The sequence below is a fragment of the Pogona vitticeps genome, chromosome 6 (assembly GCF_051106095.1).
Source record: "Pogona vitticeps strain Pit_001003342236 chromosome 6, PviZW2.1, whole genome shotgun sequence".
NCBI lineage: Eukaryota > Metazoa > Chordata > Lepidosauria > Squamata > Agamidae > Pogona > Pogona vitticeps.
This window is the reverse complement of record NC_135788.1, coordinates 59,920,898-60,065,076: the sequence shown is the minus strand read 5'-3', so window position 1 is coordinate 60,065,076 and position 144,179 is coordinate 59,920,898. Positions and strand designations below refer to the sequence as shown.

At 41.1% G+C, this 144,179-nt stretch overlaps 1 pseudogene; it reads left to right on the top strand.

The window, feature by feature from the left end:
- The first annotated feature begins 108,682 nt into the window (after window positions 1-108,682).
- LOC140701519 (U1 spliceosomal RNA) lies at window positions 108,683-108,835 on the top strand (annotated as a pseudogene).
- Window positions 108,836-144,179: the final 35,344 nt, after the last annotated feature.

The following is a 144,179-nucleotide window of genomic DNA, read 5'->3' as shown; positions in this document are numbered from 1 at the left end:
CAATGTTTTTCTGAATATTGACAAGTACAATTCTGTAACCAACTAACTCTATCCACTTGACATTTGTGCTATCCAGTGAACACCTAGTTAGGTGGCTAATCAGAATATCATGGGGCATTTTGTCAAATTTTTGCTGAGGTCAAGATATATTATGTCTGCAACACTTGCATGATCTACCAGGGAGGTTTCGCAATCAAAAATTGAGATAAGATTTGTTCTAAACTAATCTGTTGCCTTCTGGCTATTATTGCATTGTTTTCAATATGCTTGCAGACTGACTGCTTTACAATCTGCTTCAGAATTTTTCAGAATGGATGCCAGGCTGACAAGTCTGTAGTTCTCAAGTTCCTCCTCTTTGCCCTTTTTGAAAACATGGACAATGTTAACCCTCCTCCAATCATCTGGAACTTCACCCATTATCCATTACTAAAAAAAGAAAACAGTAGTTGTGAGAGTTCTTCAGTCAGTTCCTTCAATACTCTTGGATGCAGTTCATCCAGGCCTGGAGATTTGAACCCATTCAGAGTAAAGATATTCCTTGACTTTTTAAATATAAATCTCAAGTTGCAATCCTGTCTCTTTCATTTGTATTGCACATTTGGGAAAATACCAAGCTGAAGTAGGAATTGAGCACTTCTTTGTGGCCTCTATGAATTGCACATTTGGCTTATTCAGTGTGTCCCCCCGAAGGGGACGGGACCTTCACTAGAGCTGGCTCGCTCACTCCCCCTCTTTTGAAACACCTGCAGTGGCACTCAACCCCCGCATACAGGGTGGGTAGGGCCAGTGACTGAAACAACTTGGCTCACCCTCATGCTCAGAACTGAGAACTTTGAGTTAACGTCCATGAATAACATTCTCAATCCACCTCTAATATCAGTTCTTATAACATCCAAAATAACATTGAAACTGACATTATTGAATGGACAAAGTTGTGTGGAGGAGAAGAGAGGACCAGGATTATATGTGGGGCTTTAGCACGTGATCTGTTAAAAATCTATTTTAATTTTAGACACATGGTGTGCCTAATTTGAGATTTTAGTGTTTTTGTATTTCTTCTATTTTATAGTATATATTTGTTTTTATTAATTTAGGGATTGGTTTTTTTTCTCTTTTTCTTTTTTTTTTCTTTCATTGGACATGGAGTGGAAGGCCTGGTCGCCCAGCAAGGGGCCTTTTAACATCCCTGTGATCACAGGTAGAGGGAGATATGGCGTTGGCGCAGTCCCTACTCATGTTAGAAGAGCAATGAACAGATGCTTAAAGGCTGTTCATTGTTCTGAGACTGTGACCACCCCTCAGTACCGAGGTAGCCAGCCCAGCCAACCTTCCACTCTATCCCTGCTGCTGTTGAATGCCAGGTCTGTGTCCAATAAGGCCCAGGTGATTTACGATCTTATCCTGGAGGAGGATGCAGACCTGGCTTAATGGGGAGGGTGGTCCTCCCCTGGCTCATCTGCCCACCCGGTTATGCGGTCCAGCACCAGGGTAGACTGGAGGGGCGGGGGGGGGAGTAGCCATTGTTTATAAATCCAACTTAGAGGTTACTAGGCACTCCTTGGCAGTAAAGCCAGGTCTAGAGGCACTCCACATGTCGATAAGGGCTAGGGATGGTATTGGGATCTTGCTGGGTTACCGCGCTCTCCGCGACCCAGCCACCTCCCTACTGGAGCTGGCCGACTTTGTCTCCGCGGCATTGTTGGGATCCCCGAGGCTCTTGGTCTTGGGTGATTTCAACGTGCATGCAGGGGCAGAGGTTTCTGGGCCAGCTCTTGAGTTCCTGGAAACCATGGCTTCCTTGAACATGTCCCAACATGTCATCGGCCCCACCCACGTAGGTGGTCACATGCTAGACCTGTTTTTCCCTCCCATTGGGGCGAGCGTGATCTGATGGTGACGGACCTAGTGTCGGTTCCCTTGTCATGGTCAGATCACCACCTCACAGTGGCTCTCCCCCCTCACCGGGAGCAGGGACCTATTTCTATGGTCCGCCCTCAAAGACTACTGGATCCGGTTGGATTCCAGGATGCTATGAGAGGGATTACAGCTGACCTGGCTAGCGCTCCTGTCGACGTCCTGGTTGACAGTTGGTCCACCGCTGCCATCAAGGCCATAGACATGATCGCACCTAAATGCCCTCTCCGGCGCAGAACCCGCCCGGCGCCCTGGTTTAACCAGGAGCTTCGAGCGATGAAGCGAACTAGGAGAAGGCTAGAGCGTAGATGGAGGAAGAATCCGACGGATTCTAATTGGATAGCTGTTAGGGTCGCAACTAACCTTTACCTGAATAAGGTAAAGGCTGCATGTAGATCATTCTTTGCTAACCGGATAAGCGAAGCATCCAACCAGCAGGTGGAGTTATTCCGTATAGTGCGCGACCTATCCGGAACTGGTTCAGATGAGAGGCCTCCCCCTAGTTTTTTACCTGACCAGTTTGCAGCCTTTTTAAAATCTAAAGTGGAGGCCATTCGCCGGGAGCTCTCTCCTTTTTTAAATGCAGTGAGTCGAGTAGAGCTGTCCAGTGCCCCGTCTTGCCTGGTGACCTTCGACTCTTTTCAGCCTGTAACACCTGACTCTGTGACCGGGGTCCTTGATCGCTGTCGAGCCACCACCTCCTCCCTAGACCCTTGCCCAGCCTGGCTAATCAAAGCAGCCAGGCCAATAACAAGAGAATGGGCCACTGCAATAATAAATGGGTCTTTCCTTGAGGGCAGATTTCCATCTGCCCTCAAGGAGACACTCATTAGGCCCATAAGAAAGAAACCTAGTTTGGCGGCGGACAAAATTGGCAATTATAGGCCCGCCGCCAATGTTTCTTTCATGAGCAAAGTGGTCGAGAGGGTGGTCGCTGATCAGCTCCAAGCTCACCTGGATGAAACAGATGCCCTGGACCCATTTCAGTCGGGCTTCAGGCCGCGCCATGGTACAGAGACGGCATTGGTCGCCCTGTACAATGACCTGTTGAGGGAGGCCGACAGGGGCAAAGTGTCTCTGCTGGTCCCCCTTGACATCACGGCGGCCTTTGATACCATCGACCACGGTATCCTCCTGGGGAGGCTCTCCGAGTTGGGTATCGGTGGCCTTGCATTGGCCTCGCTCCGCTCCTTCTTGGGGGACTTTCCCCAGAGAGTGCAGCTTGGGGAGAGTGTTTCGGCCCCATGGAGCCTCAATTGTGGGGTCCCACAGGGGTCGATCATCTCCCCAATGCTATTTAACATCTATATGAGGCCGCTGGATGGGGTCATCAGGGGGTCTGGGGCTTCATGCCATCAATATGCTGATGACACCAAGCTCTACATCTCCTTTTCACCAACTTCAGGTGATGCTGTCCTGTCCCTTCAGCACTGCCTGGGGGCCGTACTGAAATGGATGCAGGAGAACGGGCTGAGGCTGAACCTGGACAAGACGGAAGTTCTGAGGGTGGGTGCCCCGTGGTAGGTGGCTTGGGTGACTCTCTCATGTTTTGGGGGAGTCACCTTGGCCGCGAAGAGTGGGGTTTGTAGCCTGGGCATACACTTGGACCCAACGCTCACCATGGAATCCCAGGTGGCACCGGTAGTCCGCACCGCCTTTTTCCATCTTTGGCGGATTGCCCGGCTGCGACCCTACCTTGACACGGGTACGCTCACCACCTTGGTACATGCACTCGTAATCTCAAGATTAGACCACTGCAACGCACTCTAGTGGGGCTACCTTTGAGGCTGATGTGGAAACTTCATGTGGTGCAGAATGGTGCGGCCAGACTCCTTACTGGAGTGAGAAAACACCATCATATTTCTCCAACGCTGGCCGCATTGCACTGGCTGTCCATCTGTTTGCGCATCACTTCAAAGTTTTAATGCTTACTTATAAGGCCCTAAACGGTTTGGGACCTCGATACTTGGCGGAGTGCCTACTCCCACCAAGGTCTACCCGGATCACCCGCGCGAGCCAGGAGGTGAGGCTGAGGAGCCTGACGTCGAGAGAGGCCCGGATGGAGAAGACACGAAACCGGGCCTTCTCGGCGGTGGCTCCTCGCCTTTGGAACAATCTCCCTCCAGAGATTCGTGTGGCCCCTACGCTGGACATCTTTAAAACCCAACTAAAAACATGGTTCTTCACTCAGGCCTTCCCTCCAGCCAACTCTTGATTTTCTTATTTTTCCTATTTTTATTTTTATTATAGCTGTTTTGTATTTTAGATATTTGCTGTGTTTATTGTTTAAATTTTATGTTGGAAGCCACCTAGAGTGGTCCATTGGTCCAGATAGGAGGGGTACAAATCAAATAAATAAAAAAAATAAAAAAATAAAAAAATGTACAAAGCTTCAGAACATTCTAGAGCTTGAAAACAGAGATTGCTAGTCTCCTCCCCCTCCCAGTGTGCATGTATTGGTGCACAAGAGCCCGGCCCTCCCAGTTCCCATTAGCTGCTGCTTTGGAAGCTAGAGCTTGCTGCACTTTGTGTTTTTTCCTCTCATATTTTGGCTGGCCTCCCTCCAGGACTTTTCCCTTTCTGATATGCTATGCCATTTCTTCTCTCTTTTTATTTTTCCCATGTCCCTCTCCCCATTGTGTCCCTCTTTTTTATGGCTCCTTTTTAATGGCACTTTTAAGAACTGCACTTTTTGCAGCAGAAAGGTTCCTTTAAGTGCCTCTACTGCCTTGAAGTATCCCATCAGGCCCATTCCTGTCCACACTACCACGATCTCTGTCCACTGTTAAAAATAGATGTTTTCATCTCAATACTCACCTGTGGGAGAAGTTCCTCTGTTCTCCTTTTTCTAAGATGGATGAGCCTCATTCTTGGGACTACAGAGAAGCCCAATCTTTCTTCTGCTGTGATTGATTCTGAAAAAGAAAAGGCTCAGTCTTTTGGATCCAATCACCCATCAACTTGAAGCCATCCTTGAAGTCCTCAAACAAACCTAAAAAGTCAAAGCCTGAGAAAACTCTGAAACCCAGAGATAAGTCTTAGCCACCCAATTTGCACTCTGCTGCCCTCCAAGCTGACTTGGTCTGCCTGGGTACTCTGCCTCTCACCTCACCTACTTTCAGCTGCTCTCCTGATTGGTCTCACTCTGTTCTGAACCCATTTGCTGCTTTCTTACCACTTCAATGGTCCAGATTGCCTCCCTCAGATTTGAATCTTTCCCCTCCATCCCCACTACCCCCTAAGAAGAATTCCAAGGCCCTTCAAGGACACTTGGTTCCAGTTCCTTTGCTGTCAATTTCATCAACTCTGGCTCAAAGCACTACTCAGTAACTCTATGCTGCAAGCTTCACCTGTGCCTCCCGTACGTTTGGCTTCAAACTCAACCGTTTCTGTTCTGATGTCGGTATTGGCTGTGCCTCCAGGCATTACTTCATGTCTATGCCAACCTCAAGAGGGAACAGCCTGTATCCCAGCTGGGTTTGGTACCAACTTGCTGGCAGCCAACATAATTCTTCCCCACACCTTTTCAGGCATATCATCAGGACCAGTCAGGAGCCTACACACCGCCTCTGTGGTTCTCTCCTGTGCCTTATTTTAGAGAGTTGCTTCCATCAGCTCCTCCTTTGGTGTCAGATCCATCCATGCTGCCATTGGCATGGATATCAGGATATTTGAAATCTCTCTTTTCAACTACATTGTGTCTCTTTAAAATTATTGCAATTTTTTTGCAGAGGTTTTCATCTTCATCTTCTCCTTTATTATGTGGTCAATAGTAGACTCAATCTACCACATTCCTTTTAATTTTTGCCCCTATTATATTAATCTAGATGCTCTCTGTGGGACAACCAAGCTCATCCTCTGTATTTCTATGCAGGAATGTGTTTTTGACATATACTACTACTCCACCTCCCATTCTTTTCTTTCTCTTCCTTCTGAACAATATATATCCTTCAATTGCTTTATTCCAGTCTTGGGAGTCATCCCACTAAATTTGATTTATCTCTATCAAGTCACATTTACCCTCTTAAACTAAGATTTCAATTTCTTCTTGTTTTCCCCTGTACTCCTAGCATTCATATATAGACACCAGAGCTTGTGTGATTTGTGGCCTACTTTTCATCATACATTTTAATGAGGATTATTATTGAGACCCCTTAGAGGTACTCGGTCTATTCTTCTTATTGTGCATCTTTATGTCCCCAAGGGAGACCCGTAAGACCTCTTCAAGAGATAGGGCCTTCTTTGCCATGGCTTCAACCTTATGGAACCAGCTTCCAGTGGAGCTGGAACCAGCTTATGGAACCAGCTTCCACCTAGCCCCCTTCCTTTGATATTTAGGAAGCAACTATAGATGTAGCTTTTCAGGGAGGCTTATCACACTCAACCTGATTATCCTTCCCACACCTGGTTCATTCTGGTTTTTATATGATTGTTCCACATCATCTGTTCTTGAGGGTTGTTTGCAAACTGCTTTTAATGCTTTTATCTTAATTTTTTGTTTTGTATTACATTTGTTGTAACTGCCCAGAGTAGTGCTAAAGCACTAAAGGGAGTGGGATATAAATAAATAAAATAAATAAATAAATAAATAAATAAATAAATAAATAAATAAATAAATAAATAAATAAATAAATAAATAAATAAATAAATAAATAAATTTATCTTTACCTCTTAGCTTGCAGTTCCCTCTCCCTTCCAATTCAATTTAAAGCCCTTCTCATGAACTGCCAGGATGGACAAGAAAAGTGTCTGGGCCCCAAGTCCTTGAATCTTTCCCAGAGCTTCAAAATGAAATGTGATTTCTTCTTTGAGGAAGATATGGCCCTCAAGATATTGTTGCCCTACACCATTCATCATGTCTAGCCTGCGCAGCCAATGGTAAGAGATGCTTGGAAAGACAGCCTAATAACATCAGAAGGGCCATGTGTTCTCCTTTCCTGGTATAAACTTCAATTTTGCATGTCTTATATTTTTCACCAGATTTCCAAGCCATGTTGTAATTCACATAATGAAGCAAGCATAGCATGGTATGAGAAGACCATTCCTTTCTGCCATTCACGATATTGCTTGTTAACCTAACATTTTATTTATTTATTTATTCTATTTATATCCCGCCCATCTGGTATATTGTACCACTCTGGGCGGCTTTTGGAATGCCGGAGTGGTTTCAGTACTTGGTTAAACAGTGAAGCTGAAGATTCAGCTCTCAGAAAAAGAAGTTGTGATATGCTGTCACCATGGTGTTGCTTAGGTTCTTTCCCAGGGGAGATATATCAGTTTAACAGGAGACATTCACAAAAGTAGGAATGTTTAATTTGCTGAAATGAACAAATTTTCAGCTCTAATTTTTTAACCTCAAATAAAATTGCTTTGATAAATGGTAACTATGAACACTGCAGAAGAATCCATGCTATGTAAGGGGGAGGTGGAAAGACTGGTATAGGCTTTGTATGTTCATTCTAGGCTGTTCACTCCCTCTCTGGACATCTAAGAGTTTCAACAAGGGTTTTCAGTGCCAACTCCCATCTGCCCTAGCTGCCATGGCCCATGATAGGACCTGTAGCCTCTGAAAAAATGTTAAATGTCTTCTCCTTTAAGCATAGCTGCTCTCATCAGATATGAAGCTCCCACCAGCTGCTTTAAAGTAAAGAGGACCACAGGTTCTATCTCCTTGAATTTGGGGAGAACAACAGTGTGTTATATTAGAGTCCTAAAATTAGCAACAGCAGCAATGCTTTGAAGATATGGATGAGATGATGTGGTAAAGATGCTTAACATTTTCCCTACTTGCTGCCTCTCTGCTTGAAACTGCTTTTCAAAGTGGCTCCTCCAATGGGGTTTTAAAGGTGTGTTTTTCAGAAATGCATAGGTTTGAGCCTCACAGGGAGGGGAAAAATACTACTCAGGGTGACGTACCGTGGGGAAATTGGGATAGGTTATTTCGGTAGGTACTGAAACAGCAGCAGCCTGGACAGAAAGCTCAAGTTAAAGCTAGTATCCTATTGTTAGAATTGTCCGATTCAAATCATGCCAATTGAGCTTTTCATGGGGATGTCCATACAGGATGAGGTTCACAGCTTAGGCAGCAAAGTAACCAATGATATGCCCACCATTACCACTTAGTCAGGATTGATGGTGATGGAGTGACATGATGGGGTGGGGGCAATGACACTGTTCCTTCCACTTCCAGCAGCAGAATTCAGCAGCTGTTGCTGACCTGACGAATAAAATCTGTGCTAATCATTGTTGTGTGGAGCACTCTCTGCCCATGATTCATTCAGTCCCCTTCTGTTCCTGCCCCAGTTCCCACTTCTTTCTCACCACAGTCAGTTTGCATTTCCTAACCATCAGCCACATTCACTGCTAATTTTTCCCCTTTAGGATATTTTTGTAAAAAAAAATATTGTTATTGTTATTAGTATAAGGGTTCCTCCAAATATGTTGGGGCCTCTTTATTGTGGAGCCAGATCTAAAATCAGCAGCAGGTCTCAAATCCTCAACAGAGAAAATAGAGAGGATAATACAGAAGGCACAGTGCACTGAAAAAGGTTAAATGTCTTCTCCTTTAAGCATAGCCGCTCTCATCAGATCTGAAGCTCCTTCCAGCTGCTTTCAAGTAAAGATCAAACCATCAGGAGATCAGATCAGAGAACTCCCACAGAACATGCAGTTTGGCCCTCATCTGCTATAAAATTCTGATCATCTTCTACATTTGCACTGCTTCCCCTCACCATTGTCTTATAAGTAATTTTATCTGTGTGCTTCCTTCCTGATTCAGTTGATATTGTCAGGAGAATTCACCTAAAGGAAAGGCTCCATATGCCTAGAGGCAGCTACCTGGCTCAGACATATTCTTACATTTGAAGCCTGCAGGAAGCAGCATTCACTTGATTGTGAATGTACACGTAAGAATGTCATGTGTGTTGACTTGCTAGTGATAAGTATCTGTGGTCTAGGATGGTTATGAGAGAGAACCAGTGCATAAAATATGGTTTACCTAATGCAAAATGGAAACAAAAAGCTAGATAGAAAAAAATAGAGTGCAGTGTTTTACATGATATATGATTTACAAGAGAGTTTATGCATTTTATTCATATCTCCTAGGCCAGTTACTCATGCAACTCACCATTTTAACATTATATTAGTAGATTAATTTCTTCTTCAAATGTTTGATTTTTTTATTTGCAGGAAATGTTATTGTCGCTCAAGCAAACCATTGTGTTAACCAAAAGGCATCCACTGGAAGATAGTAGAAATGAGAAAAGGTTTAGGAAATGTAAACTAAGAAGCAAAACTGAGAGGCAGTAGGTGATCCAGCATGTTATTGTCTAAGAATCTAAATCAGGAAATAATCCTCTGATAAATTGCTTGTGTGGGTTAGCTATGTTTCAGGCAAACCTAAAACAGCATAAGCAACACAATACATTTGGCCTGTAGGCAAAGAAAACTCATTCTCCAGCACCCCTCACAGGGGTGACTGGAGTCTTTTAAAACTACCCCCCAACAAAGCCTAATAAGAGCAAATGGATATGTTAAGGGATAATATTAGAGATAGGCATGAATCATAAAAATGGTGGTTCTTGATTCATGGCTACCCATAAACCAGGGGTCCCCAACCTTTTTCATCCAACGGAACAGGTGGGGAATGCGGGGCACCCCCGTGCTTGTGCACATGCGTGAATAAGTGCTCTCTCTTGCACGCGCGTGAACGATCCCACCTGCATAAGCACACATACACATATGCAAACTGCAGCACGGCACTTGTGCAGGCGCATTCATGTATGTGCGCAAATCAGCTGTGCAGGGGTGAGTGCATGTGGGGGGCGCGGGAGATCTGTTTCCATGGCCTGGTCTGGCTCAGGCCACGGACTGGCACTGGCCCGCAAACCGAGGGTTGGAGACCTCTGCCATAAACCATGAAAGATACAAGCTTTTTTTAAAAAACCAAACTATGAACCAGTGTTTTTTTTAAGTTTGTGCCCGAGAGAAGGGAAAACGAACACCTCCGGCCCCACTGCCCCCATCACCTCCTTAATCTTGGTCTTGCTGCCTTGTCCTCCTCCATCACTGCAAATGGGCAATCCAGTGCCGTGTGGCCCTGATCCGACGCCAGAGGGTGCTAGATCACCCATTTGCAACCTCACAGTCTGCCCTCACCTCCTTTCCACTGCCCTCGTCGCCTCCCTGCCTAGTTCTGCTGTTGCTACCTCCTCCTCCTCCATTACTGCAAATGGGTGATCTGGCACCGTGTGGCCCTGATCCCACACCACGCAATGCTGGATCTCCCATTTGCAGCCCCAAAGTCTGCCCACTGCCCCTGTCACCACCCGACTTGTTCCTATTGTGATGAGATGGGTTTTTGAGTTAAAATCTTTTAAGGCATATGGGTTTTGTAATTAAGAGATGAGCCAGAGAGGTTCCATCTTGTTTCTTTGTATAAAGTATCTTTGCTATGCTGACGAGTTGTTTTCTAGGCGAGCAGAGAGAATGTTATTCTGAAAGCCTGAGAAAGGACTCAGTGTGATTAGATAGATGGGAATTGTTGTGACTCTTTGATAAACCACAGAAAACCCAAATAACATCTGGTGTGGTATGGGAAAGAAGTCATGTGATGCGACAGGACTGTTTGCCTAGTAACGAACTCTGATTGGATGACATCATGGGAAGGTGCGATGAGCCCTTGCCAGTTACTCTTGAAAAAGGAACTTTTTGCCTATGGACATTGTCTTTTCAAGACCGACCTTTCAGTCATTCGTGACCTACTCTTCAGCCATTTGGGGACTCACCCTAATGTCTTTCGAGACGGACTGGTGGCCTACCTACATGGACTGGTTCCTATGCTTTGCTGGATTACTTTTGGACTTATGGGATTTTTCCTAAGGACTGTGCATGGACTATTTTCTATGGACTGTTCTATGGAATATACTTTATGGACTTCTTTTCTTGGAATACTCCATATGGACTATGCTCTTGTAATGTTGTAAGGACTATGGTATATTTACTGGATTTTTCTTTTCTAAGGACTATGGGACATATAATGGATTTTTACTTTTGTTTAGGGGTTTTTATTCTATAGGATCACTGAGGACTATAGCCTTTTTATAACCTACTTGGATTATTTTGTTTTTACTAATGAATCCTGGACTGGAACTGTTTTTATTCTTTTTAATGGTTTTTTGTGTTTTTGTAAGGTTTTTGAACTCTTTTATATTTTTCATGTTTTCTTTGCCTCACTACATCTGTGTAACTAAACAGCACAATGCTAGTTTATTTGTTTTGGTTTAATTTGGCTTTGATACCTAGTAACATGCTTATTCTTTAATAAAATAAAGATTATAAAACTCAATTGGTTTTCTGAACAGTACACTTGTCATAGGGTCATCTGAGAGTGCTGCCTCGGCCTAGCTTACTTAGAGTCCTGTCAGTGGTGCAAGTTAAGTCTAAGGACTACAAAGCCCACTTGACCTTTTCACAATAATATCTGAGAGTACTATGGTATTCTTATGTGGGCAGACCTGTGAGAAGGAGTGTTGTAGCATGGCTAGCTGAATTTGGACTCATTCAGCCCATTTTAGCATGTGCAAACTCCTGATTACTCTCTGTCCAAGCTTACACGTGTGTTCTTGGACCCGTGTTTGCCGGCACCTATCACTTCCTCCTCCACTGCAATCTTGAGAGATGCACAGAAAGTGCAGGCTCAGCTCCCAGGAGGGAAGTCAGGCCTGCTGTGTCTCAGGATGATGGTCGAGGTAGAGGATGAAGAGGAAGAGGCAATATTTCCTGTAAAGGGTGACTATGTGTGTGCGAGAGAGTGATTCCCTCTTCCTATCGGAACCAAAGGGGCTGAAAAGGTGCGTGAAGGAGGAAGGCTGCGTGAAGGGGAGTAGAATCACATATGCACCTTAGAGGGAATCTTGGGAAGAGGCAACAGGACCAGGTAGGGAGGTGATTGGGGCAGCGGGAAGATGGTGAAGGAACTAACCAGGAAACTCATTAAATTGTAAAAAGAGATTTGTGGTTCGGGTTGGTTCATGTTCATTGGTTTTGACGAACCCAAACCAATGGACCAGCAATTTTTTACAAATTTCCTGGTTCATTTTATAGTTCGTGCCCATCTTTAGACGATATTTTAAACACTTCATCGTCGTTTAGTCGTGTCCGACTCTTCGTGACCCCATGGAACAGAGCACGCCAGGCCCTCCTATCTTCCACTGCCTCCCGGAGTTGTGTCAAATTCATGTTGGTTGCTTCGCAGACACTGTCCAGCCATCTCATCCTTGGTCGTCCCCTTCTCCTCTTGCCATCACACTTTCCCAACATCAGGGTCTTTTCCAGGGAGTCTTTTCTTCTCATTAGATGGCCAAAGTACTGGAGCCTCAGCTTCAGGATCTGTCCTTCCAGTGAGCACTCAGGGTTGATTTCCTTTAGAATTGATAGGTTTGTTCTCCTTGCAGTCCAGGGGATTCTCAAGAGTCTCCTCCAGCACCACAATTTAAAGGCATCAATTCTTTGGCGGTCTGCTTTCTTTATGGTCCAGCTCTCACTTCCATACATCACGACAGGAAAAACCATAGCTTTGACTATTCGGACTTTTGTTGGCAAGGTGATGTCTCTGTTTTCTAAGATGCTGTCAAGATTTGTCATCGCTTTCCTCCCAAGAAGCAGGCGTCTTTTAATTTCGTGGCTGCAGTCTCCATCTGCAGTGATCATGGAGCCCAGGAAAATAAAATCTGTCACTGCCTCCATATCTTCCCCTTCTATTTCCCAGGAGGTGATGGGACCAGTGGCCATGATCTTAGTTTTTTTGATGTTGAGTTTCAGACTGTTTTTTGCACTCTCCTCTTTCACCCTCATTATAAGGTTCTTTAATTCCTCCTCACTTTCTGCCATCAGAGTGGTGTCATCTGCATATCGGAGGTTGTTGATATTTCTTCCGGCAATCTTAATTCCGGTTTGGGATTCCTCCAGTCCAGCCTTCCGCATGATGTATTCTGCATATAAGTTGAATAAGCTGGGGGACAATATACAGCCTTGTCGTACTCCTTTCCCAATTTTGAGCCAATCAGTTGTTCCATATCCAGTTCTAACTGTTGCTTCCTGTCCCACATATAGGTTTCTCAGGAGACAGATAAGGTGGTGAGGCACTCCCATTTCTTTAAGAACTTGCCATAGTTTGTTGTGGTCCACACAGTCAAAGGCTTTTGCATAGTCAATGAAGCAGAAGTAGATATTTTTCTGGAACTCTCTGGCTTTCTCCATAATCCAGCGCATGTTGGCAATTTGGTCTCGAGTGCCTCTGCCTCTTCGGAATCCAGCTTATACTTCTGGGAGTTCTCGGTCCACATACTGCTAGAGCCTACCTTGGAGGATTTTGAGCATAACCTTGCTAGCGTGTGAAATGAGTGCAATTGTGCGATAGTTGGAGCATTCTTTGGCACTGCCTTTCTTTGGGATTGGGATGCAGACTGATCTTTTCCAATCCTCTGGCCACTGTTGGGTTTTCCAAACTTGCTGGCATATTGAATGTAGCACCTTAACAGCATCATATTTCAAGATTTTAAATAGTTCAACTGGAATGCCATCACCTCCACTGGCCTTGTTGTTAGCCAGGCTTTCTAAGGCCCACTTGACTTCACTCTCCAGGATGTCTGGCTCAAGGTCAGCAACTACATTTTTTGGGTTGTCCGGGATATCCACATCTTTCTGATAAAATTCCTCTGTGTATTCTTGCCACCTCTTCTTGATGTCTTCTGCTTCTGTTAGGTCCCTCCCATTTTTGTCCTTTATCATGTCCATCTTTGCGCGAAATGTTCCTCTAATATCTCCAATTTTCCTGAACAGATCTCTGGTTTTTCCTTTTCTGTTATCTTCCTCTATTTCTTTGCATTGTTCATTTAAGAAGGCCCTCTTGTCTCTCCTTGCTATTCTTTGGAAGACTGCATTCAACTTTCTGTAACTTTCCCTATCTCTCTTGCATTTTGCTTCCCTTCTCCTCTCTGCTATTTCTAAGGCCTCGTTGGACAGCCATTTTGCTTTCTTGCATTTCCTTTTCTTTCGGATGGTTTTTGTTGCTGCCTCCTGGACAATGTTATGAGCCTCTATCCAAAGTTCTTCAGGCACTCTGTCCACCAAATCTAGTTCCTTAAATCTGTTCTTTACTTCCACTGTGTACTCATAGGGGATTTGGTTTAGATTATACCTGAGTGGCCCAGTGGTTTTTCCTACTCTCTTCAGTCTAAGCTTGAATTTTGCTATGAGAATCTGATGATCAGAGCCGCAGTCAGCTCCAGGTCTTGTTTTTGCTGACTGTATAGAGCTTCTCCATCTTTGGCTGCAGAGAATATAATCAATCTGATTTCGATATTGCCCATCTGGTGATTTCCATGTATAAAGTCGCCTCTTGTGTTGTTGGAAAAGAGTGTTTGTGATGACCATCTTATTCTCTTGACAAAACTCTATTAGCCTTTGTCCTGCTTCGTTCTGAACTCCAAGGCCAAACTTCCCTGTTGTTCCTTTTATCTCTTGGCTCCCTACTTTAGCATTCCAGTCCCCTAGAATGAGAAGAACATCTTTCTTTGGTGTCAGTTCTAGAAGGTGTTGTAAATCTTCATAAAACTGTTCAATTTCAGTCTCCTCAGCAGTGGTGGTTGGTGCATAAACTTGGATTATTGTGATGTTGAAAGGTCTACCTTGGATTCGTATTGACATCATTCTATCATTTTTGAGATTGTATCCCATTACAGCTTTTTCCACTCTTTTGTTGACTATGAGGGCCACTCCATTCCTTCTACGGGATTCTTGCCCACAATAGTAGATATGATAATCATCTGAGCTGAATTCGCCCATTCCTGTCCATTTTAGTTCACTGATGCCCAGGATGTCGATGTTTATTCTTGCCATCTCCTGTTTGACCACCTCCAGCTTCCCAGGGTTCATAGATCTTACATTCCAGGTTCCTATGCAGTATTTTTCTTTGCAGCATTGGATTTTCCTTTCACTTCCAGGCGCGTCCACAGCTGAGCGTCCTTTCGGCTTTGGCCCAACCACTTCATTAGCTCTGGAGCTACTTGTACTTGTCCTCCACTCTTCCTCAGTAGCATGTTGGACGCCTTCCGACCTGAGGGTCCCATCTTCCAGCGTCATATCTTTTAGCCTTTTGTTTCTGATCATGGGGCATTCTTGGCAAAGATACTGGAGTGGCATTGCCAGTTCCTACTCCAGGTGGATTGTGTTTAGTCGGAACTCTCCACTATGTCCTGTCCGTCTTGGGTGTCCCTGCATGGCATAGCCCATAGCTTTTCTGAGTTACTCAAGCCCCTTCGCCACGACAAGGCAGCAATCCATGAAGGGGTAAACACCTCATAGAAATATTTAAATACAGTATCAAACTAGAGCTGTGTATAGGTCACCTGATTTCAGTTTGGGGCCACTTTGGATCTGATCCTGACCTCATCCAAACTGTTTCAGGAATTCAGATCACTAGCAATTCCACTGTCTCACTGAGAAATCAAAACAGCTGTAACTTGTTTTTTCACAGATGTATGTGAAATGTGAAAGCTTCATAGAAATTAATGAAGAGTATAAGCCTGTCAAAAGACTTCAGGAGTTTGTATACAGGACTTTCAATTTTGCACACATGCCCAATATTAGTTCAAAGCATGTGTATGTATGTAAGTGTGTGTGTTTGTGTGATGGGTTGTCAAATCAGAACTGATTTATAGTGACCCCAACAGAGCTTTCAAGGTAAGTAGGATATTTAAGGAGTGGTTTTACTAGTTCCCCTTCCTTCCTGCCCATAAGTTCTTAGAAAACTGCAGTCTATAGCTGAAGAACTACAAGGAAGAACTGGTTTAAAAACAAAGGAATTTTCAGAGGTTAACCTGAAAGACTAAGCAGGCAGAGTTGGCATTGGGCAGGTAGAGAGCAGTGGTTAGAAGAATTGAGCAAGCCTACCTCCTACTAGAATTAACATAATGAGAAACCCCTAACAGCATCCCCAAATTCATTCATTCATTCATTTATTCATTCATTCATTCCTTCATTCATTCATTACATTTATATACCATACTTTTCTCCAAAGACACCCAGAATGGCAAAAACCACAAAACCGTTACATATATAAGACACACAATAAAATACTTTGTAAATGGTAAAATACGTACAATAAAATTAGCAAAAACTTAGACAATTTCATTTTATATACATTACCATATAATGACTGCTTGCCACGTAAATTGTAGAACAGCAGTTCCTAGCATTAAAATTCCAACCAAACCAATTCTGCCTTACATCTTCTCCTAAATCTCTTCAGGGGTGTCAGACTTCACAGGGACTCAGGAAGAGGATTCTGAAGTATTAGAGCAGGAAAACAAAATAGTATTTTTAGTACATTCAACCCAGGCAGCTTTAGCAGTTGACACCCTTTCAATGGGCAGTTCTGGATGACCTCAGTTGGTGAGGGGTCTCATACAGATAGAGATGATCCAGTTGGCACTGGGTCTTAAACTGTGCAGATCTTTAAAGATAATAACTGGCACCTTGAATTCAACCCAGAATTGGCTCCTTGTGACTAATGCATTAAATCAGCTACAGGTTAAAAGAGAAGATGCTTTAGACCTAATTGATAAACTGAAGATCAACAAGTCACCAGGCCCAGGTGGCATCCACCCAAGAATTATTAAGGAACTGAGGAACGAAATTGCTGATCTCTTAACTAAAATATACAAATTGTCCCTTAAAACAGCCACAGTAACAGATGACAGAAGGATAGCACATATCACGCCAATCTTTAAAAAGGGAAGCGGGGGGACCCGGAAACTACAGGCCGGTTAGCCTAATGTCTGTTCCAAGGAAGATGGTGGAAAGCCTCATTCAAGATAAAATCTTAAAACACATAGAAGAGCAAGTCTTTCAGAGGTAAAATCAGCATGGCTTCTGTAGGGTAAGTCTTGCCTCACAAACCTTTTAGAATTCTTTGAAAAGTTCAACAGGCATGTGGATGCAGGTGAACCAGTGGATATTGCCTATCTGGATTTTCAGAGGGCGTTTGATGCTGACTGTCAGTCAGAAAACTCCACAGTCAGAGGATAAGAGGAGAGGTTCTCTTGTGGATTGAGAATTGGTTGAGAACCAGGAAACAGAGAGGAGATGTTAATGGGCAATTTTCACAATGGAGAGAGGTGAAAAGCGGTGTGCCCCAGGGATCTGTCCTGGGATCCGTGCTTTTCTATGTGTTCATAAATGACCTGGAGACAGGAATAAGCAGTGAGGTGGCCAAGTTTGCAGATGACACAAAACATTTCTGGGTGGTAAAGATCAGAAGGGATTGTGAAGAGCTCCAGAAGGATCTCTCCAAACTGGGAGTATGGGTGGCAAAATGGCAAATGCATTTCAATAGAAGAAAATGTAAAGTAATGCACCTTGGGGCAAAAAAAGGGTTCTGAGCTGTCCATGACAGATCAGAAAAGAGATCTTGGTGTGCTGGTTGATAGCTTGATGAAAGTGTCAGCCCAGTGTGTGGTGCAGTGAAGACCAATCCCTTGCTAGGTATCATTAAAAAGGGGATTGAAAATGAAACAGCCAGCATTATAATGCCATTGTACAAAATGATGGTAAGTCCACAGCTGGAGCATTGTGTACAGTTCTGGTCACTGCACCTCAAAAACAAAACAACAACAACAACAAAAAACAGAGTGGAACTGGAAAAGGTGCAGAAGAGAGTGACCAAAATGATGGCTGGGCTGGAACACCTCCCTGATGAGGAAAGGCTACAGCATTTGGGGCTCTTTAGTCTAGAGAAAAGGTGCCTGAAGGGGGACATGATTGAGACGTATAAAATTATGCAGGGGGTGGATAAAGTGGATAGAGGGAAGCTCTTTTCCCTCTTCCACAATACCACAACCAGATGAAATTGTTGTGTGTTAATACAAAGTTGCAAGGGTAGTGACCATGTGTGCTTCATCATTATTTTGAATAGTGTTCCTGATAGCCTGTGGTCCCTCTCTGTGTGGAATGTTGGTCTAGCTCAGATGGTGTTGTCAGAGAGGCTGTGAGTGGATTGAAGTTTTTTTTAAGAAAGTCTGGGCATATTTTATGTAGCTAGATGCACTGGTGGCATATGGCTCAATGAAAGCATCCACATATCTAGATACTCCAACCAGCAAAGTGGTTGAGAGGGTGGTGGCAGATCAGCTTCAGGCGCTCTTGGACGAAACCAATGCTCTGGACCCATTTCAGTCGGGCTTCAGGCCGCGCTATGGTACAGAGACGGCACTGGTCGCACTGTTGGATGACCTGTTGAGGGAGGCCGATGGGGGCAACATGTCCTTGTTGGTCCTCCTCGACATCTCAGCTGCCTTTGATACCGTCGACCACGGTATCCTCCTGGGGAGGCTCTCCGAGTTGGGAGTCGGTGGCCTGGCACTTGCCTGGCTCCGCTCCTTCCTGGAGGACCGCCCCCAGAGAGTACAGCTTGGGGAGAGGGTCTCGGCCCCGTGGAATCTCAATTGTGGGGTTCCACAAGGGTCGATCATCTCCCCAATGCTGTTTAATATCTATATGAGGCCGCTGGGCGGGGTCATCAGGGGGTGTGGGGCATCGTGTCATCAGTATGCTGATGACACACAGCTCTACATCTCCTTTACACCAACTCCAGTGGATGCCGTCCGGTCCCTCCAGCGCTGCCTGGACACTGTACTGGAATGGATGCAGTCAAATGGATTGAGGCTGAACCCGGACAAGACGGAGGTCTTGAGGGTGGGCGGCCCTTCCGTCAGCGGCATAGGTGACTCCCTCTCCTTTGGGGGGACGACCCTTGCCGCAAAGAGTGAGGTCCGCAGCTTGGGAATACATCTGGACCCGGCGCTTACCATGGAAACCCAGGTGGCGTCCGTGGTCCGCTCTGCCTATTTTCATCTATGGCGGATTGCCCAGTGTGTGTGTGTTTAGTCGTTTAGTCGTGTCCGACTCTTCGTGACCCCATGGACCAGAGCACGCCAGGCCCTCCTGTCTTCTACTGCCTCCCGGAGTTGTGTCAGGTTCATGTTGGTTGCTTCGCAGACACTGCCCAGCTGCGACCATATCTTGATCGGGGGGCCCTCACTACTCTAGTCCATGCGCTCGTAATCTCGAGATTAGACCATTGTAATGCACTCTACGTGGGGCTGCCTTTGAGGCTGACGCGGAAACTTCAGATGGTCCAGAATGCAGCAGCCAGGCTCCTTAGTGGGGTGAGAAAACACCAGCATATCTCCCCCACCCTGGCTGCTTTGCACTGGTTGCCCATCCGTTTCCGCATTGACTTCAAAGTGCTAATGATCACTTATAAAGCCCTAAACGGTTTGGGACCTCAATATTTGGCAGATCGTCTTCTCCCACCCAGATCTACCCGGATCACCCGATATAGCCAGCAGGGGCGGCTGAGGGGTCTGACGCCGAGAGAGGCCCGGAAGGAAAAAACAAGAAACCGGGCCTTCTCGGCGGTGGCCCCTCGGCTGTGGAATGCCCTCCCAACAGAAATTCGGCTGGCACCCTCGCTGGGTGTTTTTAAAAGCCAGTTAAAAACTTGGTTATTCAAGAAGGCCTTCCCTCCAGTCAATTAAGTCTTTTTCTCTGTTTCTCTCTCTCTTTTTTGGCTATTCCATCTTGGTAATCCTCTCTTTAAATTAATTGTTTTAAATTGAAATATGTAATTTTATGATTTTATATATTTTTATATTGTTTTGTTTTATTTTGTAAGCCGCCCCGAGTAGACATGGTCTAGAGGGGCGGGGTAAAAATCAAATAAATAAATAAATAAATAAATAAATGATTGTATTAATGCTTGATACAATGAATCTACCAGGGCATATGTGTATATTTGGTAGCAGGTAACTGGTTGAGCTTCTTGTGGTGTGTTCCTCCTTAAGTACCCATCCTTGATGATAGAACCACGGTTATTCAAGAGGTGTTAGACAGCATCCCAACAGTTGCAAGAAAAATGCAGACTTTTTGCTAAGCAAATTAAGGCAACATCAAGACATCTCTTTGTGGGATGACAAAAGGACATTCATGTATCGGGAGAGTTCTTACCTGGCTTTAATATTCTGGATCTGGTCAGAGGGATCACCCATTCTACTACTCTTTCTGATAAGAGAAAACCAAAAGGGTGGGGTGTTTTCTTAAAGCTATGGCCGAACTGAATATGCCCACGTCTATTGCGGGGAATTCAGCCGCTAGAGAACAATTAGAAGTGTTGAAATCAGCCCCCCCCTCCTTCCTCCATACCTGTAATGGATGTTGTTGCCTGGACCAAGAAACAATTCAAGAGACCAGCATGGTTGCATGTGGAAGAGCACCCCACAACCCCAGTAAGACCCATAGTCAAGAAGCCCGAATGGTGCACTTTCTAAAATACATCAATAAAAAACAAGACAGATGAAACATTTAAATTTTGTCTTTATTTTATTTCATGCACAGCTTACATTTTATGTTTCACAAAGAAGTCCATAGGCTTGAACATGATGAAACGGACTGCAGGGCTGGGGAGGCCTTTTAATTTTTCTGTTCTTGACAAATTCTTTTTTTTTAATTTATTTTTTATTTATTTATAACTATAACAAAAACAAATCGTATACATAAAACATATACACTTACAACACAATAACAGTGTTCCCCACCACCATATACGGGACCTCTTGCCATATTCTTCTTTTTCTTCTTCTTCTCATTCTTCTTCTTCTATTGTCCTCCTCTCCAGAACTGCATAGATTCTTGATTTGGAGCTCTCCCTTTTCCCCTTATTAACACATATTCCAAAAATTTGCCCCATATTACATAAAAATTATTCTTTTTCAACTCTCCTTTCTTCATCTTTAAATTACAAGTTAATTTATCATTTAATGCTATATTCCATATTTCTTTATACCATTCTTCAATTTGTAATTCAGTCTTTAATTTCCACTGTCTAGCAATAATCAATCTAGCTGCTGTTATTAGATTAGTTATCAATTCTTTAATCATTTTGTCATATTCCACGTTCTCATATATTGATAACAAAGCAATCTCAGCCTTACATTCTATATCTTTTCCACAGATACAACTTAATTCTTTAAAAATTTGTTTCCAAAAACTTTGTACCTTTTCACATTCCCACCACATATGAAAGTATGTACCAACTTCTTTCTCACATTTCCAACAGACATTCGGATGACTGGTGTTAATTTTGTTTAATTTTACCGGTGTTAAATACCATCTTAAACTAAGTTTTAAAAAATTTTCCTTTATTTTTACTGACATCAATCTTAAAATCCTCATTTTCCATATCCTCCTCCATTCTTCTTCATTTATTCTTTTCCCAATATCTTGTTCCCACACCAATTTCAATCCTTCTTTCTCACTTTCTTCTTCCTCTAAATTAAGAAGTGAATAAATTTTACTCACTGTACCTTTTACTGAGTCAGTCATCTGAATGTCCTCATATGAGAATAAAAATTGCTCAAATTTTGTGTGTTCTCTACCTTTATTATATTTATTTGCCCATTCCTTAGTCCATCTTTCCAGCTGTACATAGTTCAACCATGAAATAGTCTTGTTTTGAAATACTTGTTTCATTTGATCTATCGATCTCATTTTATACAGCCAATCTTTCAGTCTAATCACTTTTTCTTCTTTAAATAAATCCATATACACCTTCATATTGGTAGGAAAATCTTCTATTTCTGTCACTAATCCAAATGGAGAGTATGATGAACATAAATTCTTTTTATACTTATACCATATATTTAACAGTGTCTTTAAAAAAGGATTATTAACTTGACTTATTTTGTCTTTCTTACCTTTAGCAAATAAATATTTTCTATATTTCCTTGTAATTCTGATGATTCCATTTCCCACCAAATTAACCTTTCCGGATTATATATAATTTCACCAATAAACCTCAGTTGGTTAGCTAAATAATAGTTTCTTATATTTGGCAAACCTATACCACCTTTTTTTGTTGTTTTATACCAATACTTTTTATTTATTCTAGATTTCTTCCCTTCATTACAATATTTGTTAACTATTCCTTGCCAATATTTCAACTCATCCTCTGTTAACTGCATTGGTAACATTCTGAATAGAAAATTAATTTTTGGTAAAATTTTCATTTTTACCAATGCAATCTTTCCAAACCAAGATAATTTGAACTTATCATATTCTTGTAGTTTCTTATTAATTACTTCCTTTAGTTTGTTATAATTATAATCCTTTATCTTTTGAATATTTTTCGCTAAATCTATTCCTAAGTATTTAATTGTTTTACATATTTTAAAATCATGTTTTTCAGTAAACTTTTCTTGTTCTATTCTACTATAATTAAACAACATTAAGTCAGATTTTTGCCAGTTTATGTTTAATCCGGTTATTTTTCCAAATTTTTCTAAGTGTGTTTTAATTTTATCTATACATTCTAACGGGTTTTTCACTGTCAATAAGGAATCATCCGCAAATAAATTAATCTTTGTCTTCTTTTCTCCTATACCTTCAATTAAATCATCGTTCCTAATTACATTTGCCAACATTTCAATAACCAGGCAAAACAGAACTGGAGAGAGAGGACAACCTTGCCTAGTGCCTCGGCCAAGAGCTATTTGATCTGTCATCCCATCATTAACTATTGCTACAGAGGTATTCTCTAAATATAATTGATCTATTATCCCCCTAAACTTTTTTCCAAAACCCAAACCCTTTAACAAAGTCTTTAATGTTGGCCATTCCACACAATCAAATGCTTTAAATATATCTAATGATAAAATGCCTGCCTTCAGTTTATTTTTTTCTATATTGTGTATAATATTCAAAACCCTCCTAGTTAAGTTTTCCATTTGCCTACCTTTCAAAAAACCATTCTGATCCTCTTTGATATATTTTATAATAAATTTATTAATTCTATTTGCAAGTATTGCTGTAAATATCTTTGCATCCTGATTTAGTAAAGAAATAGGCCTATATGAACTTGGGTCTGTTAGATCTTTATTAGGTTTTGGGATAAGAGTTATCAATGAATGTTTCCATGAATCTGGTATTCTCTCTCCTTCCAAGATTTCATTATAAAGCACTTTTAATTTAGGGATCAATATTGATTTAAAGGTTTTATAGTATTCCGAACCTAATCCATCAAAACCTGGGGTTTTACCATATTTTAGTTTATTAATTATCTCTATAATCTCTTCCTCTTTTATTTCTTTATCTAAGTCTTTTTTATCGTTCTCTGATATTTCACTCTTAACATTTTCTTTAAGTTTCTATATCTTCTTTTGATGCACTATTACTTTTATATAAATTTTGATAAAAATCTTGTATAATCTTTAATTTTTCTTTCATTAAACTGCAGTTTTTTCCTGTTTTATCTTTAATCACACCAATGTTGTTTTTTGTTCTTTTGGTATGAACCATTCTAGCTAGAAGTTTTGAATTTTTATTACTATGTTCAAAAAAATTCCTTTTAGTGTATATCAGGTCCCTCTGTACTTTTTCTAATTCTAAGCTTTCCAATTCCTTTCTTTTAGCTTGTATCTCTAATAATTTTTTATTATCTCTATAAAATATTTAGTTTCTAAATCCTTTAGTGATTCTTCAATCCTTTTTACGTTTCCTTCTCTCAATCTTTTTAATCTACAAGATTCTCTTATAGCAATTCCTCTCATAGCAGCTTTCATGGTGTCCCATAACACGCCTATTTTATTCCCACCCGCTTCATTAAATGACCATATTTCCAACCATTCTTTCTTGACTTTGTCTATCACCTCTGTATGTTGAAGAATATTGGAGTCTATCCTCCATCTCCTAGCTTCTCTATAATCTTTCTTCACTTTTATTTCCATCACCATCAATGCATGGTCTGTTATCTTTATCACATTAATATTTGTGTCTACTACTTTTGAAATTAAATTTTGTGATATAAACATAAAATCTATTCTAGAGTAACTTTTATGTACCGCAGAATAATATGTAAACCTCCTTTCATCACCCTTCAATTCTCTCCATATATCTTTCAGATCGGTAGTATTTATTATCTTACTTAGGGGGGGTATCCCTTTTATGCAATTCATCTTTTTTATGTGTAGCTTTATCTTTCAACTTATCTAAGACCATGTTGAAATCTCCTGCCATAATCACATATCCTTTCCTAACTTTTTCCATTTCTTTAATGACATGTTTGTAAAATTCTCCTTGGTTCATATTCGGTGCATACACATTTACTAATGTGTATTCTTCTTCCCCCATTTGTCCTTGGATTATCAAATATCTGCCATTACTATCTTTTATTACTTCTTTTACTACAAATTCACAATGTTTAGATATTAATATTGCTACCCCTCTAGATTTGGATGTCCCAAATGTTTTTTCATATATATGTATATTTTGCAATTTCAATTCATTGACTCCATCCTTTAATTGATGTGTCTCTTGTAGATAGATAATGTCAACTCTACTTTTTTTTAATAATAATTCTATTTTCCTTCTCTTTAATACAGCTCCTAGGCCTTTCACATTTAAAGTGGCTACTCTTATGTTTTTCCCCATATCTGTTCAATCTTTTGCTTCTTAGTTGGTCCCTTTGTGCAATTCCCAAAACATAAACAAAAACAACTAAAAAAATTAAATTCACCTCTCTCTAATTCTCTATCCCTGCCCTTCCTCCCTACATATAAACATTTTTCCTCCCTCCAGCTTCCCCGCATCTCACTAATGTTAAACACGCGATCTGGGAGGGGGGGAGATGCCACTCCCACCAGTCTGGACCCCAGCCGAACCTCCACCTCCTTTTCACCCCACATCATATATTTATTCACATATATATATCCAAATGCCTTCCCTTTTTTATTTGTTCAATCCCATCTTAGTCGGATAATCCAAAGCAATAACAAAACAAAACAAACCAATAACAATAACCAAAACTTCCCCCCTTTCTTTCTTTTTTTTTAGAGCCATATATGTGTGCACATACTTGTAAAACACATGCTTATAATTAGAAAAAGGAAAAAAAAAACCAAAACAAACACACAAGTTCTTTGTTTATTAAAAAAAAGAAAATAAAAAGGGAGAGAGATTAAACAAACAAGCAAGCAAACAAACAAAAAAACACAGAGTTTTCCCCAAAATTCCCCCCCTTACCAAAAAGAAAAAAGAAAAAAGAAAAAAAGAGAAAAAAGAAGAAGAAGAGAGGGAGGAGAAGAGAAAAAAGAAGAAAAAAGGAGGGGAATGGGGGGAAAGGAAAAAAGGGGCAATGGGCAGGAGGGAAAAAAGTAGGGAGATTAGGGAGAGAAAAAAAAAAGATTATTCCAGCATCCTATAATGTCTCTTAGTCTCTTCCAATCAAAAAAAAAAATAATTCAAAAATCAAAAAAAAAATTCTAATGGTATCTTCTTTTTCAAATTAACTGTCTTAAAAAAAAGGGGAAAGGGGACAATAGGCAGGGGAAAAAAGAAAGAAAATAGGAGGGGAAAAAAAGCCAGATTATACCAACATCCAATGGTTCCCTTAGTCTCTTCCAATCAAAAATTTTCAAAAAAATAAAAAAAAATCTTCTGAGGGTATCTTCTTTTCCAAATCAGCTGTCCTTACAGAGCTACTTGCTTACTTGTCTCTTGCACACTCTGGTCCCAAATTCCCCAAGCCAATAACAAATGTTTTCCCTCGTCAAAAGAGTGGAGAGAGAGCAGAGTTTATTTATCAACTATAAGTCATTAAAATACGTTAAAAAAAATAAAAGCAGCAGGTGAGATAATTAATTAAAAAGCAAATACAATGAGACGTAAATAGGAATCAAAAAGACAAATGTACAGGAAACAAGCGAGCTCGGGTGTTAATTGCAGCCAAGGCAAAGTTTGCCACGTTTAAGGTGGTATTGGCGTTGATGTCAGCCAGGAGCCAACAGACCTGGGCGAGATTAGGTCTGTCTTGGATGGAAGTCAGAGAACTTGCCAAAAACCTTGATCGAGGGGAGTGGTAATGTGGACATCTCAAAAGGTAGTGAGTGATGTCTTCGACTTCTCCCAGGTGGCAAGGACAAATTCTTAGATGATAGGGCAGATTCTCGTGTCTGCCCTCTAACACTCTTGAAGGCATACATTGAAAACGTAGAGCGGTGAAGGCCTTGCGAAGGGCGAATGTAGTTATCCAGGTCAAATAATTTTCCATGACAAAGGTTGACTTATAGAGTGGGAGTGAAGAGGAATAAGGCGAGCTAGAGATGGTGCAGAGGTCACTTCTGATATGAAAAAGGCGAATTGTGTTCTTGAGACTAGCTTTCACACATTTGAGCGGAAGAGCGGTTAAAGAATCTAAGTCGATGCCATAGGAGTCAGTTATTTGTTTCACAGCACTCACCCAGGATTTAAGAGAGGGGTTGGCCAGTTGTTCTCTGAAGCAGATCTTAGGTAAACTGGTATCATTCATTTGGGACAGTTTATGCCAGTACCGGACTAGTGCTAAATGGCAGGTGGCAGCTACAGAGATAAGGCCTACTTCTGCCCTAAGTAAGGAGGCTGGAGTACTCCGCGGGACACACAAGATGGAACGAATGAAGGTGTTCTGTGCGGCGTCTAGGGTCGAAATGTTTGTGTATCCCCAGATTTCGGCCCCAAAGGTCATTTGGGGAATCAGTTTTTTTGGCAAAAATTTCAGTAGCGGGGGGAACCAAGTTGCCTCCTTTAGACCTAGTAAAGTGTAGGAGGGCTTGGATGGCATGGGCGGCTTTGAGCCTTGCTGAGTCCAGGTGTTTTGACCAGGAAAGATGAGGGCCAAAAATAATACCCAAGTAACGAAAAGCTGACACTTGCTCGATTGGGAAGTCCCCAAGCCTCCAGGTATGTTTTCTGCGATGGTTCCCAAAGGTCATCACTTTGGTTTTTGCGTGATTTATTGTTAGTTTGCCATGGCTGCAGTAGGTACTTAATTTGGCCAGTAGTCTGCGTAGCCCAACCGGGGTGAGTGAAAAAAGAGCAATGTCATCGGCATATAATAATATTGGAAGTTTTATGTCCCCAATTGTCGGCGGAAAGAAATCGAGACCTTGGAGCTCAGGTACAATGTTGTTTATGTAAAAGTTGAAAAGAAACGGAGCCAGTAAGCAACCTTGGCGGACCCCCTTTTCGGTAGTAATTTCCTCTGAAAGCATACCATGTGGGCCGAGTCTAACTCTGAGATTGGTGTTTGTGTGAAGCTTTATAAGAAGAAGGAGGAGTCTGTCAAAAGAGTGTATTTTGTGTAGGGTTCCATCCTTCCATATTTTCAAAAAAACAGGATAACCCCAGTTGTATCTCTTGCCATTCTTAGTTAGAATTGAAGTAATAGGTTTCATTGTTTTCCTCCATTGAATAGTTTCAGAGCTTAAATCCTGATAGATCTGAACTGGATCTGATCTGTAAACTAACACTTCAGGTTTTTCTTTAATGACCTTGAGGAACTGATTTTTCTTGTTATAATTGAAAAATTTCACTATTATAGGTCTTCGGTCTCTTTGAGGTTTTCCAACAAAATGAACCCTCTCAATATCTTCCTCAGCCACATGTTGAGAGTTCATCACTGTGTTAATCCAGTCTATTACCTCTTGTTTTAAACTCACTTCTTTCTTGTGACTAAAGTTCATTATTTTAATGTTGTTACGTCTCGCATTGTCTTCAAAATAGATGAGCTTTCTCTTTAGGTCATTAATAGATTCCTCTTGTTTTTCAACTTTGCCCTGAAAACCTTGGCCAAGGCTGCCCTGAAAATCTTCCAGTTGCTGTAACCTGCCCTCTGTTTTATTTAAACTTGTCTTAATATCTGTCATTTCTCCCTGAAGTTTTTTTAAATCTTGACTCATCTGTTGATGCCCTTCTAACATCAAATCCATTTTAGAGAGAAGCTGTGCAAACTGGCTTTGCATTCCTTTCATGGAGGAGACCAAATCTGAAACTGTTTTCTCCATAGTGGTTGTAAAGTAATCGCTTGACTCCTCCCCCTCCTCTGTTCTTTGTAACCGGGCAACTCTATCGAGGCTGCGATCTGAAGGTTTTTGTGATGGCACACGCACCCAGCTTTTACTCCTCGTTTTCGTCTTATCTCTACCTCTCCTCATGTATAAACAAGGCAGAAATTTATAACTTAGGAAGCCAAGCCGTGTTCAACAGCCCACATTGTTTCTCTTTTCAGCCTCCGGCTTCTCCGGTCAAAAGTGAAAGTGTTTTCTTTTAGATTAAAGACAATGCAGCTACGCTTCAAAGGTCCTTCTATATTTGCCAGAAGTTTTCATAAGGAGTTTAAAAGTTATTTACTCACAGGACCCGCAGGGAGAAAGGCATTTATCTTCATTTTTTAGATATCGGGTGAAGAGACGGACATTCAGCCTTGCATCGCCATCCTGGCGGAAGTGACGTCTCTGTTCTTGACAAATTCTACAATCATGCGATCATTTTTGGAAGCATCTTCCGAGTACAACTTTAAAATATGATCAAACAACAGGCCTTTTGTCCTGTTCTGTAAAAAGAACACACAGTGATAGCCGCAGGTCACTGCTGAAGGATGTTGTAACTGTCTCTGCTGGAATATTATTTCTTTATCCTGGAGCCATAAAAAAGCTGTAATGGTTTCAGGGATATGGGGGTTGTCTGGGTCTACATCGTATAAGTAAAAAAAACTCTCCAGGGCCATTAGGTGGCAAATGGATGGCTAGCCAGTGTTCCCCAGCCAGCGTGTGGGTGGGTGTGTTCACCACTATTCCGGTAGGTCTTTTGGTAATAAGCTTCCTTGGTAACAGGTCACAGGGGTAGACATCTAGAAAGGTCTTATCTCTTTGTAATACACTTAACAGCTGTGCCATGTTCATCTTCACATGTAATCAAAGAGGATGTTTCTGCTGTGATTGATTTCAATCACGTTGTCAAATTCTCCCTATAAGATCATGTTAATAGTGATAGGCAGGTGCTGGGCAAAACAAGTCTCTGCTCTAAGGTTTCCAGTCTTGATCAAAGAATAATGTTCTGAGGAACCATGATCTGGTGTCAAGTCAAAGGCATACAGGGTATATCAATGGCCAAATTTGGTGCGGCTAATTAAAATGTCTTGGTCTTTCATGGCTTTCCCTGATGTTTGTACCAGCTGCATGTATTCTCTCACCCATAAGCCATTTGCATAATCAGGATGGAGAGGCTTTGATGGAACTTGAACCCCATCAACGTACAAGGCTATAAAATTAACATTGAAATTTTGGAAATTGAAAGGATTTTTGTCATAGGCACCCCTGAAAGACTCATTGTCAACAAAAGCTATTACAAGCTGTTTAGGCAACTGTCCCAGAAAAAGGTTTTCTTGATTACACACAAGGCTTAATGCTGGTATACTGAACACTTTCATTCCCACGCACTCAATGGGGTATTTCACATTAGAGGTCAGAAGGGCCTCGGCATGTCCTAGACAAGTTCCCGGGGATACTTTCACCCTTTTGACAAACCGAGAGGCATTTAAAATATCCACTTTGTAATTTTCCCCAGCATCACCGCTCAGCAAACAGAATATATCCTTGCTACAGGTAAGTTTGATTTTCACATCTACACCGTTCAATAGCATTTTCTCCTGAAAAAATAACTCATTATGCAATGGGCCCATCAGATCCCATTTCTTGCTGGCCCCGGTGTGTTGTGCTCTCATTTTAAAGCCCCAGTTTCCAGTGCCGCCTGTTATGGCATTTTGCTCCATGTTTAGATGGCCATCTTTATAAAAACCACCCGCCGCAAATTGAGTGCTCAAGCTGTCAGAGTTGTAGATCAAAAGCAGCTCTATCATGGCTCTATAGGGATAACAATTATTACTCTGGCTGATAAGTCAATCTCCAAGGGTGACGTCCAGTTGGCTAAAGAGCGAGGCAATGGGGTAATTTACCAAGGCCACTTTAGCATCAGAGGGCTGTCCCATTTGCTTTTGTGATGTTACATACCACATAGAGCAAGGTATTGTTTAAATCAATATAATCTTCACTGTTGCTAGTTATATAAAATTCGAGTGGGGTGTTGGGTGTTCGGGCGGCCAATGGCAGTACCTCAATGTACATGCTGCTTTCCATGCTGGTTTGTGTAGGTGAGAGTTGAAAAATATCCAATTCAGATTTGGCACACTCTTCAGAGGCGCAGTGAATGAAAGCCATTTTAAAAGATGTCTCGCCTGCCCCGTTTCAGACCCTTTATCTTCCAGTTTGCTTTCTTTTTCCTGCTCCAAAGCTTCTGATGTTTTTTTGGGGAGGCAATCCTCTGTTTAACTGTTTAGGAGGACCTAGGTGTGGATGACCTGCTTTTTGTTTAACTCCTCCCCTTCTTTTCAGGTACGTGAGTCCTGAGCCTCCTTGGGGGTCTCACTTTTTTCATAACATGTCCCATGACGTCTCCAGCGATGTTATGCATGACCATCTTAATGTGGGGTTTTAATAAACTCAAAACCTCTCCTCAAGAGAGGAACAGCCCACAAAAAATGCCGCCCAGCCCTGCCTCGTTCATGTTTACAGTGCCATGAAATCTGGGGAGGCCGCGACCAGCCTGTGCATTATAGTAAGCCCTATAAACATTGATATCTCCGTAGTCTTTTAACACAACCGTTTTAATGTTCTTCTTTTCTCTTCCTAAGCATAGCCTTTTCTGGGGCGAATATGCAACCTCACCACAACTTTCCCCAAAGTGAATTGCATGTCTTGGTTCTGATCCATCTTTATTTTAATGATAATCATGTGGTGTGGTTCTTACTCATCAACATGTAATGTGGCTTGTCATAGGTAATTGTAACACTTTTGTAGGTTTCTCCCCTGATGGGTATACAGCGTAACAGAGGTACGGAATGGTCTCCCACGATTTGGTGCTCTATGATATCTGTATAGAAGTATAAAGAGCTGAAACCTCCGGTAAGGTCTGCAGTACAAGGTATATTTCTGATGGGTTCATCCAGAGGGACCCCCAAAATGAGGGCTAACTCAGCACCAGCTGAAAAGAAGTAACTTTCAGGGCCTGTGAATCTAACTTTACCCATGACTCGGTCATAGGTCAACCTCCCTTCTTGCAGATCTATAGATTGTTTTTTAGTGTTATTCATGTTGTTCAGAAGATCAGGAATGTTGTTGTAATAGCCCCTGTGTAACTGAAAGGCCTATTTATTTGTACCCTCAGAAATGGAAAATGAGGCATTTTTAAGGATTGTGTACCAGCTCCGAGGATACTGTATCTCGGCTAGACCAATTTCCCACTCAAATCTAATGGTCTGTATAACATTGTTGTAAAGCTAGCATTTATATTTTGAGGAAATACTTTCTTACAGGTGTTGCTGGGGAGTGTGATGTAAAAACCATGATTGCCCATTTTGCTTCTCTGCCCTATATGACCTCAGAAACTTCAGAAGCAGACACCCAACTGTTGAACTTGCTAGGCCAACCTAACCATTTCACTAAGTGAAGCTTTCTTCGACCCCTGCCTTTTGAGTCCAAAATCTTTTCAATTCTGTGCAATTCTGTCTTCCCGGTCATTGATCTTCTGTAGTTCTTCAGGATAGAAAGTTCTGATTATGGCCTCCGCATCATAATCCATTAACTGATATACAGGTTTCTCTGCACCTTTGATAATCCAATCCACTATAAATATCTCAGGAGTGAAATTCTGTTCATAGCCCTTATCAAATACCCCCTTCATTTTAGAAACCTTCACACTGTCCCCTTCTCTGCGTTTCGGAACTTCTTTTTTGTTCCAGCAGAGGTCCCATAGACCCTTTTCCAGAAGGCCAGTGCATTGTGATGATTCACATTACAGGTATACATTTAATAGTTCTATGAATGCTGTGGTTATAACTTTTAAGGAATTGTGGTAATCCATCCACATACCATGAAATACCTCCACATTTTTGTTTTTAATGTTCTGTTAAACCTCTCTACCAACCCTGCTTTGACCTCATTATTGGAGACAAAATGTTGTATACCACATTTCTTGAACAAACTGCTTACAGGTCTGTTTAGAAATTCACCGCCATGGTCTGTCTGTATTTTGTCAGATTTTCTTCCATCTTGTTTGAAAATGGCATCAAATGCTTTGGCCACTTCTTTAACTGTTTTGATTTTGAGTACTTTTGCCCAGCTGTACTTAGAAAGGATGTCTATACTGTGGTGGAATGCCCCATGTCATGGCTGTCCATCATGGGGAACTCAAGGACAGGAGCCTATGAGAGGACAGGAGGGGCGGAACCAGGAGAACAGTTAGACAGTTAGGTAGATAGAGGGAGAGTTAGAGAAAAGAGGTTGTGAGATAGGGAATTGAAGAGAGAGGGTTAGGAGATTGAATTGAGAAAGCTAAGACAGAGATTGGAAAGTTAGAGTGCTAGAGAGAATAGGAAAGAGTTAAAAAGTATAGAGAATAATTAGATAGTCAAATTGTATTGTTAAAGTGAATAAAAACACATACAAACCAACATGGAATCAAATCTATTTAATGAATGATCCTAAACATCTGTGATTTACATCTGTGATTTGCATAACAACTATAATATCAATAAATGTCTTGTATTGGCAGCACGTGTCTACGATATATCTATTTGGTATTGAGTGACTAATACCTGGTGGCAGCGTGAAGAGAGGAAATGCATCCAGAGGGTGGACTTGTGTTTAGGGAAAATAAACAAAGGACACTGGGGGACACAACAAAGTGGTGACCAGCAGCGGGATGCAATTAACAGTCCGGTAAGCCAAAGTAAAAAGTGAATTTCCTGAGCTTAAGAGACCTAGTAGTCTGGTACTGTAGTGAAGGAGTGGGACTCATGAAAGTGTCTTAGTGAAAAGCTTAAAAGGGACCCCTGTTTGCAGACCTGGGAAAGACTAAGGACAGGAAAAGGCTCTGAGGAAAATTCAATAGTTTAAGGTTACCTCATGCTTTCAGTGAAAGACCAGTAGTCTAGCTTGAGATCCCAAGCTCTGAGAAGGGAGCACTGAAGGGACAAGTGGAGACCAGGGTCATAAACCTAGCTGGGGTGGTTGCAAACAATAAAGGCTTAAATCAAGTAAATATTTCTGAACCCTTTCGGTGTCTGGAGGCAAAAAGAAACATTATCTCAGACCAAGGGACTGGCTGGGTGCCAGAAGAAGAAACATGGTAGCAATTCATGAATGCTGCTAAAGGAGCACTATAAAGTATCTCTTTCTAACTCAAAAAGGAAAAAAGCACCTTAAATTGAGGCTTGACTTGGCTTGACTATTTCAATAGAATAAACCAACTTATCCAATGAGAAAAAATTAAACATGTCTTCTAAGTGAAGGGAAAGGGTGGCAATGAATGTATCAGATCCTCAAGATTTACCTCAGGAAGAGGAAAGCTCTCTTGAATTGATAGAGCCAGGGGAGGCTCAGCAGGAAGAAACCTCAAGGGGAGAAACTGGGTTAACCTCACAAGAATTTGAAAGATGGAGGTTACAGCAGGAATATAAATTAAAAGAAAAGGAGTTAGAAATGGAAAGGGAAAGAGAAAAAGCCAGAGCTGAGGAAAGACTATTGCAATTCAAAGCTGGGGCTGAAGCCAAACAGTTAGAAATAAGAACTAGGGCTGAGGCTGAGGCCAGAGAAAGGGAGGTGGCTATATAACGAGAAAGGAGACAACTAGAAATGAGAGAAAAAGAAATGGCCATGAGGGAAAAAGAGATGGAACACCAATTAAAAATGAAACAATTAGAATTAAGAGCCCTAAATAATAATAATAATAATAATAATAATAATAATAATAATAATAATAATAATAATAATAATAATAATAATAATAATAATAATAATAATAATAATAATAATAATAATACAGTGTCTGAGGAGATCTCAAAAAGGGACCTTAAGAAATTCCCTCAATTTAGAAAGGGTGATAACCCTGAAGCATTTTTAATTCTGTTTGAGAGAGCCTGCTGGGATTATAGGGTGGGTGAATCAGAGAAAATGGTCAATTTAAGAAAGTAAATAAGTGGGGAACTTGCTGAAATGTATTCCCAAATGCCCCAAGACCAAGCAAGAGTATATGAGGCTTTTAGAAAGCTGTTTTTTGCGAGGTTTGGAATCAATGCTGAACATCTCAGAAGAATTAGAGCATTGACAAAGACCTGAGGAATCACATTCCCAGTTAGGAGCCAATATGGTCAGATACCTGGGGAAATGGTTAGAACAAGCTAATGTTGAATCTTTAGAGGATATGAAAAATATTATAGAGCCAGAACAATTTTATTCAGTATTACCTGGAGAACTAAGATATTTAGTCAGGGACAAACAGCCCAAAACAGTACAAGCAAGTGAGACAGCAAATTATATTTCAGAAATCAAAAACTCAAAATTTTCTGATTTAAAATTTGGTAGTAGAAGCTGGGAGGACCAACAGAAAGAGCCCAAGGATTACCCCAGAAACAAACAGGCAACTGGAACCATTTTAGGGACAAATCCCCAGAGCAAAATCAACAGAAGTATAAAAGCAGTGAAGGGAAGGGAGACAAGCCCCCTTTCTCTGAACAAAAGGCCCCAAAAACATGTTATGGCTGTGGAAAACAGGGGCACTTCATTTCTCAATGTCAAACTTCAAAGAATAAGGAATTTAGTCTACAGAAAGAAGGGGGAATTGTGCCAAATGCTTTTAATGAATGATCCTAAACATCTGTGATTTACATCTGTGATTTGCATAACAATTATAATATCAATAAATGTCTTGTATTGGCAGCACGTGTCTACGATATATCTATTTGGTATTGAGTGACCAATACCTGGTGGCAGCGTGAAGAGAGGAAATGCATCCAGAGGGTGGACTTGTGTTTAGGGAAAATAAACAAAGGACACTGGGGGGACACAACATATAAATGCCAGGATATACTTGCAACCCTTGTTGTACCAAGCATATTGTTGCATATTGATCAAATCTGCCTGCCATTGAGCATCTACTTTAGAAACTGGTCTTATTTCTTTTTAAATGAATTCTAGCTGGTCAATGCAATGTATAGGCATCCTGATCAGAAAGCCATTGAGAAACAACCCCTACCTTCAAAGTTTTGACCTGTTTTTTGGCTTCTGTAAATAGAGGCTTCAGACCGCCAAAATTCCCCACTGATTAGGGTGTATAATAGATATTGTGTAGTATTTTTCCCTGTGCATCCATCTCACCCATAAGCACAAATATGAACAAGGTATGGTACAATAAAAACTCTATATTAAAATATAACATATTACAAGGGTATTGTAAAACATACATCTAAGACTCTGGGATAGTAGAAACACACACAATCCATGCTTTATTTACAGGGTGTATATTCATACAGGTCAGTATCTCATCCTCAACAGTCCGAGCCTCCTCTGGTGGGTGAGGATGAAGCAACATCATCTGCTGATTTCAGGTCAGTTCTGCTTTGATCCATGTCCACAATCACTCTCAAGCCCATTATCCTCATCATTCCAAGACTTCTCCTTTGGGTGAGAATGAAACAAACCTTTAGTAAGGCTTTTTTAAAAGCTTTAAACACCTAACATACCCCCATAATTATATCTTTTAAAAAGTGCTCTTACCTGGCTGCCTTGGGCCTCTGTCGAACTCTCAAAGCCTTCATCTTAAAACTCTTCCACCATCTGCTCCTCAGGACTGTCGACATCCCCCTCAAAGCCCAGTTTTGCCAGCACACAACCATCCACGGGCTCTGTTGATTTTAGGGCATCACCAGCTGGCTTCTGTAAAGCTCTTTTTGACCCTTGCCCACAATCGCACTCAAGTCCATCCTCCTCCTCATCACCCCACATCAGGGTGCAGGCCAGCTTTCTTGCACTTTTCGGTTTCTTCTCTGGCTTTGAGGTAAATACGAATAGGTCTTCTGTAGACTTGCATTTTCTTCTTAGCTCTTCTGGGTCTTCAGGCAGCCTCTCCCTGAGCCTTGGAGGGGGTCCCAAGGGGCACAGGGGCTTGGAAAAACCCACAGGCCCATAGTAGACACCTTTGGGGCGCAAGTGCCTTTTGGCTTTCCCCATATCCCTTTGGTTTGTCTCGGGAGGTTGGTTTTCCTTGTCCACCATCATCTCCAAGCCTCGTCGGTCTCTGCAAAGCATGGTAAGTGTGTGCAGAAGGGCCCCAAAATCCCTGCGGTGGCGTTTCAGTCCTAGGAGGCCCACCCTTTCCTAGCCAAACCCCTCCAACTGCTTGACATTGGCCTACAGTGCCACAGGGTGACACTTCCCTTTGGGGGGGCCAATCCTGAGGCCACGCTCTGGTCACGAGGGACCCAGTCAGAGGTGGGATTCAGCAGGTTCGCACCTATTCTATAGAACCACTTCCTAAATGTGCTATTGGTTTTTAGAACTGTTTGCTGGCCTGAGATGAATGAAGGAGGGGAGGGGCCAGGTGACCAGCGATGAATGGGGGGAGGGGGGCACAATTAGCTGCCTCCCTTCCCGCACCACACTGAGCCGTCTGAGGTGGGGTGTGGGTGAGAGAGATAAAGCCCTGGAAAGAGCAGAGGCATCACTGGGGGAAGGGGGGGAGGATGAGTCTTTGACGTCGCTGGAGGAAAGCCTGTGGCCTCGAGGCAGAGGGGGGGTGATTGACAAGGCGTGAGGGCAGGACACAGAGGGAAAAAGTTTTGGGGTGAGACCGCTTCGGTCAAACACCCAACCGTCCTCGTTTTACTATGATTTTTTTTCAAGTTAAAGGTACCACATAAGACTGTTGCTCAGCCTAGAAACAGTTTTTTTAAATCTCAGAGAATATCCAATGCATGAACCAGTGATGGTCTCACTGATCCATGCAAGCAAGGTATGCAATAGAAAAGTCACTCACACCACAAGGAGATCAAACCTCCAAGCCTCATTTAGAATAACAAAGAACTCTTCCTCCTGCCCCAAAACTGACAATTTTGGGAGACAAATGGCAACAGATGGCCCACTCTGTTAGAAGGAGGAAGACAGCTATCAGTATTTTAACCCTAGTAAGATTTACTATTCTTGAAGGCCATATATCCAGGGCCAAGAAAGGAAAACACATAAACATATCAATAGATAAAGGAATCGAAACTCTTCTCTCCAGACATTCAGGCGCATCTTGACCACAGGTCAACATGGGGGGGCACACGGAGGGACTCCGAGGGGGAGGGACCATCATGAGAAGGCAGAATTCTCCAGAAAAGACATACATGAGAGCATACTAATCAAGCATTTGTTGATATTGGTTGTTGTGGGTTTTTCGGGCTCTTTGGCCATGTTCTGAAGGTTGTTCTTCCTGACATTTTGCCAGTCTCTGTGGCTGGCATCTTCAGAGGACTGGAGTGTTGAGATTGGCTTTCAAACTTTCATTTCTGAGATTACTTTCAAGTAAGTATGCTTCTTTTTGTTCATAGGATTTTTTTAATATATAAGAGACATGTAATTTTGCATATGATGAAATACAGATATGTAGAATGGTACACAACCTTTCCAAGGTGTTATATTGACCAAAATGAGTATAGGCCACACCATTTCTGTGGGGAAAAATCCCAGGTGTAAAAGGAGAGAGGAAGGCCATCCCCCAAACATCATCAGGATTGATTCCATTCTTTGCTGGATGGGAAAAGGGACAATCCACACGTGGCGGTTTGTGTGTATGCACGTGTGAATTGAAACAGGTGTATTCTCCATGCTTAAACCATCTTGATCTCAAGGGGACTTCTCCTGCATAAATACGGAGAGATCCAGGATGTGCATAGATTAAATTATCATTTATAGACCGGGAGGGGAGAAGAGTTTTTGGAGTGAGTCAAAGCAAGTTTAACTTCCGTATGATGAATCCGGAGTTCTTTCTGGGGGAACACCTTGAGTTCTACTGAAGTTCTGTAAACCGCCTGGCAGGCACAGGGCAGGAGAAATAGTTATCTTCTTGACTTCCCCACGAAAGCAGCTCCAACGGATCTTCTCCAACCCAAAGCAACACCCCCTGTTTGTTTCCTGAATTTAGCTGCAATCCTCACAGTAGCTGGCGGTGGGGAAATCCATATTTCTAACAACAACATACTGCTGCGAGTGATCCCTCCTGTCATAATAATAATATGAAGCATTTGGAGATGGGCTGGTCTGGAATTGACAGTTAAAACCCATAAACTTGCCAAAATACCTGTCCCTGGTGGAAACGAAAATTGCTAGCACCTGTTTGTTGGCATGGTTCAACACAGCTGTGGGCATTGTGGGACTCTCTTTGGGACCCAGCTTAGGAAGATTGTCATGTTGAGTATCTGCACGTTCAGATTTACCCCTGCATCCTAAGTGTATGCTGGAGGCTGAAGTAAACCAGAGCTTCCCTCTCCAATGAATAGGAAACAGTTATTTGGATCTGTACTATCTGTGCGTTTGGTGGTGGGAAGGGAGATGAGCTTTTGTGCTCTTTATTACCTTTTCCCATCTTGACCCTGTGCCTTGCCTGCTCCTGCTTGACCGCTCCAGGGTCGGAGTGCCCTGCTCTTCCCTATTATTATGCCATGCCTTTCATTCTCCATCCAACACTGCTTCTCTTTGTTGCTCTCAGAGGATAGTTTAATCGTGTGTGCCAGTTTCCATGAACTTGCCTCACCAGCAGCTTCCCATACCTCGGCCGCCTTTTGTTTCTGAGACACTTTCACTGGACTGGTGTCTCCGTGTCCGTCTGTCTCACTCATGGGAAAAGTCATTTCCCCACTCCCTCTTTCTCTCCCTCTGGGCATGGTGCCACCTAATTTGACCAGTTCCTCTGGTTGGGCACCTAAGGCTGCTCTCCTCCCCTCTTTGCCACTCCCTGAGGGGGGAGCTTCATCCTTGGATTACCCCTCTTATGGCATGCTGGGGGGAGAAGAGAGATTGGCATGGAAGCAAGGAATAGTGGGGTGCGGGGGGCAGGCATCCGAAACAGGGAGGGCAGCAGGGGGAGGAGCAGGGCACGTGTGTGAGAGAAGGCTCGGCAGCCCCTTCCATGCTCAGGCACAGCTGCAAGTGCCCAGTGCAGAGCCTGCACTCTGGGCATTGTGTGTGTGTATGTGTGTGGGGGGGGAGAGGGAGTTCTGACCTGCCCCCTCTGGACAGCCAGAGCTCAGTGACACCGAAGGTCCCTGTAGGTGCCACAATCAAAAGCACCTACCTGCCACGGTGGGTACTGTATGGGATATACCATGGTTGGATGGGATGTACCATGAGTCTGGTGTGCTGTGAGGACAACTCGTCAGCCATGCCACCTGTGCCACGGTGGCATGAAGGGAAAGAGCGAACTGAGAGGAGGAAGCGGCCGCCGAGGGTGAGTGGGGGAGTGGAGCCTGCCAGGGCTCTGAGGGAAGCCATAATCACAACCAGCGCCGCCACCAACACCAACGCCCCTCAAAGCAACTGGCAAGGAGAAGCGGTGGGCGCAGGGTGGAGGGGAAAGTTGGAGGAGGAGGAGACCTCAGAGGAGTCAGTAACTGAAGGACCGATTGAGGTGGTGGGGTTGAGGTGGAGTGGTGACAGATTGAAAAAAGACCATACCTTCCAAGCCAGAAGGAAGCGGGGGCGGGGGAGAAGAACTCCACAACAGGTGTGCAAAGGCGGCCGGCCTCCAGGTAACAACAAGCAGGGCTATCAGTCATTTCAGGAGCAGGAAAGGGGATGGAAGCAATTTTTACTGGTGAGCTATAGGGTGAAATAGGAGGTAAAGGGAAGGAGAGATGTGTCAGTTCTCTGTCAAACTTGGTCATAAGCACCCACTGTGAGGTGTGTGTTTGTTTGTGTTTGTGTGTTTGGCACATGCCCACGGTGAGGGTAACAGCAGCGGTATGCCCAAACAGATACACTTATCTAGATGTCTTAATCATGTGAGAAGTAGTTGTGATGACAGGCAGTAGGGAGACCACTGTGGAAGAAACCCTCATCGGATCCCACTGTCCTGGGCATTTATTTATTTATTTATTTATTTGTTTGTTTGTCTGTCTGTCTGTCTGTCTGTCTGTCTGTCTGTCTGTCTGTCTGTCTGTCTGTCATTAGGACATAGAACCTGTTGTTAATTTATTTGAATCCCACCACTGACCCCAGTATCTATGAAAGCCTCCTCTAAGTCCACGGTGACCTCAACAACTCCTTAGGTAAAGGTTGCCCTTGACATTTAGTCCAGTTGTGTCCGACTCTAGGGCACGGTGCTCATCTCAGTTTCCAAGTTATAGAGTGAGCATTTTATCTGAAGACAGTTTCCGTGGTCACATGGCCAGCACAACTAGATACGGAATGCCGTTACCTTCGCACTGACGTGGTACCTATTTATCTACTCGCATTTACATGCTTTCAAACTGCTAGGTTGGCAGGAGCTGGGTCAAGTGACAAGAGCTCACTCCGTTGCATGGATTCAATTTTACAACTGCTGGTCTTCTGACCCTGCAGCACAGAGGCTTCTGTGGTTTAACCTGGAATGCTACTATGTCACCCCTAAAACCTACCCATCTGGGGGGAGCAGCCTGGGTCCATTCTTGACCCCTTTGTCCCACCTCAAAGGGGTGTGGCATCTGCCAAATTTGAATTGATGTATGCTGTTCCTTATACTACTGGGGTTCAGTTCCAGGTAGGAGGCTCAAGGTTGGCTCAGCCTTCTATCCTTCTGAGGTTGCTAAAACGAGTACCCAGCTTGCTGGGGGGGGGGAATGTGTATCCTGCATAATTAACTTGTAAACCTCCCAGAGAGTGTTTGAAGCGCTATGGGAGAGTATATAAGCAGCACACTGCTTTTTTTTGCTTTTGCCTTGTAAGTTACTACACCCTGTTTTATATCTGTGAAGATTCTCAGCCATCCAGGTGAGATTATCGAAAGTTGAGTCATGGCAACTGGACTTCTTATTAGGTTGAAACATTTCACTACTCATCCAAGTAGCTTCTTCAGTCTGAGGAGAGTTGGTAGGAAATCCCTGATATATCCCTCACTCAACAGGGTTGTTGGCCTTAGGTACAATCTGTCTCCTATTTATCACACTTCCCTTTCCATCTCCAGGAAGATTAGGACAACACACACCAGAAAGACTACTGTTAACAACCATTAAAGACCCATGACAATGGGTGGAGAAGGACTGCAGAAGTGGGATTTTCACTCACCCCCAGTACTTTATCCTTCTAACCAGCCTATTCAGCCCATGGGGGAGTGAAACCAATGTATACAATATATCTGGGATCTCCTATCAACTCTCCTCACACTGAAGAAGCTACTTGAATAGCGAAATGTTAACCTCAATAAAAAGGAAGTCCAGTTGTCATGACTCAACTTCCAGATACACCCTGTATTCACTGGTAAAAATCAGTTGATTACAGCTAAGGGAGCTAAGAGACACATGGATGCAACACAACAATGCAGCACAACACAGCATGCCACACGTACACACACATGTACACACACATGTACTCTCTCTCTCTCAAACACACACACACACACACACACACACACACACACAGAGAGAGAGAGAGAGAGAGAGAGAGAGAGAGAGAGAGAGAGAGAGGATACCAACAACTCTTATACCAGGGAGTGTCAGGTATCATGTAGCAGCAGCAGCAACAACAGACAAGGACAATATGGATTTTCCTCCATAAATTAAAACTAGCTTGGTTGGGCGAGCACTTAGATCAATTTTCTGTGTGTCATTTATAATATACATAAAGGCTAAGAAGTGAATTTTACTTTATATATTCTTACTTTTAAGAATTTTGGCATTTTAGAGATACTCAAATTCTCTGCTTTTGGATTGTGCCTTTTCAGGCTATAAGCTCCTGCATTTTTAGAATCTAATTAAAATATTTTTGTACATTTTATGTTCCTGTATTTTGGATTGAAATCTTATTTGTGTATTTTTCTTCAATGTAAGTTTAATTTTCATATTTTTAAAGCATGTGTGCCTACAATTTCTCCATAGCTATAAGACTTGTAGATTTTTCAGCAACCTTGAAGTATATTTGCGTTCACAGAACATTGAAGCGATGCAGATAACTAAATCTTGAATTAGACAAACTGATGTTGCCTGGGATCGTTGCAACAATGAAAAGACACCTTGATACCAGATAAATTTTGATTTGATTGGAAGTGGTTGTCTGTTTTCATTCTGGAATTAATTATTCTTTTCTTGGATAAATGCCAGCTATAATGAACACAAGCTCTGATTTTTTCCAAAAGGTCTATAAAATTTTATAGGACTCTTAGGAGGATATTTAAGCATCAGACTCCTTGACCTGATACTATTTGGTCTGCAGCCTTTGCCAATATAATGAAGTGCCTCACAGCTGCTTCAGAATATTGGTAAAATGTTTAATTCCTTGAGTCCATGGAAGGGCCGAAGAAGTGAAAAAAATCTTCATTTTAGTGTATTAAGGGCAGAGAATATTCTTTCCAGAAGCATTTTGTTACATTCACCCACACCCCTGTTTCTTTTTCTCCCAAACCAAGGGCTCATGCTGGTGACGTTCCCTCTTACTTTCGCTGCCACCAGTGGATTTCTTTATCCACACTGTAAAGGAGTTTAGTCTGACACTGGCTGCCAACAACAGAACTTGTTTATTGAAGGGTATTAGGGTAATTCAGAATCACAGATGTTCTTTTTTCATTTCATGGAATCACAGTCATGGAAATACCATATCTTCTGCCACACATTCGATCACCTCCTGTATTAGTTATTCACTTTACCCAGTTTATATTTATAAGTTACAGTTCTCACTCTTTCTCTGACTATCTCCCTGCAAACCTCTCTCCTCCTCTCCTCTCTCTCTCTCCCTCCCCCCCCTCTCTAACTAACTGCCTTATTGACTCTCTGCCTCTGCCCCTCCTGTCCTCTCATAGGCTATGCAAATGAGCTCCCACTATGAGTGACAGGCATGACATGGAGCATTCATCACACTTTTCTTTTCTTTTAAAGATCCAGTTGAGATTCCGCCTGCACCTGAATGTATTTGTCTTTTAATTTTTTCTAAGTTGTGCAGTGAATATTTGCTGTACAAATAGATTTTTTTTCACTTCCTTGGCCCCTCCATAGAGCCGAAGAAGTGATTAATTTGCCAATATCCTGAAGTGGTGGTCTTATTAAACTACTCTCAATATTGACTGTGATGGATTTGAAGCAGTGTGGGATATGTAAGATGGAGTTAGACAGGTTCTGTGTGAAGATGATTTGAGAGACAATGGAATGTAAGAGGAAGTAAGAGAAAGGCTTGCATTTTGTCTGTTTCCAGTGATCACATGTGCTGGAAATGGATGAAAACATAACAAACCTTCGTGGACCCCCCCAAAAAAACTATAACAGGGACTCAGAAAGGTGCAAATAGGACTGCTCTGAGGGTGTGGAGGTGGACTGGTTTTATCGGGCAAAGACATTGTCTGATTGCCATCCTAGAAGTGAAGCAGCACATCTCTGTGGTGGACCAAACAACGGGCTAAACACCCATTTAGTCCTCTTGTATTCTGATCGAGTACCATTTGAAGGAACTCTGTTTTGATTTGGGTATCTCCTGAATCTCCACAGACCATCTTGTTTCAGTTTGAGATTAGACTAAAATCCAAATGCATTGTGAAAACCTATCATAATGAATAACTCACATATTGATGCAGCCCACTCTAAGTAAAGAGCATATGAAGTCACTTTTTAAAACTCCTGCAAAATATTATGGACATGTATTTCTGAATGTGCCTCTTTTCCTTAAGTTCTAGCAGTTCTGATTATAAATTAGGAGTAGATAATTTAGATTAATTTTGATTGTTAGCTAATTTGCATAATTATAAATGCCCAGTTATTTCCTAATTCTTATTTTATAGGAATAGAATGTCTGCATGACAGTCACCATGAAACCACGATAAAAAAAATTAACTTCAGACTGAGTTACATGATTGAATGTCTGGAAAGGTGATTTACTAGTGATGAAGCTGGCTTTGCTCAGACAGGAAGATGATTTGCCGAAGAGAACTGCTGGAACTGATTCAAAATACCCCCACAGACTTGTTGCAATGAAATTACTGCTCTGAAGCATCTATTATATGGGGCCAAAAGATTGATAGCTGTCTATGAAAAGCCTGAGTTAGAACAACCAAGTCTCTAGTAGAGAATTCAGAATTATATACAACATATCATAGGACAGGGCTATCAACAGCTAAGTACCCCCCCCTTTTACCCAATTTGGGGTAATTTTCACTTTTACCCAATTTGGGGTAATTTACCTATGCTGTAGATGGTGACAGCAGCCACAAAATTAAAAGACGCCTGCTTCTTGTGAGGAAATTGATGACAAACCTAGACAGCATCTTAAAAAGCAGAGACATCACCTTGTCAACAAAGGTCCGCATCATCAAAGCTTTATTTATTTATTTATTTATTTATTTATTTATTTATTTATTTATTTATTTATTATTTATTTATTTATTTATTTATTTATTTATTTATTTATTTATTTATTTTATTTCTATCCCTCCTATCTGGACATATTAGCCCACTCTAGGCGGCTTACAATAAAAAAGAACAATATAATTTTAAAACATTGCACCTAGACTAAGATAGAAATCAAAGAAAGATATAGGAAAGGAAAAATCGTCAGGAGTTTTCTGTTGGGAAAGCCTGCCTATACATCAATGTTTTTAGTTGTTTCTTAAAAATGTCCAGCGAGGGAGCCGCGCGAATCTCAGGAGGTAAGTTGTTCCAGAGACGAGGAGCCACCGCCGAGAAGGCCCGATTTCTGGTCTTCTCCTTCCGGGCCTCTCTCGGCGTTAGGCTCCTCAGCCTCACCTCCTGGCTCACACGAGTGACACGGGTAGATCTTGGTGGGAGAAGGCGTTCCACCAAGTATCGAGGTCCTAAACCGTTTAGGGCTTTATAGGTAAGCATCAACACTTTGAAGTCGATGCGGAATCGGATGGGCAGCCAATGCAGTGCGGCCAGAGTGGGCGAGATATGTTGGAATCTTCTCACTCCACTAAGTAATCTGGCCGCAGCATTCTGCACCACCTGTAGTTTCCGCAGCAACCTCAAAGGTAGCCCCACGTAGAGCGCATTACAGTGGTCTAATCTTGAGATTACAAGCGCATGCACCAAGGTAGTAAGCGCCCCCACATCAAGGTAGGGTCGCAGCTGGGCTATCCGCCTAAGATGGAAAAAAGCGGTACGGACCACAGACGCCACCTGAGATTCCATAGTGAGCGCCGGGTCCAGATGGATCCCCAAGCTGCGGACCCCATCCCTGGCGGGCAGAGTCACACCCCCAAAAGTGAGGGAGTTTCCCAAGTCCCCAACTGTGGGAGCGCCCACCCTTAGTACCTCCATCTTGTCCGGGTTCAGCCTCAGCCCGTTCTCCTGCATCCATTCCAATACGGTCCCCAGGCAACGCTGAAGGGACAGAACGGCATCTCCTGCAGTTGGAAAAAAGGAGATGTAGAGCTGCGTGTCATCCGCATATTGATGGCACATCGCTCCACACCCCCTGATGACCCGCCCCAGCGGCCTCATATAGATGTTAAACAGCATTGGGGAGATGATCGACCCCTGTGGGACCCCACAATTGAGGCTCCACAGGGCCGAGACATTCTCCCCAAGCTGTACTCTCTGGGGGTGGTTCTCCAAGAAGGAACGGAGCCAGGCGAGAGCCTGGCCACCTATTCCCAACTCGGTGAGCCTCCCCAGGAGGATACCGTGGTCAATGGTATCGATGGCCGCTGAGATATCGAGGAGGACCAGCAGAGACATTTTGCCCCTGTCGGCCTCCCTCAATAGGTCATCACACAGGGCGACCAATGCCGTTTCTGTTCCGTGGCGCGGCCTGAAGCCAGTAGTGATGTATGGAAGTGAGAGCTGGAATATAAAGAAGGCTGACTGCCAAAGAATTGATGCTTTTGAATTGTGGTGCTGGAGGAGACTCTTGAGAGTCCCCTCGACTGCAAAGAGAACAAACCTATCCATTTTGAATGAAATCAACCCCAAGTGCTCACTGGAAAGACATATCCTGAAGCTGATGCTCCAATACTTTGGCCATCTCATGAGAAGAGAGGACTCCCTGGAAAAGACCTTGATGTTGGGAAAGAGTGAAGGCAAGAGGAGAAGGGGATGACAGAGGACAAGATGGTTGGACAGTGTCACCGAAGCTACCAACATGAATTTGACCCAACTCTGGGAGGCGGTGGTAGACAGGAGGTCCTGGCGTGCTCTGGTCCATGGGGTCATGCAGAGTTGGACATGACTTAAAAACAACAACATACTCTTAGGTATGAAAATAAAACAGGGCTTAAGATATTTGCATTACTCATGGAAGAAGGCAAGGGTGAAACCCTTTCTGTGTAGAATGGGAGGCACTGCTTCTGGGCCTGATCCTGAGCTTTCACCTGGGCACAGCCCCTCTTTGTTCTTTGCAACAGAGCTGTTAAATCCATAGCCTCCAAACCAATCCAGAACACTATTCTTTTCAGCTGTTTCTGCAGAAACAGCAAAAGGAACAGGACTAAAAGAGTGGTGAAAATTAAATATCACCTGGCTAGCAAGGCAGCCATTTAAAGTGTTAATTCAGAACTGAAGAACTGTTGCATGAACAATTCAGTTGGATTTTGTTTCTTCCCCTCCAAATTACATTCCAGCTTGCTGTGCTTAATTGCTATATTAAGCTGTCTAATGTTAGTAGAGTACTTTGCAGATGTATAGTGCTACATAAATCCTGGAATATAACTATCACATAGCACATTTGTCCTCCTCAAGTCAGATTTCTCTTTTGTCACATTAAAAAAAGAAAAGAAGTGCAAAAAAGCAAATTCAATGTAGAAACTGATACTGTACAAGCAGTATTGGGGGAGGGGTACATTAGCAATAAGCTGTTTTCTAACTTCCTTTACCTGGGAGGATCTGCTACTGAAAAACCCATCTACAGTAAAACATCACTGAGCAGAATAGGTTGTATTAGCATGATCTTGTATTTGGTCAGCTGCACATCAAACATAGCATTTATTAAATGTCATGAGAAATACATTGGGCTAAGAACTATCTCTGTGTGGATTTCACTGTGATATTTAAAATATAGGCTTAGTACATTCAAATGAAGGAGTATTATTCAGTTTTAATATGATAATCTTGTGTTATGGGAAAAAATAGAGGATATGACCTTTACAGCACGGCCTAAGAGCATTGTCTTTCTCTGTTAATTGTAAAAAATTGAATATCAAATTCATAAAAGAATACAAAATATTCAGATGGTCAATCACATATTGATTGAATATTCATCATTTGCACGGCACTTGCCTGGAAATGTTGCTTTACATGAACAAGGAATGAGAAGGGAAATATATAGAAATATTGTATATTTAGTTTGTATGTATTTACCAATAAGAATTCGTGAGCTCTTTGCCAGGGTATAATGTGCCATTTGATAAGCTGATTGTTGCCTTCTGAAGTGGTGAACAAATTCTGTTAGCTTCCTTGGGCCACTTCTTTGATTTCACATATGAGTGAGAAAGTAAATCAGACTTATTTCACTACAGTGGTGCCCTGTATGACAACGATAATCCGTCCCATTGAAATAGCTGTTTAGCGAAATCATCATCATGCGAAATCTGTTTCCCCATTGGAATGCATTGGAACCCGTTTAATGCGTTGCAATGTGGAAAATACCTCGTTGTCCAGCGAAGATCGCCCATAGGGAAGCCAATTTGCGAGTGCCAATCAGCTGTAAAAATGGCTGTCCTGCGAAACATGGGTCCGGAAAACACAGGGCATCCTTTTTGCGAAGCTGACAATCAGCTGTAAAAATTGTTGTCTTGCGAACAAATCATCTGCGAAGCACGGACCAAATCATTGTCAAGCGAAAATCCCCCATTGGAATGACTGTTTTGAGAATCGCTATAGCGATTGCAAAAAGTCATTGTTTGCGGATTTGTTGTTTAGCAGGGTCGTCATCTTGCGAGGTACCACTGTATTTGGCAAATGATCAGCTTGCCCAGTTTCTATATGCACACAACAGCAAGTTGTTAAAAACAGAATCATGGAAAAGTATGTGTGAATGTTCCTTTTTCATACACTTTACTGAGCATTTATTTATTTATTTATTTATTTATTTATTTATTTATTTATTTATTTATTTATTTATTTATTTATTTGCATATCTGGAAGCTGGATTCGATAACAACTTGGTAGATGACCTCATTATTATTATTTTATTCATTTTACAGTAGTTATTAGATTTTTATCCTGCCCATCTAGATCAAGGGTCTACTCTGGGCGGTTTACAAATTTAAAAACACTAAAATCAAAAGCCAAAAACCAATTATTAGGGAGTGCTATTATAATAAACAGGAAGCAGCACTCCCATCAGTAATTACTACAGAAGTTTCAAACAGTGCATCTATTGCAATTATTTCATTTTAATTGTTGTCACACTTAACAGAGGGTGAAGTTCTACCATTTCTTATTCTTTAGCATATCTATTTGCTGTAACCTGATACTTTTTAGTATTAGGCTCTCCATCAACATTGTGTCTAAATGATCATTTCAGACTGAAATTGATTTTACAGATAGAGCTACAGTGCAGAGACTTTTTACAGCTGAAAATATTTGATCTCCTGTACATGCATGCACTTGGAAGAAAGGGGTGAATAATGGGTGGCTAAACAACGTCTGAGGAGTACCTGGCCCTCTTGATCTTGTTGCATGGCATCTCCCCTTATACCTCAAAATTTGGCTATGCTTTGCATGATCAATGGGAGCCAAGCAGGACAAGATAAAGAAAGTAAACCATGTGAAATCAACATGTAAATTATTTTCTGGAAAGATTTCACAGGAAAGAAAGAACACTGGAGGGCAAGTCTTCCTGTGTGCCAAGTGTACTGCCAGGAATTGACTTGTTACTTTAACACCCTCATCCAAGACAGCTTGAAAAGGAAAGCTATACTTCCTTCTTCAGTAATTTTTTTTTGCGTGGAGGGGGAATGGAAACACAGACAACATATTAGTAGCCAACAGATATTGAGATGACGTCCTTGGCTTCAGAAAGCATAGCTGACCAAGGGGATAAATGAACACTAGGTCTGCCTGCACTGTGTGCCCTCCTCTCTTTCCTATGAACATTAGTTTCAACCCTTTTATATTGGTCTCTTTAAAACAACGTGGTGCTGCTGCAGGTTAAACAGCAGAAGCCTCTGTGCTGCAGTGTCAGAAGACCAGCAGTCGTAAGATCAAATCCACACGATGGAGTGAGCTCCCTTCGCTTGTCCAAGCTCCTGCCAACCTAGCAGTTCGAAAGCATGTAAATGCAAGTAGATAAATAGGTACCACCACAGTGGGAAGGTAATGGCGTTCCGTGTCTAGTTGCGCTGGTCATGTGACCATGGAAACTCTCTTTGGACAAACGCCGACTCTATGGCTTGGAAATGGGGATGAGCACCGCACCCTAGAGTCGGACACGACTAGACTATATGTCAAGGGGAACCTTTACCTTTAAAACATGACTTCCTGTTTTGGCTTTAAAAGGGAACTGTGGGTTAATAACTAGAGATGGGGGTATTCATATACGAAACACCCTCACACACAGGTGGACATAACGAGGGTCCACTGGGGTCAAACCATCCACTCACCGGTCCACTGTTGCCATGGCTCCACACTCCCTTCCAATCGCTTCAGAGGCTATCCACTCCTGGAAGAAGGAGGAAGGATGAGTCTCCCTGCCAGGCTGATGAGTGGCTAGTTGACTGCGAGGTCCGGAGTGATTGGAAGTGAGTCCAGAGCCATGACAGCTGCGGATGTGTGAGTGGACCCCAGGGGGCCAGTCCCTTGGTATGTCCACCTGTGCAGGGTTATACTCCTATCTCTATTAATGACATTTTAGGAACCAGCAAAATATTAATTCAAAATCCTATTTAAGAGATGAAAACCTAGTTTTTCCTTTGGGATGTAATGGGAAAAAGTGGCTTCAGGAGATCAAGATCAAAGCACCAAGGCAGGTGTATATTTTCCTCCCTCCCTCCCTCCCTCCCTCCCTCCCTCCCTCACATTTCTAGCTTTTCTAAATGTATGTGGGACATTTACACTGATAGTGAATTCAAAAATTCTTACAAGGAAAAGTGTGTCTTGGACTGGGCTTTGGTGTTCTATGTAGCCCTTTGACCTTCCACAGAAGAGATGAAAATATTATGCAAAATCATTGCACCCACCTACTTTCCTGTCATTTACATAGGTCATCAGCTGTGGAACATCATCTCTCTCTCTCTCTCTCTCTCTCTCTCTCTCTCTCTCTCACACACACACACACACACACACACACACACACACACACACACACACACACACACACAGAGAGAGAGAGAGAGAGAAAGAGAGAGAGAGGATGACAGACCCACCCATGCAGTGAAGAAAAGGAGTTTTTTCATGGCCAAGGGAATGTTGACCAAAACTTCATGACAAAGGATGGCTTTCCATGGCCAAAAGTAATCCCCAGACACGAGGCTGATTCAGTACTGCACAATGTGCTTTTCGGATTACCTGTCTGAATTACTCAAATTAGACAAATATTCAGTTCTTTAAAAAAAACCCTCAGATTTATGAATGTGGAATATTGTGCTTCTGTACCCATGATTCAAAACACCAGGAAATGACCTGATATTACTGCACAATATCATGCTCGCATTGACATAAGGAAAAAGAATGCCAAGGTTTACATAGCAAATGGCAGCCTGAATGTTGACAACACCAATAGCAGCAGTCAAGATGATCTACAGGATACCTTCTTCTGCTCACTACCATTCACAAAGCGAGACAACACAAAGGAAAATCCCAGAAGCTGACTCCTTTTTTATCAGTTAACCACTTCTTACCCAAACACAAAGCAATTGTCAAGGCTCTTTTTCAACAAGTTCTCTTGGAAAACATGGGTAATCATCAAGTGCTGTGATGAAACCTCTGCTTTGGGGGAGATCCGCCCAGTGTATAGACATGACACAGACAAGTAAAAAAAAAAGTAGCAACAGCTTTATTGCTTTCTTAACTATTGAGTAACAACATCCACAGCCTCAAAGGCTTGGATTGTCTGGATTCTTGGCAGTAATTTCTTAGGTTAAACAAATCAGCTTCTGAATATTTGTTCTCTATTCTTTCTTAAATGGCTGTATCTGTGGCCATGGTCACACCAGCAAAATATAATAATAATAATAATAATAATAATAATAATAATAATAATAATAATAATAATAATAATAATAATAATAATAATAATAATAATAATAATAATAATAATTTATTGTCATTGCAAGTATATACACAGTATATCCATACAACGAAATTCACAAACACCCAGAGACCAGACACATGCACATACATAAAATTCCCCAAACACTCCCCACCCACAAAAGTCCCCCACTAAAAATACAAACATCTACAGCGCAGGCCAAGTAACACAGTCCAACTAATTATTCACTACTGGTGTCTTTAAGCTCATTATCTTCCTATTTTCTCATGTCTTCTACTCTCTGAACAGTTGTGTGTTGTAGTCACGTGACATATATCCTGGGGTGTGCATTCTGACATGTTTTTGAATTACCACAACATTTGCTTAACTTTGATGTGATATGATCAGGTACAGTTCAGTACTGGAATATTTCCATCTGAGTTGTTGATACCTCTGGGGCTTCCCCCTTTTTTAAAAATAAATTTTGTTACATTGATGTTTCAGCAACATTTGCTTGATTAGTTTCTCTGCTACATTTATGCATTTTGCAGCACAGAAACTTCTAGCTGGGCTTTGTTTTCATTGCAGCTCTAACATGAGGTTCCCAAGAGGAAAACATGAAAGGGCTCAGAGGAATGAGCACCACTTGGTAGAAGGATTCACAAATAAGTGAAGCTCAGAGGCCAATGACATAAGTTTTCTAAAGCATTGACACTCCATTCACTAGTATTTTTCTGATAAAGGACCATGCAGGCAAACAACATCACTGGCAGAAGCAACACAAGGTGGCTTGCCAGTAAAAGCATTGGTACAGCCATGCACACAGTACACCACTGTAATTGTTGTGGGATGTATCCCATATAAAAAAGTAGAAGCCTACTGGTGGATGAGATTTGATGTGGAGATAGCACAGACAAAAGAATCAATAATGGCCGTACATCATCTGAAACCCCCCAAAAGGGATGACATTCATGAGGAATAACTCAGAAACATTTTGCTGGTGTGACCACAGCCTTAGTCTCTGCAACTAGATAGATACAGAATCTTCTTTAAAGCCAGAGTCCCAAACAATCCTTTTGGCCAGGAAGGAGTGAAATAATTTTCATTCTATTTGACAGTCATCTAACTGCATCCTGATTTACAGGTTCAACAATTCAGATTGTCTCAGACCTGGAGACAGTTTCTCATTTGAAAACTTACGTTAAGAGTGCTGTAAAACTCAGCAAACAAACAAGGAAGGGTGGGAAGAGAGAATATGAGAAGGGAAAAAAATTCAGAACATCAATTTCCGGCAAGAACTCTAGTAGCCTTTTCTCTGCAAAGCTGCAGTTTGAAAGCTGCAGAAGGGGAAAAGAAAGAGAAGGAGAGTGCATGGGATGGGAAAGTGAGAACAAAAAGCAGGGAAGAAATCAAGCAAAAGGCAATTTAGTAGACTGAGCACCAGAGAATGAGTAGGCTGCTTTTGATCTGTGGACTGGACATTTTCAAAAGGATAGTAATGGGGAGGGGAAAGGGGTGGAGAGTTGATGCTGCTTGGAGCTTGCAAAAGGATTGGAGGTGAAAGAGAAAGGAGAGGGAGCAAGCTAGACATGCAGCAATGCAAGGGAAAAGAAAGAAAGAAAGAAAGAAAGAAAGAAAGAAAGAAAGAAAGAAAGAAAGAAAGAAAGAAAGAAAGAAAGAAAAAGAAAGAAAGGCAGAGGCAAGCTTCATAGTCTCTTGCACACCATCAACAGCTTCACCCGCTTGTACAATAGGTGTGTGTGTTAAATCAGTTCTACTTTTAAAATGTAATGTCTAAAAGCCCTTTGTCCACATTTCTCCAAATTTGGCACAGAACAAGAGCAACTATGTCATATTTGGTTTTGAATAGTTTGAATGGTTTAAAAGTTATAATACTGTATTTTGTTTTGGCTGTCCCCAAACATAGCATGTGCATTCCTCTGCCACACAAGACCAGAGGTGCAAAATACAAGTATTTTCTCCTTCCGCATAGAAACTCCCTGCAGGATTCCTCTGGAAGAGTGAAAGAATTCAAACTCTCTGTGTAAAAACAAGAATGAAAAGATGGTTTTGCTAAGTCTATGTGATTTAACTATCATATAATCTTTTCTGAAGAATCTTATTGTTAAATAATTTATTATTAAATAAAGTCCTTTTCCCTCACAATTTAAGGAAATGTAATTTATAATGCATAGATTAAGCACCAGCATGATCATCTCTGCTAAACACTGTATAATGCTTACCCGATAATATAGTCCTAATTCACAGGTTTGGAAAAGCCAGGAAAAACCAGAAGGCGTTTTTAAATCAGTTCTCTGAGGATAATAATAGAAGAGCCAGGTGGACAGGAATTCTAGTGATGAAGAACAGTCAAGAGGAAGGGCACAGATGGTGAACCAAGATGGTAATTGGAGTTGTAACTGGGAGATCAGTGCCAGTTGGAGCAATGAGCCTGAGGGGATCATAGAGTGAAACACAGGGAAGGGATATAAAGATGATTTATTATTGCACAGCTAATTCTGTATTAAATATTTATCAACTTCCACATTATCAAAATTACAGAGAAAAAACAATCACAGTTTCTATAGCATTTTTCCTACTAAGTAGTAGTAATATTTCTGCTTTACTTTTAAAGATACTACTTTAAGCTGTCAGCCTTCATAGTGAATACTTGCTGGATGTTGTATTCATGGCAAACATAAAGATTAGTAAGATATTGAAATCCACACTGTTCACTGCATTGCCTGCACTGGAAAGTAAGCAAATAGCAGTCAAAATTGTTAGCTCTTAGTTTCTGAAATCTGAAAGGCTCCATACCTTTTAGAGAGTAAGCTAGCAGTGGCACAGGAGCTGTGTTAATGTGTTGGCTCAGCCCTTTGAAACTCAGGGTTTGTCTTTACAAGGCAATTTGGAGTGATCTGGTTCCCACTTAAATAGGTTCATATCTTCAGAGTGATCTATTTTATCTCTCACTTTAGCTATCCTTCCATTCACACTGGAGATGTCCATGAGAAGGGTCCACACAGGTCTTTGGATTTCTGGTTTATACATGGACAAGGTTTACCTAGTTTACTTGTGAGCAAGGTGGCAGCGGAAACAGCAAGTTGTCATCCTAGTGTGGTATTAGAATTGTACTGCATCAATTAGAGAAACATTTTTAAAGAAGGTAAAAATAGAGGAGGAGGTTTCTCAGTCTTCCCTTTTAATGTCACAGATCACATCAAAGGGTTGCCGTCTCAGAAAATGACACCCACAGCTCCATTTGATATAACAATTTGCTCAGGAAAAAACAATTGGATAATCAGGAGCATGTTGACTTGTACCAAAAAAAATAATAATAAAAAAAATAGAAGCCCCTAGTACTGTACCAGAAAAGTGTGGGATGGAGCAGGATGGATCGATCTAAATAGAAACATGCGTGGACATTGTAATTTGGTTTGAACCAAACTCTACCAACAACATTTCAAACAGTGATCTCTATGCCCATCTGGACAGGTCCTCAACACACTTTCCCCCCTGTAAAGGAATCAGGTCTATGATTCTTTCTAACAAAACAAAACAAAACAAAATAAAAACTCATGTTTATTAGAAATGTACACTTGTGATAGCAAAAGCGATAGAAGACCTAGTTCTAGCTAAGTTGGCAGGAGTCACATCTGTCCCTTTCATCTCCAGATGAAAAAGGCAAGATGTTTTCTCCTTCCTGTGAGAAGGAAAGAAGCATTAGCAAGCCTAAGAATAGCAACCTAAGGTTCAAGGGAGAGATCAGAACAGGTAAAAGGAACAAAAGAGAACCTAAGGGCACCCAAGAATATTCTCTCTCTGCTCTTTTCTATGCAGATGCATGTGTCTTTTTGAGTGTAAGCTGAGCTGCACTCAGTCATTTTGGGCTTGAATTGGGATGTTACCAGTCTGGAAGCCCTATATTTTAGGCTTCATTCTCATAGCTTGCTATTTAGGCAAGCACCTTTGTCTTTTTCGTTATCTTGTATGTTCTAGAGCTGCTACTGCTAGTGCTTGAATTTGCCTGTAGTTTCATCACAAAGTCTCTGCTATTGGTCAGTCATAAAAACATTATTTCCCAATTGTTGCAAGCAGCCCACCTCTATGACCTCACAGGTCCTGTCTTCAGGACTTAGGTGTGGCTCCAAATCTCAGGGAATGGGATATTGCTGACCTGGCAGTCCTAATTATATGCACCATGGTGATGGTGCTCGAAACAACAATTCTGTGGTCACATATTTCTCTTCCTTTCCAATGCAACAAAGCTGGACGAAGACATTTCGCTATCTAAGGTGAAAAGTGGAATGATGCTTCCCCTTCTGTCCTGCCTACAAAAGCGAGCCATACTAACAACTGTATCTTATTTTAACATTGAAAAGAATCCAACATTCTCCACCACAACTAGGGACAACTGGGGGCCTAGGAGAAATTGCAGTAGTATTTTCCATCTTGGGTTACTGTTTAAGGATCGGTCTGGCCTTGAGTGTAGTACAATTAAGTTGCAATTAAGTTAAATTAAGCTAAATTCCCTCCAATATGCTTAACCTGACTGATAGTTACTTCACTGAAAAAACCAATTTTCTTTTTAAATTGCCTACAGTCATCATCAAACCATGGGTTGCCCACCTATACCCAGGATGCCTTGGTCTGGCTTCCTGGAAGAGCAGAGGTTGGAAGGCTTTTATAATCTGGGCATAGCAGTCTAATGTTAGTTTGGTCTTGTTTGAGGAGACCAGAGTATCCCTCAAAACATATATATATTCTCAGACTGTCATAAACATCCCAAATCCCTAAAATTCACTTTTGCCAAGTTACAGCGAAATGTGAGTTATTGTGTGTTTGGGCTCAGATATGCAGATGATACTACTCTAATAGCAGAAAGTGAAGAGGAATTAAAGAATCTGCTAATGAGGGTGAAAGAGGAGAGTGCCAAAAATGGTCTGAAGCTCAACATAACAAAAACTAAGATCATGGCAACTGGTCCCATCACCTCCTGGCAAGTAGAAGGGGAAAATATGGAGGCAGTGACAGATTTTATTTTCTTGGTCTCCATGGTCACTGCAGATGGCGACAGCAGCCATAAAATTAAAAGACTCCTGCTTCTTGGGGGGAAAGTGATGACAAACCTGGATAGCATCTTAAAAAGCAGAGGCATCACCTTGCCGACAAAGGTTTGCATTGTCAAGGTTATGGTTTTTCCAGTAGTGATGTACGGAAGTGAGAGCTGGACCATAAAGAAGGCTTACTGCCGAAGAATTGATGCTTTTGAACTGTGGTGCTGGAAGAGACTTTTGAGACTCCCCTGGACTACAAGGAGAACTAACCTATCCATTTTGAAGGAAATCAACCCTGAGTGCTCACTGGAAGGACAGATCCTGAAGCTGAGGCTCCAATACTTTGGCCATCTCATGAGAAGACAAGACTCCCTGGAAAAGCCCCTGATGTTAGGAAAGTGTGAAGGCAAGAGGAGAAGGGGATGACAGAGGATGAGATGGATGGACAGTGTCATTGAAGCTACCAACATGAATTTGACCCAACTCCGGGAGGCAGCGAAAGACAGGAGGGCCTGGCGTGCTCTGATCCATGGGGTCACGAAGAGTCAGCCAGAACTAAACGACTAAACAACAATGAGCTTGCAAATATGATGCCTCTTTTTACTCATTGTTCTTAGCTTTAAATATTGTCTTTTAATTATGTATATTCATAGTTTTCAACTTAGAAATTGATATGATATTTCATTGTTGTAAGCTGCCTTGGGTCCTTTTCAAGGAGAAAGGGAGAGTAAAAGTATTTTAAATAAATAAATATCATGTTGCCAGTTATCTGTTTTTTTCAGTTCCTTTTGTAATCCTTAATCTGTGTGTCAGTTTCTCAGATACTGCTATTTCCAATATAAGGTCCAAATACATTCTGACATTAACTTTCTCACAGTCTTTGAAGTATCTGACTATAACATATGCTGCTGCTAACATAAGGAAATTAATTGTACCTGAATAAATTTTTCATTGACATCTGTAAAACTTGACAATAGTTGATACTTCCCCCCGGTTATTTGAGTATCAGGCTATAGAATCATAGGTCGGGATTTGATTCTCGACATGCCTTCCAGGTAACAGAATCAGCCTGTGTGTCACCTTGGTCAAACTGCACAATCCCAGGCCACCTGCAGAAAAAATGAATGGTAAACAACTACTGATTACTGTATAATCAGAAAAAATCCTGGAAATGGTCACGATAATCATGATTCTACTTGATGGCACACTAATGTCATTGGAACTGCCATTCTCATATCTACATTGCTGGTGCATGGGGGTGGACCAAAGGGTCAAAGCTAAAATTAGGAATCAAATCATAAAAAATTATGGGTGATATGACATATTTGCAAAAATCACTGACTTTTGACATTCAGGAAGCAAATTGGCTACTACAGTATTAGCAATTATTTTAAAGTCTTTGTAACCAAAGACTTTGGAACTAGTATGGGGAGGAGGATCAATATTCTTTGCCTTCAAGTTTGATACTTTGCCTTCAAGTTTGATACTTTACTCTGAAGGCTTTCCAACAAAATGGCCGCCCATTTTCTGCTGGCTCTTAACTTGCCCTTGAGAATATTTAGGGTATTCTTCCCATGTTTTCCTCATGTTTTTTCCCTCAGAATATAAAGGCTTTCTAATTTGTGAAATGACATCTTCAATTTTTCCTGCCTTTATTCTCAAATCCAGTTCCTTTTGCTTAGCCTCAAACTCAGCCCTGATTTGTAAAATTTCTTCCTCAGCCCTAGCTTTTATCTCTTTTAATTTTTCTTCAGTCTTATCTCTGATTTCTTTTAATTTAATTTCTTTTTGCTGATTATATTTTTCAAGATCTAGCTCACTTTGTCTGGCCTGAGCCTCATACTTTTCTCTTTTTGAAATTTCTTCAACTGATAAATAGTTATTATTCTGATTTAGGTATTTTAATTCTAAATGTGCCATTTGAATTTGGTGTTTCAGTTTCATCTCTTTTAACCTCATGGCCATTTCCCTATTTCTGGCATCTGCCTCTGCCTGACTGATTTCAACTCTTTCTTTTCTTCTTATTTCTAGTTGTTTCATTCTGAACTCATGTTCTAGTGATAACTCAAATTTTCTTAGGTCTGTTAAATGTTTCTTAGAAGACCTTTCCTTTTTTGCTGAGGAAAATCTTTCCTCTTTACCATTAAATTCCTCCTCAGAACTGGCTGCCATCTCTGCAGCTCTCAGCTCAGTCTCAGATTTCATACTGCGAGTTAAGGGCATTTTATTCACAAAAAAAGGCTCTTTTCTATTTCCAAGCCTCTGTTTAAAACGTCACTTTTTTCCTTTCCTGTGCTAAGGTCTGATATTTAGTTGCAGAGTACACCAGCTGGCCTAGCTGTGAGCTGGTAACTGTAACTCCACTTCTTTGGTGTCTTCTGTCCCTTATACTGGGCCCCTTGCCAAACTAAGGATACTTTATATTTCTCTTTATATTCCTGCCTTTGGCACCACTTTAATTCTTATTACAGCTCTACCCACACACTTAGGTTCTGCTGTTTACAATGGAGATCCCTCAGCTTTGCTGCCCTTGGTCTTCACGATGTCCCCACAGAGTTCTCCTAACTCTGGACACGCTGACCAAACCACCACAGCCTCTGCTTTTGGGCCACTCTCCCTCACAAAATGGACACCACAGAGCTCATACCTCAGTTCTCTCACACTGAAGCTTAAGCGCCTCTCCACTAGATTTGCTCCCCGTGAGTCAAATCCTAGAGTTACCCACGCTCTCCACTTCATGTGACCCTAACTGAAATCCTTTTGCTCTGGTCACTTTGGCCAAGGCTTTACTGGACACTCGTATCCCAACCGCTGGACACCAGTTTTATTGTGACAGCCTCCTCACACGTCACAAAGGAGGTGTCATGTTACTCTTACATACACACACTTTGTTCACGCTGCCAGCAACCATTCCTTCATCTGAGACTCTTCAGGCAAGTAAATGACTTTTAAAATAAAAACTTGTGTTTATTTAGAATAACAGAAGAAATGGTAAATCACTGTATCAATGAAATAATAAGGCAATCAATATAAAGTATCACACACACACTCTCTTTCAGACCTTCTCTCAAAATATAGCACAGTACTACACGACAGGTTTAAGCCCTAACTCCCTAAGTCCCTATCAGGTCCCTATCCAAACCCTATCTGACCCACACCTCATTCACTCCCCCCTTAAATACCATGGCTCCACCTTCTGAAGTCCCACCTCCTGTCATGCTATAGGCAGATGAACTCCAGCCACAACAATGACAGGCAGATGACATCATCGCTACCGTCACAGTAATCCATAAGATTTAGCTGACTGATGAAAAATTATCTTTGCAATTTGTTATGTCTGCACATATAATCCATTGATGCAGAATATAGGTATAGTAATAGTAATAAAAATAAAATTAGGAGTAGGACCAATCCCTTTGGCTGGATCTTTTTCTCCCAGAAGAGCTACAGCTTGATTGGCTATGGGAACAAAGGATGGGAAGATCTGTTTAGTCCCCCTTCTTTTTCTTTCTTTCTTTCTTTCTTTCTTTCTTTTTTTGGCCACTTTCCTTTCCTTTGTTACCTCTAATTCTACTCCCTACTGGTTCATATGTAGATTTTTTTTCAAAATAGAAAAATCCATATACATTTTTCTGCTCTTACTGCATGCATTAATGTACATTTTCCCATTGATTAAAATACATTTAGATGCATTGTACAGTTTTGGGATTTTGGAATTTTTGGGGAGATGTTTATGTCTTGTCAAACATATTTCTTTCCTTTGCTTCAGAAGTCAGAAAAATAGATTGCATTGCTGGTATATATAAACTTGTGTTTAGGAAATTTAGCAGAGGAGATTTCTCAAATATCTGAAGTTCTTAATCAGGACTATCCAGCAAACTTCCTTGGAAATTCTTTTCTTCAAAAGGCCTGGGATTTTCCAGAATTTGTCACTGTAAGCAGAATAGACTTCACAACTCAAATGATATTTGCACAACTTTGTTACCTTGTCTCCCAGACATATTCTGTTCCTGCCCCATCTGAGACTCCAGTCTGTGTTAATGAAATAATCCTGTCTTTGTGTACTGTAATCTAATTTGTATGTATAGACCTTTTTTCTTTTGTTTTGATCATGCATCTCTTCTGCTAGAGACCTCTGATGGTATCAGAAGATCGGTTTCCAATCCTGACAGGATTTATCTCTGTTTCTGTAGGTCAGACAGATTCTGATTCATAGCTCTGGAGATCAGTGTCTCTCTTGTTCATAGCTTATGTTCCTAACACGTTAAAGAGACTGTATTATTATCCTGCTGTGCAGTAATAGTCACAATTTTATTTTTTAACTATACTCCATTTCAATAGTAAAAAGCAGTATATTTTAAAACACAAACCAGAAACACAAACCACAAACATACTATTAAAATATTTCAGTTATATTGAATTATATTATGTTGTTGTTGTTATCTTATACTGTTCTTGTTTTTATAAAATTGTTTTATGAACTTGCTGTTAGCTGTGCAGAGTTGACTTCGGTCTAGATGGGTGGGATATAAATTAAATAAATAAATAAAATAAAAACAGCATTTTGACATCTGGAATGCAAATGCCACTCTAAAGCAATCTACCTGTGCAGAGGAATACAAAACAGTCATGTATACAAGAGTTCTGGAATGATGCATGGTCCTAAACATTGTTGTGCATTTGGAAAACTCTGTAAATATGGGAAGCATAATCAACATGGTTGTGGGAATACCAGCTGATTTGATTCCGTCCTAATTACTTCTCTTACTAATAGCAACAGGTTTGTGTGAGCCAATTTGTAATCTGTCTTCCTCAATTTATATCCAACTATTCAGAAGTATTTGTAAGTGTTCCTATGAGTCCAAGTTGTGAAAAAAGACATGATAGAGGAGCCTAACTGGCCTGGTGTGGTGGGATGAAACTCAGTCATCAAGTACTATTTGACCTTCAATGTATGGGCAAAGCAGTGACCAGTCTGCTTGTTTCCTTGATTCTCTGCCCTCTGCAGGAACTATGAAATATACTCAAATTTTCTTAAGACTAAAATTTGTGGAAAGGAGAAGGACTACCCCTGCTTAGTACCTTCACTGCTCCAGTGAGTAGAGTACGGAATGGCTCTCTTGTGTGCTATGGTTGCTATCCACCTAACTGGAACATAGGTACAGAAAAAGAAAAGAAAAGAAGAAGCTAAAGAGCTGAAAATAAAAGCCAGTAGCTGGCAGTAAACAAAACAAACAAAACAAACAAACAAACAAAAAGAGGTAAAGTACAAAAGCTGGAAGAGAGATAGCTGAGATCCTATTCCTAATGCTAATATGCCCACCCCACTTAAATCCTGCATGAAAGACTCAGGATATTCACAGCACATTCACATACACAGGTGTCCAATCAATTGGATTCTAAAGTGTAGTGCAAAATGTGATCTGTAGTTGCCTAAAAGAAAAAAAAGAACAAATCTCCAGTGCACACCCATTCTATTCTACATGAAAATAACGTGAATTGTAATCTTTAACAGACTAACACCCTTTCCTTGCCATATTAAGATGTGAAATGGTGTCTGATCAGGGGACAAGGGAATTTATTAACTTGATCTGAGCTGTAACAGGGACTCTACAAGTGGGATTTCCAAGGAAACCTGGGCTTTTCATTGGGTCTTGAGCTGGCACTCTGTTTTGCTTTGGGCTTCCTGGTTCTGTTAAAAGTATTACTTCCATTTTCCAAGTGGGACTCATTGCCACTAAGTGTTGCTTCCCACAATTTTTCAGCTTTTAAAACTGAAATGCCAAAGCAATATTAGGTGCTGTAGAGCACCCCAATTCAACCTGAGTATCACTTTGGGCTTGCTTGGTTCACTTTGAATCAATGTGGAAGCTGATATACACCCAACACTTTCGATTCAAAATAATTTCCAAACCCCAAATGCACTTTCCTAATACAGTGGTGCCTCGCTTAACGAGTGCCTCGCTGAGCGATGAAATCACTTAACGAGGCACTCTGGGCCATCGCTGGAGCATTCGCTCAGCGATGGCCCCTATGGGGTTTTTTCGCTTTGCGAAGATCGCTAAGCGATTCGCTTAGCGATCTTCGCATAATGAAGCCGGGGAGAACAGCTGATCGGCAGTTCCAAAATGGCTGCCGGAAGGTCCGCGCCGCATTTTCGCGCCCTGCCCTCACTTAACGAGGGCGCGAAAATGGCGGCGCTATGAAGAAACATCGCTGAACGGTGAGTTTTCAAGCCATAGGAACGCATTGAATGAAGTTCAATGCGTTTCTATGGCTTTTTTTATTCCGTTTAGCGATGTTTCGCTATAGCGAAGGTTAATCCGGAACGGATTAACCTCGCTATGCGAGGCACCACTGTAATCACTTTGCAAGATACTGCCAAGTCACAGCACAAAAAAAGTTAAATGAACACAGTTGAAGACAATTTAGATAAGGACTTTTATGTTGTTGTAACAATGAAAGGGACTGGATCCTTTCCCTACAGAAAAATGAGACATTTATTTCATTTAAACTGGGTATTAGTATTCATGTTAATATTCTAGTTAAAAAGAATTATAGTAGTTGTAGCAGGCCACTCTCAAGCCTCTACCAATCCAGGCCTATAAGAGTGCTCACTACCCCTCACTAAAAACTGCTGCCACCAACCTATCCTTTAAATCAAAAGGACAAGGGTTTTTCTCAAACAAATAAAAGGTTTATTGATTACAAGAAATAAAAGGAGTAAATCACAGGTATAGAATCAAGTTGTCAATTACTGTTTATCAGACACTAGCCCACACAGACTTTTCCCTCACTGACAGGCTCTTTCTCACTTTCTATCAATCTCTTTAATCACACATCTCTCAAAACTGATCTCTCAAAACTCCTCACACACACCTTATATAACCCAGCTCCTCCCACTTCTGCACCACCCTCCGTCCTCTCATTGGCTGAGGTTCCCCTGCCCAGCTATGATGGACAGGTGAGAGCAGAGCTGAACGCCATAGTAGTCTATTATTCAGCCCAAACTGAGACCAACAAATATCGAAGTTGTTGGTTATTATGGAACAAAAATCCCATATGTATTGCTAGCATAAGGTACAGTATATCACAGAAGTGAGTACACACCCTTGCATTTCATAAATATTTTAATATATCTTTTCATGTGACAACACTGAAGAAATGACACTTGGCTACAATGTAAAGCAGTGAGTATACAGCTTGTATAACAGTGTAAATATGCTGTTCCCTCAAAATAATGCAACACACAGCCTTCAACGTATAAACCGCTGGCAACAAAAGTGTGTATACCCCTAAGTAATAATGTTCAAATTGGGCCCAAGTAGCCGTTTTCCCTCCCTGGTGTCATGAAACCCCTTAGTGTCACAAGTCTCAGGTGTGAAGGCGGAGCAGGTGTTATTGCTCTTACACAGACTGGTCACTGGAAGTTCCACATGGCACCTCATGGTAATGAACTATCTGAGGATCTGAAAAAAAACTAATTGTTGCCCTATATAAAGATGGCCTAGGCTATAAGAAGATTGCCAAAACCCTGAAACTGAGCTGCAGCACAGTGGCCAAACCTCCATACAGATGTTTAATAAGACAGGTTCCACTCAGAACAGGCCTCACCATGATCGAACAAAGAAGTTGAGTGCCCATGCTCAGCGTCGTATCCAGAGGTTGGCTTGGGAAATTGATGTATGAATGCTGCCAGCATTGCTGCAGAGGTTGAAGGGGTGGGGGGTCAACCTGTAACTGCTCAGAATATACGCTGCCTACTGTATCAAATTGGTCTGTTGTCCCAGAAGGAAGCCTCTTCTAAAGGTGATGCACAAGAAAGCCTGCATACAGTTTGCTGAAGACAAGCAGACTAAGGAGTTGGATTTCTGGAACCCTGTCATGTGGTCTGGTGAGACCAAGATAAACTTATTTGGTTCAGATGATGTCAAGCGTGTGTGGTGGCAACCAGGTGAGGAGTACAAAGATAAGTGTGTTGTGTCTACAATCATGCATGGTGGTGGGAGTGTCATGGTCTGGGGCTGCATGAGTGCTGCCAGCACTGGGGAGCTACAGTTCATTGAGGGAACCATGAATGCCAACATGTACTGTGACATACTGAAGCACAGCATGATCCCCTCCCTTTGGAGACTGGGCTGCAGGGCAGTATTCCAAGATGATAAGGGCCCCAAACACACCTTCAAAATGACCTCTGCCTTGCTAAAGAAGCTGAGGACAAAGGTGATGGACTGGCCAAGCATGGTGTTCTGGCCGTGCTGGAGGATGGTATGCTATCCATAGCCCTTTGCTATCCCAACCCTGGAATAAAGACGCAAGACAAAGATATGGGTTAAATATGGGCCACTTTATTGATAACATCAAATACAAAAATGGCAATCCTTTGCCAAAAGAGGGGGCCTGCTGTAGTGCCGAAACAGGTGAAAGGCAGGGGTATGCCGATACCCCTTGATCAAGAAATGGGCGAGTCCCCAGCCCCAAGTTCCAGCGGTCTCCAGACAGCAGGAACCCAGCCAGTCACTAATAAACACCCGCAGACCTCAAGCCATATTTCACTGATGACTGTTGGTCCAGAAGTGGCCCAGCGCATCCTCCCGCCACAGGCACTGTAATCGCACGATCTGCAGTGCTGGGAAGTGGGATGCGCTGTTGGCTTAACAGAGATTACAATTGGGACACACCGAAAATACCTGTTATTTCCTCATTACCCATCACAGCATAGGGACTAGCCAAACTATGTCCTATCCCCACCACAGAGTTGCTCGAGCTCGACAAGCAGCCCCCCTTTGATGTCATTCAAAAATATATCCGAACCTGCATCTGACAGGTGGACACCGTTGCTCCTGAATAGTTCAGGTTTCTCAACTTGGATCCTGGGGTGACCCATCACCAATCCAAGGCCACTGCAGACGCCTCTGATAATGCCCCGCCGGGCCTTGCTGACATCACAGTTCCTCAGAGCCTTGCCAGGCTAACCAAGGAATAATTGTGGACCACACAGATCCGAGGCCACAGCAGCAGACACCTCTACTTACCTTTCAGTTAATGCCCCGCAGGGCCTTGTTAACATCACCAATACTCTCAGCACCTTGCCAGGCTAACTGATTAATGATCGTGGACATGATAGGCGTCACAGGATACTGAATGCTGTCATCCTGCACAGCTGGATCCACTGTATACCACACAGTCGTTTCCTAGCAATATGCACCTAGGCTCTGAGCCCCAGCTCACTCCCCCATGGGGATGTGGCAGCATAGTGCTCTGCCCAATAATTATAGCTATGACCAACGCTCACTATGTGCTTTTGTCCGCCGGACCCTAGAGGCCTGTAAGGACATAAGTCGGGCCTCTGCCAACACATTAGTTAATGTCCTAATGTTCCTTTTGTAATGTGATGGAGACCAGCGGCCCACATGTTTGATTTCCTCGGGGCTGTAGCCCAGGGCTGCTGCAGAGGATGCCACTCCAATCCTAATGAATGTGTGCCAAACTTTGTGCCCGTAATGACTACCTTATTTAGGGTTAAATCTGTCAATTTGCAAAACTGATTTTAAGTCAAAGGTGACTTATCAGTATGCTGGAAAATTACCTGCTCCCTGTCCTCGACATCCTAAATATGCCCTTGAGGCTCTGACTGGGCATACATGCTCTATGCTGCATTGCCCAATGACCTACTGCCTCCATTTCCTGTTTGAGCGGCCTTGGATCATCTAATTAAGAGTTCTACACTTCCTTCCGTGACTTTAACGTCCCACCATTGTAGAGCTAACTTAACGTTGTCTACTTTACCCCCAGCTACCAATTCACTAATTCTAAGGGCACCCGAAAAAGCTATAAGGGAAGGAGCATTGCATAAGGCTCTTATGTATTCGTCCCTGAACATGAACACCCAGTGCTCACATGTGCTTTCCAAAAGAGGAGGGGAAATGGGAGGTCTAGGGTCCCTCACTCTCCCTCTGTCCTTGGACCATCACTCTAACCTTTCCTAATTGGATAATCCCTTGAAAATTCCTTATAACCATTTATTTGTCCATGAAATGCTAGAGCCAACAGCTTACACTGGATAGCACCTGGTGCTAACCATCTCCTATTAAGCTATACCATAAATTGCCATATGTGCTTGACAGGAGCTGGCCAAACCTGCTCTGGGTCAACCATCTTCCTAAATTCCTAAAAACTATATTCCAGGCCAAATAACCCTTTCTGGTCCTTGATGCCAGGGCCAAACCTAATGCTCTGGATGCATCCTCTCTCCAATCTGCCAGAACTCCGTGTGATAGAGTGTCCGCTATTCTATTGTCTATGCATGGAACATGGCAGGCATGCACTGATCTGTTAGACTGCAATGCCCATAATGTAAAGGCCCTGGCTGATGTCATGACTCATTCTGATTGTGACGTCAGGTTGCTCATGATATAAACAACTGCTTGGCTGTCGCACCAGAAAAGGAACATGGAATCTGTCCATTGCTCCACCTAGAACCAGGGTGCCCACGACTGGAAAGAATTCCGAAACAAAGAAGGTCAGGTCCCTTGTGCTACCACTCTGATGCCATGAATCTGGCCATGCACCCAAATACCACCGGCCTTGAAAATAGATGCCAAATGTTAAAGATCAGCCATGTCCAAGTTCACTTGGAATTCAGCCTTCAGACTCATATCGGATCCCCAGAAGGAGATCCAATAAATTTCTCAAGGAATTAACTCCGAAGAAGGAGATCTTTGCTCATACCTCATGTTGCCCTAGTCCTATACCTTGGTCGTTTAGAACCTTTCAAGGGTACAAATAGTCACCTGAGAATGCTCAACCTGGTGCCACAACTGAACAAGCAAAGTTTAAATGCATGACTATTTATTGTAAATTCTTAAAAGCCGCTTCTCTCTTGTACACTAGAGAATCTTTTCTAGACCTAAGGTCAACCAAATTGTTCTGGGGTAACCTCGATATCTGTTGTGTTATTGGAAAAGGTCCGCGGACCCGACCCTCCTCTACTTCCTTTACCCAAAGCATTCGGCAAGTACCTGGCATCCTCCTTATGGGATAGGTCCTCTACCACTCCTCCAGAATCTAAACCTTAATTAGGCTGGGCCCCTTTTCCAGGGTTACCCCCACCATTGTTTGGCTTTGGCACCTCCTGCCCATTTCTTGATGCTGTGCACCTGCTTTAAAGCAAGAGGAATTTGCATGCAGCCCCCCTGCCGTTAATGCACTCATGCCAAAATCTATAAGACTTTCTAGCACAAAATCCCTTGGAATTGTATTGGAAGCAGGGCATGCGGAGCTGAACCGCCCATCCCTCAGCAGGGCAGGTAACTTGTGTACTGACAATCTTCCTCTGTAGGTGACCACTGTCAAATTGTTCACCTGTATTTTTCCTAGCCGTGATCATGTGCTGTAGCCACAGACCCGGCTGGGACTCATCCAAGCGCCAGTTTGGCTGAATATCTCCGCACCTGGAATGCCTAATCCTACTGCAGTCAAGTCTGGCCAGCAAAATCTGTGTAAGCCCTATAAATAATGTCCAGGTATTGGAAGAGGGCTTAAGCCCTCCACGATTGGGCCTTAACAATGACGCTCACATAAACAAGGAAACCTAGAAGCCAGTTGGCCCAAGTCCTGTCCGGCTTTTGTCCTATCTGCGTTTTCCTCCTCCTTCTCATCCTATTTGTCCAAGCCTTTCTTATCCACCTTCCTACTGAGCAGGATGAATACATTAATGCGTTCGCCTTTCCAAAACTTTCTTTGTATTGCGGATTAAATGATCCCAAGGGGAGTGGAGTAGTTTCCAAATAGCAAAGCCCTGAATGGTACCGTGTCAATAACCTGTATTAGAGACCAAAGAATAAGGCCAAGACCCTATACTAGATACATTATCTGATTAAGCCTGTGCAGAAGAGCAGCATAGGCATGCCCTAACCACTAAAATGTGGATTGGCATAAGTCCAAGCCACATTCGAACAATCCAATGTTCGTTGAGGTATAAGTTTGTGGTGCCCCCGGTGTAGTATCGCCAGCCCAAAGCCATGCGGGCAAATGTGCCTAGGTGCCTGGTGAAATAACAAACTCATTGGAAGCAGTAGCAGCCCTGCAAGGATCATCACAAAGATGTGTGATGCTGGAACTAATCTCCTCCACCTCATCCTGTCCCTCTTGATAGATGGATGATGGTTCGTATGCCCCCAGGAGTCGAAGACCATCACTTTCCAATACTGCAAGCCCTTGAAGTCATGGATGCACCTTCAGCGTCATGCCTAGCTATATCTTCATGAACCTACGAAAACTCAAAAGCGGCAAATCTGTCCATTAGGTCCTGCGCCATAGCCCTTAATCTAGCCTTCTCCTGGCTATTAGACTCCCTAGCTGATCTGTGTGGCAGCACCTCGCTCGGCTGGGAAGGCTGCTTTGCCAACCTTTAAGTGCCTAAGGCCAAATTTTTTCTTGTAACTCCTGTCATACTGGCCAGGATTCCTCATCAGAAGAGGATTGTGGGGGAGACACCTGGGATGCCGTCCTTTTCTTGGCAGGCTTTCCCCCATTTCGGTGCCCTACCTCTACATTGATGTCATTTCACCTGGGGCTATTCAGCAATTAAGTGGTAAAGGTAGCTCACTAGCGCCCACCCTAATAGCTATACTGCAAAGCCTAGGTGCTAAGAAGCCTCTAACCTCCGGCTTAAACAACTCTAAAATCCCAGTAGTGTTCAAACCTAAAAGCCAAGAGGAGCAGAACAGCTGCCTTTGGAACATACAGTGATTGAAGCCCCTATTAATAAATGCTCTCTATAATTGAATTATATCTATTTACCCCTTGCCCATTTACAATCGAGTATTATTGAAATCAATGACAGAATGAATTAACATTAGATTAAATACTGACTCAATGAATTTATCGTAAATGATTATTATGCATAATATATTTATATAATGAATCAGACAACAAGCTAATCAGCATATATTTTAATTATTAACTTATTGATAATTAATAAAATATTCAATCAATCATGCAATTAAGTAATACCTTACTAAACAATTAAGAATTATTTAATCAATTTTTAAATTTTTAATGAGGGGTCTGACGCCGAGAGAGGCTCAAGGAAAAAACTAGAAACCGGGCCTTCTTGGCGGTGGCCCCTCGGCTGTGGAACGCCCTTCCAACAGAAATTTGGCTGGCACCCTCACTGGGTGTTTTTAAAAGCCAGTTAAAAACTTGGCTATTTAAGCAGGCCGTCCCTCCAGTCAGTTAAGTCTTTTTATCTCTTCTTTTCTTATTCTATCCCATCTTGGTAATCCTTTCTTAAATTAATTGACTTAATTAATATTGCAATTGCATTTTTATGATTATATATATTTTTATATTGATTTATTTTTATGTTGTAAGCCGCCCCGAGTAGACATGGTCTAGAGGGGTGGGGTATAAATTTAATAAATAAATAAATAAATTTAATTATTTAATTATTTAATTATTTTAATTATTTAATCATGCAATTAAGTAACTACCTTACTAAATAATTAAGAAATTATTATCCATTAAAATATTATTATGAATTATTTAATCAGCTGATTTCAGTTAAATTTCACCAATTAAATTGTACATAATTAAAGCAGCTATTCAATCAATTGGGCAATTCAATTATTATTTATTTCACTATTTCCTTATTTATAACATATGAACCAATTATCCTTGTCTAATAAATCCTTAACCACTGCCTTTTAATCCTTGCTCAAAAGTGCTTGAATTATTTGATTTTATTTCTTTACATATGTGTATTTATTCAAGATGAAACCCCCTGCATGCTAGCAAACCAGCCCCATCAGGCCAACTAGTGCTGTTCCTGCCCGATGATTGGATTTCACATGGGCACAGGTGCCCTAGCAAAATGGCGCAAAACATGAAAGGAGATCCCTGTCGCCCTGAAAGGCTATTGCAAATAAATTGGGTAAGGAGAGGGGGGTGCAGGCTGACAAGTGGAGAATGCAAGAACTGTTGAGCACTGGCTATTGGGCACCACAGCCCCCTAACTTCGGACCCTGCAGCTGACAATGCTATGAAAATGAGGGGGGGGGGAAACGGCGCGCAAATGAACAGAACTCAAAAAGCCCCAACGCCTGAACGCAATCAAACTAAAATGATGGGCACGAGCAAATGAAGGCAAGATCAAATGTCCTCTCTGAGGAATTAATTACTACTAAATCAATGGAAAGGGATGTGGTGGCGCTGTGGGCTAAACCACAGAAGCCTTTGTGTGCTGCATGGTCAGAAGACCAGCAGTCGTAAGATCGAATCCACATGACGGAGTGAGCTCCTGTCACTTTGTCCCAACTCCTCACCAACCTAGCAGTTCGAAAGCATGCAAATGCGAGTAGATAAATAGGTACCACCTCGGTGGAAGGTAAACAGTGTTCCGTGTATAGCCGTGCTGGCCACGTGACAATGGAACTTGTCTTCGGACAAACGCTGGCTCTACGGCTTGGAAACGGGGATGAGCACCGCCCCCTAGAGTCAGACACGACTGACTAAATGTCAAGGGGAACCTTTACCTTTTTACCTAAATCGATGGAAATGCAAGACATTTAACCCCTACTACTTCCTTCAATCCCTTTCAATAGTAATCGCACATTAAATAGAAACCACCCGGTTAGGTTTTCCTTTTTATTTCGAGTCCCTTTAATCTTCTTTTCCTTTCTTTCCTAACAAGGCAAAATTAACCCTCACACTGCTTCTTCCCCCTGTTTAAGGAAGCCTTTTAAAACAAAGAAAATTTAACAAGAACTAACACAATAAGTGAACAGATTGTCGACAAATAAAACAAAACAATCAACCTTGGGAGGGAGCTGGTCTATGAAAACTTGCTGGCTGGTGACGTAAGTGCAGGGCTCCTTCTACTGCGAGGGGGGAAAGCCTATTAAGTACCCAGGGCTTTCCCGCCCCTCGCACAATTCTCGTGAGACTTAAACGCAGCCTCACTCTATCCTGGGTGGACAGCAAGGATTGATCACGCTGGCCAAACGTGATGCCTTGCCAGCAATTGCAACATTCAAACGTTGTTGACCTTCGGGCAGCAAAAGTTACTTTTGCTTCATAGGTATATTCAAGGATTTATTTTTGGCAATTTGGAATCTATCTAGTCTCAAGTTTTAGTTGTGTTTAACAGGATTTAATGTGGCAATAGACTTTCAAATAATATAATCAAAGCCTTGCTTTTCAAACATACTGAAAAGATTGTTCTGTTCTCAGCTCCCCTCATCCAGCCTCATAAAATGCAGAAACCATAATTAAACTAAAGCTGATGCAACCTAGAAATCCAAAACCATTTTATTATCTCCTTTTAAGTGCAACATAGCAAGGGGGAGGGATACCTGCAAGGCAACAAGAATGTACTCTGTGATTATGTGCTTGTAGACTGATGTTACAACAGTAGTTTGTACTGTAAAGAGGCAGAAAAACATTTGTCTGCTCTGTCAGGGAATGGATGTCTATTAACTGCACCCAGCTGTTTCAGAACAAAGGTAGTGCCAGAACAACTAATGTTCTCATTGCAGCTAGATGTGAAAGTGAAGTACTGTTCACAACAATGCTGATTGTTCTATACAAAATATAGTAGTACATTCAGAGCTTGTCTTTACATATTGAATACAAGGACATATACAAATATCTTTGCATCCCCTTTTTTGTTTTTCAAAGTACAAACAGTATATCAAAATGGTGATGAACATACCTTCAGTAGTGTACTAACAATTCCACATTATATAAAGTATATAATGAGAAAATATTATTGCCTGAAATCCCATTGCTTTGTTGCGTGGTGGAAGGCAAAGAGCATAACATTCCCTCACTTTCAGGTGACAAAATCTTCACTGAGATTCTCAAGCATGTGCCTATCCAGTGGGCATGTTTGCTCCAAGAAATGCAGTGGAGACTTGTTAATTGCTAGGCTGGAATGGACTGCATAACAAAGCCACAAGAGTTCAGCCACTGTTTGTTTTCTTAGATTTCAGATTTTTCAGATTTTTTAACAACATTCAGCAATTTGATCCAGGTAATTAATAATTCCATTAGTGTCACAATCCCATACTTCATTGAACTATGCATTTATTGTGTTCTCCATTTGACAAAGAAAGATAACTTCTTATCTTTACAGTGGTACCAGGCTAGGAAATACTAAAGCAGTTACATTCCCTTGTAGTTCCCATCCTGTTCAGTTAATTTTCCCCATGTCCCTCAATCTTACCCTTGTTATGTCATACTCAATTGTATGTTACATGATATTATACAATTCTTGTTTCTATCTGAAAATAAGTTTTAAAGTAATAAGTAGTAACCCACCAAAATTTTTTTGAAGGCACCAAATAATTTTTTGAAGGCACAGATAAATCCAGAATGGAGACTTCTAAATAAAAATGTTGCCAAGAACAGTGAGATGTAATGAAAAACATCAGAATAATATTTTAGATCTCAAACCTTTAAAAAATTTACTGTATTTCTCCATTTATAAGACAATCCAATGTATAAGGCAACCCACCTTTTTCTAACCCCGAATTAGAAAAAGCAGGCATCAAAGGGCTTCCTTTTTGCTAAGCCCCGTGACTGCCGCTTTTCCTTGCCTTTTGAGAAGGAACAGACCTTAGCTAAAAGGAAGGGAGCAATGCCTCCCCTTCCATTTTGCTAAAGCCCTGCACCCCTTGCCTTTAAAGAAGGCATGGAGCTTAGCAAAAAAGAAGGGAGCAACGTCTCCCCTTCCTTTTTGCTAAAAAGCCCAGCAGCCCTTGCCTTTTGAGATGGCACAGAGCTTAGCAAAAAGAAAGGGAGCAACGCCTCCCCTTCCTTTTTGCTAAAGGCCAGTGCCCCTTGCCTTTTGAGAAGGCGCAGACCTTAGCAAAAAGGAAGGGAGCAACGCTTCCCCTTCCTTTTTGCTAAAGCCCCACGTCCCTTGCCTTTTGAGAAGGCATGGAGCTTAGCAAAAAGGAAGGGAGCAACGTCTCCCCTTCCTTTTTGCTAAAAAGCCCAGCAGCCCTTGCCTTTTAAGATGGCACAGAGCTTAGCAAAAAGAAAGGGAGCAATACCTCCCCTTCCTTTTTGCTAAAGGCCAGTGCCCCTTACCTTTTGAGAAGGTGCAGACCTTAGCAAAAAGGAAGGGAGCAACGTCTCCCCTTCCTTTTTGCTAAAAAGCCCAACAGCCCTTGCCTTTTGAGATGGCACAGAGCTGAGCAAAAAGGAAGGGAGCAACGTCTCCCCTTCCTTTTTGCTAAAAAGCCCAGCAGCCCTTGCCTTTTGAGATGGCACAGAGCTTAGCAAAAAGAAAGGGAGCAACACCTCCCCTTCCTTTTTGCTAAAGGCCAGTGCCCCTTACCTTTTGAGAAGGTGCAGACCTTAGCAAAAAGGAAGGGAGCAACGTCTCCCCTTCCTTTTTGCTAAAAAGCCCAACAGCCCTTGCCTTTTGAGATGGCACAGAGCTGAGCAAAAAGGAAGGAAGCAACGTCTCCCCTTCCTTTTTGCTAAAAAGCCCAGCAGCCCTTACCTTTTGAGACGGCACAGAGCTGAGCAAAAAGGAAGGGAGCAACGCTTCCCCTTCCTTTTTGCTAAAGCCCCACGTCCCTTGCCTTTTGAGAAGGCATGGAGCTTAGCAAAAAGGAAGGGAGCAACGCTTCCCCTTCCTTTTTGCTAAAGCCCCGTGCCCCTTGCCTTTTGAGGCAGTGGTAAAGAGCTGCCTTCCGTTTGTATAAAACAACCCTCATTTTTTTTCTCAAATTATTTAAGGAAAAAGTATTGTTTTATACATGGAAAAAATATGTTATTCTTTCATTAACGCTCCATTGCCCCAAACCCTGCCAGTATAGAAGACAGTGGCCTAGAACAGCAACTTCTGAGTAGGATAATCAAATCAAATCAAATTCATTACACATATGTGACTAGATGAGACAGATGCAGTTAGCCATGAATCCCATCTGACCAAAGGGGACTGATGCAACCACCCCCCAAATTCCCACTGAAACAACATTCGTGTTCCCATTCTGGACAGAAAATCAGTACTGCAAAAAATAGCCTGGAATGGTGACTTTCCATTAGGGCAACCCAACAAAATTCACCCATCTCATCTGGACAGAGGGAACTGATACAACCAGCCACAAAACACTGTAAAAACCTTATTCCAATACCCACTTCAGGCAAAAAATCAATATTGGGAGAAAGCCTGGAAGAGCAATTTTGGAGCAGAACATTCCAATGAAATTCATCCATTCCACCCAACAAGATGTAGCAAGCATTCTGGTACCAGTTCCATTCAGAAAATTTGTATTGCACAAAATAGCCCAGAACAGTGCTATTCACATGTCACATTAGATGAGAGGGGAATGATGTAACAATACACAAAACATCATCAGGAAGCATACTTCAGTACCCATTAGAGGCAGGAAACCAAAATTAAGTGAGACCGCCCAGACCAGAAATTTCCAAGTAGGACAGCATAAGAAAGTTCACCCACCTCATTGCAGAAGAGGGAACAGATGCAACCAGCCACAATATCACCCCAGGAACCACACTCCAGAGCCTGTTATGAGTCTACATTTTTGAAAAGGCCCAAGAACAACAATTTCTGAACTGGTTCACATATGACTGGATTGGAGTAATACATCATGCCACTGACCTTCCACAGGAACCACAGTTCACACAAAGAAAAAGATATTGTAGCTGTACATTTTCTGCCATCCTTTTGGGGTCGTTCATGTTAACTTCGCCTGGAGAAGAGAAGACTGAGAAGGGTGTACACTGTTGTTCTGTGCCTTCAAGCTGTTTAAACAGTGGTGACTTGACTTATGAATTGACTCAGTAAAGGAAACAATAGCCTTCTGTTTGCAAGAAGTGAAAAGGGACGTTAATGATAGGTCCTTGTGGAGATCACTATTTCATAGGATCTCTATAAGTCAGAAGTGACTTAACAGCACATAATAACTGCAGATCTACAATTTCTCTTCAACATTGCTGTGACATGGTACGTACATGTTTACAGACAGTATGCATACAAATTTGAGCTGCTGGAAATAGGTAAGCCCTAGTGAGATGTTACAACTCAAAATGAGGAGGGGCAGATGGATGATGAGGATATGATGATGGACAACACTCATGCCCCACCCTCCATAACCAGCTACCTCACACCTTTGCATCTTTAATGCAAAAGTCTGGTCAGCTGATTATACTTACAGAGCACCTGTGGTCTGCAGCTCTGCTTTACCAGGGTCCTGGGTCTCTGGAGCTCTACAACCACATTCAGGAGAGAACTTAAGACTCTGCTACAGACTTTAACGCTAAGCAAGGAAAACTCTTGAGTGACTTCTGGGTAGGGACATGTTGAGCAGGGCTGATGCAAGCCTCATCTCTCACCACAATTAAAGCCTTCAACACTTCCAGGAAAAATGCTAAGATGTGGTTTATATCAGGTCCTTCTGGAGGCATTCTGGAGACATCTGGCTAACTTCTGTTAATTGCTCTAGCCCAGGATGACATTTATTGTATTCTTAACAATTATGTTCTTAACAAAGATGTGGTGAACATAAAGGCTTGTTTAAACTAAAGAAAGGTCAAATGTCCCAGTTAAAACTCTACACTGTAAATATTTTATACTTTCAGTCAAAATACCACTGCATTTTTTTGAATAAATATGAAAACTGAGTGCAATTTCATGATGTAATTCTGACTACTATGTTGTCCATAACAGAGACTGCAAAACTTTCTATTTGGACTACAACCCTCAGAATTCTCCCACCAGCCTGACTGTGGCTGGGCTTGGCATCGAAGGCCAAAAAAGGTAACTTTTAAAAGCTCTGCTTTATAAGAGCAGCATTTCTCAGTGAAGAAAATTAAGCCAAGCCCCAGTAGTAAAAGGCAGGGCAAGGTATTGATAGATATATTTCTATATGAGAGTTTCCATATCTTCCTCAGTTTTTAGAGGAAACCCACAGGGTTTAAATTCTGGTTGTCTTTAAAAAAAGAGAGAGAATAAAGAGGTGTCTGAAATTTTTTTTTTTATTGTGTGAACTTTTACGTGCCATCTACTATTCCCTTCAAATGCCACACTGCAATAGGAGAGTTCACAAGTACCTCACCTGCTGTTCAAGGTTTCCTCTGTTACCCTATTGTGCAGTGTGAAAAGACAGGCAGAAGAGGAGAAAATATACTGTTCATAAGAAGCTTGTATTTCAGCACAGCAGAGTCTGCATACTCATTGGGCTTCATTCCTATTTTAAAAGATTTCCTTTTTCTGGGCTTCATCATTTTCTAAAAGCTTTTTATAGCCCTAGCTATTATTTCACTATACATCCACTTAACTCCAGCTGGTGACAAAGAGGGCACTTTTATTAACGATAATGAGAACAGGGTTGAAAAACACAAATCATTTCCATCTAGCCTGCTTATTCTCTTTACCTGATTCTTGGTACCTTTGGCCTGTCAAATCATCCTCATTGTCCTTTTCTTCCACACTCCTCTAGAATTAGCTCTGCCTTTCATCACAGAACTATTATTTAAACAATGAGAAAAGCTATTTTCAAGGACACTGCTGGTGAAAGGTGGCAAAGAAATTTTGCATAGAGATTTAATGGGACCAGCAAAGAATGATTCTGCATTGCACAGGGTAGGCAAGAACACCTGCTAATTGGCTCACTGCTATAACCTATGTGGCCAGAAAGTAGATCTAGTGGGGAGCCAAAAAGGAAATGGCAATACATTGGGAGGATTATCCAAAGCAATTAATAAAACCACTTTTTGTTTTTGCTCCAGTTTTGAGAAAGAGTCAGCCTTGTTCACCCTGGCTGATGAAGGGCTCTTGAAATTGGACACAGGCATGCTCCCTGTGAAGTGGAAGTGGAAAGTCACCCTTGGTTCCTCAGAGAAAAGGAAAGATATGAAGTAAGTGATAATGATGGAAATGAAAATAGCAACAAAATTTTTGGTGCCTCTCAAATTCTGTGGGTATGTACAGTATTTCTGTTGTAGAGGTCCAGGGAAAGTGCAGCTTTAGTTGTTGTTGTTGTTTAGTCGTTAAGTCGTGTCTGACTCTTCATGACCCCATGGACCAGAGCACGCCAGGCCCTCCTGTCTTCCACTGCCTCCCAGAGTTTCGTCAAATTCATGTTGGTCGCTTCAGTGAGACTAGTCCAACCATCTCACCCTCTGTTGTCCCCTTCTCCTCTTGCCTTCACTTTTTCCCAACATCAGAGTCTTTTCCAGGCAGATTTCTCTTCTCATGAGATGGCCAAAGTATTGGAGCCTCAGCTTCAGGATCTGTCCTTCCAGGGAGCACTCAGGGTTGATTTCCTTCAGAATCCAGGGGACTCTCAAGAGTCTCCTCCAGCATCACAATTCAAAAGCATCAATTCTTTGGTGGTCAGCCTTCTTTATGGTCCAGCTCTCACTTCCATACATCACTACTGGAAAAACCATAGATTTGACTATACGGACCTTTGTCGGCAAGGTGATGTCTCTGCTTTTAAAGACGCTGTCTAGGTTTGTCATTGCTTTTGTCCGAAGAAGCAGGTGTCTTTTAATTTTGTGGCTGCTGTTTCCATCTGCAGTGATCATGGAGCCCAAGAAAGTAAGTCTTTTTGATGTTGAGCTTCAGACCATTTTTTTGCACTCTCCTCTTTCACGCTCATTAAGAGGTTATTTAATTCCTCCTCACTTTCTGCCATCAGAGTAGTATCATCTGCACATCGGAAGTTGTTGATATTTCTTCTGGCAATCTTAATTTTGGCTTGGGATTCCTCCAGTCTGGCCTTTTGCATGATGTATTCTGCATATAAGTCAAATAAGTCGGGGGACAATATACAGCCTTATCGTACTCCTTTCCCAGTTTTGAACCAATCAGTTGTTCCATATCCAGTTCTAGCTCTTGTTTCCTGTCCCACATATAGATTTCTCAGGAGACAGATAAGTGTAGCTACAGGTCTGTAAATTCTCACTTGTCCTGTCCTTATGCATGTGTGCAAAGAACCATATTATTCTTTCCCTATGACAGGAGAAGTGAATGAGATTACACCATTTGCAGAAATTACACTACATTTTAGAGAATTTGTTCTAGTAAAAGTATGTGTGGTTTCTATTTTTCTTACAAAATTATTCCACCTCAAAACTATTTTATTGTTTGTGTGTGCGTGCATGCATGCGTGCATATGTGTGTGTGTGTGTGTGTGTGTGTGTGTGAGAGAGAGAGAGAGAGAGAGAGTTGATTAGATATATTTACCAATCAAAGTCTCCACTTTGCCTACTCATTCAGAGAAATTCATGGGGGTGGTTTTAAGGTGACCACTTACACATCAGTAAAATGGAAGACAGTCCTTCAGATGGAGGATTGTCTTCCCTAAAGGAGAACATATGGTCACCTGATTTGAAATCTGAACAAGTTAGTCTTGCTAAAAGCATATTAAAAGTAATCTTCTTAAGTTTTAATGTGGACCTCGGAGTGATTAATTTTCTCTGGCCTAGGACCAGCACACTGAAGACAAACAGGCATACTAGAACTGCAGCATCAACTGAGTACTCTATTGGTTCACTACTAGGAGATAAGCATATATCATATTTTATACATGACAAGATGTCTAGAAAAACTAGGAATATGGCCTTTCAGGAAATTTAACATTTTCCCTTAGAGCCAAGCCAATGCAAGCTGCTATTTGGATTTTCTGTCACTCTGCTACTTCACAGTCCTATGGGGATTCTTTAAAGAGAGAAGGCATTCTGCTTTCAGATACAGACAGCAGCAGACACAGGTAACATTAAGGGAATGTATTATGGTATCAAGCAGGCTTTAGGTCTAAAACAGAAATGTGCTCCTTTGAAGTCTGCTACATGCGTGATCATCCAAGACCGAGTACAGCAGATGGAATGCTAGGTGCAGCACTACTCTGAGCTATATTCTAGAGGGAAAGTAGTAACTGAAGAGGCATTAAATAACATTGAGTGCCTGCCTGTCTTGGAAGAGTTGGACAGTGAACCAACTTTAGCAGGAATAAAAGTGGCCTTGGATTTCGTCACCTCCGGCAAGGCACCTGGGAAGGATAACATCCCAGTTGAAGTGCTGAAGTGCTGTAAAGAGAGCATCACCACTGAGCTGTATGAAATCCTTTGTCTTTGCTGGAGGGAAGGTGGAGTACCAGAGGACATGAAGGATGCAAACATTGTCACATTGTATAAGAACAAAGGCGACAGGGGTGACTACTGTGGCATCTCTCTTCTCAGTGTTGTAGAGAAGCTGCTTGCCCATGTCCTGCTGAAGAGGCTCCAGGTGCTTGCTGACAGAGTCTATCCAGAATCACAGTGTGGATTTCAAGCTCATAGATCCACCATTGACATGGTATTATCCCTGAGACAGTTGCAGGAGAAATGTAGGGAACAACGACAGCCACTCTTTGTGGCCTTCATAGATCTCACATAGGCCTTTGATTTGGTTAGCAGGGATGGCCTTTTTAAGGTATTCCCAAGATTGGATGTCCACCTCAACTCCTTAACATCATCAGATCCTTTCATGAGGAAATGAAGGGCACTGTAGTTTTTGATGGCTCAACATCAGATCCCTTTGACATTTGAAGTGGAGTGAAATAGGGCTGTGTCTGTTTGGGATCTCTTTTTTTTCATGCTGAACCATGCTTTTGGAACCGCAACAGGTTTCTATCTCTGGACTAGATCAGATGGAAATCTCTTCAATCTCTCTAGATTGAGAGTGAAGACCAAAGTCCAGCTGAAATGTATGCGGGACTCCCTCTTCACCAATAATGCAGTTGTTGTTGCCCATTCTGCTGAAGACTTCCAACAACTTACGTGTCCTGAGTACACTCCTGCACTGCAGTGCATCCTGGACCCTTTGTGCATGGCAGAAGAGAAAGTTGAACATGATCCATATGTGTTTTCTCCGACGCATTTTTGGCATCACCTGGCAGGACAAAGTTCCAAATTGTGTAGTGCTGGAACGAACTGGAATTGTTAGCATGTATACATTACTGAAACAGTGATGTCTACGTTGGCTTGGGCATGTCGTGAGAATGCCTGACGGCCTGATTCCAAAAGATCTCCTGTATGGAAAATTAGTGCAGGAAAAGTGCCCCAGAGGAAGACCACAGTTGCGATACAAGGATATCTGCAAGCAGGATCTGAAGGCCTTAGAATGGACCTCAATAGATGGGAAACTTTGACATCTGAGTGTTCCGCCTGGAGGCAGGTGGTGCAGCATGACCTCTCCCAATTTGAAAAGACACTTGTTCAGCAGTCCAAGGCAAAGAGGCTGTCCCGAAACCAGCAAAATCAGGGTGCTGGACAGGGGACAGATTGTATTTGTCTTCAGTGTGGAATGGATTGTCGCTCTAGAATTGGCCTTCTCAGCCACTCTAGACATTGTTCCAAAACCTCTATTCGGAGAATGTTACTATAGTGTCTTCAGACTGAAGGATGCCTACATTCTGCTTTCAAAGGATATCTAACCCTTTCCTACCATTACCTTTTTCTGATAGAAAAATCATCTTCATAGCGCTATAGGACAAAAATGTCAGGTGTTGAATGATTTGATAAATATCCCTCCTTTCTCCCAAAACCAGGACTCAAGGCTACTCACAAAATTAACTACAGAGTTGCACATAAAAAACAAGAAAAGTAGAATCTTGAGACAAAATTTTAAAAATTAAAATGTTAAAATACAATTTAATCTAAAAGGACACCAGTTTTTAGAATACAACACCTGCTTGCCCATTAAAAACCCCTTCCTCATCAACCTGTCAACAGCTCTGAAACACTTTCTACTTGTCCTCTCTTCATCCCTTAGACACAAATGGCTGCTATGATGAGATGTTCAATAAATACAGTAGTTAACATAATACAAGATGTCTCCTGCTGCTTTCAGATTGAAATAAGGAGGAATATACTACAGAAAGGAAAGCTTGGAGACTACTGCAGGCAATCTTGTTGCTGTAAAAGCTGTTCCGAAACTAATTATTTAGGCAAACTTTCATCCCATCTGGGATGTTATCACTGTATTTTTGGGATAACTGAACTTCTAATATTTATTGGATTGGCACTGTATCAAAACAAGCACTCCTCAGTCAGATGTCAGAAAAATGCCACATCAAAACAGATTAAGAGGATTTTATACTGTCACTGCATAACACACATCTTTTCATTTCCTCCAGAGATAATATACAGTAATATACAGTAAAAACAGTGGCCAACATTGTACTGGAGATTGTCCCCAGTAAAATCAGCCATTTTAATCTAGAGGTAAGGTAGGCATCATATAAAACACCAGGAGTGACTTTGGATTGAGAAAGAATGATAGTGATTGTGTAGATCTGGCTTTCCGCTGACCTGCCTGCTCGCTCAGAAAGGCTGCCATCCACAACAAGTTTGGAAGCTGGAGACTCTACAGAAGTGATAGCAGAGATCACTCCAAACCTCTTGTTGGATTAGTGTTTCTTTACATTAAAAGTAACCTAGAAATCTAGGGTTCTGGATTGGGTTATATGTATCACACTGTACCTACCCTACAGACAAGTAGTGTATAGATTTGACTTTTGAACAAACTATCAATTTGCTTTTGAAGCAGAGCCACATTACAGTTGTTCATATAGCCCCTACTTCAGAATTCTGCTCTACAGCTGTCGATAAGGGATGTTTGCTAATATTCTCTGGAAGTCAGACTATCTGACAAATAATTGATGCCTGAAGGTAATTCCAATAGTGTCAAGATTTCAGCATATCCAATAACAGATACACAGTTGAGTAAGTTACAGGGAATCTCTTACTGTTTGAGGTAACATTCTGAATTTAATTAATCAAAACATAAAGACCAACACATTTATTATAACTTGAATTCTTATGAAGCACACTCCTTTTCATCAGATACACGACATGTTACCTGTAATTGCAGTTACATATACAGAAAGAAAAAGTAAAAGTAAAAAAAGATAAAAATGCTATGCCACTTTCAAGACTAATTATGTTATATTTTAATGTAAGCTTTTGTGGATCTTTGTCCACTTCTTCAGATATATGAAGTACAATACAGAGATCACATGATAAAACGTTCATTCCAGGCTCTAAGGGACAGTGGTGTACGGTTGCATTTCACACCTTCAATGGTTTATGGCCCATATTTGTATTCTGAAAGATGGGTCTGATAATTGTGAAGAAAAAGATTGGTAGATAACAACATAATTATTACATTTAGTAGTAACTTAAGAAACCTTGACTGATATTCAATCAGTTTATATGGGATTGAATACATTTATAAGATAAAATTGGATGCCCATCAGTATGCTGGCAGCATGCTGAACTCTAAATTTTCAGAAACTTCTCCCAGAGGTTTCAGGTATGTGTTGAATACCATGGGGAACAGAAATGAACACTGAAGAACCATGCAAGCTAACACCTAGGATGTTGAAACAAGATTCCGCAAGGCTCACCTTCTGAGCATGTCCCTCCAAGAAGGACAGTAGCCATTGTAAAATGTTACTTTCAAGACTCATCACAGAGAGATGGCCCAGAAAGATACAATGGTCCATGGTATTAAAAGATCATCCAGCAAATCCAGTAGGAATAACACCCCCTTTCTAGTTCCAAGTATAGGTCATCTATCTAGGCAATAAAAGCCATCTCCTTCCCATAACCAGGACTCAAGGGCTTTCGTGACCTCTGTGTCTAATGGTTAAGGCAGAATGTTGCTTAGTAGGTTATCTTCCCAAAAATGACAGCAATTGTTTGCCTCTTCAAGAAAGCCCAGTGGGTTCAAAAAGACATATCTGCTTCCTAGCAGCTGACAGATTCTAAGCCATGCTGCTTTGGCACCTTCCTCCCCTGAGAGGAGAACAGGATGCCCTGGCAACCTCTTCCGCTTGTCTTTTCTAAAGCTACACAAAAGAAAGACTGGCTGGTTTTCCAAATTGCTGCTTACATTGCAAAGGTTTGGCCTCCTAATCTAGCCAGCCTCATCTGGATGCCTGGTTCATTGTGTGTCGGGAGCTAAATTGAAAAGGAAACAATACAGAAATTGGATTTTTGTTTTGTTTTCGACCCACTGTTAATGGATTTTATTATGATTTATTTCTGTGTAAACAGCATAATACAACTGCTGTCACTACACAAATGTGGCTCTCTTTTTGAGAAATTTCACACAAGGTAATTGTAGAATACAAATTTGGGATGTTTATGCAAATTGGTATGTTATGGAGGAATCTGTTCTATATATCTGTTACTGCAATACATTCTGCTGTGATGCCTTTAACAGCCTCATGGCAAAAAGCTTCTAATGGCAGATCTTAAAAAGCATGACAAAGGGCTCTCCTAAACTGCAAAGTGTGGCTGGAATGCCTAAACCAGTTGCAATATGTATCTTCCATTATTCAGAAGAAAGTGTGGCTAAGGAGATCCTTATTTCAGGTGAAGTGCATCTTAGTTTAAGTGATGGCAAACCAATCAATTGATGGGGCTTCATAAAACAAAGAAGGCTGAGCAATATGGAATAAACTAGAAACCAGGAAGGCTGCTGGCACTGATGAAGAGCGAACAACTTGCTTGAGTGTAAAGATACACAGAACACAAGTTGATCTACTTGCCCTTGGTTTCTATCTCTGCTCAACCATGATGTCTAACTGGATGCATGGCAAGCCATTAATTAAGTAGGATAAGATGTCCCAGATGACATAGCAAACTCTATAGCAGAGGTGTGACCCTTCAAGTGTTGCTGGAGTGCAGTTCTTAGCACTTCTCACCACTGGCTGTGTTGGCAAGAATTGATGGAAAACTTAATCCAAGTATATTTGATGGTGAGATTTTCCATTTCTATGTGAAAATAATAATATTTTTTTGTTAGCAACAGCATGAAAAAAACCCTCCGAAATCTTGGCTCATCAAATAGGCATTAAGCACATAGGCCTTTACAACTTGTGTTTTATGCTAAAACCCTTGGCCAAAATTCTGTTGTGAAAATCATACACAGGAGGGCAGCTGTAACACTTGGTTTTCACTTTCCCATGCTCCTCAATATCTAGTTGTGTAATCTATTGTGCAGCTGGCCATACAACAGCCAGCTAGCAAGCAAAACATGTAAGAGCAGTTGCCCATCCACAGCTGAGTAACCCATCAAGATTCCAGTCCTTGGGATTTGTGCATTGCAGGTTTTCTGTGCTAAAGGCATGCAAACTGTGTGTGAAAATTACACCTTCTATGAAAAAGAAATTCTGCAAACTTTTTCAAATATACCAAAGACACACAAAAAACTTAAAAAATCTTGCCCATCTGCATTTCTTTTTTAAACATTGTGCCTAGGAAGATGAAATAAATTAAAATTCACATATCTGCCTCACAGGTAGATGCTGCTTTTCTTCCTGGCCCTGTTCCTCTGTTTTATAGCTATTTCTGAAAAGAAAGTAAGCAGATTATTTTTTTCAATCATTGTTTTCCTGTGGCAGAAACCCCTCTGCAGCTTAATTTTTTTGTACTAGGTTGTTGTTACAGTGGAGGAGGAGTAATATGATGGAAGAAAAATGGGCAACCAATAACTGGTTGGATGGAGCTGCTCCATATTTAATGGCTATACCCAATAAGTTACAGTACATCTGCTAAATTTTGGTTTGTCAAATAGTTACTAAAGGCACAAGGGCCTTTAAAAATCCTGTTAACCCTGCCTACCAATGGTTCTCTTTGGATGCTGAAATTAGGACTATGGTTGTTTTATTCCTAGCACATCAGTTGGTATTAGCAGACCAGCACTGGCCCTGTACCATGAGACAATCACCTTGCTGAGGGTCCAGTCGTGGCATCTTCCTGTATGTTCCAGTTGTTCCCTTTTGTTTGAGCAGGAAGAGGTGTATGCTTAGCTCCCCAAACTAGCCTTATAGCTCAGATTTGGTAAAGAATACTATTCTATTGCCAGTGCTGAATTGTCTCTCTGCAGGCTTTTATACTTGGATTTAGGGAAAGGCCACCATATTGCCCACTTTGTAATGCAGCAAAATGTGCTGGGACTGTTCAGAAGCAGATCTAATGTGGCACAGCAGTTAGCATGTTGAATGGAGAGCTGTGTACTTGGCCATAAAGCTTTAGGTCAGTCAGTAACTTTTGTCTGGACCTGCCTCACAGAATTATTGTGAGCTTACAGTGAATGAAGATTGAGGTATGCTGCTATGAGCCCTTGGAGGAAAAGACTGAGTATGAGTTATCTTCCTTTCACCTATTAAGTTCTTTGAGTACTTTGAAGATTCATTTCATACCAGGATAGGTAGCTTTCTGCTTGATATTATACTTGCCACCACATGCACTACTACCGTGTTTCCCTGAAAATAAGACAGGGTCTTATATTAATTCTTGCTCCAAAAATGCATTAGGGCTTATTTTCAGGGGATATTTTATTTTATAGTCATGTCATCTTCTGGTTGCTGCACAATGCTGCACAATGGTGGAGGGCAGGGTTTCACTTAACTAGGACTTATTTTGGGGGTAGGGCTTATATTCCAAGCATCCTGAAAAGTCATACGAGGGCTTATTTTCAGGTTAGGTCTTATTTTCAGGGAAACAGGGTAGCTAACCAGTTATCCAGAAACCAGTCCCAACTAAGAAGAAACTCTGCTTGCTTGTAAATTAAATAACAGTTTATGTCTTCTTATATAATAGCCACCAACTCCATCTATATCCTGCCTTTCCTTTGTGGAAGGACAACTCAGTTCAAATTGGGAGGCATATCCACAGTTTCCTACAAATTCCATGGTTCCCAGCAAGAAATTGTGCTTCTGATGGAAAGAATCATGCTCAGGTTTAGGAGAAGGAGAGAAAGGTCTGTCCTACCTCTAGCGATTGGTTTTCCTCATCAATCACTCCCCTTTCTCAGGGGTAAGGTAGACAAGGTGGACAAGGACTAAAGAAGAGAGCACAGGCATTATGTCAAGCCCAACCAGAACCAAAAATTTCTGGGCTGAACTCAAAGTGGGATGAAGCCTTTTGATGAGAACCAATTGCTAAATCACTCTCACCAGGAGTCACCAACAAATACCTCTAAAAGAGGACAGCGGGGCTCTTGTCATCTGAAACCTGCATGAGATAAAACACCAGGGACAGGGAGCTGTAAGGGAAAAATATATTTTCCATCACCACTTTTCCCATTTGAACTTGCATCTATTCTGTCTTTTTCCTTCTAAGTATATGATAGGAAGCTAAATTTGAAAAGAAAAATGTTTTGCTATCACATGTTATTTTGACATGGAAATATTCTTGCACCCTGGTATCTCCAACTGAAGTCCAAAATTAAATCCATTATATAAAGGCGTAACTTCGGGTGTTGCTTTAAAAAAGAATTAATGCTGAAGCTATCTGTAACTGAGGAATTGCGGGTGACTTCAGCATATCAGTATATTTAATCTCCAGCATATAATTATTTTTCACAGCAGAACTATTCAAGCTTTTCATGAGGGCTGAACAATCTGGCTCTCTAGATAATTTTATATTAACATTTCCATTGGCCTTAACAAGAATAACCAATGCTTTGGAATGATGGGTGCTGCAGTCCAACAGCTTCTCGAAAAGACCCCAATCTGTCCAACTTCTGCATTACTCCATGCTGACTTCAACAAGTAATATTTCACAAACTGTGTTATAATGTTTTGAAATTCTGTGAAAAAGGATTGTCATTAATCACTTTGAAAAGGGAACATTCAATGTATGTTTGGTAGGACGTGGTGGCGCTGTGGGCTAAACCGCAGAAGCCTGTGCTTCAGGATCAGAAGACCAAGCAGTCGTAAGATCGAATCCACGTGACGGAGTGAGCGCCCGTCGCTTGTCCCAGCTCCCGCCAACCTAGCGGTTCGAAAGCATACAAATGCAAGTAGATCAATAGGGACCACTTCGGTGGGAAGGTAACAGCGTTCCGTGTCTAAGTCGCACTGGCCATGTGACCACGGAAGTTTGTCTTCCGACAAACGCTGGCTCTATGGCTTGGAAACGGGGATGAGCACCGCCCCCTAGAGTCGAACACGACTGGACAAAAATTGTCAAGGGGAACCTTTACCTTTACCTTTACCTTTGGTAGGAATAATCAACTTCTTGCTTTTCTATTCCTCTCTCTATTTTTCAACCCAAATTCTCCTACTTCTGAATTTAGGTGTAACTAGAAGAGTTTCTAAAACCAATTTTGGAACTGAAAAAAAATTCCTTTTCTTTTATTGGCATGCTTTTCTCTTTCTGTGTTACTAAGACATACATGGGCATTAATAAAATACTGCTAAAAGAGGCAATCTTATGATGACCATATGTTTGACTCCATCAAGATGATTTTTGTGTGATGTTTTTGTAATGAATATATGCATAGGTTCTTACACATGAATTGAAGGAAACAAAAAAAACATCAATGTATTCGCGAAGGCTTTCGTGGCCGAGATCTAATGGTTGTTATGGGTTTTTCAGGCTCTTTGGCCATGTTCTGAAGGTTGTTCTTCCTAACGTTTCACGTTAGAATGCTGTCCTCTGAAGATGCTGGCCACAGAGACTGGCGAAATGTTAGGAAGAACAACCTTCACAACATGGCCAAAGAGCCCGAAAAAACCACAACAACCAAAAAAAAAAAAAAGCAATCTTGTAAATAATAATTGCATAGCATTCATGGCATAATTACACTGAGTTTCTTTTTAATAGCATTTTTTTCATGTACTCACCTGTACAAGTTCATTAGTTCTACACAAAAGTAATCTTCATGAACCAAAAATGTAAGATAGCATGAAGGCTGGGATTTTTGAATGCAGAGTTTGGTGGGGCAAAGGACATGAAAACAACCAAAAATTGAACATCCAAAAGAGACTGTATACACTTAGAATCATAGAGTCATAGAAAAGTGAAGTTGGAAGGGACCTACAAGGCCATCAAGTCCAACCCCCTCTTCAATGCAGGAATACAATCAAAGCATATCTTCCAGATGATTATCCAAGTTTTTCTTGAATGCCTCCAGTGTTGGAGCACTCACCAACTCCCGAGGTAACTGGTTCCACTGTTGTACTGCTCTTACAGTTAGGAGGTTTATCCAGATATTGAACCAAAATCTGGCTTCCTTTAACTTGAGCCCATTGTTGCATGTCCTACACTCTGGGATGATCGAGAACGGATCTTGCCGCTCCTCTGTATGACGGCCTTTCAAATGTGTGATATTATATCACTTGGGAATTTTCTTTAAAAACCAAAGAAAAAATTCTCAGTGTTTCAGTTTTACTCTATAAAGGAGGTCAGACTGGGACCCATTTCAAATTATGACCATGCATCAGACCTTCAGAGTTCTTGTGCAACTTTGATTAAAATCTGATCCATAGAAGACTTTCTAGTACACTTTCCCCTCACTACTCAGCCTCAGAACAGTAGACAGAAAACAAAAACAACCTACCTCTGATTGCTAGGTTCAAGGGGATTCAGCTTTAAATCTCACTACTAAAATCAAGGACAGATCCTGAAGCTGAGGCTCCAATACTTTGGCCATCTCTTGAGAAGACTCCCTGGAAAAGACCCTGATGTTGGGAAAGTGTGAAGGCAAGAGGAGAAGGGGACGATAGAGGATGGTTGGACATTGTCATCAAAGCTACCAACATGAATTTGACCCAACTCTGGGAGGCAGTGGAAGAAAGGAGGGCCTGGTGTGCTCTGGTCCATAGGGTCACGAAGAGTTGGACGTGACTTAATGACTAAACAACAGCAACAATTAAAATCAAGATATAGGCTGTTCTCCATTAATTTTAGCAAGGAGTTTTGACTGACTCAGGAATAAGCTGACTTGTTGGGTTTTTCTTAAAGCAACAACAAAACTGATTTTGGGAGAAGCAGTTTACTTTAACTGGCTGGACAGCTCTATGAGCTGGAGTACCAGGCTGTGGGACAAGGGATCAGGACAGGAGCTTGATTCCCTACCATGCCTCCTGGGAGAACATGTGCAAACTGCACCGTCCCAAAGCAACCCCAGGAGGAGGGATTAGTAAACCACTTGTGAGTATTATATATAGAAACATTGCCTTGAAGTCAATTCCAACACTGTAAGTTGGAATTGATTTCAAGGCACATAATTATTATTAGTTTATTTTATTTCTGAGTCAGTTCTATGTGAACCATGATTTCTTCCCCAACACTACTAATATGTAGTAACAGAACAACATCAACACGCTCAGCATTATAAGCCTCTTAACTATCATAAGATTTGAATAAGATCATGACAACTTTCAAGTAAGCAAAGGAGGGGCACTTCTTTAAAATGTTTTCCACTTCATATCATGAAATAGTCCAGCTTTGAACTCATTAGGAGTATATATATTAAATAAGACTGAAGTGTCTCCTAAATCCAGAATGGATGTGTGTTTACTCCATGGCTTCAGAGCTAATAAAGATTTCTTTGTAAGGCACGGACCATAAATTAAAACCATGTTGGAATGCCTGTAAATATTTATAATTCAAGATAAATTATATAACTGTGGGTCATGTGGCACTCTGCACAATCTAATTAAGATTCTCAAGAAAGATCAAGGAATCTAGCAAGCAAAAGCAAGTGTGCTGAGGTAGAAACAGTTTTTCATGCTCAGAAGTGAGGGGAAAAAGCAAAGCAGAAAACTGCAGCAACATGGATGTGTTATGTATATTTGATATGTGCCTTTTTGCTTTACATAAACAAGGAATGTGATGTGCAATAATTTTTGGACCTATGTTCAAAATGAAATGGTGGAAGAAGAAACTAGCATCTTGTACAGGATTATCTATTCTTACTGATGCCAGCTCTCCAAAGTTTTAGGAGGTCTGAACTTTGTGATCAAGGGAGACAGAATTGATCCCCTTACATGTCAAACCCTATGTGGGCACTGAGCAAGGGTTCTTATCAGACACTTTTTTTGGTCATCTCCCTTTAAAACACTTGTCGTGGTCACATGTGTAATGCTGCTAAGCATGCTTCAAAAGTAATGGAGCATACTAGCAAGAGCAGCTAGAATCCTTTTTGCTGTTCACAAGTGGAATCAAGATTTCACTACATTCTAGAAAATGTTCATCCATCTTTGAACACAGGAAGAGATTTTTTTTAGGGATGTGGTGCCACTGTGGATGAAGCCTCTGTGCTGCAGGGTCGGAAGACCAGCAGCAGTAAGATCGAATCCACACGATGGAGTGAGCTCCCGTCGCTTATCCCAGATCCTGCCAACATAGCAGTTTGAAAGCATGGGAAGGTAATGGCTGTGGTGGACATCCCACACATCACTCCTGTCAGTCATTTTAGAGCTCTAATGGACAGGAGGGGCGGAGTCAAGGAAACTGGGTGTGTGACAGTTAGTTAAGGAGGCAACTATGAAATGTTTAGACTAGATATTGGACAGTTGGTTAGTTAGAGAATATTAAAGAGTTAAAAGGAATTAGAAGTACATTGACAGACAGAAAATATTGGGATCTTGATTAAAGTAAATGAGTACAAGCAAGCTTATAAATAATAAAATCCACGTTTAATGAATGAATGATAATAGAACATCCATGATTTTCCTTCTGTGATACACTTATTTATCCTTAAATAAACCTTGTTTTATTGGGAGCAAGAGTGTGAGACTCATAATGGGTATAGTGAGGATAATATCCTCTGGTGGTAGCGAAAAAGGGGAGAAGAACAAGTCGTGTCCAAAGGTGAACCTGGGTGAGGGGCAAAACACACAGGGGTCACTGGGGGATGCACTACAATGGTGTTCCATGTCTAGTCACGCTGGACACGTGACCATGGAAACTGTCTTCGGACAAACACTGGCTCTACGGCTTGGAAATGGGGATGAGCCCCCTGGAGTCGGAGATGACTGGACTAAATTTCAAGGGGAACCTTTACCCTTTACCTTTACCTTTTTAAAATAACCTTGATATTTTAGATGCATTAAGCTTCACAAATGTATACAGTGGCGCCTCGCTAGACAGTTACCCTGCATGACAGTTTTTTCGCTAGACATTGACTTTTTGTGATCGCTATAGCAATTCGCAAAACAGTGATTCCTGTGGGGGAATTTTGCTGGACAATGTTTGGTTCCTGCTTTGCAAACTGATTTTCGTTAGACAACGATTTTGACAGCTCCCTTGGCACTCGCAAAACAGGTGTTTTCCGGATCTAAGCTTCGCAAGACAGCTATTTAAACAGCTGATCAGCGGTTCACAAAGTGGCTTTCCTATGGCCGATCTTCGCTAGACAACAACGATTCTTCCCCATTGGAATGCATTAAACAGGTTTCAATGCATTCCAATGGGGAACTGCTTTTCGCTAGACAATGATTTTGCTGAACAGCTATTTCAGAGGAACGGATTATTATCGTCTAGCGAGGCCCCACTGTACCTCTAAGTTCTGTATACAGGTGGACTTTTCTGATAAGTGGGACTTTTTAGTTGCACTCATCATCATAAACATATCTTGTCAGCTTTATATAAACCCTCATCACATCTTGCTACAGTGAACACCCATTATTCACATTGTGAATATAGAAAGGTATTACTTAAAAGATCAGTATTGCTAGTAGCCAAAGCTGTCACACATGCATTTATTCAACCCAAACTCTAGCTTGTCAGCTGAATTTGCCAATACACAAAGGTGGCAGGTCAAATATACATTTATAATGTTCTATGAAAGAAAAGAAAAAACAGATTATCAGAAATTCTACTTGTAACTTTCTTGTAATATTCAGTGTGTATATAATGCAGGCTAAGCTAGTACTCCTGTGACTGTGAACAGTTGTGAGAAAAGAGTGAAGACTATTAGTATAAGGCATAACAATAACACTCCCATGTTAGAAAGGATATGTTTTCCTTAAGAATAAATTAATCTGCATTAACAGAGTCCTGAAGAAGCTCCTCATAATAACAAAAATCTATCTTTTATTTATAAAACCTAGTACTACTTAACTAAAAATTATTTCAATGTGAACTCCCTGTGCTGCTAATTAAATTAATGAGAGGTTCTTGGAGCTATAATCAAGTTTATCAGGAGCTCAAGACTGTAATGGTACTTTCAGGAGAAATGACTCCTATTGTTTTATTTAAAAGATTGGTGTGCCCTTGTTGCTACTATGCTAGTTTCTTAGGAAGGACAAAACAATACAGACAACTTTGGAAAGGCAAAAAGAATCTTATAAAAATAGCAACTGTCATTTCAATGCAGCTGGATTTTCCATCATAGTTTTACAAAGAATTGGAAGCAGCAGGTTCTCAGGCTAGTGTTTTATGTGGCCACAGCTCAAGGATGGATAAAGATTGCCTGAGGCTTTAAGCTGTGTCCAGTTGAAAGTTATGTCTCCTCATAATTTTCCTAAAGTTTCACATTACTCTAACAATATTTAATTGTTTTGCGTTTTTAAGAAATTAAAGATCACTTCTAATCCAAAGTCCTAAATTGTGCTAAGTTTGAGCATAAATGAGGCATCACGCGTTGTGAATTTATATGTGTTGTTGTGAGCATCTGCATGTTAGGTGTTCTTTTTTGCATGAGGCATGTTCAAAACAAGGACATCCTCAGTGTCATGTGCAAGCATCAGAGAAGCAAATACATGGATGAAGAAAAACAAACAAATCAGCAAACACCAATGGCCCTGTGATTTGACAGACATCCATTATCTGCTAACAGATACATTTGTGGTGACGTGGTGGTGCTGTGGGTTAAACTGCAGAAGCCTCTGTGCTGCAAGGTCAGAAGACCAGCAGTTGTAAGATCGAATCCACACGACAGAGTGAGCTCCCGTTGCTTGTCCCAGCTCTTACCAACCTAGCAGTTCGAAAGCATATAAATGCAAGCAGATAAATAGGTACCACCTTGGTGGGAAGGTAACAGCGTTCTGTGTCTAGTCGCGCTGGCCACGAGACCACGGAAACTGTCTATGGACAAACGCTGGCTCTATGGCTTGGAAACGGGGATGAGCACCATGCCCTAGAGTCAGACATGACTGGATTAAATGTCAAGAGGAACCTTTACCTTAATGGATGACATGGCAGTAAGGGCATTTGTAAGCAAAAGTGACTGTGTTATATTGGAGGTATTGATTTCAAGAGACGCAAAAGCTTATAGGCCTCTTCCAACTCCATTATTCTATGATTCTAAACTAACCAGAAAACAATAAATTATTTCCCCCTTTGATTGAGAAATTAACCTGCCTGTAATTTGGTCCTAGTCTATAAATACAAGAAAATGAATTTTGAACAGAATTTCACATGCATTTCTCACATATAAGCCACTCATACATTGGAATGAAGGAGGATTGCTTCTAACATCCTGCCCCTTGAAGTACATGTGCCAAACACAGTTGTCTGAAAAATAAATCTTACGGATGACCAGTTGCTCTCACATACATCTTTCAGACATAAAAATTATACACTGAATGAAGTTTATATCCTAGTCCTTTGCTGGTTGGGTTTAGCTATAACAATGAAGATTGAAACAGAAATGTCACTGAAAGAAAAAGAAGTCTGAGAAACTTCTTGTATCAAATAAATTTCTAGTTTATTTTTCAAAATTGTAGGATAACAAGAAAAAGTTCAGATGTTCAGCTCACAATAAAGGCTGCCTCAGCCATATTCCCACTTGACAGATCTTAAAGTAGAAAATCCATCCACTAAAAATAATAGTACTGAAATTGAGACAATGAGAGACTTAGATTTGTGAAACAATTATTTTGCTCCAGCCTTTTCAGAGGGCAAAGTAGAAGGAAGGCTGTCATCTAATGGTGGCATGTACTCCTGAGGTCTGGAAAAGGTCAAGGGCTTTCTGCCCTTATTCCAGAGCAGGACATACCAGAAGATATGTAGTCATGGGGCAGATATAGTTGAAGGCCCTGTGGTAAAAGAATGTGAAGTTTATAACTGAACCATAAAGAGCCAAGATGATTTTAAAGTCTTGTTTAAATTAGTTATTGAGCAAAACTAGTGCTCATTCATAACAATTCTCAGTTTGTACAGGGAGATCACCTGGAGCAGCTCTCTTGGGAGTAGCTAGGAGAGACTTTGGTTTTCCACTGAAACTCCAGCAAGTGTAACTGAACAGTTGTAGAGTAGGAATCAGTAGTGACTCCTGGAAGCAAAAGAAAAAATTGTTGAGTTAAATTGGAATGGAAGGCCTGTAGCTTCCTCTGCCAATTCTTCCCCCGCTGTTTTTGTTGATTGTCTGATGGTGAGATTGAAATTATTTCATTAGCACCGTGTATTTTAAATGAGACCTCTGTTAGTTAAAATATCTCATTCCCAACAAATTGCTGAGAGTTTTCTGATTGTAGCCAGGTCATTTTGATGATAAACACCACATAGTTGGTTTACCTCACACTGTGATTTTGCTATCTTGGAGATTCAAATCAATGGCATGGTGGAAAAAAGGAAGATGAAAAGAAGGCATTGCACCATTAATTTAAGCTGAGAAATTATTAAAGATCCAAGACACAAATTGCAGTATGTTTGATGCTCAGAAATAAGTATATTAACTAATGCAATCTAAAACTCTAACCCCCTTTATAAACAACAGGGAAGAACGGAGCAGGATGAAATTTGCGCTTAGGTCCCATTGAAATACATGAGGAAAGTGAGCTATTGCTAAAGTCCTGTTAATCTGAATGGGTATCAGGATCAGTGTGCTCCTACTTCAGATACTTTTCTGTCATGCAAATCATGGCTGAGATCCAACAGCAAGTTGCAGCTAGAATAGGCCCATTGAGTCAGTGGGGATTTGTGAGTCAACTTCTCTGTGAGTTCAGTTCATTCAATGGACTTACTCTAGTTTCAGTTTACTACCAAATCTCAGTCAACACACGTCAAAGAATTTGTACAAGGCTGAAGTGTCCTAGCACTTTCTTTCCTGTTCTTCTCCTGATCTTCATGTGGGGTCTGGATCAAACCCAGACATGAACCGCAAGCCAACTAAGAGTAAGCAGTCCAGAAGCCTTTTGAAATGCATTGAAGCTGAGGGTTATGTATCCATTTTTGTACCTCTTCAAGCTATCAGAGGATCTCCTGTCACCTCTCCTGAATTAGCTGCTGTGATAATGACAAAAAGGGGCATTTCTCCTATAAAACTAGAAGCTCAACTCTCAAGGCTTTAAAACAACAGCCACAAATGACCTTGCCCAATTGCTTTGGCTGGTCCAGTTTTTGTTTCCTCTGGTTTTGGTGACAGATGTTCAGCCACAGCATCACTGGGCAGCCCAGAAAACTTAACTGCAAACCTCACCTTCTCCCCTTTGCAGAGCATTTCATGACAGTCACATTCACTGAAGGGTAGGTATGAAAGAATTCCCAGTGGAGAGGAAATGAGGAAAGGAAAGATAAAGAGGCATAAAAAAGGAGTGTCACAAAGAGAGGAATCCAGACTCAACAGCTCAGTTCTCAGCTAGCATTGCAGACTTTTGTGCAGTGATAAATACGTATCCCTAATCATTCAGAGAATGTTCTCCTTGATAAGATTCATAAGGGTCCAAGGACATAATACCTCTAAGGATATGCAAAGTACTAAGACAGGGTGTCTATGAGTATGTTCAATGTGGTCAAATCCATACTTGTTAATAACCTTAAGCTGCCTACTGCTAGATAGACCTATGTACTGTTAACAGCATGTAAGTTATTTTATTTATTTGTTATTTTACATTTAAACTGTCAACCAAAAACACAGAATAAATTATCATATACATTTACAACAAGGTAAGAAAATTATATTTTGACCTGGAAGGTGTAACTTTGATCATTTGACACCCCTCTGCTTTAATATAGAAGTCTTGCATATAAAATATAAAAGGAACATTTAGATCCACCTAGATTAAATAAAATTTAAAGACAGACATAGTGTTGAGAAGAAAGAGCACTTACAAGAGTTAGAAGAATTTCTCCAGTTGAATCTATGAGTAACAGCTGGCAGTGGAACTAAGAGATGCTTGCAATTTTATGATGATGTACTCTAATATATTATTTTGCTGGGTTGATCTTAATATAGTGAATGATTTGATTTACAAATCTAGGAAATGTCAGATTTACAGAACACACAAAATGAGTTATGCCTTCAGTGGATGAAAAGGAAAAAAGGAACACGCTTTCCCTATAAATACTGTCAGAATCTGCCTCTGCCCGTATGAACATCTTTTTCTTCATATTCACACTTTACTGCACAGCACAAGGTACACAGTGTCTCTTCACAGTCAAAGTTTATAGCAGAGTTTGAAATACATATTAATAGGAAGTTTGTAACATATTCAGAGTTAAGCTGTCATAAAATTTAGGGCTTTTTTCCCCATCATCATCTTTGAAGGTCGTCACCATGGAGGAAGAGGTGCCTAGATTGGATTACGATGGAGGTTTGTAATACGGGGCAATAAATATTGCAAGATATTGCTTTTTATGCATTCTTGATGAACAGGCAAATGGGCATCTCCAACAGTTACTTTTCAAAAATTGCTCATCATCTTGGAATTGCATCTAAAAGAGACTGAAGGTAAACATTGTTTATGGATATATTATGCCAACTGCTCACTTGTGTCTCTGTAAGAGAAGAAATTATGCTGGTACTGTTTCATTGAGAGGCTTGATAGTTCATTTTTTGTCACATGAAATAAAAAGAAGATGTGTGTTCCAGGAAATCTATGAAAAGGTAGTTTTGCTGGGATAGATACTGGGTTGTATACCAATTAAATAGACTTTGGTTGATTTATCATCTGCTCTGAGAAAGCTAATTCGTTAAACATGATACTTCCAGTAGTGGGGGCAGCCACACTAATCTACTGCAGCAGAAGCAACAAAGACTCTTGCAGCACAATAACATCTAGCATGTTTCATTATTCATATGTAGAAATCGTCATGAAATGAACCATGAAGCACCCCCCCCCAAAAAAAAACCCGGGCTGTTTTGTGACTTGTTTCAGGATGCTTTGGGGAAAATGCTTTTGCCCAGAACAAAATGAAATTCTGAACTATTATTGCCATTGGCAATTTGTATGTCTTATTTTTGGGCCCATCGTACCTGGCCAGCCAGGCTGGTACAACTCAACCAATCCCCAAGGGAACACTGGAGAGGACCTAAAAAAACTTTGTGTAGGATTGATTGTTAAGTTAGACCACCAACCATGGAGCTCCGTCCATTCTCTGGGAGTAGCTTGTTATAAGAGGCATACCCTGGGCAGCTCAGCTAGTAGTTTCATCAGTTAGTGTGAGAAGGCACTTAGCCAGTTACTCCATTCATCCTTTCCCCATGTCTGCCCCCTTTCTGTCCCTCCCCAGTCCACCTCATGGTGAGGAACACCCTGTCTCAGGTTCTCTTGTATGAACCACCCATTTAATTTTCATCAAACAAGCTCCTAAACAGCACTTTATGAGGGGGACTTGTGTGGGGGGGACTATAATGTGGACATCCCAAATTCAATCTTCATCAAATGTGGAGGGGGTGGAGAGGAGAGTCAGCTGAAGGATCTCTGCAAGTTTGGTATCTCTAACTAATGTGAGAGCAATTCTAATACTCCCAGAATTCCCAAATCACGTGATCCACAAAATGGTTTATTTCATAGGAAAGTTTGTGGTTTATGGTTCATAAATAGTGCTGAACCATGAACCATCATGAACTACAGTTTTCCCAGTTCATATCCAACTCTGTTCATGACATTTTGTGGTCTGAAGCCCATGATCTCTGCATCTTAAAAAGTGCCTGTAGTCCTTGAAAAATAACACTTGTGGGTCTTTAAGGTGCTCTAGAATCCTTGTTAATTAACAGAACTACCTTCATGAAATATGGAAAGAAGAATGGTCCATCCATCCCAACACTTTATAAATATAATGAAGAAAAGTGAAACAGCTATTAGTTGTTGGAAGAGAAAACTCTGTCGTATTTTATTTTCATTAGTGGCTACAATTACTTACGCATGTCACAGGAAATGCGAGGGGATCCATACCTGTTGAAAGGGAAATAACAGTCCTCCTGCTCTCCAGTGTACTGTTTTTCAGCATGTCAGGGACAATGAGGTATAGACCCTCTTCATGAGACTAACCTCTGAAGACAGCTTTGATGTGACAAGAAAGGGGCACATCATCTGACCAAAGACACAGGATTTAGTAAACTTGTTGAAGCTAAGCCAGTGTTTTGAATCTTTTAGAGAAGCAATCCAAGTTAATTTTTTTAAGTATGCTCTTCAGAAGTGGAAGTATGAAAACCAGAAGACAATAATCAATGTTTGAAATCAAGATTTGATATTTCTTTTTTGAACTAAATCTGTGTTAAGAATTTAATTAGTATTTTGTTGGTTCTCTTTCAATCTTCTCTGGATAATTACATGGCAAAGATATATCTACTATAGTGATGCCTCGACTTATGAACGTCCAGACATAGGACCATTTAGAGTTACAACCAGCTCCGGATGCAAAATTTTGCTTCGACTTGGTGGGGAATTCAAATTGCTAACCATTGGTGGCAAAGAGACTGCTTCTTTGTAGCGTTTTCACCCCAGCAGTTAGGGAGTGTGCAATCGGAGGAGGCTTTGGATTGCCTGGTAAGGTAAGGTGCTGCTTTCTGCTTTTTAAAAACTGTTCTGGGTGGGTTTTGCAGCCTGATTTTGGGCTGGGGGGGGTTATGTTTCTGTGTTGTGATGCGTCTTGCAGTCTTTGTTTGGGTTTTTTGGTGTGTGTTTCCGATGGGTCTTGCAGGGTTTGTTTGCTTTTTGCTTCACTTTTTTTGCATCTCCAAAGGGTCTTGCAGTGTCTGCTTGCTTTTTGCTTTGCTTTTTGCATTTCCGAAAGGTCTTACACAGTTTGTTTGCTCCCCCCCCGAGGCGGAATGGATTGTGTTTCTGATGGGTCCTGCATTTTTTTTTTGGGGGGGGGGGGGAGTTGGTAGGGTTTTTGGTGATTTTTTTCTTTGGCTGGAATGGATTAATTGCATTTCAATGCATTCCTATGGGAAATGGTGCTTCGACTTATGACCATTTCAAGTTATGACCGGAGTTCTAGAACCAATTAAATTCGTAAGTCGAGGCACCACTGTATTGTATTTGGTAGTTTTACTTCCTCATCAATAGCTCCGATAAAGCTTTAAGTGACATAAAATTCTAGAAAAATCATCCCCTGAAATGAAAGTCCAATGGATTTATTTATCACTGAAATACTGTATTGTGTGAAAGCCATAAATGGACAGTGCTATATTTTATAAGAAGTCAATTCAAATAAAATAGGGATCAAGGTGAGGTGTGCCTTTTATCCAGACTTTTAAATGTGAATCTTTGTATATTTTATACCCTAATAATCATAACACAGAGAAAGTAAATAATTTGAATCTGTTGATACTCAATCCACCAAATAAAATGCACCCAACCAATTAAAATTGCCCAACTGATTGAGCTATTAAAACTGGTTAAGGCATAAGAATAGTTGTTATGGTGGAGTAAGGTTTTGCACACATACTTAGAAGGATTATATGTTTGCCAAGATAGTGAAATGTAGCAACAACAACAAAAAACAAACATGTGAATATGAAACTTAATAATGTTCTCGGCTGCTATTCAAGGAGGGAGAACTAGACTTCAGGAAGTTACATTTCAAATGTAATCCAGTAGCTGCAGTTTCAAGGCCACAAAATGGAATTAACTGCCATTGTAACTGCAATTTCAAGTTAACTGTTTATTTTTCTGTTTCTTAGAAGCAACCGAATAGTTAATTTTAGTTCATAAAAGGAACCTCATGACTTGTGGTGAAAAGCATACTCCTCTCCTCTCACTTTTCCATCATCTCAAATCATGCAACAGAACATAAGCTTGCAGCTTGAGGCATTGGCACGTGAATCATGTGACATTCCTTCCTCTCCTTTCATGTAAGGCCCAAACTCTGCCCATCCTGACTTGGTTCAAGTCCAAAAAAAGCAAAGCTTCCAAGCTCTGGTAAGGCCATATCTCTGTACAGGGGATACAGTTAATGTTATATTATGAAAGGAATTAAGTTATCCCTTGTTAAGTTACAATTATAATGTAACATAGGCATATCTTAATAATTGGAAGGTAATTTATTGTAAGGATGCACTTGTATATAAGTAGTTCATTCCAACCTCTGAATGGGGCAACCACACAATCCTGGATCTCTCTTCTAGCTGATTTGCACATTACCACAGCAGTGAGTGAGCTATTCTTATATGTTTTGGTTTTTTCTCACAAATAACTGAAAAACAGAAAACAAAATTAGACTGTCTTGGTAATTTCTTATCTAGCACATAGAACATGTAACAGCAGTTAAAAGGGGCAAGGGGCCGGGGGCCGGGGCAGCTTTCAGTTATTTTCTTCATATCAATTGCTTGATTAATGATCCAATCCTAACTCTAAGATGTCCTGGCTTTAGAGTTAGGAATAGGCAGATGCTCTTCTCCTGCTTGCAGAAATTCCCTTGTGCTAACAGAACTTCCTCTTCTTGGCTGATCTCAGAGATCCATAGGCAGAGAGATTTGCCAGTAAAATCTCTTTGCCCACCCCACAATAATTGGGAGTGAGATGTAGAAGGAACAACAAAAGAGGCCCATACATGCCTTATCTAAATCCTCCTCAGACACGGGACCCAGACACTACGCCAGTCCAAAGGCAAACTATTTCCAGCACTTTTAGGATGAGAGGGTGCTGGATTTAGCACCATTTAAATTATCCAAACCCCATCTTGGCTTGTAACAGTTCGCACTGACAGTGACAATTTTGTCACACAGCCAGACTGTGTGTGAAGGAATCCTAGTCATTTAAGGAAATTCATACTTCCTGTAGGATAGGGAACACTCTCCTAGTGAATTTCTTTCTATGGTTTAGGAAAAGAATTAACATTTTTAAAAAAGACAATGTATAAACATATTCTAACTTCAAATTATTCCCATGAGTATATCTCACTGTGTCATAGGCAGCAAAGATGCTCCAGTTTTAATTTTTCTTAAGTTTTCTGCTAGAGACACACAGTTCTATTAACTTATACAGTGGTGCCTCGACATACGAACATCCCGACATACAACCATTTCAAGTTACAACCAGCTCCGGCGCAAAAGTTTGCTTTGACTTGTGGCCGGAGCTTCTACTTACGAACAGAAAAAGGCAGGGAAAAAAGGTGGGAAATTCAAATTTCTAACTGTAGGTGGCAACAAGGCTGCTTCTTTGTAGCTCTTTTGCACCAGCAGTTAGGGAGTGTGTGGAGGAGGAGGCTTGGGACTGCCTGGTGCTGCTTTCTGGTTCTGAGTAAGTACATTTACAGGGTATTGCAGGGTGGGTTTGGGTTGGGGGGTTATGTTTCTGTGCTGTGAATTTTTTTGTGTTTTTGTGTTTTTATTTTTTCAGCTTGCTGTGCTGTTTATTTTTGGATTTGTCTTTTTAAAGCCCCAGCGCCTTCGGATGGGGCTGCTGTGTGCTTTATTTTTGGGTTTTTGTTTTTGAAGCCCCAGTGCCTTTGGACAGGAAAGCTCCAGGGCCTTCGGACGGGGCTGCTGTGCTGTTTATTTTTGGGGTTTTTTGGTTTGTTTTTAAAGCCCCAGTGGCTTTGGATCGGGCTGCTATGTGCTTTATTTTTTAAAATTTTGGGGGGGCTGGAATGGATTAATCGCGTTCCAATGCATTTCAATAAGAAATGGTGCTTCGACTTATGACCATTTTGAGCCACATCCATCTTCTGGAACGAGTTATGGTCGTAAGTCGAGGCACCACTGTATGCTCAACATTTGCTCATGACTGAGCTTCATGTGACTCCATAGCTATCTTTTGAGCAGTACAAAATGTGCATCTGTTGTGAACAAAAATCACTATATATGCCTCCTGAAATAAATACATAAGTAAAATGAAATTTAAAAGTTTCTGACTCTCGTCAGTAATGTTTTTAATATGAATGAAATTTTACCATTTTGGAGAGAAGTTTATTCATGTATGTAATATGATAAATGGGGACAACCAAATAAATACTGCATTGTCAATTCCATTGAAGTATACTACATATAATTTAAAAGTGCTTGTATAGTCATAATTCTGGAGCAAAATGCTGTCTGCAATGCTGTCTGCAATGCTGTCTGCATTTGCAATCTAGGTGGAGAAAGGACAGTGAGTTCAAATGCTGTAAATGCAAACATATTAGGGTACTTTTACTTCAAGGGTTTTCTTTCAGGCAGCAGAGTGTAAGTGAATATGTAAAGATTTACATCCTATACATACTTGACTGTGAGTAAGCCCACTAAAGTCAATAGAACTTACCTCTGACAAGGTACAGAATGAGATGCCTCTTTCAGTGCAATTAGGGACTCTTTTTCTGCAATGGCAAAAGTCACATGGTGATCTGGATCAGGTCCACCATACTCATTCCTCCGACATCATTCCTGGATGCCTCCATATAAACCAGTGTTTGCCAACCCGGGGGTCACAATCCCAATGAGGTCACAATGTGTTTTGGTGGGTGGAGGCCTTGGCACACCTTATATATATTCATTTAGAAATAGACCCTTTGGGGGGTGAAAGATGCCATTACAGTGGTACCTCGACTTGTGAACATCCCTACTTGCAAATGATTCAAGTTACGAATGGCTCCGTTCGCAAAAAGTTGCTTTGACTTGTGAACAGAGCCTCGAATTACAAACCGAAAAAACATGGGGAGGCAGGGAAAGCAGGAAATTTGAACTTTCAGTTTACCGTTGGCCAGCGAAGAGGCTGCTTGTGTGCTACCTTGCTTGTCCCAGCGGTTAAGTGAGTGGATAGGGAAACAGTCTGGTATTGCCTGGTACGGTACACTGCCTGTACTGTACTGTACGGACTGTATTTTTGTTTTGCTTTTTAATTTTTGGATTTTTGGATTTTTCATTTTGGATTCTTGACCTTTTTTTTAAGCAGGGCGACTGCCTGTTCTGGTTGAGTACAATTTACTGTACTGTACAGGTTTTTTGCAACGGGAGGGGGTAGGGCTAGGTGGAGGGGTTATGTCTCTGTGCCCTGATGGGTCTTGCAGTGTGGATTTAAAATGTGAAAAGTAGACTGTAATGTACTGCATTAAGTTAAAATTAAGTGTGAAAATTAGACTGTAATTTTAAAATGTAAACTTTATTTTTGTGATGAAGAGTTCTATGCTGGAATGGTTGCTGATTGTTGGGTGCAAGCAGGCTGTAAAATGGAATTTAGACTCAATTACCACCCCCCATGCTCTCATTTTCTGATTAGGAGTTCTGTGCTGGAATAATGGTTGCTGGATTTTGTGCCTTTTAGGGCTTGTGCATTGTGGTGAGCTGAATCATAGTCATGGCGCCAAAGAAAGAAAAGAGCAAAGCAAAAAAAAAAAATCATCTCCATTGAAATGAAAAAGGAAATCATCAAAAAGCATGAACAAGGGCATGCATGTGGTGGATCTGGTTGTGGAATACAAGATGCCAAAGTCAACCATTGGAACCATCTTAAAGAACAAAGATATCTTGAAAGACATTGATGTGGAGTCACAATCATAACAAAGAACAAGCCACCCCTGATGGAAGAAGTGGAAAAACTTTTATTGGTCTGGATCAATGAGAAACAGCTGGAAGGGGACAGCATCAGTGAAGCCATGATCTGTGAAAAAGCGAGGAAGCTGCAACGTGATTTACTGGAAAGAAACCCCTCTGGAAGTGCAGCGCAAGAATAATTCAGTGTCAGCAGGGAGTGGTTTCAGAAGTTCCAAAAGAGAAGTGGCATCCACTGCGTTACAAGACATGGGGAGGCTGCAAGTTCAAATATGATTGGACAAAGATAGTTGTGAATAAGTATATATGTGGACTCTGTACAGCAGATGTATTCTTCTTCTTGCTGATGAGTGTCATGCTGTTATGCTGCCGGTCTACACTTCTGTATATAGCTTGTAAATACACGTCTGGTGCTGGAGAAGCTGCTTGTGTGTGCATGATTCATTTAATCACCTGGACCAGACATTACTCTGCTGATTCTCCATGTTCATGTGCTAACACACACACACCACTGTCTTCTCTCTCCACTTTCTCTCTTTTGGTGCTTAAAAGCACAAACCTTTGTCTGAGGGGTCTGTGTGCCCCGGTGACTGACCGACCGACCTTCCTACCTTCCTTCCTCTCTCCCTCCCTCCCTCCCTCCTTCCTTTCCTGCCCCCTTTTTTACCTAAATGGTGTTTGGTTTGGTTTGGCTTGGCTTAAAAGGTGCTTTTCAAGGTGTTGCGTTTAGAAAGTCCCTCATCCCCCTCCCTCTTTCCTGCCCTTTTTTTTTTTTTTAATTTAAAAGGTACTTGGCTTGGCTTTTTGACAGGTTTGGGAGAAACCTGGAGGAACTGTTAAATACAGTTTTGTACTATGCAATAAGTATTTGTAAGGATCATTACTAAAGAAACAAGCAAAGCTAGAATTTATCCAGCTGAGTAAATTGTAACAGCTGAGAGAGCAATCCCAGGATTGGCTAACTCTGGGATAAAGCTAGCAGTTCTAGCACATACACTCTGTGGTGGTGTGAGTTGGTGTCGTCGTATTGCTGTGCTGGAGTATCCTGGAAGAAGCTGTGTCTTTGTGCTGTATATTGAAAGAAGAACTCTGGCTACTGGACTGAACATATGGTATTTGACTGCTGAACTAATTTATAAGGACTTAGATTTATGCATTGAACTATGTGGAAACTGCTGTGTATGACTTTGGGACTGGAAACAAGGACTAAGCTGTACATGTATGTATATATCCTGTAAATAATACAACTATTCTGCTATCAACACTGCTTTGTTGCTTGGTGTCTTCATCTCTCAGGGAAGTTTCTTTTGGTTAGCGCCACCTGGTGCATCCTGGTAATACCGCAACTCTGTCAATGGTTATGGGCCCAGGTATATGCCCAGGTATACGCCCAGGAAGCTACTAAAGAGATTGTTGACCTGAGAAAAAAATCAAGAAGAAAGGAGCCAAGAAGAGTACAAGCAGCAGAAGTGAGTAAAACAGCTTTGTTTACAGTCTGTGAAAATGGCAAGTGAAATATTAATGTCAGGACTGAGTATTAAGAAGCTAAATGGAGAAAACTACTCCACTTGGCAGCAGAAAGTCCAGCTACTTCTCCAAAAAGAGGCATTATGGGACATTGTTGAAAATCCATCAGCTGTGTCAAATGATGAAAGCAAGGTACAGAATTGTAAAGCACTTGCAATAATTGGGTTGACTCTAGAAGACTGTCTCCTAATCCATCTTAGAGGCCAAACTTCTGCAAAGCAGGCATGGGAGGATCTAAGGGGACTCTTTGTAAGAGTCAGCATTGGAAGCCAAATCCAAATTGCAAGAAAGCTATTTCGTACCAGATTACAATCTGGTGGGAGCATGTTACAACATTTAGAGCAAATGAAAACAATGCTCATGGACTTAAGAGAGAAAAATATAGTATTTACACAGCTACAAGAAGCTTTCATAATTCTCTCTTCACTAGACAAAACATATGACCAATTTGTATCCAATTTAGAGGTTCTTCCACAAGCTGAACTGACAGTATTGAATGTAACCAGTAGGCTTATGGAGGAGGAACAGAAGAGGAAAAATAACTTGCAACTACGTGACTCCAAACCTTCTAATCATAGAAACAAGCTGAGTGAAATTGGGGAGGAGGAGGTCACAGCTGCAAATATTCAACCTGGAAGGCAATGGTTTGCCTGTGGTTCCAAATGACATCTGATTAAAAATTGTAAATTTAAGAAGAGAGAAAGAAAACAGCTACAACATGATAAAAACTCATCACATGTGACAGAGACTATTTATAACAACAAACACCACAATGAAGAATGGATTTTTGACTCAGGGGCAATGGCAAACATGTGTAAGGATAAGAAGCAGATATTCAATTTTCACGCAGTATTTAATTAGCAAGTATTTTTGGCTGATGGTATAAGTGCCAAAATTATGGGCAAAGGTAAAGTAAAATTACCGTGTTTAACACAGCCAATTGATGTAATATATGTGCCAAAACTAAAACATAATTTACTATCAGTTAGCTCTTTAGCTAAAGAAGGCTTTACTAGCACATTCTATAAGAGTAAATGTGTAATTACTGGTGAAAATAATGAAAAGCTGATTTGCTATATTAGAAACACTCTATATAGGTTGAACAGTGTAAATGCTAATAATGTCTATGAAAATGTATGTCCACATAGGGATTGTATTCACTTGTGGCATTTGAGATAAGGTCATGTTAACCATAAGACATTATGTAAGACTATAGAAAACTCAATTGGAGTAAATTTAAAGCAATGTGATAAGTACATAAACTGCCAAGCTTGTCAATTACCATATTTTTCGCTCCATAAGACGCACCTCCAAATAAGACGCACCTCATTTTTAGGAGAGGAAAACCGGAAAAAAAATATTCTGGCAAATTCATAAGGCAGTAGCAATAGATAGATGTTGTCACATCAATTACCTCAAACTTCTTGCAGTGTACAACACAGTGAGAGCTTTTGAACAATTTGTAGTTGGCAAAGTTATTCCAATAGCCACAAACAACAACACTACAATGCTTTATATCAACCACCAAGGAGGAACAAAATCCATGTCTTTCTTGCTACTAACAGTACAGTTTGGGGACTGGTGTATTCTCAAGCATGTCATTTCACAAGTCATACATGTACCAGAAGTGGAGAATCATGAAGCAGACTTCTACAGCAGGATGACACACAATGAGTGGGAATTACAGTACCATCTCAAGTTTTAACACTTATAATGAATTGTTATTGCTCTGAAAAAGATGAATAAACAGATTGTTGCTGGGTAGTCAATAAGAGCTATGATGAAGAAATCACCACCAGCACAGGTGTAAGCAAACAGCAAAGCATGCCTCACTTCCACTCCCTCCCTTCCTTCCTTACAGCAATAAAGTTTTTTCTCTCTCCATCATTCAGTTCTTTACTTTGCAGCATGCAGCATGTCCACAGAAAGTGTGCTTACTTTTATCAGCTTTTTGCAGCTGATCCTCCTGTTTCCTCCACTCTCTAATCATTTTTTCAGATGAGGAGGCCCAAAATGTCTCTGCACTGTTCACTGTTTCCATACTCCTTAGCATATTTTACTACCTCTAATTTAAAAGGAATGCTATATGCTAGCCTTTTCTGTTTTGCACTGGTAGAATGAGTTCCCATACTCTGCAAGAAAAATGTGCCCCTTATTCATCACCACATATACTGCCTGCTTCTTTTACAAATATAATCTCAAAGCAGCACAGAATCATAGAATAATGGAGTTGGAAGGGGCCTATAAGGCCATCAATTCCAACCCCTGGTTCAATGCAGGAATCCAAATCAGAGCAGATCTGACAGATGGTTGTCCAATTTTAGAGACTACAATAGGATAAAATACAGTAGCTGGGAATCACAATGAAAAGATAAAATCTACCAGCAATATTGTAGAACAACGATTAAGAAAAACCAATAAAAACAGGGGGAGTGACACCATGCAGCTTTTGTTAACACAAAAATACTACTAAAATTTCTATTTCCAGTTGTGTGTGTGTACATGTGAAATGCTATTTATGAAATATTGGGTTCTTAAACCAATTTTCAAGATTTCAAAGCCTTACTTGAACATATTCAGATCTGTGATTCAGATCTGCCCTCTGCAATTCAAATTGCCTTGCTCCATAAAAACTGGACTCAGCTAATGTGGCAAGCTAATACACCAAATAAAACCTGTAGCCCTAGTGGTAATATATTAAAGAAAGGAATGTTAGGTCCCTTTTTGGTTTCCCTTTTGAACTTTATTCTGCATGTGCTCAGTGCCTTTTTAATCATTCTGTGCTTCAGAATGAAATTTGGCTAACAATACACATTAGCCTCCCCCCCCATCCCTTAATGTTTTAAAGATCTGCAAAATTACTTCTATTTAGGCCTAATTTATGATGAAGTGATGCAGCTTCCTGCAAAGCTCTGAACTACAGAGAGCTATTCTAGCAGGCTCTCAGTAGTAACTTTATCTTCCCCTCACCATTCTCAGGCCTGTTTAAGTTACTGCCAATTTTAGAAGCTTTTGTTTCTGTCCTCTCTCCCTCTCCCTCTCTCTCTCTGCTTCTCAAAATGTCTGGCTAGTCACATGGTCTAACTTCTCTGCAGAAGGTGAAGGGAAAGAGACTCCTCCTTCCTGCTTTGCTTCTCCAATAGAGAAGCCTACTGGGTGATGCAAGCAGGCAGATACAGTGGGGTCTTGACTTGACAACTTAATCCGTATTGGAAGGTGGTTCTCAAGTCAAAAAGTCTGTAAGTCAAGTCTCCATTGACCTACAGTGCATTGAAAACCGATTAATCCCATAACAGGCCGTTTTTGTTCCATTTTGGTTTTTTTCTGGTCTGTAAGTCAAATCTCAGTCTGCAAGTCAAACCTAAATTTTGCAGCCAGAGAAGTCTGTAACTCAAAAAGTCTGTAAGTCAAGCCGTCTGTAAGTCAAGGGTCCACTCTATGCTAATATCTGTGCACTGGAGGATTGTGGGAGGAACATCTAGCCCCTGATGGGGGTCCTGTGGGGCACCCCAAAACACTGAGTAGCTCTCCTGGCCTCTTTCAGGACTGGGGCTGTGCAGCACTGTTCTGATCAGGAGGTATAGCCGGCGGTCACCATGCCTTTGGGGGATAGTGCACACAAAGGGCCAGGAGGCTTAGGGGCCATTCAAACTCAGACCTGGCAGGGGAGATACCATTGTTGTAAAAGTAGTTTTCCCAGGGTAAGGCTCATCTATTGCACTTCGGATGAGCTGACCCCTGTGATTTCCCCAAATGTGGGAAAATCAACTGTCTAAGTGGGAGATTGTGTTTGTGGTTTCCCTTGGTCTTTCTAGAACCACCCTTTGGTCGTTTGCTATTTCCACTGCTTGCTGCCATAGGCCTGTTTGCCTTGCTGGTTTTCCAGGTGGGCTGCAGGAGGCAGATCCTAGAAAGCTAGCAGTGCAGAATGGTGAGGTCCAAACAGAAAGCAGTCTCTGCTGCCAGTTCAGAGGCCTCCCAGCATGGCAGTGGGAGGCTTTTGGGTGGTGGTGGCTGAACCCTGGGTTATTGCATTCACTCCATAAGATGCATGTACTTTTCCTCCCACCTTTTTGGAGAGAAAAAGTGTGTCTTATGGAGCAAAAAATACGCTAAAAGTAAATGTGCTCCTACTAAGAAACACAGTAATATACAAGTTGACAACATTTTAGACTTAGTATCAATGGATTTAATAGGACCTAAACGTGCATCTTTAGGAGGAGCAAAGTATATCCTTTCAATCCAAGATCAGAAATCTATATTTGGTTTCTGCTGTTTAATGAAGGATAAAAGCTCAACACACATTGAATTTGAAAAATGGTTGAAGTTTGTGGAAAGGAAGACAGGCAGAAAAGTTAAGCAGATACAGACAGATAATGGAACTGAATTTACAAATACAAAGTTCCAGTCAATTTTGAGAAAGCATGGGATTATTCATAGGAAATCTGCTCCTTACACTCCAACACAAAATGCATTCATAGAGAGAAGAGGTCAAACACTTCAAAACATGGCTGAGGTTATGATAAGAGGAAGTAAACTTTCAGACCGATATTGGGGAAAGGCTATTCTTTGTGCAAACTTTAATTTAAAAAAAAATTGGCACAGTGGCATAAATAATATTCCATATAATATCTGGACAGGGAGAAAATCAAATTTAAAATTTCTGCATGTATCTGGGTCACCTGCATGGGTACATATCCCTAAGGAGACTAGAAGAAAGGGTGATAGGAAGGCTAAGCTAATGTATTTCTTGGGTTACCAACAAAATAGAAAAGCATATAGATTTGGTTTTCCCAACACAAAGTAATAATTAGCAGCAGTGCCTCATTTAATGAACATGCTTATTGGGACAAAATTAGTTTGCCTCCAGAAACCATCATCCACACACCAGATATGCAGGAGAATGGGGAAAGTGATGATGAGGAAACTCACAGCCAGAACAGGTGATCAAGAAAGAGACAGAATCTGTTGAACCACAGCCAGTTAGTGAAATCCCGTCTACCACAGAGGAGAGGGAAACTCCTGAAGAGAATTGTCTAGGAGATCAACCAGGGAGCATAGATCTCCAGATAGATATCAACCAGAAACTTATTATTGTCTTAACATAGCAGAGCCTGAAACTTATGAAGATATTTGCAATATGCCAAAGACTGAGCAAGAAAAATAAAAAGAAGCATTAAATAAGGAGTTAAATTCTCTGAAACAATTAAAAGTATATGAGGAAATTGAGAAACCTGCTAACTGTAAAATTATTGGGTGCAGGTGGATATTTAAGAAGAAAGTTGATGCTGATGGTAATTTAAGTTATAGAGCAAGGTTAGTTGCAAAAGGCTATTCTCAGACTTCAAATGATTACGATCAGGTATTTGCCCCGGCTTTAAAGCCAGAAACCTTGAGATTTGTGTTAACATATGCTGCCAAACACAACCTAGTCTCTAGGCATATAGCTATAGAAACAGCTTACCTATATGCTGATTTGCAACACACAATATATATGAAGATACCACCTAGCTTTGAAAAAAAGGGTAAATGTTGGCCATTGAAAAAGAGCTTATATGGATTGAGGCAGAGTGGATATGAATGGAATCAACATTTATCTAAAACACTCAAAGATAATGGATTCTTACAAGGGAAAGCAGATCCATGTCTATTTATAAAAAGGGATGAACAAGCTATTATATTGGTATTTGTTGATGACATTGCCATATTTACAAAGGATGAGAAATCTGCAAATAACATAATCCAAATGCTAAAGAAAAACTATAATTTAAGGGACCTGGGTGAGATTAGCAACTACTTAGGAGTAGAAATAAAAAGATATGCAAAAGGATTCAAAATAGCTCAGAGAAATAAAATAATGAAGCTATTAAAGCAATACAACATGGAAAATTGCAAAGGTGCCATCACTCCAATGAATGTAGAATTTGAAAAAGAAAATGTAACAGGTCCTGAATGTGATATTGATTTGTATAGATCTCTGATAGGTAGTTTGTTGTACTTAAGTAGATGGTCAAGACCTGATATATCGATAGCAGTAAATTTATTATCTAGAAATGTAAGTAAGCCAAACGAAAAACATTGGCAAGCTGCTAAAAGAGTATTAAGATATTTAAAAGAAACACAAAACAGTTATATTTAGAACCAAAGGGAGAGTTGACTATAACAGCATACACATATGCAAATTATGGAAATGATATCATAACAAGAAGGTCTACATCAGGCATGACAGTTCATTTAGGTGAAAGTTTAGTAAATTGGAAAACAGCAAGACAAAAGGTTATATCACTATCATCTGCTGAGTCAGAATATGCTGCACTATCAGAACTATGTACTGACCTTGTTTACTATAAACAATTAGCACAGGATCTAGGGATATATTTACAAGATCCAATAACAGTGTATGAGGATAACCAAGCTGTAATTCAGATGGCAACTTCTCCGAATATAAAAAACAGGTCTAAGCACACTGATATAAGATATCAAATTGTAAAACAAAGTATTGAAAATGAAATGATTAAACTGATTTACTGTGAAACAGAAAAGAATATTGCAAACAGTTTAACTAAGGTACTGGGACCTACAAAACATGAAAGAGCTTGTAACATGTTGGGAATGAAATGAAATGAATATGCATGTGAATATTATATAATGTGAAATATTTAAAAAACAATTTAAAGAATGTATATGTGTAACCAAAACTGAATTCAGCAATTGGAGGAGATTGACAGGTTTGGGAGAATCCTGGAGGAATTGTTAAATACAGTTTTGTACTATTCAATAAGTATTTGTAAGGATCATTACTAAAGAAACAAGCAAAGCTAGAATTTATCACTTTTTCTTGTTGAAAAGCTGCTTTTTAAAAAAGGTTTGCTGTTTAGAAGGTGTTCCCTCCTCCCCCTCCTTCCTTTCCTGCCCTTTTTAAAACCTAAGTTCATCTTAGGTCAAAAGAAGAAAAAAAATTAAAAAATGCTCCACCTAGTGGTAAAGTGTGGATTAACCAGCTTTGCATTAGTTCCTATGGGAACTAATGCCTCTACCTAAGAACGAAAAACAGCAGATACAAATTAAATGGTTTTCAATGCATAGGAATGCATTCCTATGGGAAATGGTGCTTCGACTTACGAACGTTTTGACTTACGAACGCCACCCCAATACGGATTAAGTTTGTAAGTCGAGGTACCACTATATTTTCTGAGAAGGGATGACTTTACCCCATTAAAAATGCTTTTTAATGCTAACATAGTATATTTGTGTGCCACAGATACTTGGCTATTATAAAAGGGGGGTGTGACTCAAAAAGTTTGAGGATCACTGACTGTGAGGCTGGGGCAGGTCCTAGCATGTGGGAGGCAGCTATAGCCATCTGACTAAATAGTATGTGAATATCATGGAGATATGTGGCAAAATGTCCCTTTTTGGAGGACTGTCATTCCATTACCTTAAAAAAACAAGTCTGGGTTTGTTTTTTAATCTTTAAAGAAAACCTGTCTTTTGACACTGTCTCAGAGACCTTTCATTCTCCTATATAGCCTCCCCTGATACACAAAGCTGCACCAATGACTTTTTCAGGATCACTGTTTCAGCTCCTACAGCCTGTATTCTTACTAAATTAAAAAAAGCAGATCAGGCTACCCATTCTCTTTCTAGGTAAGCAAGATTAGTATTTTCAGTTGAAACAGAGGGGGACAGAAACAGCTGTACCTTAATGTCGCACACCCCCAGTTCCCCTGTTTGTTCTTCCACACAACCCAGGTTCCCTTTCAGGCATGACATTTAATTTTCACTCTTTTCCGCTGCCACCAGTGGATTTCTTTTATCCACAATGTAAATTATTTCACTCCAACACAGGCTACCAATCTCTGAAAGTTTTATTAAAGTTACAGATGTTCTTAGATAGATGTCCTACTGAAGTCCCTAAGTGATCATTAACTGTCTTCCATTCTCTTCTTATATTTTCTTGGTTCCGCCCCTTCTGTTCAACCATTAGTTGATAAATCAGAGTTCCATTGTGATGGACAGGAGTGGTTACTGACCTCTCCGTCACACTTAAAAATTTGTAACTTGAAAACTTTTTGCCAAACTTTTTCAAATTTGATACAAAGCAAGAGCAGACTGCCCTCTTCATCTGTGTGCTGAAGTCCAGTTTCAAAGTTATATATATATTTGTTTGGGTTGCCCCCATTTTTAGCCTTGTAGAATATTGATTTGTTCTGCCAGCACAATAACATCCCTTAACTCTTGTGTAGCGATAACGAACTTTAAAGCACTCTTAATAGCTGTGTTGGTCTAATGATAATTGATGTTTTAAAAATTTAAAATTTAAAATATTATTTAAAGGTTTATTTCAGCTTGCGATGAAACTTAACTTATTAAAAATAGTATTTTCAGAATATCTAATATATCTAACTATACAAGGAGGTAAACTATGGCTGTTTCATTGACAGTATGAATGCATCTCACGCAAGGAAATTTTTGTCTCTAGAGATACCATAATACTTATTGTGGTTCACATATAACGCTGGCTCAATTAGAATGCTACCAACCTTGGAGAACAAATATATTTTTTACACAGGGTCTAATTTTCCCCTATCAATTGTTATTGTACCACTGATTTCAGCTGTGAAACCCTTTATTTTAGTTGACAACCAAGAAGAAAAGTGTTCATAAAGCAGTGCTTAATCAAAGCTAGAGATTTTATCCCCCTGCATTTTTTAAAAGAATACGTCATTTTACATTTTATTATGGAACAAAAAGCACTGTTTACTCATGGAGATAAAAGCTCTTTTGTGTTGGAAGCACATCTAAATGTTAGTGTCACACAGTAAGCCTGCCTGTACCTGTTGCTTCGCAGTGGCTCAAGTGTCATTCAAAGAAAGGCAGTATGTTTAAAGTACAATAAAGTCTGATATTAACAGTATTATGGGAAACATTTTTACCCACGGGAGCATCTATCAAAATTATCTTCCATTGATGGCAAAATACATGCTGTCTTGAAAGTTACATCTGTCAAACAGAAATACATTCTTTTTCTTTCAGAGGTCCATAGCACGTCATTCTCTTTAGTCTCTGAAAACTCAAAGGAGCAAAAGAATGAAAGAGAGACAAGAAGGTCAAGATCATGGAAAATCTCCAAGAATTACAGCAAAACAAGAAATAACATACAAAAGGCATGACAAGGATGCTACTGGGCTGATGATGAGAAAATTATCCAAGCATGAACAGACTTCACATTGACATCTAAATGAAAGGATAAAAACTTGATTCCTTCTGACAGTGTTTGTAAACTGATATATCTGTTGTTTGGCAACCAAACCCATACTTAGCTATCAGAATCAGTTGGTATTCTCACAGCCAGAGCCTCAGACTTCCAGGGGATACAGTGAAACCTCATGGCTGAAATCTTGTTATCTATCTTACAGTTGTGAAAGAGTGCTCCAGATGGCATTCCACCAGAATTCTTAAAAGAAAATAAGGAATGGTGGGAAGCTTTTCTTTTTATGCATATTGATACCACAGGCTATATACCCAAATCCTGGAAAACAGCCATTGTAGTCCCATTTTATAAGAAGGGCAACAGGGAGGACCCGTCCAACTACAGGCCGATTAGTTTGCTAAACATCATAAGAAAACTCTGTGTAAGGCACCTTCTGGATAAATTTTTGGTTTGGCTTGAGCAAGAGAACGTCATAGTGGCAGAACAGGCAGGTTTTAGGCCAGGGAGGTCTACAATAGATCAATGCCTAGTTATTCAACATCCCATTGAGAAATATTCCTCTAGGGGTACAACCTCCCTTTATGCAGCATTCGTTGATTGTAAATACGCATTTGACTCCATATCTAGAATGTGACTCTGGGACAAACTAACGAAGTCATCTAGACAGAAGACTTCTGTGTCTTATAAGGGCCATATATGAAGAAACATACCTAAGAGTTAGATGCAGTAGACATGGACATCTTACAGAACCCATCCAAACGTATAGAGGAGTCGGGCAAGGCTGTTTACTAGCCCTAGCTTTTTAAAAATATATAAATCTTACCTAGCTAGCTCAATAACCCCGAACTCCACCCTCCCAGACTTGCTAATAGACCTATATCAACACTTCTGTATGCCAATGAGACCATGATCCTCTCTAGAACTCCTGTCAGCCTAAGGAGGGCTTTGCAGAAACATTCCTTATATTGTGAAACTGAGTTTCTAACAATAAACTATCAGAAAACCAAGATAGTTGCCTTTGGGCACAAACCAAAGACAAGGGTTTGGTCATTTAAGAGTGACCGTATTGAGCAAGTTAATAACTTCAAATACTTAGGGGTAATTCTACAAGCCACAGGCTCAAGGGTTCAACATAGTAAGTATGTGGCTGATCAAAGAGAAAGGACCGCAATTAGTATAGCAAAGTTTCACCGCTCTCAGGGTGGATTCTTTGTTGCTGCAGCTCTTAAACTCTATAAGGCTAAGATGCTTGCACAATTGTTATATGGCTTGTTTTTGGGGCCACCTAGTTCACATTTTGCACCCCAAGAAAGGGCACAATCTAAATTCTTAAGAACCATCCTTCAGGTCCCCAGATATGTCTCAAATACAAGGATATAATTGGAAACAGGTCTCCTAAGAGTCGAGGCCTGGGTTTACATCCTGTCTATATATACATGGCTAAAGGGACATAATAACCCCCAAGGCCTTCTGCCCTTGATTTTCTATGATAATTTCAAATCGAACTGGGTAAAGGCTGCCCAGAGCCACTTGATGAAAATCAGTCTGCCTCCACAAGTGCTGCTGTCATACCAGATAAATATGGCAAGGAAATTAGTCAAACAAAGAATTGAGGATATACAATACCAAGCTGATTTTGCTAGTGTACATAATCTGCTGCTAAGGGCCTACATTAAGAACCCCATGGAACAACGTCACTTCCGCTTGGGAGGAATGAGCAGCTAAGAACTGAACCTCCACCATCGCCGGTATGTTAATTTTTAAAATGCATTTCTAGCTTTTGAAGAGTGTTTTTTTCTACACAAACCTTTGAAGGGAAAGATAAGAAAAGTGTACATGTTGATTTAAAAAATCCCAGGTCATACAGAAGAAAGTAGACTCCAGTTTCTTCTCTCAGATAAAGACCCTAAGATCACAGCTAATACTGTGCTCTGGATCAGTTGTAAATACACAGCTTCTCTGCTTCTGATTTTTTTTTTAAATAAAGGTTGAAATATTGTTGCATGACTTACTCCTTTGGAAAAGTGATGACATCACTGACAGAGTGTCCTGAAGCCATTGGACCTATGGATCATAAGTAGGAAATCTTTAATTTCTAAAAATCATGTCCTCCCAGTAATGTCAGCACTCTTTCACTCACATGCATGCATGCATGCATGCATGCATGCATGCATGCATGCATACATACATACATACATACATACATACATACATACATACATACATACATACATACATACATACCAGTCCTTAGACCAATGAAATAAAAACAATTACGATTTCAACCTTTTCAGCGTAAAGCATAGCAAAATTACCACTTACACTACTTTAAAATGCATTTTAAAACATACAGTTTAAATCCACTTAAAACCCACAATTTAAACCCATTTAAAATCTGCACATCTAAAATTTATCTACCCTTTGATTTCTGGAATCTAAGTATCACCATGCAGAAACTCGCAAAGACTGAGGAGTTGGGACTAACATTTGATTTAACAATTGACATTAGAGTCTGTCAAGGGTGCCTCTCAAAAAAACGGTCAGTCCCCTAATCCTCTGCACCTTCCACAGAGTTTAGCTCCTCCTAGCCACTTCATCTTTCTTTTTCGCAAGCAGATAATGACACGTTGGAGCAGTGGTTCCCAGCCTTGGTTCCCAAGATGTTCTTGGGGACAACTTCCAGAAATCCTTGCCAGCACAGTTAGTGATGAAGGCTTCTGGGAATTTTAGTTCAAGAACCCAGGTTGGGAAACACTGTGCTGAATCCTTCATTCTCCATATCAGTTTACCTGAAAACTCCTGTAAGACTTTAATTTCTTGACTGAAAGCCTACATAATTCTGGTGAGGATAATTCCTGATGAATTCTGGGAACCAAAGTCCAGGAAATACGGAAGTCCCATGCCTAATTCCCATAATCTTAGTGCCCACATTTCTTTTCAATTATTTTTCAGCTGTTTGCTCCTGGGTATGTGGCCCATTCTTTCAATGCTTCATATGTATTGTGCAAAGAAAGGGGCAATCACATTTAAAAATTTTTGAAGAACCAATATAAAGCTGAAAGGACTTTGTTGAGCTGTAAATATAGAACAATGGTGACCTTAGTTATTGTGCACAACAGATTCTGGGAGGCATAAATTTTAGCTCCAGGATTTATCTTTATTCCTGGCTGAGGACATGAGGTGCTAAGTGTAAAGACAGGCACTGCAATACAAATAAGTTATTTACGTTGGACTCATTGGGATTTTGGTTATTCCTTTTTCAGTGCAGAGAACAGCATGGGTATATCTGCCCAGTTTCACCCCTCCCCTTAGAAAAGGAGGGAAAGAGCAATCTGGATGACTCTTGGTTAAAGGCACATGCATACGCGTGAGAGAGGAGCTCTTTCTCCACCTCTCTATCTTCTTCAGAAAAATGAAGGAGGGAGAAAAAACCAGGAACTAGGAAAGGAAGCAATTGAATGGGCCAAGAGCTCAAAGGCATGGGAAAATCTCTGAGGTTAATAGCAGAGCATGCTTCCCACTAACATCCTGTGTTAAAGAAGAATCATGCAAGGTTGTAATTTTTTAGTAGTTTAGGCATGTTGGCAGAAGTATAGTGTGTCTCTCTGGTTAGCGGAGGATGGAATCAAACAAGAAGGGCTGACTACCACCTTCAAGGCTTCTTATTGACCTTTCCAGAGGTATAATTGTTCAACCACTACTGGGATAAGAATTACTCTTCTGATTACATTTGATGGAAGGAAACTGCCACTGAGAAGTGGTGTTGAGTCGTAATAGAAATCTCCTGGGGTGGGGTCCCAATCTGGATAGACTTCAGGAATTTGCAGAAAAGAAAACAAACACGCAACCAAAACAGTACCTAGCAATTTTGGCAGCAGAGGCTACTCTTTCCCATCAGTTAACAGTCAAGATTACAAAAACAAAACAAAACAAGATACATTCTACCACTTTTCTGATATTCATCTGTGGAATGAGAATGTATGGATTCTAACCCTTACAAAACTTACCAGACATCAGGGTCTCCAGTTTCAGGTTTCATCCTATGAAGACAATGTGCAAAGTGACATCCCGCTTGATTTTTAGAAATAGTGTAGGAGGATCAAATGGACACACCCCTAACAGACTAGCCTTTTCAGGCATTATAAAATGTGAAGAATGGACGTACACAGAGATGCTGCTCCCTTAATCCCTGATTTCATCATCCTTCTGTACATAGAGAATGAGAAGTATGAGTAAGCTCTGTGATCTATGTTGGTATGAGGTGGATCCTTGGTTTTTCTCTGATAATCTTCATGGATAGTGCAGGCTCCCTGTCTTCAAACTTGTTATCCTCCACATGTAGGAGTGTGATGGAAGTCATGGTGGAGCTAGAATGCTTCTATCTATCTCATGTAAGTATTCTCCATGTACTTAAATGTCTATCATTTGTGCTACTCATTCACTTCTAAAGGAGAGGGATCTCAGTCTGAAAGGTAGTTTGGAGAGGAATTAGAAGGAGAACTGTAAGTACTTTGGGATATCTGGGACCCAGGATGTGAAAAGTTAGAGGGCACAAAAACCTTGCTCTAAGCATTCACTGGCTTTTAAAAAGTCTTGGCCATCCCCTTTGGAACTGAATCAGCCTTGCATCCAGAAACAGTTTCTCATCCTCTCCTTGTGCCACTGCTGTATGAGTGTGTGTATATCACTAAGGTGTCTCTTGCTTTCCTCCTGCTTTACTGTGACAGCCTCTTTGTTTGCCTGCCTGCCACTTTTGAACTGTGCCACAGCTGCTTTTAAGGAAGCAAAGAGATGGAAAGAGCAGCTGCCAATGCTGCAATAGGTCTCATAGGCCAGAATCCTGTTAGTTATACCCACTGGTGTAAACCCATCAGCATAACTTTCAGCAGTGAATTGCTGCAAGTTAAGAGGCTGGCACAGGCACTTCCTCTCACACACCAATTGTGTGGTCTGATGTGTGATAAGTACTGTCTGCTCCAACTTCTTGAGGCAACTCACAGCTCAAAATAATGCCAATACACTTCCAGCCACAGTCTAATAGTCCCTTTCCTCTGGATCCGAGTTATTGAGCATAATGAAAGGGGAGCTAGAAGACAATGATACTGAATAGAATGTACTACAACCACAATGGTGATAGTGGGGAGGGACGTAAAGAAAAGTCAGACAATCTTCATTCAAGAAGTGAAAGCCCTTCCTAAGAGAGTGGCTGCAATGGCCACTTTAACAAAACTTGCTAGTTGAGAGAAGATAGAGGATAGCCATTAGAATAACAACAGGAATGTTTTATAGCATTTTTGAAAAGAAAGATTGTTGCCTACTTTTTGAACTAATTAAATATGATTTTAAAAAGTCCAAAATTAAGTTTCAGTTAATTCAAAGCATATTTTGCTTACTTGGTTAACATATTTGTTTTTTAAAAATTTATATTTTAAATAAAAAAAAAAGCTCTACATTAACAGATATGCTGCTGTTAACATAATATGGACATAATTTTGTCTTTCATAATTATTGTGATGAGATAGACAACTCTATAGGTAAGGATACTATAGAAGTATTTTGTACTTTATCAACTTAGGTATCTGAAAAAATAATAAAACCTTTTAAAACATGAATTATATGCAAAAGGTTCTCTGTTGAATGCAGCATTGTTTTGAGACCCAATAGGAGATAGCAGAGGTGGTGTGATCTGTACACCTGGTCCTGTATTGGCAGTGAGTTCTGTTGACCTAGATTTTCATGCATAAGAACTTAAGATGTGAGTATGAAGGCTCCTGGGTGACATTTCTACTGATTATTGAATACAGTGGTGCCTTGCTTTACGATTGCGCCACATTACGACGAAATTGCATTACAACCATCTTTTTGCAATTGAAATTGCGATTGCAAAACGATGGTGTAAATGGGGTTTTTTCGCTTTGCGATGATTGGTTCCCTGCTTTGGGAACCGATTCTTTGAAAAAACGATGATTTTAAAACAGCTGATCGGCAGTTTCTATAATATAATTAAAAAATATTGTTGCCCAAACAAGAAAATATAACTATGAAACTGGACTTCAGATCAGCACCAAATTTAGCAGGGAAGTAGCGGAAAGTCTGCTCTTGCTCTGTGCCAAATTTGGGGATGTTTGGGCAAAAGGTTTTTGATTGTGATCTTTTTAAAAAGTAACACTGTTTTACCTATGTGCACAGGCAAGTGACTTTTAGCTACAGCTAATTGGAAAAAGATAAAAAACATAGATAAGAAAAAATTTGCACTCCTGGGGTAAAAAAAAACTGTTTAACTTTTTTTCCATCCACAGGAATTGGGCCATTCATTGCTCTAATTCCGAGTTATAATGCCTTTACTTAGTCCTTATGAAGTCAGAAATCTTCTGAAATTGCTCCTTTTAAAATAACTTCCAGAATTCCAGTCTGTCACTGTTAACCTTGTCATGGCCTGAAGTGTTAAAGAAAGCACTGAACTTCTTCCTGGCCACACATTTTAGGTCCTGCCTGTGAAAATATTTAAAAAGCAATTTTTTAGACCTGAAGTGCATTATGTATTCTGCATATAAGTTAAATAAGTAGGGAGACAATATACAGCCTCATTGTACTCCTTTCCCAATTTTGAACCAATCAGTTGTTCCATAGCCAGTTCTAACTGTTGCTTCCTGTCCCACATATACATTTCTCAGGAGATATATAAGGTGATCAGGCACTCCCATTTCTTCAAGGACTTGCCATAGTTTGCTGTGGTCCACACAGTCAAAGGCTTTTGTGTAGTCAATGAAGCAGAAGTAGATGTTTTTCTGGAACTCGCTGGCTTTCTCCATAATCCAGTGCATGTTAGCAATTTGTTCTCTAGTTCTTCTGCCCCTTCTCGGTCCACATACTGCTGAAGCCTACCTTGCAGGATTTTGAGCATAACCTTGCTAGCGTGTGAAACGAGTGCAACTGTATGGTAGTTGGATTATTCTTTGGCACTGCCCTTCTTTGGGATTGGGATGTAGACTGATCTTTTCCAATCCTCTGGCTACTGCGGAGTTTTCCAAACTTGCCCACAGACTACATCATAGAAATCATGGGTCCCCCAGCACATATCTTTACAGTGGTGCAAAAAACAGATATGATGCATGAATCCATATGATTTTGATTATTTATTTATTTATTTATTTATTTATTTATTTATTTATTTATTTATTTATTTGATTTTTACCCCGCCCCTCTAGACCATGTCTACTCGGGGCGGCTTATTATCCCCAAACAAGTGTCCAATCATAGGCCCCATCTCTGCCCACACACAAAAACATATAAATTTTGGGTCCCCCAATGCATGGCTTTGCAGTAGTGCAAAAACAGAAGAACAGATCTTCATGGATCCAAATGATTCTTCCGCAGGATCCTACCCAAATCACTTAAAAAAAACATAGGTCCCATCTCTGCCCACAGACCACAAGACAGAAATCATGGGTCCCCCAGTGCATGGTTTTCCAGTGGTGCAAAACACGGATATGATGCAAGAGACAAGGGCTTCCTGGAAGTTCTTAAAAAGGAGATGGGTTGTCATCAGCACACTAGTGCTACCAGACCACAAAATTTTGATCAGTCTCTTTCAGGTTTTTCATGTATATGTGAAATAGTATGTAGAATCATGGCACCCTGAGACACTCCACAGGGTAATGGTCAGGTGTTCAGCAAGAGTGCCCCAGCACCACTACCATTCACAAAGTAACAACACGCAAAATAAAATCCCAGAAGCTGACTCCTCTTTTTCATTACTTAACCATTTCTTACCCAAACGCAAAGCAATTGTCAGGGCTGTTTTTCAACGAATGTGAATAATCATGAGCAGAAGAAGGCATCCTGTAGACAATCTTGACTGCTGCCATTGGTGCTGTCAATATTCATGCTGCCCTTTGCTATGTAAAACTTGGAATCTTTTTTCCTGCTGGTAGCATGGGCACAATGTCGTGCAGCAATATTGGGCCATTTCCTGGTTTTTGAATTGTGGGTACAGAAGCACAATATCCCACATTCATAAGCCAGAGGTATTCTGAAGAATTGAATTAGCAATAGCAAGATGTCCAAAGCTTCTGTGAGCTGATTTGGAACATTTATTTCTAGTAAGCTGTGGATATAATAGTATGCATGAATGACACCTTGGATTTCCGTTTGGCTCACTGCAAAAGATTGATGACAAATGTCTCAGATAAAGAAGAAAAATGGTACCAATTTTGGATAAATGCACATTACATCTTAAGGTTACACTGAGAAATATGTTGGCTTTTTTGCTATTGCTTACGGCTATCAATTTAATCCAACAAGTAGGCCAGGGAACATGGCAGAATGTTAAGTAGCATTAAAGGGAAGGGTGGGGGACATCTGTGCAGAAACCATGTTTTCCAGTGGATAGAAATTTTTCTCATGACCCAGTAACAATCGATCTTGGGAGCAGATTTTCTGACTGTAGATTATGTCTCTCGCCCCCACCAGGTAAAGTATTTTCTAATCCACTAGACTCCAGAAATGTTTAGTAAGGGAAGGAAATATTTTAGTGAAGAGAAAAGCAATTTTGCACAACCTATCAATACCACGTGATCACTCCAAATGACTTTGCCAACTCTCTTGGGTTCTCAGTCTATATATTAGAATGAGATATTGCAGCAGTGAGCATCTAGCATGCTCTGCTTCAGAATTTACAGCATAGGCAGAAATAATGAATACAGGGGGAATGCTCTCTTTGTTTGGTACATAATTATTGTGTTCATTCTCCAGCCCTTGATGTCTTCTCTAGCCTTCATGTGGAGGATTGCGTTTTGGAAGGTGGTTTTGCTTTGTTGATTCAAGCACATGAGCATAGTTTCTGCGTGAACACATCCACTCTCCAAAATGCACATTGCATGGATATACTTTCACATGGATGCTTTTTCCTTGTTTGTTTGCTTGCTTTATAAACTAATATGTGCTGGTCTTTAATCATAACAAAATTTACTTACTCATTGCCTTAATAACTTACCTCATCCTCGAAGCTTATGCCAAGCAACAAAACAATTGTACCCCAAAGAGTCACATGAAAGGATGACTTACTTGTCTCCTAATAGATTTTGATAGTTCATTAAATTTTCTAGAGTAGTGGTGGGCAACATATGGCCTCCAGGTTCCTCTTGTAGCTTCTAGGTTATGTGTGTGTGTTTGTGTGCAATCTAGAGGTCCTTCGATGCATTCTTTATAAAATGTATAAATGTAAAAGAGTAGACCTTTGGTCTAGATGGGTGGGATAAAAATCAATCAATCAATCAATCAATCAATCAATCAATCAATCAATCAATCAATCAATCAAACAAACAAACAAACAAACAAACAAACAAACAAACAAAAGCAATGTCTCAATATGATATGTCAAATATGCAAGAGATAATGGGAAATTGGAATATAGTGTCATAACAAACAAACAAACAAACAAAAGCAATGTCTCAATATGATATGTCAAATATGCAAGAGATAATGGGAAATTGGAATATAGTGTCATAACCCCATATGCTGAGCAGTAGCTTTGACTCAGACAAGAGTCTGAGGAAAATGTCTGTGGAAAATGTTCCAGGCTGGTCTTGAATCAAAATCCATTGGGACCCATGACTTAATGACTCCTAATCTGAGGCCTCTAGTCTTGGATCCTTGGTCAGAGTGGCTAAGTCATCTCTTACTTTAGAAGTCAATCATCTATTTAAAAAATAGGAAAAGGCCATGTGATCTTTAAAGGTATAAAAAGGCAAGAGCAGGCAATAACTTTATTAGGTTACTAAAAAATCGAAGAAACAACAAGCTTTGGAGAGTCCATGAACACTTACTATTTGTTTAAATTTTTAGTGGCCTAATAAAGGTATCACCCACTTTAATATCTATTTGATAAGCTATCCAGTCCAAATCTGGTTAAAAGGAAAAGAACCATAAGAAAGTGACTGCAGTGGCCTTGAAATTGCCCACAGCTACGTAACAGATGAAGCAAGCAGATCACTATGCATTTATTGTTTTCACTTTGGGGAAGACAATATCTTGTGTTTGTATCATCTCAGAACATGAAGTTCAATTATAGATTATATGTGATGTGATGTCAGATTGTTTCTGACTTGACAGCACATAACAGTGACCCTAAAAGCGTTTTTGTCCTATGTGAAATATTCAAAGAGCAGTGCCCCACTCCCAGAAATTCCACAGTTGAACAGGGATTTGAAACCCAGTTTGGTGCTCTAGCCACTCTGCCACATGGATTCTCATAGCTATTAGTTAATGTATGCAAATTTCATGTAAAGCAACCATTTTTTTTCCTGGACCCTTTTTGTTGATGCCTAAGTGGATACCCTGCATACAGACTTTGCACACAAAAGACCTTGAAATCCCAGTTCATCCTAGTGGCTTGGGTAACAAGGAGGCTAGAGAAAACCAATCAATGGAGATTCCAAGCCAGAGCCATGAACTTTTAAAACCACCAGCTCCTCAAGGAAGGGAAGCTCAGCAAGAATGAGCTCACCCAGGTAACATTAAATGCTTCTGGTTAGCCCTACGGTTGTGCAAATTGACTTGCTTGAGGTTTCCCAAATACTACTCCCCTTGCCCCATTATGGGCCTTTACGGTCAAGATCAGGCCAGGATATACTTCAAGCAGAGGAAACAAATGTGCCAGTTTTTACTGCTTGGTGAATCATAGAATAGTGAAATTGGAAGGGACCTTTGAGGCCATCAAGTCCAACCTCCTGCTTGATGCAGGAATACAAATCAAAGGGTATCTACCAGGTGGTTGTCTAAGTTTCTCTTGAAGGCCTCCAGTGTTGGAGCACTCACCACCTCTCAAGGCAATTGGTTCTACTGTCTTACTTTTCTTATTGCTCTGTTTTTCCTGATATTCAGTCAAAATCTGGCTTCCTGTAACCTGAGTGCATTGTTGTGTGTCCTGTACTCTGGAATGATCGAGAACAAATCTTGCCCCTCCTCTGTATGACAACCTTTCAAGTCTTTGAAAAGTGTTATCATATCACCCCTCTGTCTTCTTTTCTCAAGGCTAAACATACCCAATTCCTTCAGCCTTTCCTCATAGGGCTTGGTTTCCAGCCCCCTGATCATTCTTGTTACCCTCGTCTGAAATTATTCCAGTTTGTCAGCATCTTTCTTGAAGTGTGGTGGAACAATACAGGAAACAATACTCAAAGTGAGCCTAGCCAGTGCTGAATAGAGGGGTGTCTTGCACCCCCAGTGCCCCCCTGTTTGTTTTTCCACTCACAGGTTCACCTTCAGACACGACTTGTTCTTTTCACCCTTTTTCGCTTCCACCAGAGGGCATTACCCTCACCGTACCAAATATGAATCTCAGACTATTGCTGCCAAATATAACAAGGTTTATTTATGGTTTGGTAGGTAAATCACAGAAGAAAAAAGATGGATTTTCTTTTATTATTCATTCGATAAATGTGGATTTGATTACACATAAGCTTGCTTGTATTCATACATTTTAATCAAGGTCTCAATATATTCTGACTGTCTATGAATTTCTAATTCCTTTTACCTCTTTATTGTTCTCTAACACACCAACTTTCCACTTTCTTGTCTGAACACTTTCCTATCTTCTCCCTAACTGACTCTCTGTCTCTCTGTTCTGTTGACTCCGCCCCTCCTGTCCTGTCATAGGCTCCTGCACTAGAGCTCTAAAATGACTGACAGGAGGGAAATGTGGGCTGTCTGCCACAAGGGGAACTAGCACCTCACAGGATTTGGAATCTATACTTCTGGTAATGAAGCCTAAAATAGTATTTGCCTCTCTTATAGCCACATCACAGTGTCGGCTCATATTCAGCTTGTGATCTCCGACAATTCCAAGAGCCTTTTCACTTGTAGTATTGCTGAGCCAGGTATTTCCCATCTTGTAACCCTGCATTTGTTTTCTTTTTCCAAGTTGCAGTACTTTGCACTTAACTCTGGTGAATTTCATTCATTTGTTTTTGGCCCAGTGCTCCATCCTATCAATGTCATTTTGAATTTTGTTTCTGTTTTCCAGGGTATTATCTATTCCACCCAATTTTCTATCATCTGCAAATTTGACAAGCATTCCCTGTACTCCCTCATCCAAGTCATTAATAAAGATGTTGAAGAGTGCCAGACCCAGAACTGAGCATCACCCTTTGAGTACGATTCTCTAGCCATTTGTATATCCACCTGACATTTGATCTATCCAGCCCACACCTAGTTAGTTCGCTAATCAGAATATAATGGGGCACTTTGTCAAAAGGTTTGCTAAAGTCAAGATATTCTATGTCTACAGCATTCCCCGTGTCTATCAGGGAGGTTACCTGATTTAAAAATGAGTTCAGATTAGTCTGGCAGGATTTGCTTTTGATCAATCTGAAGAAAAGCATTTGTCTGAATTCCATGAAGATTGGTTTTTTAAATGGGGAAATGACAGGCTAGATCTATATATTTGTTCCACATTGTGGCATTCACCCTTATTATGTTAAATAAGTCATGCATTATTCATGTTTTTTGCTGATGTGTTTGAGAGGTGGGACCACTAGAGATGTTAAAAGGCAGAGCCAGAGAGGAGGAGTTTAGATTACAGTCTGGAGTGAGAGTTAGGAAGAGAGAGAGGGAGTTAGTTTGGGAAAACTGAGGAGTGATTAGTCTGAGTAGTACCTGTAAGATAATATAGAAAATTGTTATTGATGCTTGATGAACCTGAAGAAGATATGAATTATTATAGAAACATCTGTAATCAATAAACTTGTTTTATTCAAAAGACAGTGATGAATGGACCTTGTCTTTCTTAAGTAACGTACGTTGATAAAGAAATCAACTGGTGGCAGTGAGTGGAAATGTGTGGGGTTTTTTTGTTTGCCTTTGTGAGTTCTTTGTTTTGGAGAGACAAACAGGGGTCACAAAGGGGCAAACGTCACACACATGTTCAGTGTGAACTTTGGTAAAGCTACAGATGTACGTATCTCCATAAACTGAAGTCTTCAATTTTCTTGCCTCATTATAGGAAAATAGACACAGAGTTTGCTCTCAGAACCTTTTGAAGAAGTGGAAGAGAGGGGCAACATATGTTTGATGGGGGGGCCTACCCAAATATTTTGAGCTGAGGCTCACCACATGGACCACATGCCACCATAGGCATATCTGAATTTGCCTGTTTGATTCACTTTATCCTATAATTCTCCCTCTAAATGGAAGGCTTGCTTCAAATATCTGCACACACACCAAATAATGAAGCCACATGAAGAAATAAGCATTTAGTTGCATTTTTGTGGCTTGCTGTTAACTTTTCTGAGTAGAGAGGGCTCACTCCATGCTTTCAAAAATGACAGTTCAGATGGTGCTTATTAGATGTTTTAATCAGGTGTGTAGGTGGCAATTCATTCATTTCTTTTTAGACTGAGAGAGATGTCTTTAGTTATTGCAAATTACTTCTGAAATTACAGTACCCTGCTGTAAATGTACAGAGTTATGAAAGGCAAGCCTACAATGTGGGGAAAATTCTTTTGACAGTTCTTTAAAAAGTGATGAAGATTTTCTATCTACCAATGCAATGAATTAAACCCAATGTCCATAAATAATAGCCCCTTTTTCTGATGGCTCCAGTCACTTCTGGTTTAGTATTTCATCAGACAAAGCCATTGCCAAGTACTGTTTTGCAAATGCATTTAAAAAGTCTCCCAAACCTTAAGCTTAAAGCTAAAGCAGTTCTACTCTATTTAAAATGACATTCAAGTCTATGTTGGCCAGAATGCGCATTGCCCCCCAACCACAGAATAAAGACAAGAGACAAATAAGTATGGATTAAATCATGGGCCACACTTTATTAATAATCATTCTGAAGAGATATTTGCCAATCAATTAGCAAAGGGGGGTCTACAGTAGTGCAGAAACAGATAAATCCATCATCATACAGGTGAGTCCCCCAGCCCCAGGTTCTTGCGGTCTTAATGACAGCAGAAATCCAGCTGGCCGCTATTGAAATACCCCCAGACCTTGAGCCATCTTCAATCAATGACTGTTGGTCTGGAAGTGGCCCAGTGCATCTTTCCTGCCCAGGTGCTGAATCGCACGATTCGAAGCACTGGGAAGTCTGATGCACTGTTAGCTTATGTGATAAAATTGGGACTCACCGAGAAATAACTGTTTTTCTGCACTACCTGCCACAGCATTGGGACTAGGCACACTATGTCCCATGCCTGCCATCGAGCCGCTCAAGCTCAACACACAGACCCCCCTGGATGTCTTCAAGGAAGACATCCAAACCCAAATCGAACAGATGGACACCATCGTTCCGAAAACAACTCAAGCCTATCGATCCGGATCCTTTGGTGATCAACCACCGATCCAAGGCCACTGCAGAATGCTCTGCAGACCTCATGGTTAACATTCCTCCGGGCCATGTTAATGTTGAGGAAAAACCGGGAGTCTCTCCATACCAAATGTGGCACAATTGTGGACCACACAATCCTCATCACAGGGTACCTGGTCTTCAGCCATTTCAGGTCCTGCAAAATATCCAGTACCAGCGCCTTACCAGGATGCTGGGCCAAATCATTACTGCCGAGGTGCACAACTAGAATATCTGGTGGTGCCTGCCCAAAGGCTGCCAACCTGCATATCTGGATCCATTGCATGCCTAGGACTCCTCTCCATGTCACTTGTTTGCCGACCCCGAGGCCAAATCACTCCCCAAGGGGATGCAGTGGCATAACGCCCTGCCCAATGGACATAACTATGTCCAATAATCACAATGCGTCGTCACCTTGGCGAACTGATCGGACTTGTAAAACAGAACAAACCAGGTCCCATGCCTACACGTTAGGCAATGTTCTAACATATTGATGAAAACAGGCTGATGACCATCGCCCTAATTTTTTAATCTCTTCCTAAATGTACCCTAGCATGGCAGCAGTGGAAGCCTCCCTTATTCTGAAACAATCGGTACCAAACCTCAAACCGTTCACTCCTACTCTATGCAATGCTAGGTCTGTTAATTTCCAAAATTGAAACTTTGTAAGAGGTGACCCATCAGCGTGTTGGAAAAAATATCCCGGGTTTGGCCCTCTTGCCTCCAGATATGTCTGTATAGCTCTAACAGGGCAGATGTTATGTATGTTGCACTGCCCCAGTGCCACCTTTGTGCTCTTACCCCTTCGGTCAACTTTTGATCACCAAATGAATACCTGTATCTTCCCATCTACCACTGTCACATCTTGCCACTGCAGGGCTAGTCTAGATTTATCTTCCTTACCTGACGCAACTACCTCACTAATTCGGAAAGCCCTGAAAAAGGTAATAAAGAGACTGCTTCGAAGAGAGCCATTTCATATGAATCCCTACAAAGCAGCGCCCATTGATTACAAATGTGATCCAACAGCTGTGGCAAAATGGGAACCCTCGTATCCTGGACTCTACCTTTCTCCTTGGTCCATCCCTCTAAAATTTTTCTGATGCGGTAGTTGCTTGTGTAATCCCTAAAACCATTGATTTTAGCGAAATAATATAATCCAGACGGCCTACCTTGAATCATTCCTGTTGCCAGCCCCTTTCTATTGAGGTGCACCATGAATTGCTGCAAATGTTCAACTGGAGCTGGCCATTCCTAAAGTAAATACTGAATCCCAAGGATCCGGCCGCATCAGAGTGCACCTGGAAATCTGCTTTTAACACGATCTCCCATCTCTAAAAGGAAATACCATTAAAATTCTCTAAAAATCTACTCCATACCAATAGATCTTCCTTCATACCCCGGGTAACACTGGTCTTATGCCACGGTCTGTGCAGGCCACATATGGCCATGCACAGTCACCTAAGGAATGGACGCCCTGGGGCAATGACTCTACAAGTGAAATTTAAATGCCCTACCATTTGCTGAAGCTCCCAAAGGACAACCTTATTCTTCTGCAGTATAGTTGCTATTTTATTCCAAAGGTCAGCTAACTTATTATCCGGCAGCCTTGAAGCCTGCTGGATTGTGTCCAATTTTATTCTTAGAAAAGTGAGTGATGTTGATGGCCTCTCCGTTTTCTCTTCAGCTCATGTTAGCCCTAATCGCTCCACTAGGGGCTGAAATTGATTTAATAGGAAACTACACTTCCCTGTGTTTTGCCTTCCACAAAAAAGATAGTCATCGAGATAATGGGCCATAGACCTACATCCCATCAGATTTCTGAGCTTCCATTTGACAAATGTAGTAAACTTTTTAAAAACCGAACAGGATATGGAACATCCCATTGGTAAGGCCCTGTCTATATAGAAGACCCCATGGAACTGAAATCCTAACAGGTCAAAATTGGCAGGGTGAATGGGCAGAAGATGGAATGCTGATTCAATGTTGCATTTTGCCATTTCTGCCCCCACCCCGCACTTCCTAACCATATGCACTGCCTCATCCAAGGATGTGTATCTGACTGAACACAGCTCTGGTGGAATAGCATCGTTTACCAATGCTCCATCCGGAAAGGAGAGGTAGTGAATGGGCCTAAACTCCCCTTGTGCCTTTTTGGGTACAATACCTAGTGGCGAAACCCTTAGGTTCTTGATAGGTGGCATTGGGAAGGGGCCAAGAACCCATCCTTCTGCCACTTTATTTTTCCCTGAACTATGTCCTCCATTCCTTTGACAGAACTAAGATTCCATGCAAAATAAGCACCACATTGTCTTAAAGTTGGAATATGAAAACCATATCTAAACCCTTCTATCAAATACTTAGCATCATCTCTATTTGGGTAGTGCCTTAACCATGTGTGCAGTACTTCTACATTAATTGGGCTGGGCCCCTTTTCCAGGCGCCCCCCGCCGCTGTTTTTCCCCCCACAGGTACCTTTGTTCTGTTTCTGGTTTCCAGCTCTAAAACATGTAGCTTTGGGGTGACGACCCCCACATGTGCTGCACTCATGTTTAAAATAACATGGTCTCTTGGTAAAACCTTTGGAATTGTACTCCCAACAATGCATGCGGGGTTGAACTGCCTGCCCCACCGATATGCAGGGATAAGCCAGACCATTTTCTTATTTTCTTATTTAAAGTGTTTGCCCAAATTTGATATGGCTGGAGTCATATGTTGCAGCCATAATCCGGGCTGAGGCTCGTCCCAACGCATGTTGGGGTGTATTGCACATTGCATTCTGAATGCCTGATTGTAATGCAGCCAAGCCATGTCCAAAAAAAAATCCATGTATGCCCTATGTATGGTGTCCAAACATTGAAACAGGGACTGGGCCCTCCATGGCTGGGCTTTGACTATGACTCCTGCGTATATTAGAAAACCTGAGAACCAGTTAGTCCAATTCCTTTCAGGCTTTTTTCTCCTCATCCTTATTTATTTATTTATTTATTTATTTATTTATTTATTTATTTATTTATTTATTTATTTATTTATTTATTTATTTATTTATTTATTTATACCCCGCCTATCTGGTCCAAAAGGACCACTCTAGGTGGCTAACAACCATAAAAATAATATAAGACAACGAAAACAGACAATTCTAAAAGAAAAAAGCACTACATTAAATCATATAATACACAAAACAAAAAAAAACAAAAACAGAAAAGTGGGGGGTCAAGAGGTGTATGATGGAAAGGCCTGCCGGAACAACCATGTCTTCAATTGCTTCTTGAAGACACCCAGCGAGGGAGACCTGCGGATCACAGGAGGTAAGTTGTTCCAGAGGCGAGGAGCCACCGCCGAGAAGGCCCGATTTCTTGTCTTCTCCTTCCGGGCCTCCCTCGGCGTTAGGCTCCTCAACCTCACCTCCTGGCTCGCGCAGGTGACACGGGTAGATCTTGGCGGGAGAAGGCGTTCCGCCAAGTATCGAGGCCCTAAACCGTTTAGGGCTTTATACGTGAGCATCAACACTTTGAAGTCGATGCGGAAACGGATGGGAAGCCAATGCAAGGCGGCCAGAGTGGGTGAAATATGTTGGTATTTTTTCACACCGCTGATTAATCTGGCCGCCGCATTCTGCACCACCTGTAGTTTCCGCAGCAACCCCAAAGGTAGCCCCACGTAGAGTGCATTACAGTGGTCTAATCTCGAGATTACGAGCGCATGTACCTTTCTTTTTCTTTCTCATCTATCTTAACTAGCTCCCTTTTCTCCACATCTCTGTTGAGCAAATCAAATAGGTCTATGTATTTTTTCCTTCATGTCTTTTCCTTTATTGCTGGGGTAAGATGGTCCCTGAGTGGCATAGAATAGTCCCCGTATGGAAGGGCGCATAACGGCACTGTGTTGTAACTCATATTGGTTACAGAGAGATAAGGCCACCTGCCAGCACTGGCTGGGGTTGCCTGACTCGTTAAGGCTACGTTAGGAGTGACCATTCCCCAAACACCAAATGGGGGCATGGCATAAGGCCATAATGCACCAAGAGGCCCCACATTTTGTGTATTGACCAGAGTAGGTGTTGTGGGTGCCAATTGACCACCGCCGGCCCAAGGCCACATGGGGGTTGGTGTGTAGGTGCCCAGAGAAGTATTCCGCTCACCCATAGATGTTGAGGATAAGCTACAATCTTCCATCGCTTGGTGACTATCCTGTCCAACTTCCACAACATCCTCCTGCACTTCCTGGTGCCCTGTAGTAGCTGTAGCTGATTCTGGCAATGAAGATCTGCCACTCCTCTCAGAACACCGGGATTGTGGTGTGGACGACTCACCAGCAATCTTATTCCTAATGGTCCCTCCTGGTGGCCTGTCAGCCTCAAGGACATTAAAACGTTCCATTAAGTCATGAGCTAAAGCTTTAAGATTAGCCCTACGGTGACTCTTAGACTCTCTATCCGACCTATGAGGTTGCCCTGCCTCTGGCTGCTGCGCTTGTCTGACAACTCGCTCAGCCTCAAAGGCTGAAATTTTTTCTTGTAGTTCTTGCAATGTGGGCCATGATTCCTTGTCAGAGGAAAAGTGAGGTGGAGACACCTGCAGCGCTCCTAACGTAAGCTTCCTTATAGTTAAACCCACTGAATTCATCTTTAACAAAAGATTTCTGATGTACCTACAGATCTGTCCCACCAAATTGATATCTCATTCACCTTTTTTCATAGAGCTCTGTTCACCAAAACTAATGAACCAATTAGATGGCCTTATTTGCTCAAATAAGTCAGGAAGGACAGCTTCCAGATGTCTCAATGATATGCAGGCCCATGTCTGATGCTTGGACATCTGCACGCAGTGCTACACATACTCCTCAAATATTTTTTATTTTAAAAGGGCTTCTTTGAAGAACCTCCTTTGTGCTATATAGTGGACATTAAAAAAGTGAGTGTGCTGGAGTCCCCAAAACATGCCACAATACTCCATAAAGTGCAAAAAAGTAATTTTAAGCCATTTTTAAAAGATAAAAATTAGGATGTTGGCTTGTATTAGGCCGGGTCTCCCAAGGTTGCAAGTGGCCCATAGGTCTCACTGTTTCCCACTTTTAATTTAACAACACCTTCAGATCTCCACCAAGTCATGTGAATGTATACCTAATTCATGCATACAAAAATATGTAGATAAATTTGCTAACAACAGTGCATTGCAAATTAAGCGCTGTAATAGAGCAGGGGAGCGCATGGGGCTCACAGGCTACAGATGACTCTCATGTAGCAGGTGGCCCCCCCAAGACAGTTTTGTAACTCATAGATATGAAACTAACCAAATTAACAGAGTTAATGACTAGAGTAGAAATGACATGGAATGAAGCAATGCAAATGGGATTAAAACAAGCAATGGCAACAAGCAAACAGACATAAATTTGCTACAACAAGTCCACATTTTACTGGCCATAATCCTATTGGTGTTCTTGTGTGATTTGCATGACTTGCTGATGCTGAGAGCAGATAACTGGTGATTTGCTGAAGTGCCAATTTTGCAATCCCAATGTGCCCTGACATCTAATCAATTAGCTGCAAGTAGCTAACTGGGCAAATATACTAATACCAATAGGATCCCATCTGTAGGTCAAAATCCTGTTATGTAGTCATGATTGTGTAAGATAAATGTGCAGCTTGCAGCATCTCCTTGCTGGCAGTATATGAGCCTTATAGGATGGCAGTGGACTTGTATTTGAAAAACCAAGCAAGAATACATTAACTGCCAATGAGAAGCTGCTGTAAGTTACAACATTTGCCTTCTGCAGATATAACTATGTAATAGGATTTTGGCCACTATGTAGTATGTGCCTGGGAGACTGAAAATCAATCTTCAAATACTTTTTAAAAATGTTTAGTAAACATATATGGGGAAAGAAATTTTTCTCACAATAGTTGTTTCATAGAAATGTATTATTTTGTACATTTACTGAATAATACTCCAAAAACTGCACCACCCCATTTCAGCAGCCATACACTCAACAGAGCTATCAATGATACTTACACAAACAGCCACAATGCAATAGGAGAGATGCATTATCATGATACATCTATCAATCTATCCTTCCCTCCTTCCCTCTGTCCTTCCTTTTTATTCCCAGTCTTCTTCCAAATTTGTGTTGAGTGAGAGTGGATACATTCTTGATGTTTCATTACTGAAACTTGTCTTTTTGAAAAACAAATAATACTTTTATTAATTTTTTTTGGCAAAGTAAAGAATTTGGAAAGGAGGTTTAAAAAACTGGAAGCAGTAAAAATAGAAGTACCATGAGACTTCAGTAAAATCTGAGTCAACTCCATTGTCTAGTAAGAAAAATAAGAAACACTGAGAGGAGTGTGAGATTAAAAGTTGCATCAGATATTGGGGAGGTGCAGCTTAACTAAGGGTGCTTTGCATCCATTTAATTTTTCCACTTCCACTGTGGTAACCATGTATTTTTCAGTCCTCTTGGCTAGGCAAGAGGACTGAAAAAATTATTATTGACATAGAAATGATGAAATGAGGAGATATCTTGAATTATGTGCAGTGAAACCAATTGTGCATGCAACACACAGTCATGTTTGGCGTCTATGTTATGCTATGCTGCTTCAACATTAGAGCAGAGGTGGGTTGCTAATTTGTGGCCCTCATAGGATCTCTGTAGGCATCCTTCAGTCTCAAGAGACTATGGTTTTGGAACAGCGTCCAGTGTGGCTGAGGAGAGTGACAATCCCAATTCGAGAGTGACAATCCCTTTCACACTGAAGACAAATGCAATCTGCCCACTGTATAGCTCCCTGATTTTGCAGGTTTCAGGACTGCCTCTTTGCCTTGGCCTTCTGAACAAGTGCCTCTTCAAATTGGGAGAGGCCATGCTGCACCGCCTCCCTCCAGGCTGATCACTCAGATGTCAAGGTTTCCCATCTCTTGAGGTCCATTCCTAAGGCCTTCAGATCCTGCTTGCAGATATCCTTGTATCACAGCTGTGGTCTCCCTCTGGGGTGATTTCCCTGCACTAATTCTCCATACAGGAGATCTTTTGGAATCCAACCCTCAGCCATTTTCACAACATGCCCAAGCCAACATAGATGCTGCTGTTTCAGTAATGTATACATGCTAAAAATTCCAGCTCATTCTAGCACTACTCTATTTGGAACTTTGTCCTGCCAGGTGATAACAAAAATGCATCGGAAACAACACATATGGAACATGTTCAGCTTCCTTTCCTGCCATGCACAAAGTGTCCAGGACTCACTGCAGTACAAGAGTGTTCTCAGGACACAGGCTCTATAGCCCTGGATCTTGGTATATGCTGTTAGCTTCTTATTAACCCATACTCTCTTTGGGAGTCTAGAGAACATGCTGCTTTGACAATGCATTCATCCAGCTTGACATCTTGGGAGAGAGTGTCAGAGATCGTTGAGCCAAGGAACACGAAATCATGAACAACCTCCAAATGCTTGTGTAGAGATGGTAATAGAGGATAATAGAGGTGATAGAGTCCACGCCCTGGCCCATGACCTCTGTTTTCTTCAGGCTGGTTGTTAATCCCAAATCTTGGCAGGCCTTGCTAAAATGATTCATAAGTTGTTGGAGGTCTTCAGCAGAATGGACAACAGCTGCATCATTGGTGAAGAGGAGGTCCCACATACATTTCAGCTGGACTTTGGTCTTCGCTCTCAATCTGGAGAGATTACAGAGCTTTCCATCTGATCTAGTCCAGAGATAGACACCTTCTGTTGCAGTTCCAAAGGCATGTTTCAGCATGACAACAAAAAAGATCCCAAAAAGGGTTGGTGCAAAACAGAGCCCTGTTTCACTCTGCTTCAGATGTCAAAGGGATCTGATGTTGAGCCATCAAAAAATACAGTGCTCTTTGTTCCCTCATGAAAGGACCTGATGATGTTAAGGAGTGGAGGTGGACATCCAATCTTGGAAGTTCCTCTTCAACTGCTGCCACCAATTATAATCAATATTTAAAAAGGACAAGTGTTTCTTCCAAAACAAAACTTGTTTATTGATATAATAAAATAAAATGAGTAAATCACAGGTAGATAATCAAGTTGTAAATCACTGTTTCTCATTCATTAAATCACACAGACTTTTCCTCACTGACTATTTTGTCTCACGGGCCTACTAACATGCTAATCACTAACTCTCCATCTCTCCATCTCTCCATCTCACCCTCTCACACCTCACACACCCCTTTTATATTTCAGCTCCTCCCCCTTCTGCACCACCCTCCGTCCCTTCATTGGCTGATGTTCCACTGCCCAGCTGTGACTGACAGGTGAGAGCAGGACTGAATGTTACATGGGCAAACAGCTTTTCTACAACGCTGAGAAGAGAGATGCCACGGTAGTTACTGCAGTCACCCCTGTCTCCTGTGTTCTTATACAATGTGACGATGTTTGCATTATTCATGTCCTGTGGTACTCCACCTTCCCTCCAGCAAAGAGAAAATATCTCATACAGCTCAGTGGTGATGATCTCTTTACAGCATTTCAGCACTTCAACAGGGATGTTATCCTTCCCAGGTGCCTGGGCCTCTTTTATTTCTATTAATGTTGGTTCACTGTCCAACTCTTTCAAGACAGGGAGGCGACAGGGAGGCACTTGATGTTATTTAATGGCTCTTCAGTTACTGCATTCTCTCTGGAATGTAGCTCAGAGTAGTGGTCCATCTGCTGTGCTCGGTCCTGGATGATCATGCCTGTAGCAGACTTCAAAGGCGCAGATTTCTTCTGTATTGGACCTAAAACCTGCTTGATACCGTCATACATTCTCTTGATATTACCTGTGATATCTGTATCTGAGAGCAGAACTGAAGCCAATAATTGTTAAAACATCTCCTGGCAGTCTGTTGGACTTTGCTACAAGCAACTCAAAGAACCTGCAAGTTGTACTCATTAGGATAGGCTTTGTCGCTGCTAGAGTTCTCTTTTTTCCTCAATGGCTGGCTTCAGCTCCTCCAAATGGGTTTCAAACCAGTTGGCCATCTTTTTGGTCTTCTTGCCAAATGCAGACAAGGTGATGTTATACACAGCGTTCTTGAAATGTTTCCATCGTTCAGGTACATTTGCATCAGCCAGGCCTGGAAGGGTTTCCTCAAGTGCTTTGGCAAATTTCTCCACTTTCCTTCGATCGCAAGTCTTGCTGATGTCAATACGCAGCCTTCCTTCCTTTTTCGTGTGATACAATTTATTTATTCGCAGTTTTACTCTGCTACACACCAGGGAGTGATCAGTATCATAATCAGCACCCTGATAACTGCATGTAATCATAATACTAGGAAGGATAGAGCATCTACTGAGGATCAAATCAAGCTGATGCCACTGCTTTGATCATGGATGTCTGCAAGAGACTCTGTGTTGAAGCTTAATATTAAAGAACGTGTTGCTGACACAAAGACCATAATAACAGCAAAACTCCAGCAAGTGTTGGCCATTTTCCTTCATCTTCCCAATGCCAAAACAGCCTAGACAAGTGGTCCAAGAACTGTGATCAGCACCAAAATTGTGATCAGCACCAACTCTAGCATTAAAGTCAGTGAGAATGAACAACGGCTCTCTCTCAGGGATTTTTTTGATATTAGCTGCCAGATCATCATAGAGTTTGTCTTTGACTTCTGCTGTAGATGACAGTGTTGGTGCATATGCTCTAAGAAGGGTGATCAGCCTAGGAGCCCTAAGCTGATGAATGGAGCTGCAGAGGCAGGATTCTTTCACTCCCCGCAGCAGGTGGAACAATTGATCTCAGCAGAGTATTTCTAACCGCAAAGCCAACACCATATTCCCTGGTCTCATTCAATGGTTTTCCCTGTCAGAAGAATGAGAATTTCTTTTCTTTGACAGATCCTGAGTCTGGAAATCTTGTTTCTTACAGGGCAACAATGTCCATCTGTAGCCTACTCAGGTCCAATATCCCTTCATAAGATATTGGATTGCTAATCTTATCAGCCCTATCCAAAAAAGCCAAATTGTGCGTGGTGAGTTGCAGTAAAGTAACATGAGGAAGGGTCATGTTCCCCATTCTCAATTAAGATGTATGTTGCGGTTTTCAGTTGGAGATCTTGATGCACATTAAGGCAGCTGCAGGTAAGACAGCAGACTACTATGATCTGGATCTACATTCTTTCTTTATATTGGAATATTGCACAAGTTAAAATTATGGATGTATATGAAATATAGGTGAAAATTAAAAACAAATTAAAATGTTAAATAATCAGACTATTTTTGACCAGAAGTGGGCTACTTCAATAGCATTATCTCAGTCATTTACATTTTGTACATGTGGCGGAGCATAAATTGCATTCACATAAATGTTCCCTTGATTAAATTTCTCGACAGTCACATTTAAAAGTCTGCATTGTAAAAAAATAATAATAATCATTTTATTATTACCAAGCCATAGTTCTTTATGGGGCATATCACTCTGTGTAGTAGTTTTGTACTGGAACACTTTTTAAATTTTGTAGACATACATTTTTCACACTATGTTTCTTGTGGAAATTAACCAATGATGAAAGGAAATGGATTCTCTGCACCCTTATAGTGGCTGAACAATTGATACTGCATAACTGGAAGGATGAATGACCAGCCTTCATCAATCAATGGATTGATGACCTGATACAGTATTCCTTTCAGCTTTTGAACCTGTGGCATATAGAAAAGAGCTGCACCCGGATACCTACCTACCTGAGAATTGATTGTCTTTCTCTGAAGTTTATATCTAGCTTCTTTTTTGGATACTAGGATTCTTAAAAGATGAAACTGATGCTATTGTTTTTCAGTTCCTAGCTGTTCGAAAAAAATGTGTCTAGTTCTTCATTTGGGGATATTTTTCTTCACATGTTACTTCTTTTATTTTGTAATAATCATCATCATACCCTCCATGGACACTGGTCTTATTGAGGTGGAGGGACTTGTGTGCTTCAGCGAAGTTGAGAGCTATGTTGAAGGGTCTCCTAAGCTAGACAGATCTCAGGTGAGAAGCCAGACTAACTGTGTACACCAACCATCAATCACAATGAGAGGCATTGATGCCTACAAGAAGGATGACCCAAGAAGAGACAGTGGTCTTTGAACAGCACTGCAGTGTTGCTCCCATTGCTCTTACTGAGGGACTGATCAACCATCAGGGAAGAGTTCTGTCTGTGAGTATGTGTGAATGTGAAGAATGAAAGAGGACTCTTGATACCTTTGTTTTTTGTTGTCTTATGAATGAAAGCAATAAATGTTGCATGAATAGTCTTTATCCTAAAAATTTGGTGTATGGTCTTCTTGTCAGTGGGACGTGGTGGCGCTGTGGGCTAAACCGCAGAAGCCTGTGCTGCAGGGTCAGAAGACCAAGCAGTCGTAAGATCGAATCCACGCAACGGAATGAGCGCCCGTCGCTTGTCCCAGCTCCCGCCAACCTAGCGGTTCGAAAGCATGCAAATGCAAGTAGATCAATAGGGACCACCTCGGTGGGAAGGTAACAGCGTTCCGTGTCTAAGTTGCACTGGCCATGTGACCACGGAAGATTGTCTTCGGACAAAACGCTGGCTCTATGGTTTGGAAACGGGGATGAGCACCGCCCCCTAGAGTCGAACATGACTGGACAAAAATTGTCAAGGGGAACCTTTACCTTTACCTTTACCTTCTTGTCAGTAGTCTGGTCAGGGTCTCTCTCCTCTCCTGGTCCCTCTCCCCAGGATATAAAGAACATTAATCCCACGGGTAACAAAAATGTCAACAATTAAACCTGTAGTTAAATTAGATTTTCTTAACATTGAAAGTAATGTTCTCATATGCACAATCCAAGACCAAATTATTTCCATTAGATACTTTAAAGAAATAATTATGAAGCAATGTGTAAGTAATAGATATTAAAGGGCCTGTTGTGAATCTAATTCATCATTTCATAGCTGGATGCAGACAGCTTTCATCAATGAATTATATGTGCAGACATGAGGAAGTTGCAAATATCATTTTTCAGCAATTGGTTAAATCTTATGGGTTACTCACATTTTTCCTCCTTATTATAAATGTCATTCACATACAGTTTTAGGAAGTTTTAATACTGCACTGAGATATTCTAAAGTATGAAAAGCCAATGTTTACCAGTCAAGTGCACATTTTTTAATCAGTCTTGCATTTGGTTTGGTTTGGTTTGGTTTGGTTTGGTCACCTGTTCTGTAATATGTATTTTGGAGAGAGAGAGAAAATGATTCCGCTTGTTTTCTAGCCAAACAAAGAAAAGACTGACAACCTGTTATTTCTGTTTCCCATGCTTTTTCAGTTTAATAGTATGGCATCAAATCAGAAATATAGGAACCTCTCATCTAGATGTAGCCTCATATATTTGGTCTGGCTTCCATTTCCTAGCAAAAATATACAGTACTCTCCTTCGATCTAGCAATGAAAAGTGAATGTAAGTATAACCTTTTTTTCTTATCAGACCGGATAGAAGGAATTTCACAAACACATGTTGCCCAAGTAAATAAATGTAGCTTTTAAAATAACTTTGATATGGAGTAGTCAAGTGAAACAATTCCAATCCAGTTTGCTTCATTCTGGGCCACATAGCAATCGCGTACTGTGTTTTACAAATGAAGCACTGGGATGTGTTTTTCACCTGCTTCACTTGTGCTAATAAATGAGTACTCCCTTCAAAAGAAAATTACAAGCCAAGCTCTCTATTTTTATAACTTTTCTTACAGACAGCACTTGGATACAACTACATATGTTCAAGTTAATCCACTTGCTTCCCCCCCCCACGGGATCAGGAGAGATGAGAACTGCACCCAGCGTGGGGGTAGGGAACGAGGAGTATGGTTTAAAACCATGCTCCCTCTCCCACTCAGCCTCTTCTCAAGGCTTTCTTCTCAGGATGAGGCCGCTGCACCCAGAGTTGGCTCTCGTAGCACAGCAGTTTCGATTTTGGAAGAGTGATAGAGGGCATGCATCGGCACCCCCTCCAGGCTTTCTTTCTCTCTCTCTCTCTCTCTCTCTCTCTCTCACACACACACACACACACACACACACACACACACACACACACACTTGAATAAGGGGAGCTCCTCCCCTTTACAATGTTTTTGAATTAATTTATATATTTATTACAAAAAATTACAAAAGGACCCTGTGGGGGGGGGAGCTTCCCTGGAGGGTCCTTTAGATACAAAGGGTGGATGTTCAACCAGCTCACCTCCACCCACCCCATTTAAAGGGGATAGTTTAGGGGGAGATCCCTGGTAACTTAACAAGATCCATTGGGTCAGTGTAATCGGGTTCATTACTTTGTTTAGGCAATTCATCATGTAAATGAAATGACATTAGTGGAGTATCATTAAACATATTTTTATTAACAGTATCAATGGCTTGTTGCTGATTTATATTCTTGTTAACTTCAAAAGACAGCTTTTCAAGTGAAACATCATATAACAAAGGTAAAGATTTATTTAACATTTCTTCTTCTAAGATTGATATGTTCTTGAAAATTTTCTCGGTCATTGGGGTTCCTCAAGTTGCTGCTCCGCACTGCACATATGGTCCCGCAACATGGGTGTCGGGACCATTTGCCTTCCCTCGGCTTCTCGTTCAACTGGAGAGGTTTCTGCCGATTTACAACCTTCATAGGACCTCGTCCCCAAGGGAATGCTAATACCGTCCATTCTTCTGGATCAAATCCTGCTATTATTGGCTTTGATCCTAACTTTTCATCACTTCTCTCTTTCACCTCACCTGCTTCTCCCTTTAATAATCCCCCTTTCCTACATCCGTTTTCAGTATTGTAAATATCTTAGCATCATCAGATTTATTAATTTCCCAATTCTCCTCACACACTGTCACTTTCTCTGACTCTCTCAACTGACCGTTTTTCCTCTGTCGTTAAAAAAAGTTTATCTGCTGCCGAACCTTTCCTCCTGACTCCTCCCCTTTTCCCCTCACTCCTAACTCCTCTATTCTTTCATTGATCTCGTGCACAGCTGGCTCCTGTTCTTTATCTATCCCTTCCATTCCTTCTATCTCATGTACATCTGAATCCTGTTCCTTATCTATTCCTTCCACTTCTTCTATCTCTTTTCCTGTCTCTTGTCTCTTTATTTCTTTTTCCTCTGTCCCTTCCTTTGGATTCTCCTTTCCGCATGTTTCTCCTTTTCTCTTAGACTGCTGAGGGGACCGCACACTCTCCAGCTGTTTTGCCTCCTTCTCACAGTCAGATTAATAATAATAATAATAATAATAATAATAATAATAATAATAATAATAATAATAATAATAATAATAATAATAATAATAATAATAATAATAATAATAATAATAAAAAGAGAAGGGGGACGAAGGAAAAGAGACTGAAAGAAAGGAACTAACAGAGCAAAATAATTAAATAATACATACATACATACATACATACATACATACATACATACATACATACATACATACATACATACATACATACATACATACATACATACATACTAAAAGTAAGGTAAGAAGAAGGGAATTGGTCAATGGGGAGGGGGTCTGCAAAAAAGGGTTAACAAGTTGGGGTTTATTTTTTTAAAAAAAGAAAAAACTAAATAAACAAACAAATAAGTAAATAAATAAGGAATAAACAAACAAGCAAATAAATAAATCTTATTCTAAGTCCTAATTAGGGTGGTAGATTAGGGCTCTGGCCCTTGCTCTGCTATGGATAGGGGCTAAGTGGGGTATATATACTTATTTGTTTATTTATTTAGTTAGTTTCTTTATATAATAGTAATAATAAATAAAGCAAATAGAAGAAAAAAGATACATTTTTTGACTCATTGGGATCAAGGTAAAGGCCAGGGTAAAGGGCTGTAAATATACAGCACTTCCAGACAGTTCAGTAGTTAGGTTGCCTTTGAGGAGCAGTGGGCGGGATGAGCTCTGGTGGCGAGTGTGAAACCCCAACCTAGGCATTCAACCAGGGATTTCAAAGCTCATAGGCGGGCTAAACTGAAGGCCTTGGCTGACAATTTATTATCTCATTTTGCTGCCTTAGAAGGAAATGCACCCAGTACATTGAGAGAAGTGGATCAGGATGGCAGGAGGCAGACAGAAGAAAGGAGTGTGATAGTCCCGGATGTTGAGGAGGTGACAGAGGAACAGAGATGAGGAGTAGCCTGCCAGTGCGAGGTCCAGAGGCCCTGGGTATCAGCCAATGCCAGTCTGGAGGGCAAGGAGAGCCCACCCATCCATGGGCTCAGTGCCTTGAGAGCAGCACGAGAGCTAACCATTGCACCAGACACTAACAGGGCAATGATGGTATGGCCGTGGTATAGGGGACCCACCCTGAAGCAATAGGAGTTTGTTCAGGCAGCAATACAGGGCTCAGGTGATTTAATAGGCCAGGGAGCACTATCAGGGCCTTATGCCAATACCTGGAGGGCACCTTACCCACAAGTATCGTTTACTGCCCCTTTGGCAGCAACAACGGGAGTAGGTGTACGGCCATACCTGTCGGTACCTGACACTGGGTACAATTCCATCCCGTTGTGTGCACTCTGTTTTGGTGATTATTCCTTCCCATTGGGTGATCATTTGATGCCCAGTACAAAACAGCGTATCTGAAAGGGAAAGTAC